The following is a 144,179-nucleotide window of genomic DNA, read 5'->3' on the forward strand; positions in this document are numbered from 1 at the left end:
AGTAACAATTGCGTCTTGCCGGATCCAGATGGTCCGATGATAATCATCCGGATCGAGTTTGGTAACGCTGCAACATGCTTAACTGGTTCTCTTGTTTTAGTCGCCGAAAAATCAATTATATTCATATCTCTATACATAAATTATGGATCTATATTGTGTGAAGTGTAGAGTGCGTACTGGCACAAATGATATGACAACCGTTACAACAAGAAATAATAGATCGGCGCTTACTGGCAAGTGTGTACAATGCGGTACAAAGAAATTTAGATTTATTTCTATTAGACCCGGAGATGTTTTAAAAAAAAGCGAGGAGGTGACATCGCAGCCAAATTGGCAAAACTCCCCGGAACACCGTGGGCAAAGTATCCAGGAGAAAAACACCTCCCAGGACATAACTACTCTGGCCCCGGAACACGATTAGATATTAGACTCGATGATCAAAATCAGCCCAAACCCGGTGAGTATCCAATAAACGCTATCGATAAGGCGTGTCATGCTCATGATGTTGCTTACAAAAGTAGCGATCTGCAACAGCGTCATATCGCGGATGTAAAATTAATTCACGCATTAAATGCTATTCCTGATAAATCCGTCAAAGAAAAATTGGCCTCATGGTTGGTAAAATCGGCTATGAAAGGTAAATTAATGATTGGAAGCGGAGCTTCTGACGCTGGTAATTGAAAACGATAGCGTTTATAATAACAACATGGAATCCATCTATTATTCTCCGAGAGGATACTGGAAGGGGAAGGCCGCAATTGGTAAGCTTGCAAGCGCTGCAAAGGTAACAAAGACCACTGCGGCTAATTGGTTATCCAAACAGGCTATATGGCAAATCTATCTACCACCGACTAAACAAATCAACTTCTCGCGCTTTGATGTCAGCGTACCTAATGAAGTTCATCAGGCTGATATACTATTTTTGCCGCATGACAACGGTTACAAATACGCGCTAACCGTAGTTGATGTTGCGAGTCGATACAAACAAGCGGAGCCGTTAAAAACAAAGTCGGCAACTGAAGTAGCCGCTGCGTTTGAAAGAATTTATCGAAGAGGCCCTCTGCGCTGGCCAAATCTATTACAAGTTGATCCCGGTAGTGAATTTCGCGGCGCTGTTTTATCAACGCTGAAACATCATAGCGTCGCGATACGACGAGGTCATACTGCGCTACATCGTGATCAGGCAATTGTTGAACGATTCAATCGGACTCTCGCTGAACGGTTATTTGGATATCAATACGCGAAGGAATTCATCCAAGAAAAACGATCTCGTGAATGGGTTAAAAGGTTGCCAGGTGTAATTGCAGCGTTAAATAACGAGATTACCCGAGCAATCAACATGAAGCCCAGCGACGCGATTAAATACGAGTATATACCCGGAAAATCAAAAATAAATAGCGTTTCCAAGCCGATTCTTGGCGATGTCACTGTTAGATATCTATATGAACCAGGAGAGCTTGAAGGCGGTAAAAAAAGGGCTACCGATCCTATTTGGAGTGTTACCACACATAACATAACAACGATAACACGATCAACTGGTAGACCACCGATCTACAGACTGGATTCAACTGCTCCTCAGCGCGGATTTACACGCGAGCAACTACAAGTGATACCTAACGATACTCAATTGCCCCCACGTGGTCTTAACTAGCGCCGTTGCGTCTATTGCACTCAAGACAGGTCAACCTCACATTGTTTTTGACATGACCGAGACTGTTATCGATCCTATCCACGGTAAATTGGCGAGTGTCTTTATCCGAATAACGCCAACTCATTATACAATTGCAACTCGCGCAGTGATTATTCTGTTGTTGTCGTAGCGAGATTATTAATTCGGCATCAATATCAAAACGCCGCTGTTTTTTTTATCCTGTTGGCGGTAACCCGAGAGTTTTCTATCAATGACGCTTGCATCGATGGTGACTTTGTCGCCGGCTTCGTCGGTGGCTTCGTCAATAACAATTCTTCGAAGCTGATTTATCCTTCGTACTCTGGACACTGCAAGATAGACTAGATTCGACCATTCGATGCGATTATCAACTATCCAAACAATTGTGTCCGTGATGGTTAGTCCCTGCGAGGAATGTATTGTTGTTGCGTATCCTAGCGTCCACGGGGATTTATCAGCACGTAGCGCGTCCTCGACGACACCGATATCAACGAGCACGATATCATTCAGCACGAGAATTTGTTTTTCTGTCCGGCCTGGAATTTCAACTTCAATGTTCTGCCGCCGTGTGTCCGCGGGTCTATAACATAACGGCACTGGACGCGTTGGAAACTTTTCCTTATGCAACGTAAACAACTTCCGCTGAAGTGTGTCTCTGACTATCTTTCTACTCGCTACAATCAAATCGTTTGGTCTCCATGTTTCCCAGAATTCATTCAACGGCGTTTCCGGAATTACCTCGCGGATTATTTCACACTGAACTCTATCCGGCTGTAATCTGATTAGTTTTTTAACCTCGCGCAGTTGTTCATCAAGTGCTCGGTAATCAGTATCGGTTTCTTCATAATAGTCCACAAAACCCCTTAACCAATCATGTGGACCCTCGCCGACAAATGGTGGTGGTTGGCCATGGTCGCCACACATGATCACCGCTGTATTCGCGCGCAGCAACCACTCAAGAAACATTTGTAAAGTATCTAACGAAACAGTACATATCTCATCCCAGATGATAATGTCGGGAATAAATTTTTCACCCATTCGATCAGGAGTCCACTCACCGCCGCTGTATCGAAAAAAGCTGTGATAAGTAACGGCGTCAACATTTCGTTGTTTTATCTCTCGCGCTAGTCTATGGGTCGGTGTAAGCACGATTATACTTGCCCGCGTTCGAAATAATTCAATTGCCCGAGTCGTCTTTCCTGACCCGCCACAGCCGCTTAAATAAACCGTCTTGTGTCTACAAATTGGATCAGAACACGATGGTGCATTAGACCATTCTGACAATTTATCACCACGTAAGTAGTTGTTCTCAACGGTGACATCTGCTGACGAGGAATAATCGCGTCGTATTTCATTTTTAATTCTCCATGTACCCCAACTCTCGTCCGGACTAGTAAACTCGGCTACGTTTCCCTTATACTTTACGTCAATATAAAACGAATCAACGGCTACTCTAACCGCGGTATCGGGGAATCTATTTATCATCGAGAATAAATTGATAGCGGCATAACCCAGCATAGACGCCCTCAAATGTGGATACGCCGGGCTGTCTCCATCGCTGTAGGTAACAACTGTACCCAACCTCGTTCCATTGGACAAGAAAGCTGTTTTGCAGTTCACGTATCTATTTTTTGCCACTGCGTCCTTGATTACGAAATCATATTCTGCGTCATCTATAATCAGCCGTGAGCAATATCGTTTGTAGTCGCAGTTTTTTCCACCTTGTGTGAACTTACCAATTATTCTTCTACCGAGATCTTTTGCCTCGCGGTTTCGTTGGTTAAATATCCTCCTGGACCATTCGATGATATATTCCTCGTCGGCATCAATGTTTTTTCTGGACTCGTCAATTATGCTATCTAGACGCTCCGGTTCTGGTAACCAGACTTCAGTCTGCGCCCGGTATGATATAATCGCGTCACTGACAATCAACGAAACTAGCATGCTACAATCAATCATATACCGTAGCAGCGCTATTGGCAGCCACTTCTTTTCAGCCATGTGTCTACCGATCCAAATATAGCAACAGCGATGGAGTCCTGCCGCGAATTCAAATGATACTATGCGAGCGAATCCGGTTAAATCAAAATCAGGCAGTGGTCCATTAATAGCAACACGAGTCATTTCATGACTGGGGTGTCCAAATCGTTTGAAATACTCAGCGGCGGATCCATACCCGAGAAAACTCGCTGGATAACAGGCAACCATATCAACCGAGATCATAGCGTCGCGGTTGTATTCAGTGTTCCATAGTCCACCGTGATAGTATTCCAAACAACTGGATTGTACATCCGGCAGAAATTCCTTGCGCGTTGGTCTCCACGCATTTTTCCTTGCTGCAACATGAGCTACAACCGATGGAATCGTAAAACAATTTGTTAGCAGTTGTTCATCATGCTCTTCAAATTCTATGGCGGTTTTTTCATCCTGTTGTGAAATGCTTCAGTGCGATATAATTCGCCGTTTGGTCTTACAAACTGATCAAAGGTATCCGCATCGTTTTCAGCGCTGCGAAGTAACCACACTGATACAGGGTCGTTTTTACACAAGTAGGCAATAGCATCAAATAGTTTCCTCTCCGCGAGAAAACCATCCCGGGAGAATTCTTCGGGGATATACTTTACTGTTCTATCCCGTGGAAATATTGTGATCGCGGGCGTCCATGCGTGTTCGTTATGATCAATAATTTTGATTGGGGCTCCCTTCGATTTATACTTCGATTCGTATAATACTTCACCGGTTATCGTTGTAACGGTTATTGGAAATCTCAGCGATGTTTCTAATCTCGCTATGTCGCTGATGGTTGCTCCACGCTCTTTTACGGTTAGTTCCCACTGGTTGATTTTGCTACGTCGTAAATCAGTCAATTTGTTTCCTCGACATGCATTTGTAAAATGCTCTATTATTCGTTCTGCTACACAATTTATCCCCGTTGACTGTTTCATCGGTTTCAGTTTTCCGATATCAGGTTTCTTATTTAACGGGTATATTCCATAAACAACTGCTGTTTCAGGATACGCTCGTTCATAGTATGGTCTGTCAATTCCGGTTAACAACCCCGGCTTGGAGTCGCGGCTGACAGTGACTGTTTTCTTGTCGCTGAGAACTGGTTCAAATTTATCACGTATGATCCAATCACCTGATTCCACCCGGACAATGAATTTTACTCTGAAGAAATACTTTTTACCGTCAAGTTGTGATATTATCATTGCTGCGCGGTTGTCGTTCATGGTAGCATCAACAACACCATCAATTCGAAATGTTGACCAACTATGAGATGCACCATCACGTTTGAATTCATTGATACAATCGCGTATTTTACTCAACAGGGTTTTATCGTTTATTAACGCTTTTGGTGTGTCCTTGAGGACTCTATCGAGATTGAACTTAATATTTTTCCAGGGCTTAATTGCTGCCAATCTCTCGAACTCATCCATATAATTAAAACAAGTATTTAAATGAAAGAATATAGTATAATGAATCACTGCAAATGGTTGATGATTGGGTCGACAACCCCGTGCAATAAATCATGTAGAGGTGAATTCTGCGGGTACCATTTACAAAGCGTTCGTAATGGTTCTCTTGGCCCCCTCCCGTGCTTGGTTTGCCACGTCGGTGTAAGAGGAAAATCGCAGTTGTGTATCAATTGTGGCGGAAAGCGATACAGGGAACTAAAACGCTATTATGACAAACGAATAAAAAACGCCGTCATTGACCCCACCGCTGACTTCGTCATCAAAACCCCCCAAGACTACGTTGAAAGATTCATAATTAAACCAAATAATAAATTAGACAAGTAGTATTATTATATAAATGGACCAAGAGTTCAGACCTCACCCCTTGCTCGTCAATTACGAGGCATCTCGCGACGGCATTGTTAGAAACCGCAAACTGAAGAAGCCGGTTGGTACCGTAAGTAATCAGGGGTATCTGATGTTTGGTGCCGGAAAGAAGAAGTACCATGTTCATAGGGCGGTATTTGAGGTATTCAACGGATTAATCGAAAATGGACTTGTGATTGATCATATTAATAATAATAAGACTGATAATTCTCTTATAAACTTGCAAGCTGTCTCGCAGAGTCAAAATACCAAAAAAGGCCAAACCGGTAAATACCCAAAGAAAGCAAAACCCGTAAAGTCATTTGATACAACAACTCACGAGGAAAAAATATTTCAGTCGATGAATGAAGCCAGTAGATACTTTGACATTTGTATCGCCTCAATACGAAAAGTAGCAGAACGAGTATATCAAACAGCAATCTCAAAAAAGACCGGGCATAGAATTCGATTTTCATATATAGATACGAAGTCACCGGCGCCTATGGCGCTGACGAAGTCGCCATGACAATAAATTGTCCATTCCGGAAGAAAACAAAGTATTCAGTATTGTTGAACACCTCGGGATTGATACACGGGGTTTCATTTTTTTTTATTTAAAAACAAGATGTTCTATAAGAATAATGAATATCGAAGACATCAATAATATATTAGCCGAGATTTCAAAATTAAAAAATCAAGGAATTGAATTATCTGATGGTCTCGACAGTGAAAAAATATTATCCGATTATGAGATTATTAACGAACAGTCGAAACGGGGGCGTTTTACCCTGGCCCGCGAGTACTTTTTTATAAAACGATTACAACATACGATCAATGAAAACTTGTACCACAATGACGCAAATGCATTCATTGGACTATTTACTGCCGTTGAAATAATACGAAAAAAACTCGGACGTGTTTATGAACGACGCCGGGAGATTTCTAGTAAGATCAAAAACATTAGAAGGATTATAGACGAAAACTCCGTGGAACCCCCGATGGTACACTCGGCGGAAAATTAGAAAATTGCGGATCAATTTACAATAATGGTAGGTGAATCACTTACTACTCGGCTAGCCAGAGAGCGACTAGCAGCGCTTAGAAAGTTTATACCGTTACGAGACAGAGTGAGAGAGAAACTTCAAACGCGACAACAAATGCAAACTGATTTTGCTGTTGGAAGTGAACAGTTATTTGCCCCGGTAACTAAAGCGACTAAGGATGTTACGGCGGTAACTGTACCCGTTCTTGGTGCGCTTGAAAAGATAGCAACTCAGACCGAACAAACAAAAAGGTCTTTAGAAACACTCCCTGCAAAAATAGCGGCTGCTACAACACGGAGGCCACCACCACTCGCTATAACCGAACCACAAGAACCTTATGTTACAATGGCCGACGAAGAAGAACTAGGTGCTACTGCGAAAGAACCAGAAGAAGAAATACCCGAAGAAACACCAGAAGAAGAAATACCGGAAGAAAAAGAAGGGAATATACCCCGTATTGTACTCAAGAAGAGCACAATAGATCAAATTAGAGGCTTCAGCAACAGGGAAGAATTAATTAATTTTGCTGCCAACAATTTTGCTAAGAGCATACGAGATAAGAAGCATATCAATAGCGGTTACGAGAAAAATATAAAGTCGTTAAAGGACTGGGCAAGAATAGTGTATTTAGCAAGTAAACATAAAGATGCATTACCACATCGTAGTAAATCCGATTACGACGCATTCCACAAGGAAGTTAAGAGTATAACACCAAAAAAAGGAAAAGGATACTCTGTTGGTAAAGAATCCTACGGCGTTACCTGTCCTGGTAGTGTTCTCAGTGATATATCACGGCTAGAGGTACTAATTGGAGGAAAACGAGCCGGAAATAACTCTACGGAAATAATCAATGAGGCCGCTGATATTTGCAAGCGGTTATTTACAGGCGGTATTATGGACATTAATGCATATCGAACGCTCATAGACGAACTCGTGGATGATTAATTGGAAAACTGGTGTTTTTAATAAGGATGATTATACACTACAACCATGATAAACCAGTACTCGTCTACGTGGTAAACTCGCGATTGCCTGTTTACCACGCGTACTATGGAGACGGTCTCGGTAGCACCATTGCGGGGTTATTTACAAGAATGGCTCCAAAAGTAGCGCCGTTAGCCAAACAATTAGGAATGAAGGCTATTGATGTTATTCGTGATAAGGGAATTAGTGCTATTGGAGATGTTGCCGGAAAGGCGCTTTCAGCCGCGCGAGACAAACTAATGTCGTTGGTGAAATCCAGGAGAAAAAAACAGAAACCACCGGTAATGCCATCAACGACAGTGATGCCTGCAAATGTCAGTAAAGTAATAAATAACGCCGTGGAAGAAAAACTAGAGTCGTTGGCGGCGACTCAGTCGTTGGCGACGACTCCGTCGTTGGCGACTTCGCCATCCGCCGATGCGGCAACCAACGCGCTCATGAACGCGATAGCGGGGAGTGGTTTAAATTCAAAGAATTTACGACGAAAAAATCGCAATTGAAAACATCAACATGATAAATAATAAAATGTTTGCGCGTACCGCTGACCCCGCGTTTGATATGGACGCCCCAGTGCGCAGGGATGATTCTGTCCGTGATTATCAATATTATTCTTATTATGCAGCGCAACCCGACCTACGATCGCGAATTGAACTTCAGGTCCAAGATACCAGTAAATACTTTCTGCCGTGTGAAGCGTTTATCGAAATCGAGGGAGAACTCGTGACAAATGCCGCCGATAATGCACCATACGCAGATGACCATCGTGTTCGAGTTGGCTTCGTCAACAACGGTATCATGGCGTTATTTGAGAGCGCCAGATATCTTATTGACGGGCGAGAAATTGAATCAATAGAACGCGAGGTTGATGTTGCAACGACGATAATTGGGTTGGCGAGATACTCGGATGATTATACAAGATCGGCGGGCCCATCTATAATGTTCGCAAAGGACACCACTAATAACGCTGACCATCTTCAGTACATCAACGTGCTGGTGGAAGGAGATACCGCAACTAACCCACAGGCTGAAGCAGCCAATCCAGACCGCAGAGCAAGACCAGGCGCTAATTTCACTGTTATAAAAAGCACCAACAATGATTACAATCTAGGATTCGCAGCACGAGTAGGAATGTTGCAAGGACCACGCCGACAGTTTTCATGCGCGATTCCACTCCATCACATATTTGGATTCTGCAGAAATGTCAGAAAAGTTGTCTATGGGGCTAAGCATACAATCGCGCTGACGCGAAGGGGCGATGATAACAATGCAATATGGCGTGCTGCTGGCGTCGCTGCCGGTAAGGTTGTTTTAACTAAAATGGCATTGTGGATGCCGGTGTTGACTCCATCAGTTACCACGGAAGCACGATTGTTAGCATTTATGGAACAGGGAGGGAAATCGTTGTTGAGTTGGCTAGCGGTAACAACTGATGCTAAAGAGGATAACGTCGCCGATACGTTTACATGGCACCTGGCATCAAAACAAGGTGTTTCAGCCCCGCGTCATATATTTGTTGCGTTACAGAATAGGGAACGATTGGGTAATCAAGAACGCAGCCATATGATATTTGATCAATTAGGAGTCAGGGATGTTTCGCTGAGAATAAACGGACAACAGGAACCATCCGAGGATATACAGCTTAATTACGGCGACAACCATATCGCACGTGTGTACCATCGATTGCTGTCGTATATGGGTCGTGATCAAAACGTCGACACTGGTTTGCAAATATCACAACTTGATTTTAAAAACCTGTATCCGATTTATTATTTTTCGTTGGAACATCTTGATTTAACGAGACAATCCGTCGTTGATATACACTTCCGAGCTCGTATAGCCCCGGGTGGCGCCGATTATAGAGCGGTTGCTGTCATTCTCAGCGATAAATCAATGCTGCTAGAAGGCGTTGGTGGACGAATGAGAATCGTTGATGCGCCAGTGGAAAACATGTAATTGAAAACACAAACGCGTTTACAATAAAATGTCGTATAGTGTCGTCAGTGTAGAGTTGACTGATGGTCAAGTCAAGAAATTACGATCAAAGTCGGCTAAACAATGCGGGACCACAATAACGCTGAAGCCGTCGCAGATGGCAGGTGGTAATCATAAGATATCGTTGACGGCGCGTCAAATAAAACATTTCAATGATGCGATGAAGAATAAAAAGGGTGTTCAAATAGATTTTTCAGCCGCAGCAATTAAAAACATGGAAAAGACCGGTGGGATATTTCCGCTGTTAGCTGCGATTCCAGCGTTGATTGCCGCGGCGGCCCCAGCAGTGGCTAAGGCGGCGGCGTTAGGAGCCGTTGGTACCGCGGCGGGGATGGCATTGAAGAAGGCAACCGGGAAAGGCTACAAAAAAAAAACGACCCGTGGCCGGAAAGGGTCTAAGACTACCGGGAACCCCGTATTCATGGTACTCGGGAAAGGGTCTAAGACTACCGGGAACCGTTTATTAACGCAAGAGTCTATGACTCCTGAGTCAATGACTCCTGAGTCTATGACTCCAATGTCTAATTTTGATTTAATAGACGCCGCAAACGCGCTAGCGATAAAAAACTTCAGAGGTGTTTTTATGAGGGATCAATTACCGGCGGCCCCAAGGAATACTGAAACAGGCATAATTAACCTCGATGGGTCCTCCGGAGCGGGAACTCATTGGGTTGCATACGCGATTGATCCGCGTGCGATCGTCTATTTTGATTCATACGGGTTAGCCCCGCCGAAAGAGTTCATGCGGTATGTCCGGGCGTGTTCAGCCCGGGCGTGTTCAGCCCGGGTTTTTTATTCCACGCTGCCAACACAGCAGTTAAGTGACCCACCGATATGTGGCCGTGAGGTATTGAACGTACTTGCGGCGATTTCATCATCGCGAAAACCACCTCATATGGTTGTAAACGAATACACTAGTGGGGTCGTAGAAGCTCAACGGATTTTAGAGAATAACATTTACAATAATAATGATTGATATCTGGGGGCGACCGGTTTCGGCGCTGAAAGAATCCACGGAAACGGCCGCCGCCGACATAAAAAAACTAATTGAGGATGAAATCGCTGATATGTTGAATCTAACAAGTGTTGACCCGGGCGAAATAGTTGTATTTCAAGACCGCCAGGGTAAATTGAAATCCGGTAATGTGTCACTGAATGACGTTTTAATACGACAGCGTGATGCCGCCGAGGACACTATCGCGCTGTATACCAGCGACGGACGACTCAAACCGGGTGAATCCATCTTGACGATAAATGGAAAAATAAGTACACTTGGCGACAATTATATAACCATGTCAAATTCGTTAAAAGGTTTACGTAGTGAATTTAACTTGCATGAAAAACAGTTCATGTCGACGCTAACGCATTTCGACGATGTGCGACACATTGTCGATAGTTTTTTTCGGGGGCCCCCGACGGCAACCGAACCGAATTTTATAATAATAACAAATGCTATTTCGGATCTTATGACGCTGCCGGGCCAATTTACCTCGTTACGAAAAAATGTTAACAGGATCGATGACAACTTTGATAAATTCTTTGGTAAAAAAAATACCAAGCCGGATGAGATCACAATAACTATAAATGATATCACTGCGTATAGACAGGAAATAGAAACAATCAAAACTAATGTTGCAACGAACAAAAAGAGTGTAGACTCGCATGAACGGGAAATAGAAACAATCGGCGCTAATGTTGCAACGATCATAAATAATGTAGACTCGCATGGACGGAAAATAGAAACAATCAAAACTGATGTTACAACGATCATAAATAATATGGACGCACATACACAGGAAATAGGAACAATCAAAACTGATATTGAAGCGAACAAAAAGAGTGTGGACGCGCATACACAGGAAATAGGAACAATCAAAACTGATGTTGAAGCGAACAAAAAAAATGTAGACGCGTATTGGCGGGGAATAGGAATAATCAAAACTGATGTTGCAGCGAACAAAAAAAGCATAGACGTGCATACATATGAAATAGGAACAATCAAACTTGATGTTGCAGCGAACAAAAAAAGTATGACCGAGAATACACGGGAAATAGAAACAATCAAAACTAATGTTGTAACGATCATAAATAATGTAGACGCGCATGGACAGAGAATAGAAACAATTAACACTAATGCTATAGCGAGCAAAAAAAGTATAGACGTGCATGAAGGGGAAATAGAAGTACTCAAAATTAATGTTATAGCGAACAAAAAAAGTATAGACACGCATATACAGGAAATAAATACACTCATTACTAGGGTTGCAGCGAACAAAAAAGATGTGGACACGCATATACAGGAAATAGGAACGATTAAAACTGATGTTGAAGCGATTAAAGACGGACTACCGAGAGTAGCAGAGCAATTCGAAAAAATAAAAATCCCTCATGAGAACATCATCAACACAGTATACACAATTCGGCATGGATCATTCGATTGGACTCCTACACAGAATACAGTAAATATTACCGCAACTGTCAAGGGTATTTATCGATTGACACTGGTTTCAATGATGCAGTTTAATATATTATCGTCGAGTTCATCCGGGTTTAACAATACAATATCAACAATTATAGACAGGAACGCAACTGAACAGTTTACAATTTATGCCGTTGATAGAAATCTAGCCCGGGCAAACATTACATGGTATGTGGAATTTGCAGCGAATCTAAGTAATTAAAAACACTAGCTCTTTTAAAATAAAAATGACCACCAAGGAAATTGAATCAGAGGTATCACCGACGTCACATCAATATCGATTCGATACCGCAAAAGAATTCTCCGCAAACTTGAAAACGCTTTCCGAACAATACCGTGCAAAAATAAAAAAATACCGCAGAAAAATAACCGCCATCGACGCGGTCGTGTACTCGGTATCGGGTATAGTAGCTGGCGCCGGTGTTATTTTATCCACGGTGACCACGATAGCCCCGATCGCTGTTCCAATCGCTGTCTCCGCAATGACAACAGTTGCTGGAGTTGCCAACGCAATCACTAGGAAGATATCATCGTGTTTTCAGAAAAAACTCAACGAGTATACAGTAAAACATCAAATAGTATCCGACGCATACTCGAAATTATCCGGGTTGATCTCGTTATCGATTGATAATTTGTTCGTATCCGATGTTGAATTCTCCACGATGGTCCAGTTATATAGCTCCGCGATGTCAAAAATCGAGGATTTTCAACTGGAAGCCGAAACCACCTGGTTGTTAAAATTAGACACTAAAAACAACGAATAATAATAATGTCGCTGAACCCCGAAGGGTCTCAATTACTTCAGCGGATCGCGGAGAATACCACTCCGGTACAAACAAATATGATATCGATAACATCAACGAAACCCGAATTCAGTGTAAACTTTCCATCACCGGTTCCAGTAAAGGAAATAGCGCTGGCAAAATTGCGAGTATATCACAGTTGGCCTAATATCCGAGCGGACGCATTTAACGGACAACAACCTAATAACTCGCTGGTTTTTGCACGGACAAATAAACCCGATGGGACCCCAGACTGGGAGGAGGTTACAATACCAACTGGGTCATACCAAATAGAGCAAATCAATAAAGAATTTCAACGCAGGATAAAATCGATCACAGGAAAGGAATCAAAAATCGCTATTACGGTTCATGAACCGACGTTATCGTCGACGATTGAAATAAGCACACCGGGGTATATGGTTGATATTTATAACAGTTCAATAAGAACCATACTAGGATGGCCTGAGAATCCACCCGCGGACACCCCCCCATCAACTATCCTCAGACACGATAACGGAGATGGTGGTAGGCATATTGCTCCATACAACGTAAATATTGCATCGGTGATAGCGATTAATCTAGTGTGTGATGCTATCGAAGGAAGTTACCAGGTAGATACCAAGCAATCAAATCAGGCTCAACAGGGATATATCCTTTATTCGTTTTCACCAACAGCCCCTCCGGGATTTTTAATCGTTGAGAGTCCGATTAATCCGGTCTATATGCGATGCCATGATCGGTTTTTAACGAGAATTAATTTTAGAATTACCGATCAGTCAAATAACCTAATTGATCTGCAAGAGGAGGAGTTAGTGATCACTCTGTTTGTAAGATCATAAAGATTTTCATTGTAAATAACCACTTAGCAGCAGGGGGGGCAATGACATCGACGCGGTCGTCGATGTGCTTACCGGACGCTGACGACGCTGGGGATCGGCGCGCAGAAGGTGTTAATTAAACCAAATGACGATTGGACGATCCCCCAACGACGTCGTCGTTTTTTTTTTACCAGGCGCTGACGACACTAGATCGTTGAGTTGCAGAAAGTAATAATTAAGCAAAATAACGATTGGACAAAATGTCCGATTCGCCCCCTCTGCTGCTATATCTGCAAAGGTAAATGGGTATTTGTCTCCAGAATACCTGCTTCGTCTAAGAAAGAGAGACAAAAGTCAAGATACCTAATATCGTTGTCAGGAGAAAGGACACTGGAATTCAGAGTGCCCTACGAGAAAAGAGAAGAAACAAAAACAAGACGAAACAGAGAAGAGGGATTCAGAAGAAGAAGAAATTGAAGATGATGAAGAACTTGTGCCAGTAAAAACATGGAAATGGAAAAATTGACAATGTGAGCCGATGCGTTGGCCCTGATGTGAAATTTCATACTACCTTCTAAAAGAGAATAGACCAGAAAGAAAACGTAAGTGTCTCTTGGTCTTGACATTGTATAATAAGGATGGCGTGTTTTGTTTTTACTCACACTTTATGAAATTGTGCTCTTTCACCTCTCTCTATCCCGCTGGATCATGTTTTAGTTAGAATTGAAATGGAAGGATGTTTTCCTTCACGCACGCTCTTTAGGCATGCAAGTCCGTAAACAATAGTCAGTCTATTCGTCCATCATTTTGTGTCTTGATGTTTCCTAAATCACACACTGATGCCATAAAATAACGGGTTAAATGGGTTTTGTAGTGTTGGGAGTGGGGGTGGGTGGGGTGTAGATGTTTGGCAGAGTTGGTCATTGCAGGTGAGGGCTTAGGTGCTTTCAAAAAACTTTTTCTTCACTCTGTGTTAATGGAATATAATGGGTTATTTTCTTCACTCTCTGTTGATAGTATATATATAAAGGGTTATTTCTTCACTGCGTGTGGATAGTGTATAATGGTTTTCTTCTTCTTCCCTCTGTGGTGTGCGTGTGTGTGTGTGTGTGTGTGTGTGTGTGTGTGTGTGTGTGTGTGTGTGTGTGTGTGTGTGTGTTCGCGTACGTTGTGTAGATCGCATATTTGGTTGTTTTTCTTCTTCTTCCTCCCGAGTGTGGATAGTATATTTGCGGTTTGTATGCGTTAGCGACGTTGTGTGGATAGTATATTTGGGGTTTGTATGCGTTCGCGTACGCTTGTGTGGATAGTTTATTTGGGGTTTGTATTATCTCCCTTCTGTGTTGATAGTATATTTCGGGTTTGTTTCTTTCCTCTTCCCTCTGTGTTTGTGTGTGTGTATGTGTGTTGGCGTACGTTGTGTAGATCGTATATTTGGTTGTTTTTTCTTCTTCCTCCCGAGTGTGGATAGCATATTTGGAGTTTGTATGCGTTAGCGACGTTGTGTGGATAGTATATTTTGGGTTTGTATGCGTTCGCGTACGTTTGTGTGGATAGTTTATTTGGGGTTTGTATTATCTCCTTCTGTGTTGATAGTATATTTGGGGTTTGTATGCGTTCGCGTACGTTTGTGTGGATAGTTTATTTGGGGTTTGTATTATCTCCCTTCTGTGTTGATAGTATATTTCGGGTTTGTATGCGTTCGCGTACGTTTGTGTGGATAGTTTATTTGGGGTTTGTATTATCTCCCTTCTGTGTTGATAGTATATTTGGGGTTTGTTTTTTCCTCTTCCCTCTGTGTGTGTGTGTGTGTGTGTGTATGTGTGTGTGTTCGCGTACGTTGTGTAGATCGTATATTTGGTTGTTTTTTTTTTCTTCCTCCCGAGTGTGGATAGTATATTTGGGGTTTGTGTTTTCCTCTTTCCTCTGTGTGTGTGTGTGAGTGTGTCTGCGCGCGTATGTTGTGTGTGTGTGTGTGTGTATTGGTCTCTGTTTGTCCCTATAAAACTCACTTTATCCCTATCAGATACACTCTACCTACCTACCTACAGTAGCGCGTATTCAGGTCAGCCACTTGCAACACTGTTGCCATTTATCCCCTAGTGTTCAGTACAGTGACGTCACTGACGCTGGAAATTTTGAGACTATAAATATCGACTTGGGGATTTCCACATTTTGTAGCTATTCATGTATACTAGAATTCATAAACAGGAACGTCACTCAAGCTGAGGCTATAAAAAGATAGTGGGATTTTCCAAAGGAAAGACCCACAAGTTGGAGCTATAAATAGATAGTGGGATTTCATAGGAATTTCAGCTGATTATAGATACATAGGTATTTATCCACGATCGTCACAGAAGTTGATATTGTAAGTAGTTACTAATTTTATCCATTTTAGTCTAAACCATTGTAACTTAATTTTCGGGGATATGTTTATTTTCCTTTAAATTCTGGGACAATTTCCTCATTTTACCGTTACTTTTAGTCACATCCATTTTGTCGTTGAGCATTTCCTTGATTATAGCTATTTATAGCATCATTACAATTATGCAAATTTTTGAACACCCCAGCAAGATTTCAGGTCGTGGTAATGCTTTATATATAAATCTCACGCTTGTACTAGTGTATGTATGTCTCTGTCTCTGTTGTGTTTGACCCTCTACCATCATTTTCCCTAGACAATCCCACCATGTTCAATTCCCCTTGACGCTATATAGACCCACCATATTCAATTTCTATATGTTAAATTCCCCTTGACGCTAGACAGTCCAACGATTTATTCCCATGTTCAATTTCCCCTTGTCCCTATGTTCAATTTCCCCTTGTCCCTAGACAGTCCCACGATCTATTCCCCTGTTAAATCTCCCTTGTCCCTAGACAAGCCCAAACTCTTATCCCATGTAATGCTAATTCCCCTTGTCCCTAGACTGGCCCAGCGTTTTTCTCCATGTTAAATTTCCATTGTCCCTAGAGTGGCCCAGGGGTGTTTTTAATGCTAAGTCCCATTGTCCCTAGGGTGGCCCCATTTACTACTTATGATGTTTTATAAAAGTAAATATCTCGTGGTTCTTAGGTATGGAAGATTATAATATAAATTCAAACACAAGCCTCTAGAATTTTACCCTTTATAAACAAAAGGAATCGAACCGCCTAAGAAAGGTTACGAATCCGCCCTTGGTATAGGACATGACTAACTACGTGATACATGTATCATCCACTTATGATAATTTCGGGGATTTAGTGACATATAAGTAGTTAAAACAAAAAAAGAAACAAACAAAGAATAAGAAACACAACAACTAATCAATACATTGGAAATAACAAGACATTGAAAGTGTTGGTATAATGCAATTTGATATAAAAATAATATCGGTATATCAAATTGTTATCTGCCCATGGCGCAATAATACGCATATATGAACATTGTTCCTGCTGTCGATTCTATGCCTATAGATGAATGATGAATTTCCACTCATTAATCTTTAGTGACGTATAAAAATAACAATAAAATGTATTGAAAATCTCAGTTTTCTTACTGAAATTAACATGGTACATAATTTCATCGCTTTCCTTTCTGCTTTCCGTTGCCCTTAAACTATCATGCATAAGGGATAAACAACGAAGAAAACTAGTGTGAAAGATAAAAAGAATTTTGGCAGGATGAAAACCTTGAAACTGAACTTACATCAAGTAACCCACAAGAAATTGGTTCGTAGTAATGGTATGTGTACACTTTCCTTAGGATTTATCTAATCAATGATACCAAGTTACCAATAGACTGTGAACACTATACGGTAAATTTGTTTGTTACGAAGACCAAACACTGTAATATAGTAGATGCGTTGTTTTTTTGTTTCTTCAACCTATCATAATGTTTATTATTAATTAAATATGTAAATGTCCAAAGGCCGCCTTCCTCTCTCTCTCTCTCTCTCTCTCTCTCTCTCTCTCTCTCTCTGGTCCATATTTGCAATATATTGGCGAAAATGCATGAAAAGAGCGTATAGCATATTTGATTTGTGTCATATGCCGATGTCAAGGGTCTCTGAACTTATGACTGACGGTCGAAGTTAAGTCAAACCGACCAAAGGAAACGGAAGAGAGAGAGAGAGAGAGAGAGAGAGAGAGAGAGAGAGAGAGAGAGAGAGAGAGAGAGAAACAATTGTGTGATCATTAACAATGCAAAGCAGAATAATGACTTAGATCAACTGTACAAACATTAAAATATTTTAATTACCATCTTATTGGCTTGTCATTTCGTTTAGTTTCTATTCCACGGTAATTTTCATGCGCCGGTACGTGAATGGCTGAGCGTTCACTCTGTTCAAGTGGCTAATGATGTGTTTGTAGTACTGTACTTTCTTCACTAAGACATCATTCATGTTTAAAGCATGAATTTCTGACATTGATTTAATAAATGTGAATGAAACTAGAAACTCAAACATGAAAACAATCAACTTATCAATTTGCAAAAGTGATTGTGAATAGCCATAAAAGACATAGAACTACATTTTATAGCGGACACCCTCGGCAGGGATGTGAGGACTTCATTGACTTGGTCAATACACAGTTGCCTGTAGTTAATCATAACACCTTTGAAAGAGCAAATACGTTTATTGGTATGTGATATAAATAAATATATGTATAGTATTACGCTGTAAATGGGTTGGAAATGGTACTTGATTCCAGTTTCTGGGTAGGGTATAGCCAAAATTGTGTTAGAAGTGACGTTAACCCACCTCACCCCCGACTGAAAAAAGCAACAACATAAAACAGAAATAAAAGACGAATAAAAAAATACAAACAAACAAAATATAACCTACCATACTGACATCCGGGCCCCGTCCAGCCTGCAGCCATTCCGTTGGGACACTCACCTGTTTCAGAGTCGCACTGTATACCGCCCATGCAGTGACATATGTACATGCATTCCGGACCAAAACGAGGCTGATTATTTATATATTTTCTCCAGATGCATTCAAAACCTGAAATTATCATAACTATTTGTTTGTTTGCAAAGATGGAGATTGTGTTCCTCAAATTAATATTGATGTCAGCGGAACGTAGCCTCGCCCGGTTTTATTACTAGCAACGAGAGATAAATGCCGAACCGATGCAGTTAGTTTTACCTACCTAAATTATAATCTGAGAGAGAGAGAGAGAGAGAGAGAGAGAGAGAGATTCAGTGGAAACATGTGCATCTGTGCATCTGCTATTTCTGAATCTACTTCGTTTACCTAATGTTTATTGATCCTCTGAGTCTAGTTCCTGATAAACACCGCCTTAAAAGTCATTTTGCACAATTTGCAATCTCCAACTCATATTGTTATTCTCAAAACCCAACTCATTTCCAGTCTACCGTTTCAGTTAATTATTCTAATGAAAGCCTATATGTAACTCAATAAATATCAAGTTTGCGTAACTATTGCTAAAAGGAGGAAGTGTTTCAACAATGAAGCATAAATGACTCTACATCTTTCAACTTTTTCTGACCCCGGCCTGACATATTTTCCATCGTACTCAGCACAATGACATCCGATGTGACAGGAAGTATTGCGTGGTCAGTTTGACCACTGTTCTCGAAGAGAAGCACTTTCCTTTGCAAGCATTAATGAGAAAAAAAGGAAACGATTTAACAACGTCGAGCAAACAAGCGTTGTATGATTCCTTCGTTGAAAGACGATAGTATGGCGTATACACGTACTAGATCTATTTTTGTAGATGTGTAAATAATAAACAAGATGTACGCTTTTAAATTATTATGAAACAAGTTTACGATTTCCAGTGATAAGGCATTACCCAACTACAATACCTAAACACAACCGTTGTGTATTTCACATGATGATAGGGTGATATAGCAAGTTAACACACACACACACACACACACACACACACACACACACACACACATTTATTTATTTATTTATTTATTTATTTATTTATTTATTCACATTGACTGTTCATTTTAATAAACACATAAGGCTGACCTGGTTCCCGACTTTAATTCAAATTTAGTACCAGTCACGTCAACAAGTTCTTTTTTTTATTTGTATTGTGGGAGTAATAAGAGTAAGATCAAGGCTGTATTGAATACGTGACCCTAGGCTTGTAAACAGTTTTAGTAAAGTAAACAATCTTTTAAAAATTGTATTCTTAGAATGAAATGATTGTTTTTGTCAGGGCCATGTTGAGATTACGTGATGTAAACATGATCAGGTGACCCTCATACTCGTACGATTCTGCGTCTCAAAATTACTGTATAACCTTGTTTTAGAGAAATAATATCATTCTGGGCTTACAAACACTAGATGTCAAGTCGTTTCCTTCTTTTGAAGCCAGTTTTCGAGTTATATGTTAATTTATCTTCAGATTACTTGGATACTAAAAGATTAATTCATTTCTATGGAAATATTTGTGTGCTCATACAGAATTCTTGAACAAAGACATTTCTTAAAAATCTTATTCGGACTTCAAACACCGGATTGTTTCTTGAGTTGGTACAAGGAACTGTAGACAACAACATCGAACAGGATACAGCATACGCCATCGCCTTCCATCTTGGGTTCTTCGTCTGGACTTGAATTCATTAGAACATTTTATTATTAAGACTTCTTTAAAAATGTCTTGGATTATTCTTGGATTATTTTTGGATTTGATGCTTAAAACTGTAAGTTCTTATTTTTTCATTTTTACAGTATTGTTCCAGGGAAATAAATTATTGTTATATTTTTCAAAGCTTGTTTTCACTCCTTCTACTGTTGCCGTTTATTCGAGTCTAAACACGTAACATAAGAATATATAACATAAGAATATATATATATATATATATATATATAGTTTGTTTTGTTGTTATCTTTTTTTCTCCATGATTATATGTTCTGTATTTAAAAAATTGTTGGACTCGACCTTGTCCAATATGAAATTCGCTGACACCCCGACAAGGGACTTTGACGTTGTTTTTATTTTGTAAAGAAATAATACATAGTTACCATAGGAATGCAGGTAAACAATTGCTCTCATTATCAATAAAAGTAAACATATTTATTTAGGTCTTGGTCTATGATATTGCAATACCACTGAAGTCCCGTTGTATCTGATGTTTCCCATATTCTTTATTGTAATTTTAATAACAGGTTAGTCTATTTACAACTAAGAATTTTCCACGAGAATAATAGCGGTGCTTCTTTGTACTGTTTGAAACACTTTAATCTCTCTGGCATGAGTATTTAACACAAATCATGAGGAAATAAGTTTCATTTCAATAATATTGATTCAACGTTTGTTATAGATCCTGAGCAAATTCATACGTTTCTATATGCAATTACACGGTAGGTAATAATACCCTGTGGTAGCCGTGTTTATTTACTAAAGTTCCAACTTTTCTTAAATTATCATCCTTAGTATGGACAAAGTTAACATGAGATACGATTCGTTTGAATGACGTATAGAACCAGATCTTTGATTTCAAATGATAAATGATCATCATATATAAAAAAGGATTTAAAGATATACAACCTGTTATGAAAGGCATCGTAGTCATGACTTTATGTTTCTTTAATGTGTAATTAAAATATATATTTACCTATTGCTGTATAAGTGATAAGAAAATCAGAGGGCTTCTACATAAAGAAGTACTTAAAAGAGACAGAATAAAGTTTCACTGGTGTAAACAGCATGTCTATTTCGTACTTGGAATAGAGCTATCAAAATGTTTGAAAAATAATCAATGATGGGGTGATAACAGTGGCGCTGCAAACGCCAATAGACCCTCGCCCTAAAGTTTGCGGGGGTGGGGGTGAGAATTCCCATCAAACATGCAGACCATTTATTGGGAAGGCCACCAGAATAATGTTTTGATGTGGGATGTGTGTATATCTCAGTGTGTGTTTTTGTGACAAAATAAGTTATAAGATAGTTTTTAAAAAAATATTAATATAAATTTCTTGTTTGATTTCATATTTAAGTAGCTGCATTTGTTTACTAAATTAGATTCACTGAAGATATACATCGGTATGTGATACGTTATCAAAGATAAAAATTCAGTTCACGTTTTAATTATAGACCAAAGTACTTTGCTTACATTACACATCCCATTATTAGTCTGGTGTACATAATATGTTGGTAAGCTGAAGCAGGTGCTTTGACTTGCATTGTATGTTTGTTACATGCTCTGATCAATATTCATACAGCAACATACCTGTAGTAATGATGACGAGGACAGCAGAAATAAAAACGATCAGTGGTTAAAGGTTCATCTTAATAAACTTTTTCCTTCCTTTCAGTTTTGTTTGCTACGGAGCACGTGAAGGGACACAGTTCACATTTTTTTAAATCCGAGATCTCGGTTTACTAATCCGAGATCTCGATTTAGTAAACCGAGATCTCAGATTACTAAATCGAGATCTTGGAGTACTAACTCGAGATCTCGGATTACTAAACCGAGATCTCTGAATTGTAAATCATGATCTCGGAATAGTAAACCGAGATCTCGGATTACAAAAAATGTGAAGTGTGTCCCTTCACGGGCTTTGTAATTACACTACTATCGATGTAGTGCAGCAGAAATTTTAGCATTCAGATTGTTGGATATTTAAGTAAAGGGATGATTACTAGATGCAGATCTTCCAGATTCACTGTAATGTATTTGTGGGCAGATATTTACTTTATTTGATTTCGAACATAAGACGAAGACATTTTTATTGAGAGTCGGATATGCATCTAAGGTGTTACGAATCTAAGGTCTTAAACTTAATAACAGAGGAAGTAAAATAAATGGTTTTGTAAATTAACTAAATAATTTAATTCTCTAAGTTATCAAATAAACTTTACGAGGATCTTAACAGTATTGTGAATTAAATTATAACTTATCCACAAGGTTCGTTGGCAAGTCCAAAGTATAGTGTGCTACGAACGCATTTTGCTGCTTTCCAATCGATTCCAATCTCGAATGTGCTGATGTACTAATTGTCTTGATGTTCCGCAATGATGCAATCCAGAATGTCTTTGAATGAGTCCAAACTAATCTAAATAGTGTTTAAGTCCAAATGTTCATGAGGATTTTATCATTCTAATGATCCATTTGAATATCTAATTCCTCCCATTGTAAGTAAACACGACTATAATGACTCCACAAAGACCGATCTTAAAATGGGAATGAATACATGTTTAATTGGGTTTCTTTATGAACAGGCTGTCAACTGACTTACGACACAACAAAACACCCAGAGCTCAGGTCATTTCCAGGGGAAAAACCAAACCAATGTTCTGAACTCAAGTCCATGAAAACCTAAAGCAAATGACATTACGCAGGTAGCACGAAACTCCTACCTTCAATTACGGACAAATATTAAGCGCCCAGTACAAAATTGAACCACGCTTGTCGTACGGTGGAGTCCGTTTTACAGACCATCCCCGGCCGTTTATCGATTAACAATTAAACTTAGCTTTTTCTGTTGTCACAATCCCCTGTAAGGAAAATTGACTATATTCCGACAGACGTAACCCTTTATCTTTATGACCCTTGAGCAATTAGTTTGAAAAATGCAAAAACAGTTGATACTAAAAAACATTTTTAAAAAAACGTTCGAAAAGCAAAACCTTCAGGGACTTTTTTGGACCAATCGATTTCACATAAAGTAATATATTAACATGTTGACATCAAACTATTAACATGCTTACGCAATATATAATGCGTAACAACTACTTGATACTGATGTTGTCCTCGCATACAAAATAAATAGTCCAATCAGATATATTAACTATACGGTTATGATTCATTTTAACGCTGGAACCGGTTGCTTCAAGTTCTAACTTTACCTCAAGTTCTAAACAGGTCATATAATTTGTATTTATATTTACAATGATTAATATTATTCCGTGACATAGTAGCTCAAATTCGACAATGATCGACAATTGTGTCGCGCTTCTAAGTTTGAAAGCATGCGTTATTACTGTGTGCGATCTCAATTACATGCCGATCATTTGATGAGTTCATTTAAAATAATGGGCAACCGACTGGCTTGATTTTAAACAAAACCAAACATCGACCATGTTGAATTTAAATATGGCCTAACGTAAGACTTCTTTATATTAAATTGAAAGATTAGATGGGTTTGTCGGTTGGAGAAATGGCAACTGAAGGTTTTATTCGATCTACCTACCCACCTATATACCTGTCTCCTTATCTAAGTAAAAGAAAAGAATGAAAATATGTGGAAATATTTTTTTATGCGTTTTACATCAAACATAGACATAATAGTAAACAAATGGAAAAATTACAAGACCAGATGGACTAGATTAATTGATTTTAAAAATATTAGAGTATAGTAAAATTAAATAGGCATCTTTCTTCATTTTTTGTTCCCTCTTTCTTGGAAGATATCATGTCATAACCGCGTGTTTTCAGCTGCACTTATGTTTGTATTGTTGGAGGATGGATGGATGGATCGATCGATCAAGCGATGTATTCGTGCTTTGTATGTGTATTTGAAACTTGTATATCACCAGTAGATTAATTATTGAAAGTATCTAAACACATTCAGCATGCCAAATTCAAAGTTTATTTTAAACATGAAATCTACACCTTTGCAACATGGAAGGGCTGTTTTTCAATAAATTGATAACAAAGCCATTGCCCAAGTGAAACGATTTAATTCCAAACATTGCATTACTTATTTCTGAATTATTTGTGAATGAACACTAAATAAACATACTACTGCCGTACATTGTATTAAGATAGCATGCAAACAGAGGCTGTGTCTTAAAATGAAAAATCTTGGATTAAGATATACAGTATCTATAGCCCGAAACATTTTCTTGACTCAGTTTCTGTCCATGAAGGGAGCAAAACGTTATCTCAAAGGTTGTGCGGAATGATGGATCCACCATCGGTATGATAAACAACTGGCACTATGGGAACCCCTCCCTTATGTTATCCTTGAGCAGCAACAATCGAATAAATAGCCATTTTCATAAGCAATAATCTTGTTTTACAGTGTACTCATATAACAAACAGAATACAAAAATAGGAAGAAATATAAGCGTATAAGAGGGCATGAAATAGCATGATCAAAATAAACCTGTATATAATATTGAACTGTTATTTGCTATAATGATGAAAGCTTTAAGTACGCAATTACATTATTGACTGTAGCAAGGTCTGCTTAAAAAGGAATCACCACTAAGAGATTGATTCTAAGGCTTATGATTCCATTGTAATATTGATCGACTGGCCTGGTTCAAACTTTTTTTTATAGATAAAAAATGTTCTTCCTCGAATGATGCTCATGTTTTAATGTTGGTATTGTGACATTAATCGATACAATTTATTTCTGTACCTAACTTTTAGGAATCAAAAGTTACAAAAACATCAATTAAACACTTAATCGCATACATTATATGAGCTTTATCTTGTTTAATTTACCTTACTAAAATGTAAGGATTCAATTGAATTTGATGATTTTATTTTCTCTTATAACGATAAGATTTACAGGTGTACCTTTTACAAACTCATAAGATACATTTTTTCTTTCATCTATCCTTTTAAAGTAACAACATTGTCAAAAATTATACAACCAGGATTGTTTGGTGCTTTACCAACGAAAGCGTAACATTCCTGGTTCGCTCCTTGTAATTGTTTTCGGAAAGCATTTCCGTCTCTTGAGTGATTTTTCGTATGGTCTGTAAGGATTTGTGTGCTAATAACTAAATTAAAAGGGACGATAAACTCACTTTTGCTAGGAACTGAAATGTTCTGATTAGCATGATAGAAGAAAAAGATTGACAGGAGATTTATATGCGGCCTTATAAAACCGCATATTACCCATACATTGGATACAGTTGACGGTTTAACATAGAATGCTGGCTAAAACACATTATTTAATCAAAATGTCGTACATGAGGTTTGGTCCTTGTGTATATCTCATCTGTTGCGGGGTATTCACATTTCACAGGCATTTTAAAGTGACATTTAACAATGCCTCTCGATTAAATACAGTTTTACCAAATACCAACTTTTCTCAAAGCAAACTTAAGAGGTGGAATAGAAGATATTGGAAGACACTGGTATGCAAATTTTCTTTTTACAGATACATTCATTCATTTACTTTTACCTTTTTTTAACAAATTATATTTTCTCACGAAGGGTGAAACAAAGCATTGCATCTTACTTTAATCTTTATGAACAGCAGAAAGTGTTTACTTATACATATATTTACGCCAATTTTCCTTTATATTGATTTTTCTTTGTGATATTTATTCATCTTTTTCATTTCGGTTTAATAATACTGTTCTAAATGAGTTTTATTAAAGTATTATGTATTGATGACAAAATATATAAACCTATCACAAAACAATATGTCCTTTTGGAACATCTCCTAAATTGTTTTCGGTCAATGTTTACCAATCAGATATTTTTCGAGCTTTCCTGAAGGAATGGCTAATATTTACACATTAGAGGTAATGGACTCTTCGGCCACCGTTAGTTAGCTGAGTTTGAGTTTCTTAATTATATATTTGTATACGTGATAGATTTGTTCAGACGGAAGGATATAACGTCATGGCAGAACTTGTATTGCTCCTGAAACGAAAGTTATATGTGGTTATTAATTGCAATCATTGATAGTTCCTATTGTTACGACTCTATGGTCTTAAACAAAGTAACAAAAAAGAGCGAAAACCAACATATTTAGTAGCATTTAACAAATAATTTATATCACTATAATATAAAAATGAAAATGAAAAACAAGAACAGAATTACGGTATTGCTAATTAAATTTTAAAAAATCACAGAATTACTAACACAAGACATAAATAATTAAGTTCTAAATACACTTTAGTGGTATTCCAAAATAAATCTAACAGTGAAAGTGTTGATGTGCCTGTGATGGCCTGAATAATAATGATGTATCAGCAGTCTATTTTTAATCACAATAACAGTAATATCCACGAATATTTCCTTATTTGAATCTCACTATAATCCAAGTCTATATTCACAAGAATATTAGTATAGGTGAGCACTTCGTATTTCCAGTGAATAAATAGTTTAAATAAATAAATTCCAGCCCAAATGAAATACTGGAAATAACAGTAAAATTGATTTGTGCTTTAGATGTTATTGCACGAAAAAATAATTTTCGCGATAAATAAGATTTTATACTTCTCTACCTGACCTAGGTCACACTAAGCATTTACATAATCGAAACTTTAATTCCAAATGTTTACAAGATAAACTCTTAGTTATAAAAAGAAGGTCTGTTACTAAAATTATAATAAAGATCACAGTGAACCCACTGTCTTTGACTCAGACCAAGATAATAATCCTGACATGTATCCTTCAGTAAGAAAAAGGTAAACAACGTTGTTTACAAAACTGTCAATGATTTTGGAAAAGGTCAGCTACAATAGTACAATTCTACATAACCCCAGCATATCATGAGATAAAAAAAACAATAAAACAATTAATCTAACAAACAATGCAAATCAAATATAGGTAACAGTATTTGAACAATTAAATGGTCTCTGGAGTTTTCGAGTGCTAGTATCGCACATAAGGAGGTCTTAATATATAACACGTTCCGTATATCATCCAGACAATAACTTCACCTACGACATAAAAATTAAACAAAACACAAAATGCTAAAGATTAAAAATCAAAGTACTCGTTGTAACAGTGTGAATATTCTTTTTATAACAAGGATGAAAATCCTAAAATTTCCGAGAGTTATCATTAAGACCAATATTGGCTGTCTCACAACTTAAGCATTAAAATCATAGGTTTAACGTCCATTACTCAAAACAGTAAAACTTAGTTGTAATTACCTGTGCTGCAAAATTCCTGCATATTGCTAAATTTTGGTTAATATGCCGTTCTTGTTAGGGAACAATATTATGAACAACATAATTAAACTAGTATTTTTGAAAGATTTGTGAAAATACAAGTATTGGGATTTGTTATCAAATTTTCAAGAATACAGTGGCAGAAACGTCCTGGAAATAATATATTACGTTGAATTTTGTTTTCTTCTCAATATGTTTAAATAATAATTAACTTTTTAAAGATGCATCACAACGTAATGTCTAATACGTTCGAAAGAAAAAGATTTAAATAATTTGCATGCTTACAAAATTTGGGATGATGTGTTGCCTTCGAATACGCATCTGTCGGACGATTGATTGAATCGCCACCTCTCTATCGGACTTTAGTTTCTCAAGGGCACACCACAGGACGCAGAAAAGGCCACTTCTTTCAGCACCATTCCTGTAAGAAAAGTTATAGTACCATAAGCTTTGTATAAATAACCAAATGGGGAGTGATGGCATGAATACCTTTCCCGACAATAGTTATGCAAATTAAACCTTTCTCTCGAGATTATCTTATCATCATGCCATTATTATCAGTACCTTCTGTATTAATTCTAAAGCATAAGCCGAAATTTATCTTAGGTTTTTCATAATCGCGCTGGTGACTTAGTAAGATATTTCTAACACCTGCACGAAAACATTAGCTATATAGATCGATACATTGCCATTTGTCTTGAAATGTCCCGTTTGATTTATTGTTTTAATCCTTCTGTGGTAGGAGTGGTGGTAGTTCCGTTTGTAGAGAGTTGGTCACGTATTCATAAGGTCATCGGACTGACAACCACCCAATGCGTTCACAGTCGTCTGAACCATTTTGTCTTAAGAAATGGATTTAGCCTCGATGTCCTGTGCATGATAGACACAATAATGTGCTACAATTGCCACATAGCCTCACTTACAAAGTCTTTATATCCAGAACTCACACATCATAGACATTTAAATAAAGATATCACCTTTCCGAAAACAAAGAACGATAATGTTATATCGCTATTTTAATCTCTCCAGCCTAAAATTTAGTCAAACACATTTTTGGCATAAAGATCATATTGCTTTGTATACTTAGAGTATAATTTGCCTTAGTGCAAAAAGCAACACAAGTGCTTTTTTATAATTATTCTAATTGCAAACAAAACGAGAAGACCACTATACATCTGAAAGCAGTTAATGATTTAGAACCTTACATGCAATGCACTAGAATCGGTCGCTCGCCTGACTGTCTTTTCCAATCTTCCACATCATCAATGAGGTTTAAAAATCCATCTATACTTTTTGGAACTGCATCCTGTAAGCTCCAAACCGTACAGACAAATTGCTTCAACGATAGAGTCCGCCCCTTCATTTCGAAAGGAAATAAAAGTTGTTTCTTCAATCTATCAGAAGCAAGGGTAAGTCATTGTTTTTAAACTTAATTATAAAATTTTGTAATACAAATAAAACAAAAATAGCCACCTTGTATGATAATGTACTTTAGATCCATTATTTTACAAGAAAATGACGGGTAAGTATACCTGAATGAATTCATTGGTATGCATAAACCAACCAGAAGAATGGTCGCACAGAATGTAACAAATGGTTAGAAAATTATTAAATGCCCAATCAGTAGGACCACCGGAAAAGCAAACGGAAATAGTTAACGATCAGAATATCGACGTCTCTTTCCTAACAGGAACATGGCTAAAAACATCAGGCGATGAGCCCAAGTACGCGAATCTAACACTCATTGGTTACTCCATCAAGATGTTCCCCCGCAAGTCTCGTGGTGGCAAATATTCTGTCATCGCCAAGAACTCCATCATCAACCGTCTTAACCACACTATAACCTTGGATTTCAATCACACATCGTTTGAACTAGTCCAAACCACACTTACACTGGAACAATGGTCAGTCCACTTTTTCTGCCTCTACCTCACTGCTCCTAGTAGAAAACACAAGTTGCCTGAATATCTCTCTCTGGAGCAGTTTCCGAATCGCCTGGAGTATGGACATTCGATAGGTCGCAACCTGAATATTCTTGGAGATTTCAACAACTTTCAATTTGACTGTCCTGGAAACCCATACAAACCAAAACACATAGATCCCATTTATGTTTTCAACCTCAAACAGTCAGTTAGCCAACCCGCCCATAAACATGGTCATATTTTAGACTGGATTCTTCATAGACCTGATGATGATATTCTACAGCACTCTCTAGGATCCCACAAACTTGCATCACATCACCTCTGCATTATATGCCATCTTGACGTATCAGTCCCTAACCCTCCACCTTTATTTTCTACTAAGAGAAACCTCCGTATATAAATAGAAACCCAACTAACGTATGACATCAAAACAAACTGAGCAACTTTATTGCCTCCTACAGCAGAACAACTTGATAACTGTATGCGTCCATTGCTTGACAAACATGCCCCAGCATTCAACTGCAGAGTATCAATTACATAGTGGTGTCCATGGTATAACAGTGTTAGGGACCAGCTTCGCACTGCTCAAAGAGTCCGCTGTAATTCTGAGAGGCTTTGCCTTTCCATTAGGCTCACTATTCATAAGCAAATCTATGAAGACGCTAAGAAGAATTTCACAAACATAGTACATGCAGCGAAATCTGCCCACTACATTACTAAGATCACGGAAAGAACTCTTCGAGATTACTAAAAAGCTAATGTCAAGGAACAAATGTACACCACTTCCAACTACCTTCTCTCCAGTCGACCTTCTAGACCTATTCGCAAATTTCTTCCGTGAGAAAGTACAAACCATTAGAGATAGGCTTGAAAACACAATTTCAATTGACTCGTCGTCATCATACGGTTGGGATACAGAATTTCAGCGGCAACCATTAGCAGCATGTGCACCTGTCTCTATGGATTTATTACGTACAATCATGATTAAGAGAGCCTCAAAGTCACGTGAACTTGTTCCGATTCCGATATCACTTCTGCTTGAGTGATTAGATACAATGTTGCCTTCACTAACTTATGTTATTAACACCTCTCTTTCATCCTAGGAATTCCCATCATTTTTCAAAACGGTCATTGTAAAGCCTCTGCTGAAATAACCAACACCTGACCATAAAGATTTAAAAAACTACCGACCAGTTTCTAATCTCCAGGCCATGTTCAAATTTGTATTAAACGTTGTTCTATTACAACTTGTATTTCATCTGAATTCAGTCTTTTCAGCAATGTACACTCTGGATATCGTCTTTGCCACAGTACTGAAATCACACTTCTGAAAGTAGTTAATGACCTCCTCTCCACTTTGGATAGCGAAAAGATTACAGTCCATACCCTCCTTGACTTGTCTGCAGCATTTGACACAATAGGCCTTGATATAATGTTTTACCGTCTCCAGCAAGTATTTGTCATTCGCGATGTAGCCTTACTGTGGTTCAAGTCCTACATGGTCAACATGACACAAATTGTGTCTGCAAATGGAATAAACTCCAGCCCAGTTGATCTGTGTTATGGTGTTCCACAGGGGTCTGTTCTTGGACCTGTTCTCTTCATTTTATATACTCATTCCCTCTGAAGTGTCATAGATCGTCATCCAGTGTATCACCAATTGTACACTGATAACACCCAAATATAAAAATCTAGCCATCCAACTGAAGTTGATACTACCATCCAGGGTGTGTAGAAGTGCATTTCCAATGTAAAGTCATGGATGACATGTACCAAGCTGCAGATGAATGATGATAAAACTGAAGTCATTCTGATTACAACACAAAGTCTTTCTCATTCACATCCTTTACCTCAAACAATAAATATCAGAAACACCTACATTCAATTCACACAGCCAGTATGCAACATAGGTGTTACTCTCTACTGTACTCTCTCATTGCACCAACGTGTCATGCAGATATTCAAGGCTGCATATCTTGAGCTGAGACGCATCAGGTTCATTCGCAATTATCCTTCAGTTGATGTCACTAAAATACTTGTGTGTTTCTTAGTACTTTTAAGACTTGACTATTATTTACTCAGTTCTGTCTGGTTCGTCTCAGTATCTACTCCAGAAACTTCAAAAAGTTTAAAACACAGCTGCTCGGATCATCCTTATAGTACCACAATCAGAGAACATTTCCCTCCTGCTCTGTAACCTACTCTGGCTCTCCATTCTATCCAGAATCAAACACAAAATATGTTCTCTGTGCTACGTTTCAGTGACGGGATCCAGTCCAACATACCTATCCGACCTCACCTATGTGTATATACCAGCAAGATACTTAAGCTCCTCTTCTGACGTCGTATTCTCATTATTCCCACTATGAATATGAAGTCATATGGACAACTTTCTTTTGCATACCAAGGCCCAATTTCGATTGCAAGAATAGACTTAAAGACCTAATAATGTTTCCTTACTTTAAATATATTCAGCACGTTTTCTGTTTTCTTATTTTATGGTTTATTTTTTGTAATCATATCATTATATATGTCCAAAGATGCAAAGCGCTTAGAGCTTCTAAAGTTTATGCACTCTACAAAGTCATTATTATTATTATTATTATTATTATATATATATATATATATATATATATATATATATATATATATATATATATATATATATATATACACGCAATTAATGTATACTATAATCAACTATGCTATAATCTAAATGAAAAGCCAGCCAAAATCAGCGATTCTTTGTTTTCTAATCCATAATCGTAATTTCCATGTCTCACCTCGCCTCGCTTTGACACCTGCAACACCCTTTCAACATGGCTACTTCTTTCCACGTTAGATGTTATCGTGACCACAAATGGCCCATATCGGGTCGTCTCGCCTGCCTCAGGCCAGTACACACCAATCTAAACAAGACATACCATAACTATTTGAAATCCAACACCACTTTAGGAAATATTGTGCATGTAAATTTAATTGAATGGCGCAAGCTGTATTAAAAAAAAGCGATCCATATCGATGTTTCAAAAATTGTAGGGTTTTTATGCAAAATATAAACCAATGATATCTCCCGATGGTGTATTTTTTTGAATAAATGTATGCAAGGATATTAGAATCAAATCAAAGGTGAAGATTAGGATTGCGTCGTTCTTAGTGTGCGATAAGTTTTCAAACTTTCTGCATCCTAATCGAAATAAATGATTTATTATTCTCCAATTTGAAATGTGTTTGGGTTGAACAACTTTCTAATGTCAGAAACTTATCCTCAGCATAATACGCTAAACATGTAAATTTCGAAATTATTTATAGTGTGGTTAACCACACAGCTTAACATATTAGATATATGATTACCAATATAAAATGCATTAGGGGCAAGTAAATATAACTATAACATGCATCATCGGATATTATTAGAGCGGAGAATACTAAGTAATGTATGGGTTCGTTTACGTGTAATAATAATAATAATAATAATAATAATATACGAAGAAGAAGAATTACAATTGATTTATGTCCACACCAATTTTTCATGAGAATGGTACTTGTTGACTACTAATGAAGAGTCCTTTTCTTGCACTAACATTATGTTGCATACATCTTGGTAGTCTTCAGGTCGTTAACTGTTGCTTTGTATATGCTTTTGGATGCTGAAATCTTAACGTGTTGCATGATTGGATTATGTTTTACTTGAGGACCAGACAGATAGATAAACAAACGTACAAGGACCTAACAATCTCGAGACATTGAGGTGTACACAACTCCATTCACAGACTTACATCTTGCCTGTTTATTGGAATACGAAATGATAGATAAATTACCCATAGCGGACTTTGCTTTATGACACATACTAATAACAATGTTGCTATACAACAATAAGACTCCAGAGAATATGGCTCGTGTGAGACGACAAACCTTGATGCATGCATTATACAGTTGTAATAACACTCCAGAAATAGATTCATTAATGAATTCATATGTAAATTTTCTGAGGAAACAATACGAAGTGGCACATAAAACACTAATCTGATATAATGTTAATAAAATTAGGTTTTCTTTTTATAAAAGAAATAAACAAGCAATGTTGTTACCGCTTCGCCAGACATATTTTCTGCATTCAACATGACGATCGACTGAACTTCATAATCGTATACGAGTCGCCAGAAATCTATTACTGTGTCAGGCAACGGCATTTGTGTCACAAGCAAACCTTTAAGATTCTTTCTTGTCTAGATATGGGGAAAGAAAAACTTTGTTAAACATAACTGTTGTGCAACACTGATAACAACTAATGGAGCAGGCAACCTCAACTCTATATTAAAGTATTCAAATTATTAATAAGATATCTATAATGTACTTACTACTTATATTTCGGACTTGGAACAGCATGCAATTAAGAAAGAAACGGACTAGGGAAATGCTGTATTTACAAACAATCTCAAGGGCTCAGTTTATACGTAGATCATAACGTCTGTCGAGAAACTAAAACCAGGTTGTCTTATAATACAGTGATGAAAAAACTTACAAATAAGGTATCTATATCGCTCAAAGTATTGGCACAGGACTCAATAAAATTTGATGATATGAGATATATTAAAACTAAACTTTTGATACCAGATAAATAAATATTCATATAACGGACACTTATACCGGAAGGCAAATTGCATTGATGTAGTCATTGCGACCAGGAACGTACGTCGACAGATATAGCCGGTATCGCTCTGCTGTAATAATAATGATAATAATAATAATAATATCTAGAGTGAAGAGTATGAGAAACGAAATTAAGGATGTCGATCAGCTAGGCAGTGAATTTAGAAAGCCTCCAACTTAGCGACAACAAAACTCGTCACGATAAACTTCCCTCTATGGTACACTGTCAACGTCCCTGAAAGATATAAAGTTTGTATAGTTGCACTATGAGGTCTTGCTAGCCAAGTTTCCGATAACCCTATCCACACCCTGACATATGGAGCAGATATTTCTGTGCTTCGGGTCTGTGAATTTCACTGGATAAAATATATCCTTTTTGGTCAATTACCACCACCGTTTTCTGCCGATGTACAATGCACCACGCTATCGGTTAGTTGGGATTACATAGAAAGGGAGGCAACACATAAAATCCAATAGATGTCGCTAGGACAAAGCAACAATATAGCTGTTCATTCCTCCAAGGTATAGGTAGGGTTATCGAAACCAAGGCTAGCAAAGATGGCACTACGATGATAGGAGGAGAAAGTGGCTGGAAAAATGTTCATTTCTGCTTTCTTAAACTGAAGCTTGTTTTTTGTTTGCACCGATTTCCTCGCCTGATTACATCAAGAGTGTGGATTTCATAATCCCAGGTTTAAGCTTTACAATTTTCAATTTAATTTAGCTCTCTAAGTAAGATCTTTAATATTTACAATCCGTGTAAATGACGTACAAAGTATTCCAAATAACTACAAATCAGCTTTAATTTAGGGATATAAATAATAAATGTGATTTTGTAATATATGACTTAACGTTAGTGCATGCTACATTAGATTATACAATTATGTTTTGCATGAAGTTTGAGAACTTAGTTTTTTCAGTGATGCATACAAGGCAAAATATTATTGCATCTATTTTTCATCTTGTTATCCGGTAGCTTCCCATCCAGAAATTCATCTTTTGGGTTAGAGCCTTTGCCTTTCGTAACTCTCATCGCATCTCTTTCAAAATAAATGTTTTCATCTTCTTGCAGTTTCTGCAATACAAATGCCCGTTGAGTTTCAAAGGTAATATCTTTTGACAAAACAGGATTACAGGAAAACAAATAGGCAAGATAAGAAACGTAGAAACGACTGGTAAACCTTTCAATTAAAAATTAACTTTCATGCGTGATTGTAATGGTTTTTGTATGTGTGTGTGTTCATAGGAGTTAGACATTGAAATAGGAAACAGTTTAGTTGACGGTATTGAAAAGTCCTTATGGAATCTTTGTTATGCTATTGTTGACCACGACCTTTGAATTTCTGAAGAATTTTCTTTATCTTTATAAATATAATAATGTCTGGAAATTAAAAGGTAAACACGCTAAAATTGACTCGTTATATTCATGGTAAATCATGTAGGATTGCTTCATTCCTCAAACAGATTGAAAACAATTTTCCTTCAAAATAAAAATATTTATTTTATTAAATTCTACTTCTAGAAAGACAAGGTGTCAGAGAGACTGAACATTTGTTGGGGTAGATTATTTAATTGATAACCTTTAAAATTTTTAAGTCCGGATTTGATTTGTTTTTGTTTTGGAGATTCTGGGGGAGAGATCGTTTTACCAGCGCATTTGTACAGACGTTGAGGTTAGTTTGATATTTGATAGCATAACTCCAAAACCACAGCGAGCCTCATCTCAAGGAACATCGTGAATTGGAATTTTTAAAAAAAACAAGCAGTAATTAAGTCCAATATTGATAAATATTTATGTCATTGGAAGACAAACCACCTTCCCAATCAACAACCTTGCAACAATTCAATTAGATGATCGTTTGATAAGAAAAAATCAATGGCACAAAGTCAAGAGTTTTATCTCTGTTACAATTAAATTAGTTACCTCAAACTCAGTGAGACATTTGGTTTTCTTCGTCCCTGGAACAATTTCTCGCATCTGTTCGTAATGATTTTGGAAATCATCCACCGAAACAGCTTTTCCAATGTCTCTGAAAGCCTCTAAAAGAACCTCGTGCAAATAAACATACTGCTCCTGCAATGAATGTAAATATCACTGATTTTATTATACTGTTTGATTTCTGTGCGCAAGTAGATTAAAAATTAGGGAAAGTAATGAGTTTAAGGTTTTATACGACTTTTGTTAACATTTTAAGACTCATACAAATATGATTATGGAAATTTAAATATAAAGTTACATTGAACGCAGTGTCCAGTGAAATCATATGATACAATATTGTTTTTTCATTTTTAATACAAGCATTTAATATGTCGTGACTATTATTCAAAGCTTACAAAAACTCTTATTACTAGACAAACGTCGCACATTTTCACGATATTGTCGTATTGAAGATACTATTTGAATAATTTGCCAGAGCTTTTCGATAACGTTAATCTAAAAACAGTTGAAGTGCAACATTGTGTCAACAACTTCACAGTTGAGTTCATTAGCTAAATTTGTGAAAAGGTTATAAAGTTAAATACCGTCGTCTGTACAAGTCCAACTCTCTGTTCTCTCAGTTTATTAATGCATTCAAATATGTTGACGTATCCCTCTTCACTTCCTTCGTCAAACATATAGTCCAGAGCGATGTATGTTCCAGTCCGTCCAATACCGGCGCTGATATAATATTGGAATCAAATACTAAGACTAACATTTTTAAACATATAATATTATATTAAACGAAGAACGGCTTTCTCCACTGAAAATATTGTAGTAGTATATAGAGAAACCTTTCACAAAAGGACACCTAATGGTCCAGAAAATAGTGTCCTTCCTGAATAGAGAATTATTTAGGCAAATTTAACAAAACTAGATGATAAATGCAGATGTCAGCTAAGGTGGGTTTGTCTATAGTAGTACACTGACTGAATATACTTACTAAGCTTTAAAGAACATCAACTGGCTCTACGTTTAATGCATGAACTCAAACACTCTCGCACAAAACACATGAGACAGAATAAAACACATTAAAGGCTCTTTTTCATGCTTTGAATAAACTTGTACCTGCAATGAACAAGAATCGGTGAGTCAAGAACACACTCAGAATGGCGGACTTCTTTCCAAAACTGAACAAGACTCGAAGCTGTATCGGGAACACCTCTGTCAGGCCAAGAGGTGAAATGAAACTGAGTTATTTTCTTTTGTTTCTTTGAATCAGTCTGTAAAGTACATGTATGCACGAAATAAACACGAGATTCTTCTTTAGCAATGCTGCATTGCATGATTCTCTTCTAACAAAGGTAACATATGAGTGATGAAAGTCTAAGAAGTACTAGTGTAAAACTAGTTTTACGTTTCTCAGAAATAAATCTACTTGAAAACAAGAAATGAGTAACGAGAAAACGTTAGTGTACCAGTTAAATAATGGTGAAGCAAATTAGCTGATTTGCTCTTATGAGCATGGTGTTATTTTTAAGATATGTTGAACTTTCAACGAAGGTTACATTCACATTTAACAGTTGGGAGGTGAATTTGTAATATTAAGTTTTATTTGCAACAATTAAGAGAAAATATACTAGAAGTTTATATAGCAAAAGAACTGAGTAATTAACGATAATTAATCAAGTCCCAGGTGAACATAAGGTGAAGTTCAATCTTACAAAAAAATACCGATTTGCCGTTCCAATCAATAGGAATGCAACTACAATATGTCATCACTTCAAACACAATAAATGCAATGGGTTTGAAAAGGAAAGAAACATTCTCATTAAACCGGATAGAGATGCCAATTTAATGTGTAACCTCAATCCCAGAAATATTTTGAATACGGTATTCCTAGTGCAAATTATTAGATAAGGTCATGTAGGTTAACCTTCCGAGATAATTTCTACGTATAATCTCACGTCAGTTCCAAGATATTGAGCTGGCCTGCAGGATTTGGTTTTATGACCTGGCCAAACGTTAACGTAAATGCTCATATTTTTGCTGATAATCATGAGATTTGAATGTTTCATCAGCATTGTACCATGAAATAAGATCTTTGTTAAAAGATCACTTCTGTATATGCAAGTGTATCGTCGTTCTGCTCACTGTTGTTGTTAGCATTAAATGTTCATTGAAACTTATCCACTGTTTTGGGACCAATTTTTGCAACGTTTGTGCCTCTTACCTATTTTGTCGTAATGACAGTAGTAGATTACAAAATATATGGGTATGAACAAACATCGGGTGTATATAGCAAAACACAACATATCGAATTATCAAAGTCGTGCAAAAGGAGCTCTGCAGTGAGCCGTGGTAACTAGTGTGGCAGCAAATTACCATCTGCAGCACTATGCAGTTTGCCGTTTGATATTTCTGCTTCAAATAATAATTAAAACTTGCCTCATTATTGATGGTCTGGACAAAGAAGGTAATTAGCATAATATTGTCTTGCATATTTAAAAATGAAGAGTAATAAACAGCGAATCTGAAACAAATAACCCACATTTAAGGATGTGTTAATAAACTGGAAATGATTGATTTGGAAATAGAATCAGAGAGACTGCAACGAAAACAAAGAAACACCCAAAGCTACATTAGTCAAAAGGCTGACACCGACCAGAAAATGAAAGTGTAGTTGCGTCCATAAATCAAAGTTACAGAAAAGGAGGCAAATATTTGAGAGTAGGAAATGTGTTTATTCAAATCAAGCTGCCTAAAGAATGAAAACAAGGAAGCACGAAACCAAAAAAGTAAGGAAGAAAATGGAGACTGAATATGAACATTTGGGAGAAAAAAAGGAACAAAACTCGGGGAAAATACATCACCAGCCTGGCTAACGCTTTCAAACATTGATCATGCTAGGAAGGCGGGCGTTTTTGTGTATCTGAAATTATGTGCAGTTGCCGTAAACGTCGGATGGCGCGACGATGACCTACATTTCCAATGATTATGCATCGAAGGCGCAAGTGGCAACAGAGTCCAGCAACATTTTTAAGCAGACTATCAGAACAATTTGAACAACCTAGCTTTAAGCAGGACCACCGATTGATTTGGATTGCTATAATGCATTCGGAAACAACCAGATAATTCATATTATGGACTGATGGCAACACCTGACAAAATTGTATACTGTAATCCATCTAGAGCAAGCAAAAATGAATAGGAAGCAGAAAGCCTTCGCAGCAATAAATATGCTGCTAAAGACTACAATATTCCGCATCATTAAATGAAATATGCCGATATACCTAAGAAATCGAAATCATCAAGACAAAATAATCGATTAAACAGAAAAGAATAGAAATTCTGAAAGGAAGGACAAATATTCAGTCTATAATAACTCGGTCGTGACAAATTACTTTTTTCAAGGGAAAGGTGAGTAGCTCAAGAATCCTTTAAAGACAGAATCTAGTGATCTCAAGACAATTTCACAGACATTTCAGTCAGTGTTAGATATTGAGGAACACAACAAGCCATCCTACGAATGAAAATGGACAGATCGGACTTCTTACTGGTGCCTGATTTGGTATCATAAGTATTGCTTGGTATATACATTCGAGAAAAGAGATAGAACGCTTAGGCAATAGCCTGTCAGTTTTTAACTCTAAAGGATGGGACTAAGGAAGGGAAAGAAAATGGTTCAATTCAAGGGCTGATCGCATCGTCTAAACGACTTTCGTTTGAGTGGGATATATTCTGACGAAAATAATGATAAGGACGATGATGAACATTGTGAAAGTCTGGCTGATTACATCGATGTACGCGCTAATAAGCTACAAATTGATAAGGCAGAGAAGATGAAAGATTTTTTAAGTACGTTTGAGACAGGGCTTAAATGTCTGCACGTAAGGGTGAAGGTATAAAATACATACTACCCGAGAACGGGTTTTTGTTGGAAAGTTAATCTCATTGGTAGAGACAAATGTGCACTGCAGTTGATACTGCCAGAATAGATACGACTCATTGACAAATGATAGACTCATAACTGGTCACTTTAGTAGGGGAAAGCAAATACGGAAATGATTGCAGCATCATTTACTGGCCAGATATACCGACATAAAGAGAAACTATGGTGTGTGTTAATCTGTAAACGGACTGCCAGGAAAATTGGATTAAATTTTACGATGTGTCTATCGCTCGTATCTGAATCATTTATTATATATTTCCGTGGATCTCGTTGACTCGTTAGAGCCAGAACAAGGTCGGTAAAAAATATAAACTTTGAGTATATTGATGAACTACCAGATATCGTAAACAAATTCCATTGAAAGAGATGCATGCAAAGGTATTGGTCAGTGATGTAATTTGTCTATTATGTCACAGTGTATAATACCTACTGTTATTCTCACTCATCGAGAGACAAACTTCTTAAGCACACTTCTTCAAAATCTGCACGAAATGCTGATTATAGAGGGACAACTTCTTGTACCGACAACAATGGAATGGTGAGTTTGAAAGACTCAATAGCACGATAAGCGCAGCATTTTATCCACATACCATTAGGACTGAGATGTCATATTACCCAGTGACCGGTTTTACTATGTACAGATCCCATATTAGAGTGCTTGTTCTTTTTGCTATTTGAATCGCTTTATGGTTAGCCGGTAGGAGGGACCCTGCATATTATAAAGGATATACTCATAGGTAAGAGACACACGTAAGCAGCACACGTGGACCTTCTTGTTTCAAAACAATTGATTGGCAAGTGAGGAAGATTATTCTGAACAATTTCGAAAATGCCGTGAGGACACTAATCATGTTGCAATAAGAATTCAAAAAAAGCAAATTTAGGCCTAGACGTAAGGTCTTGATGATCAGTGCAACCCGATATTTCAAAGATGAGACCTCACGGGAAGATGTATCTACATTTCATTCAAAAAGTCACTGATCTCAATTACTATACAAATATTGGTGGTAGGCGAGGACTAGTGACCTACTATATTAGAGTAATTCACCAGTATCAAAAATGCTATGCTAGCAGCCTTTATGTGTGAAAGTTGCATTTAAGACGGAACGGCTGAATTCCTGTATGTGATACTGATGAATTGGATGGAATCATTTCTCCGAGTTGAAAGCTGCGTTAAATTCAAAGAAAAGAAAGACACACTTGCTTACTTATAAATATACATTGGACATAAGTTGCAAAAGAATTAGATAAGACTACCCACAAACTGATGGAATGAACCAATTTTACTTGTCCAAGAGATAAAATGGTTCCCTACGACATTTGTTGGCTAACAAAGGAAACAATATCATTATCTTCTGAATTAATGTTATATAAATATGGATGTGATCTCTGTAGAATTGAGAAATGAAGCGTATATCAAGCCAATACTGGCAGCTGCCATAGAATAAAGAGACACGGGAGAAAGCATCGTTTGTATAACCATTTGTTCTGTATGAGTTCACTATTCACCTTATGTGACGGAAGTACTAATGTCTAAATTGGCATTTGTTTTACTTCTTGGCATCTTTATTTATAGCGCAAGTTGGGATGAGCGTCTATAATGATGTTATAGCAATATGTATAGGAGGCGGGTAAACAAACTGCCTTATCAAATTCGAGAGTTATTCAAGAAAATCAATCAAGCTATTTCCTGAAATCTATTTTGTGTAACATCAACAGTAATGATATTTAGATGAAAATATTATTTGATCAAACTGTTGCTTGAAGAACATATTGAAGAAAACTATCATCGTAAATCATGATATCGAATGTCCGTTTATACAGTAAGCAGATGCAGGTGGTCGAACCAAATAGCCAGCATTAAGACTTTACAATAATAACTTTTGGGGACATCCGTTAGCACGCCTCAAATGAAACGCATTCAGTGTAGTAAAATAATCATAGAAACTAAATTATACTTATATCACAACGCTGCCAAGGCTATAGTTTTCGAGTGTGTGATTTGTTGAGAATATTTTTTACATTTTCTGTTGAAGACCACGGACTAGATCTTTCGCGTTTTCTATGAAATAAGTTCAATGCAAATCATTCGCTCTATTGTTAATTTACCATTACTGTAAAAGTAAATTCGCAGTCGTTATTCGCGACTCAACATTCAAAGTTCTTGGAAATCTACCACTATGTTGGATGCCATTATTTCCAATTTAGTAGCCCATTTGTCTTGAATAACGGGAAGAAACAGAAACATCTGCATGTATGCACCTCATTATTATGCATTTATGTGGAACGTAAGAAACATTTCTGAAAAACATTGAAGATTTATGTTACAGTTTAGCGCGTTAATCAACGTTGTACCTCGTTTTAATGTTATCAAGTATGTGAGTGTTACGTCCTATGGGATTAAACAATGTAACAAGACATGGTAAAACCAAATAAGCATTCAATTTGCCAAAATATAAATTCATATCCCAAAAATATATAATCGAACAAGCGAAAGATTTAAAACATAAATTACAGTATGATATGAATTCCTGTAATATATCCTAAATCTACAATCAATTTCAACCCGGGCCGAATCACAACAAAGACTTATAAAAAAGGTACTAGCTGCTACCTCGCTTGGTGCCTAGCATTAATAGGATAGTGTTAGCACTAGTCGGCTTGGTGTCACTATAATGTGAGCGTGTGGGACATGATGCTAATTGTCTGCGGCATGATGCCACAGTGCTAGAGATCACTATTAACTGCCACACTGCAGACATCGTAGCGATATAACTAAAATGTTTTTAAAGCTACGTTAAAAATCTAAATCACACATACACATACACATTTACTTACACATTAATCAGGAAATGATCCAAAAGTATTTGGAAGAAAGGTTCTAACGTGCTTATAACTGTTCCAAAAGTTTTATTGCTAGGCTGATCAAATGAAAGCTTGATGTCACAATATCCTTGAATATTTCACGTAATCCAACAAAATTAAATAAATATGCAAATCCTTAATGTTTTTGCAATATTTCAGCAAGGCGCTGTATATTTCAAATTAAATGTTTAAATTCTGTAATTTCAGCAAACAAATTATTAATAAATCCAATGTACTCTTTGACTCTGACAAGCCAGAATATAGCTGAATAATGAAAACGCTATAATTTAATTCCCTGATATAATCACTTTATGTGTATCAAATCTCCTATTCTGAATGACTAGAAAAGATTCCAAGTATTTAAATTATTCTCTACTGTGTAATATCTAACAGTCATTGCCTCCCTTATATAATTACTAAGCCAATCAACAGTTAGAGTCTGCATGCTATATTTAGAGTATAAATGTTGTTCTAGGGTCTACTTTCACCGAACTAGTTGTGTAAGTGAACTTGGCAATAACTTTGATTTAGGAATAGAGAAAGTAGATAATGTACTCTTACTATAGTACAGGACAGCCAATGAATTAAAGAATAAAAAAGTGTCATTAAACCAAACTATATTATAAAATAATATATTATATAGATAATCACAACAGTGAGAATGATACATGTTGTATATTTCACCTGCATTGTTTGTAATGGTTTTTTAATTTTAGTTTCATTATATATTTCTGGGTAATGCAATATTATTTAATAACTAACCTTTTCAAAGATCAGTGACAGTTAATCAAACAAGATTATTATCTTCAGTTTGGTCCCGGAAATTTGTACTCCTCACATAATTAGACTCTGGACTACATGATGGATGTCAAATGTTTTATTATAACAAACTTTATAATCCTTCTAGAACAATGAACGTTCAACCATCAAAAGCGTTTTTCATTTTGCTTCTAAGTTTGTCATATCAATATGTTTATATGATAATTAGTCATTAATGAGTTAACGTCTGAAACAGAAATCAGTTTTAATGTTGTGTTGAGTATGTTATTTGGATTGTAATTAATTTTTCAACTTTTCGTTCTCTGGAAATACGAAGTACTCTATAATATTCTTGGACAGAAGTTTACATCATAGAGATTTAAACAAGGAAACCATGATTATAGTACTGTGATTCAACAACAGACTATTGGCACCTCTCCACTTTATAGGCCACAATAAGCACATCACTTTTGATTCATTGCATTTATTTTGGAATACCAATAAAGGTTATTCTTTTGGACTTCTTTTAGAAAATTCTGTGATTTTATGGGATTTGATTAGCAATTTTCAAGTTATTTTTATATTTTCACCTTGTATTCGAAGGAAATAAATTGTTTGTTGAATTTTACAAAACTTGATAGTTTATGCACATTTATGTTACTTATTTTTAGACCATAGAATCGTATTAAATTGTATAGCCTCCATTCACATGCTAAAATATTTTTAACGCAAATTGATCATTGATTTATTTTAGGCTTTAAACACCATCATGCGAAGTAAAAATCTTTCATCTTAATTCCTGTTTAATAATAATAATTTAATAAGTAATCCTGAGTATAATCTGATGTTCCATCCGTTATATTTTCAGCAAGACATGTCACTTTTACCTAAGCGTTAACAAATATAACTCAAACTTTAAATCATGATCATGCCCAAAATTTACTTAATATAAAGTGATAGCATCATGAAAGGTACTGAGGTATCATCACAATACAATTTCAGTAATTGAGCTCTTTTCATTCTACTAACGTTCAAAGAACGCTGTATTATACACACATATTGTTACGTAATTTTGATTAAATTTATATTGGATTGAATTTAATTGTTTGTTTATTAGTTTTACATTTTTGTATTCCATTACATGCTATTGTAATGTAACTTTGTTTACTGTATTTGATATTGTCCAGAATAGTGTTCAGTTCTGATTGATTTGTTTTTATTTTTAACGTAAACATCTTTCAGAGACATTGTTTCTAAAGCTGACCTAGTTCCTGACCTAGATTCAGAAACAGTGGCAATTATGGTAAACAACATTTCCTTTTTTATTCTTTATCAGAGTAAGAACCATTTGATTTCAGTTAAGGCCATACTATAAGTACGTGATGTTAGGCATGTAAAACGATTGTCTTGTTCTAGAAAGATGACCATGTGACTCTCATCCGGGCATCTGTTTTGCTTAAAGGTAGACTTATTACTGATGTTTTGAGAGTGCCTTAACACTTGAAAAGTCAAGTTGTTTTATGTTGTTTTCAGTTTTGGGCTAATTAGGCCTATTTTATTTTCTTCAAATTATTTGATTTCAAGTAAATGTTTTCCCTGGAAATACTAGTGCTCTAAATTAAGTCTTAGACAAGGACATTTATCGAAATATATACCGAATTCAAAAACTAGAATCATATTTTCTGTGATTTAGCAAGAAAATGTTGACACTTCAGCACTTCACAGGTTACAACAGACGTTATTGTCTTCCATTTTGAACTTCATCAGAAACAGAACTCTATTTTTAATTCTTGGATTAATTTTGGATTTGATTCGTAAAAACGTAAGTTCTTTTTCTCATGTTTACCATGTTTTTCTAGGGAAATAAATTATTTGTTAAATTTTACAAAGCTTGTTGTCTTCACATTTTTCTTGTTAATTTCTGTAATTTCTGTAAGAGCGTAAGAGCCTAGACTCGTAACAATATATATATATATATATATATATATATATATATATATATATATATATATATATATATACATAGAGAGAGAGAGAGAGAGAGAGAGAGAGAGAGTTTCTTACCTTCAATATCAGAAACGATCTAATTATGTATTCCGCACAAACGTTTTCGTCAGTACATTCAACTCGTATCATTCCATATTCATTTGCTCCTCGGTTCGGCCAGTATTGTAGACATTTTTGCTGCAAATATGTTTCACTTTAGAATATATTTTGATAAATTAACATTGATCATTTAAAACCTGGTATCAACACAAATATATGATTGGTCAATGGCTTAATGTCTTCATTTTTATTTTCATATTAATCTCGGTAAAAACAATTCAAGCATTAATCATTCTATTATCATGCTTGCAACACTGAATGGTCGATACGGATCATACACATGTGCTCCCAGCCAGCACGTGAACTCTCAGAGATTTCATATCACGGGGAGAATATATTAGGACTAGGATAAATAGGCACATCAATTGATCCAGATATATAGCTGATCATTCTCCTTCATATTGCTTCTTCGGAGATGATCTTAACATAATAGTGTATTCATTCAGGTTTGATTTATCATATGCACATACACGTGATCACTCAAATCGGCGTTAGCATTGAATGAATTAAGGCTATAAGTTTCAGGACTGATTATTTAAATTTTGAAGCCAATACAAATAATGCTACCGAGATGCGTGAAGAAACTCACATGCAACAAAAAAGAAACATTACCACCCACACTGCATATACAAATCTTAAAAGACGCACACAGCGTAACATTCTTTTCCGATGAAGAAAGAACGTTTCGCCTGCATCCTCCGCACAATCTCAAGAAGGTCCTATCTCCGTAAATTCCCCTACCTCCCATATTGTATATCCGTTTACTTTTTCTTTCTAGCTTGCCTTTCTTTCCTTACTTAGACTTGACAGCTTAAAGCTTTCAGCAGCATCATAGCTGATTAAATCGCAAATGTTTAGTTATCGTGTAACACAACAAATAACGTCATAACAAAATTCGAACTAACCGAAACCTCCAAGTCAGATTTCGGGTCCGTAGCAATAAGAAGTTTCGACGATCATTTTATTTTGAAACTGACCTTCTTCGTACCACTTTTAAATGAATATAATTCACTTGATTTTGTGATCTCTGATATACGTTTTATACATGTATGCATGCAAAGATATTCTTAATATCTGACAAAAAATCTTAAGTACTTACACGGACCTTTGAGTATAATGAGCATTATTAAAGATAGCAAGATATATCAAGTTGTAGCTTTTCCTTATTCTCCTACGGACTTCTACCTCTTTGGACATACCTGCAAATATGCAATTTCATTAGAGTCTCCTACGTTAAAGGTGGATTCAAAGTTATTTTCCCTTGAGATAAATATCACGATTGTTATCACATGTGATGTATCCATTAACCTACCTTTCCTTGTTCTATTAATCCAGTGAGCATTACAATTTGTTGGATATCATACTGCCAAATCATCCGCCAAAAATCGTTGATCGTCGCAGTGATTGTTCCTTGATATTTAAAAAAGCATGGGATTCATTTTACAAAACGTCATAGTAAGTCTTATGTATTTACAGTTCTAACAGGCTTAATAAAATATTGGAGTACAATTAAATAGATCAGGAAAGAAGATGATTTAATTCGTTTCGTTCATGTCATTTTCTTTTTTCATATTATTTTTTCATTTTTATTATTATTATTATTATTATTATTATTATTATTATTATTATTATTATTGGTTCTGATATATTTTCACCATATATTGATTCCTATAAATTGGATTCCCGGTAACTGAAATTGAGGCAATGGTATGAGCTTATTTACAATGTTACACTTGAAGTGTACCTATTTTGCATATTTGTAACAAGTTTATACCTTGAGCTGCAATATAAGCTTTATCCCGCTTGTAACCCTGAAATATATACAAATACCATCATCACCTAGGATAATCATCAATTAAAGTATTATTATAGGAGTAGTATCATTTTTATAACTTGGCATGTAATAAAGACAGATTTTAACGCATCAGTTTTAACACTGTAATTGTCAGGAATATAGATTATTTACCGTACATTTAACGAACTATGGAAAAATACATTTCAATCTGGATTGTAGAAAACGTGAATTGAGATGATCTAAGTTAATATATGTCATGCCCTCTGTACACCCTAACCTGCTTTAAGTTTTCGTTAGAACAAAATGCTTAACTACATATCCATCGCACAGTCACAAATTACAATATGGTAACAAAAAGGAAAGAGATCTTGCGTTTATAAAGGATGCATTGATATAATCTGTATCAGAATCATCGGATAGTGGCTCTAAAACAACTCTGTTCTTGTCATCTGAAAGTAAAGAAAAAATCAAGTTTTAAATTCTCGATAATTTGTATGGTGTCAGTCAGTACGGATAGGAATGAAATGTAAACTAACAATCGCTATGCTGATACAAAAAAATCAATATTTGATAAAGTACATGTGTAACTAACAAAGCAAAATGCATTAGGTATACGCCTACTGACCTTTCTCCTCCTTATATCAGTTATAGAAGAACTCAAAGTATCTTTAGATTAGCTTCATATGTAATTAGGTCCGTCGAATATGTTTCTTATTGTTCTGCATTTTTTCGAAGGGTTTGTAAAATATAAAACACTAAATGTACCATATGAAGGAAACTATATTTTTCAGTAAAATACTCTCCTTCGCGAATATTTACCGAATCATAATACCTTAGGAGAACTACTATAATCTCTTAAAGCCATTCATCGCAGATGGAACTTTCAGCTACCAATTACAAATTAACTGCCCACTTAGGTGATGGTCGGGCAAAGTGATCGCCCCTTCATTTGGGGATTGTCGGCAAAATGCATGATTATCTCAGCTACTACTTGAGCGTAATGCACGCTCCATATGTGGCTGTATTTTTTTTAAATACGCTACCCAGTCCTAATATCTTAGGAGAATCGGTAAAGAGTGAAGGGATGTACGTAGTCTTAGCTCGGAGATGCGATCTCCGGTCCCAAAGGTATATGAAGCCGCTTCTAGATAACCAGACGGAAGAAGACTCCAACTGTCGAGGAGCGGCTTCGGAAGGAGAAACATTTTCCCTCCCGTAAATCCTGCGAAAGTCATGAAGCCGCGTCTTATCATGCTGTCTCGAACAACCTGGAATAGGTACCTGCAGAAAGACAACAATATATTACAGCAGAACGAGCAGAGCTCCTAGGAATGAAAGATCTCTGAGGCAAAACTTGGAGATGTGGAATCAGATCTCCATCCCACGGCATGTATAATATCAGTCTGAGAACCGTTTCGGTCAAAGACGATGCTTTTTCAACTGATCTAACCTCGTGAGCCGAAATATGTAACAAATTCATCTAAATCGGTGTTATTTCTCGATATGCAGAGCGAATAACCCTCTTTATCCAAAACGAGAAGGTATGTGATGTTATATCGTCCTGTCCATGTTTCAAAAATAGAAATAGGCGTGATCTCATTCCACGCAATGGCTCTGTCTTTTGAAGATACCACTTCAAGGCTTGAACTGGTTCCTGTAGGTGGCCTTGATTGGAAGTGTCCAGAGTAGACAATAATTTCAGTACAAAGGTCTGGTTACCCATGGAATGAATCTTGTTCTTGGTGATGAAAAAAGGCTCCTTCATAAGTGAAACTGACCCCTCCTGTCGGAACTGCATGTAATTTGGGTCCCAAGATAGGCATGGATTTCGCCGATTCTGTCTGCCGTCGCTGATGTGATAAGAAAGCAGGTCTTGTATGACATGTGAGCTAAAGATGCTCTAGAAAGTGGATAAAATGCTGTTTTGTTCGACTAGGTTAGCAGCCAGGATAGGTTCCACTTTGGGAACAGAACCAACGTTTTTGGCCGTGTTAAATCAAAGTGGAAGAGAAGGTCCGATAATTCTTTGTTGTGTCCGATATCCACTCTTCCATAATGACGAAATGTGTCAGCGATCTTTAAACGGTAACCTTTGATTTTGCTTGGTGCTAACTTTTTCTCGTCGAAAAGCCAGAGGAGGAAGTTAGATATTTCAGGTATAGAATCCTGTAGTGATATAATGTGTTCCAGTGTACACGACCATTTAAAAAATTTCCTTTTCTCCTCGTACGCTTTGAGAGTGGAGGGACTTTTCGCTACACAACTGGTTGTGAGAAATGTTTATTTCTGAGAGCCTGTTTAATATCATCCATATGTGCAGGTTCACTATCTCTGAGTGTGGGTGAAACATTTGCTGTAGTGGATAGTAGGTCTGCGTTGGGGTACAGTAATTGCTGTCTTGGTTAAGTAGATGAGGACAATTCGCTATTTTTCACAGAATTTCCGCTGTGAGATTGAGAAGGGGATTGAGGACTTCTCCCATCTGAGTGGTGCAATGAGGATGAGGCAACACTTCGATTCTCTTGTTGTTTGTAGCACCTTTGGAAACAGAGGTGTTGAAACGCAGGTATGTACGTCCAGGCTGTTCCAAGCTATGGATCGTACATCGAATACCCGGGGTTTGGGTTCTGGAACTGGTGAGACAAAGGATGGGAGCTTTGTAGGCCATCTTGTTGAAAACTAGTCCACCTGTGGTCGGTCACTTCAGGTTATTGTTGTTGTTGTTGTTGTTGTTGGGTTTAACGCCATTTTCAGCACACGATAGGCTATACACGGCGGCCAGTATTAATGGTGGAGGAAGAAACCGGGAAATCCCCGGAAAGAACCACCGACCATCGAAAAGCTACTGGCAAGCTTTCTCACATCCCCACATTGGCCGAATCCGAGACTCGAACCGCCGCAGACAGAGGTGAGATGGCAGTGATCCGTAACGGAGAGCGCTTTAGACCACTCGGCCACTCGGGGCCCCCCGGGGCACATCAGGTGTATATCTGAATAACAACAGAGGTATGGAGCGACCATTCAGTCTGTAAAAGCTGATTTTTCTGGGATAAAGATTTTGCTATTACGTTTAGACGTCCAGGAATATGACAAACGTGGATTTGGACTTGTTTTTGACGACACCGGTTTAGAAAGTCCCACATCAGTATGCAAAGGTCTGGGGACTGGTTCCGCCTTGCCGCTCGAGATACATCACCACAGTAGTTTTCGGACAGAATGAGGACTCCCTTTCCCGTTAAAGTATCTTGCCATCAGTGAAACGCTTTCAAAATGGCCTTCATCTCTAAGAGATTGATATGTAGATGCCGGGATATGTGGTAATGGCGGTGTCACTATGTTATTGTTTTGAGACTTAGAGACCGTCGTGTATAGAAACTTTGGTATAAGTGATGGCTACTTCTCTGTCTTTTGTCTACTTTGGTTTTCGAGAACCTGGGTTTTGAACGTAAGGAACTACAATAGGACATCTTGTCAAAGATTTGTGTTCAACCCGTGTCCCATGGTTTCCTGATTTTCAGAATGGCAATAAGGAAACCACCAAAGAAAACTCGATGGAAGGCGTTTTTGTTGAAAAAAAGACAGTTGCTGCTGTTTTGTAATTGATGATGTAAACAGTTCAAAATGTCTGTGATTCTGCTAGACTGCGGTAGCAGTTTGGAGTTCGATTCTTCCATTTTCATGAAAAGATCAACAGATACTGGAGCTCTGGACCAGGTAGTTGAAAGGTTAGGAGGAGGCGGGCAGAACTCAGGAGGTAAAGGTGGACAACTCTGCAGGCTAAGTCTTACCGCAACATAGCGAAATTAAAAAGTGAAGAAGGAGCCTGATAGCCAGCACTGTCATTTTTGCGTGCATGAGATGCGGCTGATGTCTCGAGTTGACTGAGACGAAGTTGGCGAAGAGTGGCGAGGTCTGCTAGTGACAAACCTCGTGGAGAGCTCTGACGTATAAACTGTTATGTCCTATATGTCACCGATTAAAGCGTCCCCTCTAATGATAAATGGTTGAGAGAATTGAGAATTGGAATCTGGCATGAACTGAGGTACAATGCTCAGCATCGTAAATGGAGGGTGATGTGAGGACATATCTGGGTTACAGTGATCGCAATAATTGCAGGCATACAACGGGTTCGACAGGCTGCACGACGTATTGATTTCATGGAACGTATTGTGCGGAGGTTTTTGTCCCTGAAGTCCACTGGGTAGGCCTTGGCCGGTCGAAACGGAAATATGCTATGTTTGTTGGGATGAGGTCGTCCGATTCATAATGTTGGGACGGGTTACATGATGTTTGATCTACATGATCGGACCGTGTTTAACAGGATAACCGGGTTGGGGTTGGATTTTAACGAACACTTTTGATGGTGACGAAAATACAATGTTTATTTTTGCAAAGATTCAATGAAAAAGACTGTTTGATTCGTGCGCCGACAAGATCCAAGTATTGGATATTTAACAAAATACGCACGAACATGATAATGTGTTACGGTAAAATGAATTGTAAACTGACATGCATGAAGAAAAGAAACTTAAAAAGTAAAAAGATACAGTGATTAATGATTCAAAGTGATTCCAAACAAACAATGGAAAAATGAAAATACGTAAACGATGGCAATTTCCACACGAAAATAATATAGTTCACTTAAATAATGAAATATGACATGTTTTCACTCAAATAGTGAAATATGATATGAAACATTGGAACATATATCTTGCGGAGTCGAACACAAATCCGAAAGTTCCTCTCAGCCCCGACGCTCTGTCGAATGGTTGAGGTCCCACCACGAACGGTCTGCCACTCTTGGTCTGCCTAAAGATCCGTACAGTCTCTTGTCCTCTGCAGACACGTTGGTCCAGAAGCCTTGGTTCTTCACCACGTGATGACCTTTATATTCTTCGAGACCAATTTCACCTACCGACAGCAGCAGACTGGGTATAACACAACCCAAATTAATTAGCACCACGACTAAAAACACCTACTATACGGTGTATATACGGAGATACAGCATAACTATCACTCCGTCCAGCCTACACTCCTTCAGCACTACACTCAGTATTCACCAGTCACCATTCACCAATCACCGGCCATCAATAAATCAATCACTAATCAATAAATCACCAATCAGTCAGTTGAAAATATAATATCCAGAAACGTGTACTAAAAATGAGACGGTTATGTATAATATCACGTAATCTCGTTATGTACTGTAAACTTGAGCTGATTATTTTATACAAAATTATATTATCGGGACTACTATACAAGGTGCAAATCAGGTTCAGAAGGGAACCAATTATCTGACAAGAATCTTATAGTACTTAACGTAACACCGTCTCTTCTTTAATAAATACAACATTATTGCGAAATAAAATCGTTCTGTTAAGTTAACAGACTACATCATTGTATTATATGACACAAGTCGTAATTACCTAAAATACAAGATAAATGTGACAGTAAAACTATTATATCCCATAATATAAATAGAAAAACGATATTTACATCACATACCTCTACAGCTGGAAATCGCGCGTCATTAAGTAGACTGCTCACTGACAAGACTCTGCGTAATTGGATGTTTTATTTTACGATGAGGTAATATATATATATATATATACTGACCATGTAGCCATACCCTGCCTTTGCGCTCAAGGTATATATCAATTTTCCCATTGTAAGAATTATGCTTGTGCAGCATGGGATGAACCGAACTCACTATTTCGAAATAATATACGATTTACATAAAAAATAAATACACGATATATATATATATATATATATATATATATATATATATATATATATATATATATATATATATATATATACAATTCCGTGACACCTTGTATCGGTGGAGCAAAAGGATATTTTGTTTTGTTCTTTCGCTAGCTGTTTATCATTAAAAGCTGTAGATTGGAATATTCAAGAGGCAAGACCTAAAGGGTGTCGCCTTCATTGGAGGGTCCTGTGGAAATAACATAGCTGCCGGGATTTTCTCGTGTAGATTTCCGGCGTTTTGTAACCCTTTCTTGATTTAGCTCCCTTACCCGCCTAACATTACCAAATTGAGGACATGTTTACAGGTAGGCTTGTTGTGACTTCGTCCCTAGTAATGCATTTCTAAGACAAATAGAACAGAACGTATACACCTGTTGTAGCTCTCCACCTGTCTCTTTATATTGCACAATTCGCATAGGCTCCCCGTGACAGTACCTCAGTAAAATTAAATGTTCAAACACGACAAAGTGCGGTAAAACTGTAAAATCAGAACTTTGCCGACATAGAAACTAAGAAAAGTTCGAAATTATAGATAGAGGATACATGCTTTGCTAAGTGAACCTCCTCCAACTTGTATCAACGTAGATGCAAGGTTTCTCGCAGTAAGAGCGTGATTCTCTGCAGGAGAAGAAGTGGTAACTGAGATATCGTGGGTTTTGCCGCCAATACCATATCGATGTGAGATCGCTCTACCGGACCGCCACTTCGGTGTGCAGATAACTTTTAGCTCTTGTTAGGTAAAGTTTTATCTGGGAGGACTGGATTTGCTTGGTAGCAGTAGTTCTCCAAAGGGATTAAAATTAGGTAACGTATTTACAGAAGAAAAACTTTTGTACATACATGCATACATTCCCTTATATCGATTCTTTTGTCGATTTATCGGTTTTAGAGCGATATTTATGTCATGTTGAGGCCCCGACAGCAGTTTCTGAAGAACACAAAAAACTACATGTATTTGCTGAAAGGTTCCATTGGATAAAACTTTGACAACGGGAAGAAGTGCCATTGCATCAATATCCTTACACTATACTTCATCGATTTGTGTCATAAATATTAGATACGATATGAATGTATAAATTTATGTAAAATACCTCATCTAATTAACATACATAAAGTGTCATTAGTCAAAAGAATTATATAATGCGATATTATATTTAAACCCTCTTCCAAGATATAAATATTAGATGCAGGGAGAAAAGAATGTCAACCACATAATATAGTGTATTATAATAATACATTCTCAGTGAAAAGCCAGAAAAAGTAAAACTATTGCGAAGATGAAATAGGATCTTCATTAAAAGGATCTATTATTTAGCGATGCATACGTTTGCACTCTGTAAACTAAGCAAGACCAAAACTGCTAAATTTATTTTTGTATAATTTATTCATGGTATTTCATGATAGATAGAGTATGAAATAATGTAAATGTTCCATTAGTGTACATGATTAGAATCTTTGAATTATTTCTTTTGTAGCAATCATGTTTATTAAGAAAAAAATATATACGAATAATTAAATTGCGGATTTAGTTATATTGTAGGAGACTTGCATGTGCATAATTTGTTTTTTTTTTACTTTTTTGAATTATACATGTAAAGGTAAATAAAATGTCACCTTGAATTCTTTTTCGATATCATTCGAAAGATAAATTCTCCTATTAATGTAGTCGCTGAGATCCTGGACAGCAATTTTCTTTCCACTTCTCTTAGAAGTTCTTGCAGTGTTGTAGTAAACACCTCGATTGGCGCTGTCATCTCTGTTTTCGACTGTTTCATCAGTGACCCTTTCTCCCATAATTCCAACATCCACGCCAGCATTTGTATACATGTGTGTATCAATTTTATCAACCGACCCATCGGTTTCTTTAACAACTATACCTCCTTTTGTATCAAAGTTTACGTTGGAATATGAATTTGTAAATGTTGGCTGAATATCTGAACGTTCTTCTTCTACAGAATATAAAGGCATCATTTTGATATAATTTCATATCTTCTGATTTTAATACATAGAAAATGTAGAATTTTTGAGTGATTACAGAAAACGTGAATATTTTGAGCTATTTTGTATTTTCTTTCTCACACGAAATCCACGTTTGCAATGAAACTACTAGTAATGTGGGTCAGTCTTCTTTCCTATGTCAGGTAGAAAAAATACAGCATCATTGTTTTAAAAATAGACCTCTCCTTCTGATATAAGATAGAATCCTTTCCAATTAGCATTAACATAATATAAAATATCTTCACTCAAATTCTCTTGAAATATAAATATATGTATATATGCTTAAGACTGAAACAAACATTTTTCACTGATAATTGTATTGAGTTAAGAACACTGTTTTGAGCTGAGGAAGTTTTGCACCCTCGCAGAAAGAGACATGACTCTCTGTCGAAATAATATCCTTGCATTTGCAGTTTGGTATACTTAATACATTTGTTTGACAAGGTACGTAATTCATAGCTAAACAATTTATACACACCGTCCCTACTGTTGTAAACTTACCGCCTAGCTTTAACGAAGCAACATTTTCGTAGATATCCGAAGACATCTTGACACTTGATGTATTCCTATCAGGTACTTCCGACTGATACCGTGTACTCTGAAGTGTACCGATTCTAAAATAAAAGAATTATAAACATAAAATCAAATGTGACATCATAGCTTTCTGCATAAAATATTACTGGCCGCTACCTATGAAGATGATAACGATGTACAATAATATGCTTTATTCTACACTTATTATTTTACCTATGTGCGTCCTAGTTATGATACGGGCCATTTCGAGGTTCCATTGTCTATCGAATAATCTTCTAAATGCTAGCTGTATGTCCTCGCGTAACTAATTGAATGCAGTATACATAATTAAATGCAAGCAATTCACCTCCTTGCAACACTGAGAACGACATGAAACACAAAATGTAAGAAGAAACACAAGTACTATTTCAACAACAAAACATCTTGGTCACTCATTAGTAGCTGAAATAGATGAGGTGGTTCTTTTCTATTAAACCAAGGCGTTTTGTTTAATTGACAGACATTATATATAAAATCTCCAGATATAAAGTTTATACCTTCTCTTCCATATTAGTATTGCGACCAAAATAATTATTATAAGGCATGCAGCACCAACAGCCACTCCCACTGTAATACCTATAGGTAAGGAAGATAGCTTCTCCTCTATCTCCTCTTTAAGATCTGAAAATTACAACATACACTTTATTCATATCATTTCCATTACTACTTATGTATGGACATTGTTGTTTACACCGAACGTCTTCAGACTTTAAAGCCAAAATCGAACTCGTTGCAACAATATCGCATTCATGAAGCGAGAAAGATAAAAACAGCAAGTTTTAGTGATGACAATTTTACTGACCCTTTACAGTGTTCACAGAAAGCGCAATATTTGTTGTAATTACGTAAACGTTTGTAGGCAACACCAACCAAGAAAAGCATTCCGATAATATATTGGATATTCTATACAATAATCCATGCATATTACTGGAGAGTGCTTTACGTTGCTATAAATATAAATCATCATAAACGCGTCCATTCTCTGAAAATGCTTCAAAATATTATATAGATTTATGTACCTGTACTGTTACATTTGACAATTTTTTAAAGATAGAATTACAGTTGCATAGATAGCGTCTGTTTCAAATAAGTATGTACTTGTTTCTCATCTTTACCTCGCACTTTCAGCAACAATCGTCCCGACGGATAGTCAAAATGCAGGATAATCACTACTATTCTTTACAGAGAAGGTGTTTTGAGCCAATAGCATTTCAATGTTCTAAATTATCATACGCATGTCATAAAAATTGAATGGTGTTATATATATATATATATATATATATATATATATATATATATATATATATATATATATATATATATATATATATATATATAATTGAATGTTTCTTTTGTCATTACGATTTACAGCAATCAGATTGGACAGGCCCTTTTAAATTTTTGTGGTTAATACCTCAATGAACCCAATTGTTTAAGCCACGCCCACCTGCACAACGTGTCTGTACATAATTTGCAATGATTACTATATTTAGAATATAGGATCACTCAAATCAAATTGAGACTTTTTAGGTAAGATTTCAATTATGAACCAAATACTGGACAGTTCTTCAAATGAGATCACTTTGCTCATGCTGCAAGTAAAATACAATTTAAATGAATAAACTTTGTCTGCTTACATATCCTGATGTGAAAGACATGTATATATGAAATTTGTTTTGTACAATAAAAGAGGAAGAAATTTTGCGGCCACAGGTAGGTTCGAATATACAATCCTGCAGTTAGTTGCGAAACGCTTTGACCACCTGACCTATGTAAACACTTAACATATGAAGCACTAAATAATGACCACAAGCCAGTATAGTCTTCTTGCGTAAGGGTTTAATCATGAACCAAATACTTTACCTCTTTTCAAATAAATTAGATATCTTAGCCAATGCTACAAATCAAATTCACTTTAAATGAATCAATAAAAATAGTCTACATGCATATCTTGATGTGAAGACATGACGGTACATTGCGAAATGACATTTTGCACAGTGATTTGTTTATGGTCCAAAACATTGATGAAACTGAAGAAAAAAATCGTATTTTGCGTGAAAAGATAGAAACAGTGTTTGGGGACAATGGTTTCTATCGTGCAATTTTGGATTTTGATATTTTAACTGAAGTGGTGGCCTCGTCTTCAACTGAGAAGTGGGAGTGGCTTGAACAAGCACCCCTTTTCTCTAATTGGCACTATATACATTAGGAATCTACACTGTTGGTGTGTATTATTGCGCCTTATGAATGAACTTCAAAATATGATTAAATAAAAGAATGTTATTAAACTAGGAATTTATTTAATTAGTTATGATGTTGAATTTAATAATAAGGATTGACTGCTTATTTGTTTAAATTCAACGAAGTATGAACCGAAATAAATACGCTGTGCAAAGTTTGTATAATCCGCTGCATTGAATGTAAGAAAATAAAAAGTCAATCCTTCACAATTTCTTACGTTCAAAACACTTTGTTCCATTGTATCCTTCAGAGCACCCAAGCGGACAGGTCCCATTGATATGGTCACACGTTGTATTGGCGCAATGACCACACATATTATTGCAATTCAAACCATACCAGTCTCGTGGACAAGCTGTATGAAAATAATACAGTGATAGAAGAAAGTATAAGTACAAAACAATATTTAAGCAAAGAATTTAAAACAACATTGGAATGTAATGACATTTTATATTTCTCTAAAGTAATGAAAATCCTAGGTTGAGAAAATGTATAATTGATGAATGTAGAAATATTATTTTTATTGAGTATTTGATGTTACCCGTTGTTTGATAGGAATCATTTCTCGCCAAACTAATTATCACATTTAGATCAGAGAGATCGTTGGGTTTTTATCAAATGCCTCCAGCAGTTCTCATACAATTTACATACATAACGATGAGAAACAATATCGCGTCTTTACTCTGGTGATAGATGAACTAAGAAAATAATCTTGTAAATAGAGCAAAATTGGATTCAAATTTTTTCGACCATTTTAGATAATACACACTTTTATCTCCATGTGAATTTGAAATATATAATCTAATATTTGGAAATATTCTTCTTAGGTAAATCAAAACCATCTCTCCATTGAAGAAATTGCGGACAATAGTTTTACATTTTGTCTTCGTTATTAGTAAGTACTGTCCATTGCGTATTCAGATCTTGTGTAATTTGAATGCATCATGAAAGTTATAATAATAATAATAATAATCACTTGTTTTACTAGAAAAAGACCCTGCAAAACGATTTATTGCATTACAGATAGCGTCATCGCTCCAGTTCTTTTACATTCATTTTGCAGTTCTCATATAATTTACAACATGGCGGAATAGAAAATATTGCATCTTTGTTCTCACAATAGATTTACTACAGGCAAAATCTTGTAAATACAGTACCAAGTCTGTAAAAATATTGTCCTTATGCAAGTGAAAACCTTGCTCCTTTGACGACGATAGCCGTAAAAAGTGGACAACAATTTTGGTCGTTTCTATTTTCAGTCTTAGTATTAACTGCCCGTTAAATATTCATATTTTGTGTAATATTATCGCATCCAGAAAATAATAATAATAATAATAATAATAATAATAATAATAATAAACACGACGTGGATGATACCAGACTTGAAAAAAATCCAAATTATTATAAAACTGCTAACCATGGAAAGTTTGTTACTTTATATATAATAACATATACATAGGTATTTTGTACAAAACATTATACAGTATAAATATATCTTCCAACCTATCGTGCAGTTTTCTTCCTGCCAGCCCGGTTGACAGCCATGATTACAAGCTCCAGTGTATCTATCACAGGATCCATCATCAGCACAGTGTCCACAGTCTTGATCACAACTGACACCATACAGACCTGATAAACATCCCACAGTACATGTCCCATTGAAGTTACCACATCCTGTTCCATTTATGCAGTTGGTGCAGTCATTTTTGCAGAAATGGCCCCATTTTCCTAGAAGGCACTCAAAACAATGTCCATCAACTTGATTACATGTGTTACCCTTGCAGTCAATGTCACAAGTATAATTGCAAGAGTATCCCCACCATCCTGTTTTACAACCACCTTGACAATTGGCGCTTATTTTGTTTTGTTTGTCAATGGGTCCTTTGCAGTAGCAAGAAGTGTCACATTTCCATCCGCATAAATTATCTTGACATTCTACAAAGAGCATTATCAATATTTAAGCAGAAAGAAACTTAAGGCCTGTGCATAAAACATATAGATTATATATGCCAAGTTCAGTATATCGACTGAATCATATAATTCATTGCTTTTGTTAAAATTGTATTTATCTGGCTAACCCCTAACTCTTGATGATTTTATCATATCATTAGGTATATTACTCTGACCGGTAGAATTAGCAATGCCCCTTGACAAGAAGGGCCAAAATGCAACGCTTATAGAGATATGCGTCTGGTTTCAAACCTTTCAAATAAATTACCTACTTCATTCTGAAATATGAAAATCCTTCTCCCAACACATATTCCGTTCCTCACTTACAAAATACTGTTCTTAGGTTCAAAATACTTGCCGAAAAGTATTGCTAAGATGTCAAAGGCAACAATCAAACTTAAATCGCGAAGTCTCATGATATTGTAAATTGTTGATATTTTAAATGAATTATCGCTTTACATTTTAGTACTTCAATGGTCTTGTAAAGCTCCTAGGAAATTTCACTTGTTTCATCATGGTGAGTAATATATGTATTCAGTTTATACGTTACGGTGACTCTGGCTAAAGTGTTATACGTTACTTCTTATTTGCATGGACCATTAGGTGTACAAAGCTTCAAATGTAGTTTCAAATAATCTATAACTCAATACTTTGTTATAAGGCAAAAACATATTACTTTATGGCTTGTTGAACAGCAATTCCAATATCATCGCGTTTTAGTATTTGATATGACTTGCACAAGTCATATCTTATCAGGAGCACACTTTTAAATGCATGGAGCACTTATTAAAATTAGCTTTTACTTTTTCCTTCAGGTACAATCGACCCCCAAAGTTTAACACTTGGAAGGCAATGTAGACACTGCGCACAATGTATCAGCATAGTAATACAGATGCAAGTCGTGTAAGAACATGACACAAAGAACGCACCTTCGTAATTTGTTTATTCTAAATTCGTATCATAATAACAGCAGGATATGGCACATCCTAATAACATATAGTATATGTAGTTCTTGTATAGAGTGCATTATATTCTTGACATATGTACCATTTGAGCTCGTTTGGTTTACCAGGTTTAGAAGAAACAAAACCAAATTTGACTTTTCCGTCACAGACTCTTCACCATTTTTCGTGCTGCATTTGTAATATGCATATTCGATGATAGCCGTTAGAGCTACCACTTGTATTGATCTCGGCAAGATAGTCATTGTATGTGTGTGTGTGAGAGAGAGAGAGGGCACATATATATATATATATATATATATATATATATATATATATATATATATATATATATATATACTGATATTGCAAGTGCAAGTAAATGAGTCTGTCGACATTTCAGAAGTAAATTATCAGTTAAGCAGTTGTCTTTTCTCTCTTTGTTTTCTTGTATCGAATATAGTGTCAATTCTGATCAACGTTTCTTCACAATGCTCATATAGCAAATAACGCTCAAGGTCATTAAAGGTAGAACATTATGTCAAAACGCAATGCGAAGAAAACATGACAAGAAAAGTTAAACATGTTAACTTGTCGGCCATCATTTTGAAATGCATTGCAAAATATTACTTAGATAATCACGCTAATTGTTTAAATAACAAAATACAATTCTCAAGGACAGTTAGTGTTTATCATCCTTGAGATTTGCAGAGAAAATGTACAGATTATGCGATCCGGAGGATTATTGCTTCTGTGAGTACATGCGTTGTTAATGTCATGCAACTCGTCCTACATTGTCCACGATAGAGACTTCTAACGCAGGGACGTTATTGGGGTGGTGTGCAGTTGTACACTGCGGTTTGAAAATATTGATGTGGGCCCTGGATGTGAGGGTAAAAGCTGGGGTTTTACCATGAATTTGAAACCAAAATTATTATGAAACCACAATGTCAGTGATTCGTGTCATATCAAGCTTTCGAATGAGGCTCTTAGATGATGACCTGGGCTCACACAACCTAGAAACTATTGTCGCAACCACCCTATAACTTTGTATAGAATACACTCCTGGAGCGTGAAAGGACAAGTTTTGTTGTGCAACTGATTTTGGCTCCTGGTTATTCGTACGCACGTGGATTTACCCTTGGAAGACAGCATCGAACATATTCACAACCTACCCTATAGCAACACATTCAGATAGTGGGCATGATAGGATAAAATGTATACATCTGAACAACATATTCCGCACTTAAATTGTCATATTGCTCTATTTTTTCCCCTCTCGGACGTGATTCCTGAAGCTTTGATGTTAAGGAATGTTGAAACAAATATAAAAGGCGGGAATATTTGTTTCGTAAACACTCTAGTTGCATTGAATAGGTTTCAGGTATATAAACTACCAATTTATATGTAATATTCAACTTTTTTCAGCCACCGACGTTTACATAACCTTGATTGAGTACAATTGGGTAATTCTTTAGCGGGTTTGCAATAAGTGTGTGTGAATGAAAACCTATTTGATTGAATCAAATAAATGTCTTATGCAGACATAATTGTTTTAGTAAATATCCATATTACTTAATGTACGCGTGCAACAGTTGCGCCAATAGTAAGCAATCGCTCTTGTTAATATTTCCCGAAAGATAGTTCCGAAATAAGAAGAATTATGAATTCGCGTCCTAAAGGTTAGACCCTACGAAAAAGGATACAAGAATAAAAAGGTATACTATTTAGCATTGGTATAAAATTCTCACAGAGTTTATAAATTTTTAACAAAGAAGTTCAGGAGAATTTTAGGTCTGGATCATCCGATGAGTGCTTTCTCAAACTATGGACTAAAATGCTTCATTTATTCCCTGTCGTATGACATTATTTCAATGGATATGTTTTCTTTGGATCACGCGATATTACTCTTCTAACGATATGTTCTCTTAATTACTGAAGGAACTTTGCAAAATATGCAATGATTTCACAATCGGTGTTACCTGACCTCCTGGGCAAACAGGATCATAAAGAGCAGCCACCGTACAGTTTCTGAGCTATAAAGATTGCTGGCTATGGTGTAGGCATAATCATACTTGATTGTTATATAATAAGGTAAAGCAAATCGTATTTAGAAAAATGAATGCATATCCAACAAAAAAATATCACATCTCTTTTTCCTGTTCGCTTCGAAGAGAGTTATGATACAAATACTAGAGTTGTTTACTAACATACACTTAAAATTATCAAGGAAGTAATGTACTCCAAGCTTCATAAAGCTGCCTGAGCTATATCATTGAAATATTTAACATACGTTATTAAACGCATTTATATGTATTACTTCAATGAAATTCGTTGAATAAAATATTAATAACAACATCAAAGCAATAGGTTCAAGGAACCCCTATGAGAAGTTATATTTCATTGTGTAGAAATATATTCTCTGAATGGTTTTCTTAGGAAAGGTAGCTGTATTTGAGTTAAACTTGCTGATTATATTACACTTACCTCCGAAGGCAAAAACTTCACACAGGGTTAAAGCTAAAGGTACGGTCCTATTCTTCAAGCTGATCTCTATAGTCTGTGCAAAACCCTCAGATAATGTTGTGATTTCCGTTATTGCCATTGGAGTTTTTTCTGGATACTTAAACACCAGGCTATAAGTGTTGTTTGTTGCAAATGATACTGAGAACCCAGACAGCCTTTCTGAAATGATCATCATTTATATTTGAAACAATGGTCTTAAATCATGCAGTCAGCACAAGCAATATAGCTGGCATCCACGCATTCGGTGCTAAGATCATCATGACTTTTGACGTTGATCTAATAAATATGCTTTATTTCCATTTTTGCAGATATCTGTGATCATACTCTGATGGTGCAAATAAAGTCGAAATACGTGACGTATATTAAATAATTAGGCCTCACACAAGCTCTAAAGACCACGAGCCCCATACAGATGCCAACAACCGAATTTTGTCATTCACAATAGAGCATATATGTAAAGCTTGGGACGGTGGTTGGGACAACTTAGATAAATATTTAGTAGTAGTAGTAGTGGTAGTAGTAGTAGTAGTGCACCGAAAACGAAGACGTATGATCGGGTTACTGAAGACGTTAGGGAGATAGAACACTATGGAGTAAAAAACCAATTTTAGATGACTGGGATGAGGATCGCCCATGTTAGATGTGGATCCGATAAAGTGATAGAGAAATGTACATGTATCCGTGGCTATTCAGCCTCAACATTATGTTTATGCTGACGTGCGTGTTTTAAAAATTATAACATCCTTTGACATAGATGATATATTGGAATCTGTATATATGCCCATACAGAGGTAAGTATTGAATCATATTATAAATATATAGGATGCATACTTTTCTCAACAAAACTCTTGTATATGACTCTAGAAAACTCTATCCATATCGGTGCTGAAGGCGATGCATATTCTGAAGCAAAATAATTAACAATTTTAGAAATTTCCCGTAACTGGATTGCTTAGTCTGTTTGATGCGAAGATAGGTACATTCTTATATATGGGGTTGAATTTGGGAGTTTTACGATGCCAATGATACTGCAAATACACATTTTTCATTTTGTACGTATAAGTCTACTCGAAATGTATTCGTGTATAATGTATTTGGGAGGATTAGTATGCAGATTATAAACGTATTTTGAAATATTGGCTAAGAATTCTAAAAATGCCAGAGGACATATATCCTAAACAATGCTACAATTTGCAGTTAAGATGGGGTAAAATTGTGATTGCTGGGCTAACAATGTTTAAAAAAACCTTCAATTTACATTTGGATTGGCAATGTTTGATCTACTCAGAGAGTAAATGATGAAAATACGTTTTTTGGACTGTTCAGCCAGAGATGTGAAGATATTTTAGGCAAAGCTACAGAATGAGGTTAAGTCTATGGAAAGACTGCTTTTGTATTGGTTATTGGGAGTAGAATTAATCTGACAAAGATATCTAGAATTGTTAAGAGATAGCTGTGTTTTATAACCACTTTGCTTAGGGTGGGGAACTTGCCAATCATAGCTAACGCAGGAAGATATGAAAATATTTGTTACGAAGAAAGATTGCGACAAATTTGTAACGTTAGTATCGAAAATGAATTAAATTTTATTACAGCTTGTCCGCTATATGGAGAAAAATGACGAAAATATTTAACCACATTTGTATATAAAACTCCATGCCAAGAAAAATGAAGGGCTTTTAATACAAAATGATACTTTTCAAATTCTGATGTCTAATTCAGCAATGTTTACTATAACAGTCTTAAAGGTTAGAGAAACCGTTTTATCATCGACTCCTGCTATATAAGACTCTATATCAATATCGCAAAACTTGCTCCATGCGGGCGTTCGGATTCTCTTGAACTTAGGTTATTTATTTTCTGCCTGACATAAATTGGTATTTCATCCAATTCGAAAAATTACAATAATAATTACTTTCATTAATAATAATTCTAATAGATACGCTGGGGTTTATTGTTACGCACTCAACATCTTTTTATCCAATACAATTCATTGTACTTCAAGGATTGCGAGCTGACCAAGTGAAAACAGAAAAATTAATTTCGTAATTTCTTCATTATCTATGTTCGATAGTGAACCTATTGATATCGTATTTTCTTTCAAAAGCGTCATGTAACAACCGTGAGAATATATTTCACTCTTGTAAGGTAAATTGCGATTATTTATTATTTTGTTCGATACATGTTACTGTAAAGGATCATCAAAATATTTCTGATAATGCCTTCGTCTCTTCTTTTGCTTTAAGTAATTTATCAGTCTTGCTAATGTAACCGTATGTCCCTTTGTAATCATCACTGCCATACTTAAAACAATAATACCTCCATCATTGTAGTAGCAGTACATAAAATACTTTAAACAAGCTTTTTATCATCAGTTGGTGTCGAATTTTCTTATTCAGGCTTTAGTCTTTCTGCTTTGCGTTTATAAATTCTTTTGATTTTGATCGAAATGATCTTCCAAATTCACCTTCACGTCAATTCTTATTTCCTTGTTCCTTTTACACCCTTTGACATTTTTTTTTCATATATATGTACTATTCACCTTCCATCTAAAGTTTAAGAAAATACACTGGACCGCACTAAACTGCATGCTTTCCAAGACCACGGAAAACAAATCAAGTTTGAATGCAGATAAAAATTTAAACAAAAACAAAATCATTTCAAGTAAACTCACAATCATTAATTCCTTTTGCGTAAAGATGTTACTCTCTGAAGTTGATTGAAAAGACCGCTCTGTGATGTTTATACAGTACCAACACCCCATCAATATTTAATGTATCAATCAGCAAAAGAAATGTGTTAACACAAGTTAAAATATCTTTAATTGCACTAAAACAGTGACTAAAATTACAATTTCGCGCATTATATGTAGGAACTAGATTTGTACAAAGTCGCTGTCCTAAAAGTATTGTAAAACCTTGGAACATTTTTAACGACATAGCAATTCTGCTGTCAACAAAACTGGCACAGAATGGAGCAAAACATCCATGTAATCGACAATATTTACCTTAAAACTACATATCTTTTTTTATAAAAGTCAATATTTTACTGGATTCCACCTCTTGTGACGTATTTCTTTATATCTATCCAAAAAGCGAACATATGCTCAACATATTAAACAGTTGATGAAACGCTAATATAAATTTTAAAAGGGTTAGTCCAAATAAAAACGTATCACTTAATTGTGTTCCGGCCTATGGTGTTTGAAACCCTTTGGACTAAAAGCTGGAGGAAATATGGAAATAAATCGATATCAGCTGATGCTCAACCGCATTAAAGACTTTTGCAACAACAGTACGATATTAAAAAGCCAATAAATACAGGTTTCTTAGAGCATTGAGATGTAAATAGTAAACATAGATGAACAATTTGACCAATGCAAATCAAAGCGAGGAACTTCCGCCTGCACTTAAAAGTTTATTTTCTGATGATGAATATGAATTAAGAGGTTGTGTAAGTGCTACAGAGCTTTTTAAGTAAAAATATTAAAACTATAATGTTGAACAGCAAAATACTAGATCAGTAAAAAGACTGACTTCACCTTTAGAGAAAAGCTATAAGTGCAGCTGAACGTGTTTAAAGTATAAGACTTAAGAACAAGTAATTACACACTAAATACTCTCAGCTCAAATGCAAAATGCCCGTATGATAACGACTGAGGCGAAAAAGGTGTAATACCAGTTGCTACAAGGATAACAATGACTTAGGCATTTATTGCTCTTATTCTTGCAAGTTTGGTAAAAAGTGCTATTTATCTTATTTATGATGAACCTGCTCGACCTAATATTCCTACTCATTCTCCTTTTACTCCTATATATCCTATATTTGTTTACATTCACCTCCATGTGAATCATTACATTTTTAAGGATCAGCTTATTTTTTACTTCCATTAATCATCACAGGTGTAAACACTGGATCATGAAGAGTTAGAGGTTCGTGATCTGCTGTAAAATGTAAACTATACCGCTTCTTACAACGATTAGTGTCAATACAAATTACTGTTTCTAAATTTCATGATTAATATTACTTGGGGTGGAGACCTGTATCAAATGGTTATGATACTATTTGGCACCCAAGTATCTAATCGCGTTGGAAATTTGACAATTCGACTATTGTCAATAATCTTTTATTCCACATACATTATAATCTGGTTTTTCTGTCGAACTTTCAAGAATTAGAATTAACAATTCAAATACAGCTCTTTACAATGTAAATATTAGTTGTAGCATTTAATTCATGATTAAATTACTCAATTGACCAATGCAAATTCTTTCTGAATCTAGCTATGCTGCTCACGCTCGTTCTCGGTTACTTGGAGAAAAAAAAACTGACCAATTCCGTTGGCACCATTAGAGTAATCTAATTGTACTCTTGACTTTCATCATTCTTAATATTTTGTCGTTTTCGGTCATGACATTGTTGACCTATAGTTAGTTTCTCAAAAAATGTTTTCAGTGTCTTGATTAGTGGCAGAAGACAGTGTAATAGATGCCATTGTTTTGAACCTTTGTACCGAAGCTATAATATATAATCTGATGCATTGATTTAATCTATTATCTTAATCCAATATTATCTTGTAAAGCCTCTTTTTCTTCATATTCTTTGTGCGTATTAATTTCTTTACTGTTTGACCAGTGTGTAATTGATGTTACTAACCAGAGCTACTGAATTGTTTATACATGAGGTTAAATTCTTGTAATTTTCAAATCTGAAAATTAACAAACTTTTTTTAATGATTTCACCATTATGATACACTCTGATTTTAGATAGTCCATTTTAATTTATTTTTCTCCAAATTTCTTATCTCAATATGTTCAATTAAGAGTGTAATATTGTATTTTCTGAGTTTACCGTGAATAAACTGTCAGTTGCCGACTTGCACAAAAAATACCGCCTTTTTGAAAAGGCGGTCAAGAAAACAATAGCAATTTAGCTTTATTCTTTTGTTTGGCGTAATATTTACATAAATGATTGTTTTCGAATAATAGTAGATGACCATCGTGGTGTAGATGCAAAGACACCTGTAATGTTTACGAACGTAAACAAACATCATAACTTTTGTTGCATGTTGAAGTCTTTGGATACAAAATACCTACTTCTTCTCAAGATATTATCTCGTAATAAAGTTCACAGTAGGCTTTATTGCACCAAGTTGTCATTTTGTCTAAAGATATGTAATACAAAAGCAGAAGAACACTTGCGATTTTTGAGATAGCATGCCACCAGTATTGATCGGTGGATTAGCACAAAGCAAGAAACGTTTGCACAAATGAATTATTTATTTGTATTTTCTTCTAATTGCGTCCATGCATTGTATTAAATTAGGCATACTGCATCTGATCTTTATCCCTGCTACGTATAAGATAAATCTCTACCGCTCGTGTAACGTTGTAAGAAAAATGTCGAAAAGACAGTATACGAGTTGTGATTTAAATTCTTTTGAACTTAAACAAAACTTAGGAATCAAGCTAGCACTCTCTTCAACTTTAGAACTATTTAATGTTTTTGTTTTTTTTGTGATCAGCATAGATAACCTGAAAATCATGCTGTCTAAAACATATTACAGTTGTATTTATAGAGCTTAACTTTCAACGACTGAGAAAGACAAAAATATATAAATGCCTGCTTCCAGTTAGTAACTGTCTCCTTCAGTACTAATGTCATAGTTGTGCTTGTATGACTAACAATGTAGCAATTTAAAAACTACTTGTGCTATTCGTGAAACTACCAGTATAAGTTACATTGATTTGGCATCAAACATGATTAAAACCATACGCAGACATCAGATCTGAATTTGAAACGACAGACAACTGGCACTGAATTCTATTTCGTTTGCGATCGGATCCGAGTCTAGTCCAATAATCTCTCTTTCTCTTTGTACCAAACACATTTATACCTGTGTTAGCATGTTAAGATATAGATATCACTTGTCATTGGTCCTTAGGGCAACGACAACGTCAACATTGTACAAAGGTTTGTAATAACATTTTGTGTTCAGGTGACATATCAACACACTAATGCAGGTGAAGAGGCGAAACCAGGTTCAGTGGAACGCGTCTTTTTGACTCCTCTATCGACACTTTTGTTTTTTGATTTGATTTTAATTAACCTTTTATCACAATTTTCTTCCCTCAAAATATTGCTGTTTAAATATTATAAATAGATTCAAAGAAATTTAAATATATTTGTTATGGCTAACTGTTTGCTCCGATGCCTTTCCTCATTGGGATTCCCACCCCCAACAGAAGACTTGCACTGCAAATAAATACACAAAAATGAACCACGTAGACAGATTGGCTAATACAACAGAGCTTGCATTCAATAACACACAGATAACGATGCAAAATTTAAACAAAACCCGTCTCGAAACCTTTATTTTGAAAAATAAAGCGAAACATTAAATAAACTCAACGGCTGTAAAGCAGAAACTCAATCACGCAATTGCGATGGGAAAGTGGTTTGAATATGCTATGTGTGTTTAATATTTCCCTTCTGCACGAAAAAAAACTCGAGAAATTGAAACCGCTCTAAAATTACTTCCTCTCTATTCTTCTTTAAATATGTGCAAACGTTTTGGAAATTCATATACGACAGTTGACGATAAAATGCAGCACCATTAAATCGATGTGCCAAGAACGGCAGGATAAGAAACGTTATACAAAAGGATTCCAATAAAAACACAAACGCTGAAGGAAAGCATTGTCGGTAATGGCTGTGAAGATCAACCATAAACAATGAGAGTTAACCAAAACAGTTAATCGCTGAGGAAATTCATATCAAGCGTAATTTTAAATGTATCTTGCATATATATATATATATATATATATATATATATATATATATATATATATATATATATATATATATATATATATATATATATATATATATATGACACTAAAATATCATTTCAGACGAAATCAGGGAGTTATGTTATAAGGCGTACGTACTCATTCTTGCAGGACATCAAATGGTCGAATAATAACCTTCTGTAATGGGGCAATTTAATGTGACTCTTTATACTTAACGTTATTACATACCCATTTAAACTTACATGGCTAATCTAGCGTTCAATACAGATGTTCAAAATGTAATTCCGTATCACACCTAACATTACGTATCACATACCCAGCCATGAATTAATTTTACAAATCAAAATATAAAAAATAGTCAACTTTTAAAATATCAGTAATGATTTATTGCTATACATTTTAAATTATTCAAAAATGACAAACCAATTTTGGAATTTTAACTAATTATGTTAGGTTGGTGAAAATGGTCGCTTTTGCCGTTTGGAATAATGGGAGAAAACTGAAAGTAACGACGGTCAATGTATGTGCATTTCACAGTATCTAGGCCTAAAATTAGAATTAGTTGAGGTGGTCATCATTACTTTGTTAAGAGTGTCTGACAATGAGTTATCAGATGAATTTTGTGTGCAAAGTGGCATCAAACATGAGAGAGAGAAAATAAGACAAAGTACAAGAACCATGCCACTGAAATGGAGAGAAAGGGAGAAATGCTAACGAAATCATGTCAAACAATTTTATGACTAAAATTCCCCACATTTGGAGAACATTTTATTTCACATCCTCCGCCCGCTCGGTGATATATGGCTTCGCATGCCTGACATCCGTTTATTAACATAATTAACACAATAGCTCAACATCCATATTTGGCGATCAAAAATAAAATAAATCGAATTTCGCATCACGTTGCCGAGATTCATGGTACTCAAGCACAATTTGTTTCATGCAGGGTATTGAAGTATTAAAGTATTCATTACGCTGTACTCTAAATTCATTCATAAAAATCGAAATGTTGCATTAGACATTGCAATAGGTGCTTTTTGATCACGCAATTTTCTTGATTATTAAAGACTAAAATTCATTTTTTTATGGAATTTTTTAAATGATAAAGATTTTTAAAAGAATCAATTTAGTATTCAGTTCTTTTGGCATGCAATGTCTAGCCAGCTCTTGCTACATGATTCTTTGACAATATTGCCACAATAATCTCAAATAAGCAATAATGATATTGAACTAAATTTAATTTATCTACAACCGTAGTGCACGCAATCCGTAGCCAAATAACTCGACAATGAACTAACAATAAGATAGCGCTAATTTGGATATATACGGGCAGAAACATATTTTTAACTCTTGTTTTATATAGAATTATGTTCACCTGCACAGCAGTCGCCTCTGTTAATAATTACGATCCTCATGATGTTATATACTTGCACCAGGTCTACTCTCCACCATGGCGACTGTTCATCCCTTGTATGGGAGCACGACTTGTCATTATACTTTGTGCTTATGCCTCCGTCCACGGCAAGGGAAGCAGTGCCCTCATGAGCTACACTTGGTTGACTAGCAATTCGTCTGTATGTCACACTGCGACCTATGAAACATTATAGAATTATATTTTTCGAGATACACAATGTTTAAAAAATATGATATTAATCTAGAGGGTATGGTTCACGCATAAATCAAAATCGTCAAAAGTAATAATTGCCATAGAGATAATTATATACTCGTAAATATTGTTATTCTGACGAAACCGAAAATACATAATAAAAATATTTAGGTTGCAAATCGTTTCGTAAATATCAATACGTTTTCTTTTTAAAGTTTCCAGTGTTATATAAAAAATCTAGCTTTGACACCCTGATCGATCCATTATATTCTTATCTTTTTTCCAATTATTTATTGTTTAAGTTAATTCAAACTTGATGCGAGTCACTAAGCTTATTGATGTGTTTAGAAATGTCACTCACGGTAAGGGGTGTACTTAGACATTATATCACTGATGTAAATAATAACAACATTTTAAATGATTTTATTTCTTCTCCTAATCACGATAAAATTGTTTGTACCCAACCGATTAAGTTATTAATATAATTTTTCTTCCTTTTTTGGGAACGGGGGAGCCTAAATACATTATAAGGATCTAGCATTTCTAGGGCTTACCACAAATATACATATTGTTAATGTCACATAAATAGAAAGACGAATATAGTTCGTCAATCTATCCTTAGACTACACTTTACTCAGTAAAGTTTTGAAGACAAGCGGCTTCAATTTGCTCAGTTTGTTTTGTTATGTTTATATAACTACATCGATAAAGAGAACCTCCAAAATTTTACAATAGTTTTAAAACAGCGATTCTGTTTACAAATTTATATTGCACATATAATGTTTCCGATTGTATATTTTTGCACATTCATACACACAAAGTTTTATTTTCATTTTACAAAAATAAAAATTATTTTGCAACTAGCATTTGTGCCCGGTGTTTTTGTGAAACAGCAAAGAAATGTAGATTTCTCAAACATTTAGTCAGACACTTATACTAATAAATATAAATGTCCAAATTGATAATTTGTTATTGTTGGCAAAATATTAACTTGAAAATGAGACAAGTTCCTATTCTCCATATGTACAGTTTGGCAGCCAGTGTAAGGAATAACGAAATTCGTATGATGATTCCATTGTGAAAAGCTGCAAACCATGCAAGTCAGTATTGATAAACCTTCAACCGTATTACTGAAGAAAATTGACACGAATATAATAATGGCAATGTCAGAAGAATATAAGTTAAACATAATGTGTAACACATAATTTGGATTGTATTAAAATGTATAGTTCCCTGAACACGCACATTCAGTAGACATGCAATTGAATATAATTAAAGCTGCTAACCTCCATAAACTCGGACATCACAAAGCTTCACTGTTGTCTGTTGTCCAGGCATCCAAATCATGAGATAATTCCCAACCAGTTCTGAAGTGCACAGGACATGGGTGACTTCACTGATGTTTTCACTAACACTGTGATTAAAACAGGTGCTAAGAAAATCTGCTGAGGAATTAGAGGAAACATTTCCCACTCTGACTTGAAACCCTTTTAGGCCTAGTAAGAGAAACAAAAGAGAATTTTAATGCATGCTATTAAATGAAGGTAGTACAAACAAGAAAATAAATAGGTCTCAAAACGAAACATAAACTGGCAAAGGTTCAGGTTAAACATAACATTTACGTGACCTCCATTCAAATTAATGCGTGGCAATCGGCCCTGGTTTATGAATGAGATTCCTACTACCTAGTGTACATGTACTTTACTATAGTGTTAGTCAGCCATTGAATTACAGAATTTAAAATGTATATGTCATAAATCCAGATGATTTAAACGAAAACTATGTTATAATCTAGTAGAAGTTATAGATATTCGTAACAATATATTAAGCAAAAGAATTTCAGATCTACATTATAAGACCTACACAATCATACCAAAATATGTTAGGTTTAATAAAAGGTGGAAAAAAGATACAAACCTTTCATCTATTAAATACTTATCTGGTTTGATATATATCCTAAATAATGTTTCTAACCTCTTGGGGTAGAATTGTATTAGATGATTCTCTTTACTGACAATGTCTTGCTTGATAAATACAATTAATCCTTTATGAAATGTTGCCATAACAAACATAAACGTTAGAGATAAAGAACTAAATTTCTAAACACAATAGAAACTTGTATTTCTTAAAACTTTAACAGATATGACCTATTATTCTCCTTTCCATGGACATGTTTTTTTGAGCTGGAAGTTAACCAATGATGTTTCACAAAGTAGTATTTGCTGGATCAACTGTAACTAATTAAATTTTGTGCACCTAAAAAGCTGAGGCCATGAGTATAGTCGGTCATAATTCAGTACGTTGGCATGCTTAGTAAAGTCGCCATTTTAACATATAGTTATTACAGAGTTTCTTACTATCAAAGAATGTATACCACATTTGACTTAGGACCTTGCTGGAGCCAAAATGCATCCACATTTCCATTGTTGAAAATTGTGTCATGGAACAATTTGATATCGAGAACTGTGAAGAAGGTGTTTTACGCAGTAGCTTTTTCTTCTACCAAAGTTATGCGAAGTTCAAATAATGAGGCAGAACATATTGAGGGTTAGTTATAGTTAAGCAAATAATAAATAAAAATGATGTTGTTGAACAGCAATTTAATTGCTTAACAAATAGAGAGGACAAAATAGGAATATTGAGTTAGGTACGTCGTGAGAGAGTAAATAGAAAAAATACAAAATTACTATTCAATATTTGAAACATATGTACATACTTGTCAATCTGCTTTCTCTGTACAAACATTCCGAACATCGTAGCAGTCACTATTATTTACTGCATAGCATCTTGTTATTTATATATTTAAAAAGATGCAATTAACTCGCCACTGGAGGTTTGGTTTTTAAAACATGAGAAAACAATCAAATAATTTCTTATTTGCATATATTTTGAAAACTAGAAGAAAACATACTTATTGGGTCAGTACAGTTCAATTCTAATATACCTTCCATCAGGCATTCTATCAAATGTCCACAATGATGCTCTGAGATGATATCGACTTGACTTTCTTAAACAATCTTCAACAATAATTTATCCTAGCATTCTCTTTTTTCCATACTAATGTGAGCATAGCCCCTATTTTACTGTTGAGATATTATTAAAATAATCACTGATGTATAGCTAGTTCCTAGAAGTACTAGGTTTCCAACAAAAATGAAACAAAACATGCCCACTTTTTGATGATGAATACGTTTACCAAAAGGTCCAAGTTTTAACATATTTTCGAAGCATTATGAGCTAATGTATGTTCATACAATTTATTCAGTGCTCACAAGCTTGAATAATTTCATTTTTTATAAATGGATCCAAAACTTCAAATATGAAGGATAGTGACAAATATCCTTGTGTAGACAAAAGCTAGGAACTCCGATAGTTTAGAATGCAAGTCCAACACAATGGGATATAACAAACGTGCATAACGGTGATAACTCAATAGTCTAAATAATGAATGCTATATTAAACTGAAGGTAAGTATTTTTGCATAATACTTTCTAATGTTCTGGATGAAAATGTTAAACTTTGGGTTATTCAACACTTACATAAATGGAAAATAATTTCATTTTACTTTAGACAGGATAGATTAATTGGGCTATTCGGCTAAAAACTAGCAGGATGTAGAATATCATTTTGGCCTTAAAACGAAAAATTTAAATCTATTCTAAATCTATTCGTGAGGTAGGTAACGTTATATATATATATAAGGTAATAAATGATGTCTAGGGTAATAGTTCTACTACAAGAGTAGATGACAAAAAAGGAAGTGATGACAAAAAGACTAAACTGTGTTATTTATTTTAAGCAACAAAATCTATGCTATTTATTTAAGATATCAACACGAGTTTAGATGTTCTTCTGGCAGAAGATAAATAGTGATAGCAGATTCAAGAAATATTGTGTAAAAGAATGGAGAATAAAACTTAGAAAAACCATGTTAGTGTTATGAAAATATGTGATTGTAGATATCAAATATTTTAAAGTAAATTATTCACAATTATTATATTAGAACAAGAAGGTATGTATACTTTAGTGCTGGTTGGATTTGTTCTATGTATAAAAGGAGAGACGAAATGTGAAAATAAAATTATAAGATGTCTTGTCTTGGAATTACTGGATGCTAAATCGTCAAGTAGATTATCAGTTGCAAGTGGAAAAGAAATTGTTCGGGAAAATTCATTAAATTAATATAAAGAATTGGAGCCCAAAATCATAATACTCATGAAAGGTTTGTGGACATGAATCAACAATTTATTTAACTAAGCAGCAACGGGGTACATAGTGTTGCTGGTGGAAAAAGGTTTATATATTCCTTCAAGCACTATGCTTTTACTGATGGATCAGTTGAACCGTGAAACATTAATTTTATAATATCAGCTACTGAGATGCATCTCGGTACACAAACCTACAAAACGTTATTCACGAGATTTTCCAAAATCTGGTTAAAGTGTTGACCCAAATCAAAAAGAGAAAGAAAGACATTATCAATGTTAGGAACAAATAGTATGCGATGCTGGATAAGCAAACTGATGATCAACAAATCCATACAGAAAGGTATGTTTTAGGTGAGAAAAAAAAATTGAGATCAGCTGATTAAACTAAAGAACCAAAACATAGTTTATTCAAGGTTATTTTCCCTGTCTTTTTCCATTATGAGGACAGAAATAGGAAGTATTTTATGCTAAAATCTTTTAAGGATTTTTTACTTGCTTTGTAAATGAAACATTAAATACTAATCCAGTAACAGCTACCGTAAACATAAAATTGCAACAACGTTCACAGTCAATTAAGACTGGTTATGCTTTCAGTAAGGATAGTCGTGTATCGGCAAGTTACCGTGTAACCTGTAAACTTTCTCAGTAAAGCCTATAACTAATGGAAAGTAACTTTCGTGTTCCATTAAGTACGTACTGGCACATTTCCTGTAATTGCTTCAACTATATGTTGAATTTGCTATCGACCTTGCTATATTTCATATGGCACTAAAGCTGATGATATAGCACCATTAGAAAACATATATTTCGACTGACAAAATTTCTTATTTTATAAAGCATTTATTTGATTTATATTTTCTTGTATAGATTTCATCATTATTTTTCAAGAAGTTATACATTTTGACCACAATATGTAGACAAATATATTTCTTCTTAATTTAAATTTCTCAGAAATATCTTTATTATGCAATGCTTTCCTTGATCAAGTGAACTTTAATGGCATTCTTTATCACACAAAATTTATACAAGCTGGAACAACTTCATTGTTCGAGTTTATGAGGTTTCTGTTTGTTTTTCTGCCCAAACATTCTGGTATATTTTATAAGCTTGTCGATTTATAACGTTTCCTATTTGGTAACGTTTTAAAGTACATCACAATTATTTAAACAATTGAATATTCTTTCCTGAGAAATTTGGTTTTTTACATTTTTTTAATTTTTGATGCATTTTTTTAGATGAGGGCTTTAATAATGGGGACATATTTTAAGAATCGTCGCTATCACTGGAAATCATAAATATAAAAATGCTTTCTGTAAATGTGTGTAGTATTTACTTAGAAGGATTATGAGCAAGAAAATGCTTTAACTGTGTTTTCTTTGATTTGTAAAGATTGGTATATTTGATTGTGCATCGGCAAACGTTTGGCCGAAAGAGACGTCGCCATTTGATGTTCGTTCCTATCGAATTCAGTCAAATAATTGTGAACAGGGGTTAACGAAGCGGGAAAATGTGAATTTCCTGTAGATCTAAGAAGCGGATGATGGATTGGCATTTGTTTAGCATTGTTTTTACGCTGTCCTCTACCAATTAAGTCAGATCTACCGTCCTCATAAGTGATTTTTAGAATTATATTGTCTTCTGTAACACAAATGTATTAGACGGCGGATTAGAATAATTTAAACAATATGAGAACCATTGATGCTATAATATCCACCACTCAACTTTCTTACATTGTAATAAGATATTTTGATAATGGACTTCTAAGCTTTTGTTTGTCTGGAAGCTTTTATTTGTTTGTTTGTTTGTGGGTTTTATTTACCTGGTCATATTTGATCGTCGGTCGGCATCATATGAATAAAAATTAAAGGAATTGTCCCTGTAACGAATCCCGTAAATTATAGTGCAAATTGCTAACGTGTTCCTGTTGTTTTTGTTGCTAGTATTTTCGTGTATAGATGTTACAAACAGCATTTGTGAACGGACGTTGTATTAGTGAAGGAAAAGGCAAGGTCATCGATGCACGGTGGCTGCAGATCTACGCCAAGAGCGACTTTAGCCCAAATGCTAGGTGAGATAAAACACTAACGGATATTTAATTGGGACAATCAATCTTGTAACATGTCTTAAGTGCCAAGGGGTACATTAAACTGCATGCTCTTTAAGGCACATGTGAGGCTAAATGCTGAGAAAATCCAATATGTTATAGTCAAGGATCGATTTTATTAAATCCACAATATCTCAGACGAAGTCTGTGAATTAAATTTTCTCTTCCTTACTATTCAGATATAAACATGTTAATGTATATAATGGCAGATGTGACAAATGATGATTCCACTAGACAGTTCAAACGTGATAAATTGTCATTGCAATAATAAAAATAGATTTACCAGTTTCACTAGAGTGTATCTCAAGTCCTGTTATTCTGTAAACAGCATTTAGGTCTACTCTCCACCACGGTTCAAGCGTCTGATTTGTCTCACTGCAAGATGACATGTTACCATCTACTGCTTTTTCAGCGCCGGCGTATGAGAATTTCTGTGACACCTGCCATGCTGTCTTATTGTACGCGACATCACCTACGAAAAGTACATAACATTACACAATTAAAATGTCTGAAATAAATGGCTGGAAAAATGTATTTAAAAAAACAGAACAACTCGTGAAAACTTAAGGATTATTTTGGTCATTAGGATATAAGCTGCACATTTTGTGCCAGTGTTACGCAAATTTAAACCTGAGCCAAATTTTGAAGAAAACATCAACCTTGATTACAGTAAACTAAAACCAATGTATCATTTATATTGTCTTACACTTAAAATGATGCACTTATTTTATAAATAACAAATCAAACATATAGACATACATTTATTCGTTTTGAATGAGACGTTCTGAATTCATTTTTTCTTTCGTATAACACTTTAATTAAATGGACGGGCAAAATTAACAAAATATGATTATTATAATTACTTTCAACTACAAGCCTTACAGTTTTCATGAGCAAGTTTTATGAGTAAATTAAGATCATACAGTAAGTTCCTTCGTACTTTCACAATTGATGACAATTTTGAATTCAAAATTCAAACCTTTGAATCCCACACCATAATATAAAATATGTTCGCAAGACAAGGTAGCAAGATTGTTCGTGTAATTTGAGCATCATCTGAAGAGAAGGCATCAAATGTTAGATATGTTTCTTAGTATGTACCTTTCACTGAATCAACTTGATGTTTTATTTTCGTTTTAGCATCTTGCATATTAGAAAATAATACACGTTAGTTTCTCGATTTTCGAACCTGCCAAGAGATATGGATGCATCGGAAAGTAAGATAATCGAGGCATTACCACAATTAAATATAAAACAATTCACCTTATATCACTTGAGAACTACATGAATCTAATATATACATCGTTTTATCATCATCCTAACATGTCACCATGTATGACGTATTTATACGCAAGAAACCTCAAGACAATATGTCTAAACAGTTACACTGCATACAGGCAGGCGACGAAACAATAAGCATTATTTAACATGTTTCAGCCTTGAATACGTACAATAAAAACCTAATTTTGATGTAATTTTAAACCTATATGCGTGTGTAAATATTATTCAATTAAATACAATTGAGAATTGCATAACTAATTGTCTATTTGAGTCCGTGTATAACGTATCCGAAATCTGTATCATAACTTTGCGCAAAATGAATTTTAAGTGTTACGTGTTTAGACTCAAATAAACAGTAACACAGAAAGAGTGAAAACAACAAGCTTTTCTTAAAATTTAGCAAATAATTTATTTTCCTGAAACAAATTCAGTAAAAATGAAAAATAATCACTTACGGTTTCAAGAATAAAATACAAAAAATAATCCAAGAATATTCCAAGAATTAAATTGGAAAAGTCCAAATAATAAATGTTCCAATAATTTCAAGCTCGAATCCGGATGGAAAATACTAGATGGATGACGATGATGTATGATGTACTGTGTTGTATTCTACAACTCCTTGTAGAAATACAAATAATGACACTCCGGTGTTGGAAATTCAAGTTAGATCTGTAAGCAATGTCTTTCCAACATTTCTTTGTAAGCAGTCCTCAAAATATTTCCAGAGAAAAAAGAAATAATCCTTTTGAAATCCAACTGATCTGAAGATAATAACTCAAAATCTGGCTATAACAAAGAAAACAACTTGATACCAGCTATAAAAGCCCGAAACCTGAGAGAGAGATCTATACAACAAAGTTTATATTGTACTATAAAACGCAGTTTCAAAATTCCCCCAAGTTACGAAGTCAAAAGGGGAGGGGGGTAACGTGATCGTGCTTATATCACGTACACAGAATATGGCCTTGATTAGACCAATGATTTTACTTTCAGAATAAAAAATTTAAAAAGTGTTTACTTCTTAAACCACGTAGTCCCATCATGTCCTTGACAACAACAAATCATTTTAAAACATAATAGCAATTTATTTACTAATTTTGAATCATGGTCAGCATCCAGGCCAACACCTGGTGTTTATGAAATAATGATTAAATTCAACAGATATTCTGGAAAAATATCATCTACAATGAATTAATTTATGTTATAATAGCATGTAACAGAATAACAAAAATTAAACTGACAACAATTAAATTAAAATAAATATGAATTAAATCAGATATACGTAACACCTTCCCCCATAAAAAAGAAAGATTTATATGATTACCATAGATTAATTATGCATGAGTATTAAGAAAAACATAAAAATTACTCTTATGAATTATAAATAGTGTACACATAATAATACATTTCTATACACAGGAAAGTGCATCTGTTATTAAGTTATCTTTTCCCTTGATGTGCCTGACGTCAAGATTATATTCCTGTAACAACAAACTCTACCTTAGTAGTCTTTGTTTTGTTTTTTTTCATCAAGCCGATGAAAGGAAGGGGTTTGTGGCCACTAAATACAATAATCGAGGAAGGAGCTGAACTAAAGTAAACTTCAAAATGTTGTAATACCAATATCATAGTCAAACATTCCTTCTCGATTGTTCAATAATTCCATTGGTGCTTATTAATTTCTTGGAAAAATAGCACACTGGATGATCAATACCTCTTTGATCCTCTTGAATCAAAACTTCTCCAACCCCAAAATCACTTGCATTAACAAACAATTTAAAAGATTGGCTGAAATTTGAAGCTGTAAGAACTGGATCGCTTTTCAGTATGGCTTTCAACTTGTCAAAAGCTTCCTGATATTTTTCAGTCCAAGGTATTTTGTTTTTCTCACTCAATAGGTTTGTCATTAGTTCAGCACCTACAGACAACTTGAACACAATTTTTGGTAGTATCCGGCCATAACCAAAAATCGCATCAGTTGCTTTTTATTAACAGACACGGGGAATTTAGAGAGAGCCTCGATCTTGGCGTCTTGTGCATGTCCCACGATTTGTCCTAGGAAAGTTCCACTAACAGGGCAGGACTCATTTTTAGATAAATTAATTGTCAAACATGCACCTGTGAGTCTGTCAAAGAATTTCCGAATTGTTGCTAAATGTTCTTTCCAGGTGTCATTGTAGATGAGGACATCATCGATGTAAACATCACAATTGTCTAGACCAGAGGTAATCATATTCATGAGACGTTGAAATGTACTTGGCAACCCTTTTCTTAAAAACGGCAATACTTTATATTGGTAAAGTCCATCTGGAGTCACGAATGCCGAAATTTCTTTTGTTCTTTCTGTGAGTGTAATCTGCCAAAGTCCTTTCAGAAGATCACATTTGGTTACATATATGGCATTCCCAATCTTATCAATACAGTCATCGATTCTTGGTAATGGGAATAAATATGTTTCTGTCACACTATTCACCTTCGTATAATCAGTACACATACAGAAAGTATGCATGGTGACCCCCACTCACTTTTACTGGGCTCTATAAAATCATTCTCCAGCATATAGTGAATTTCTTTTTTCAAGTATTCCTGTTTGAGAGGGTTCATCCTGTATGGGTGTTGGTTAACAGGTTTGAAATTTACAATTTTAACGTCACAGAAAATTGTGTTTGTCCTTGTAGGAATATCTGGAATTATGTGTTCATATTCCAATAATAACTATTTAAGTTCCATTCTTTCTTGCTCTTGCAAATGTGAAAGTTTTTGGTCGAGATCTTTCACAATTTCTGAATTCAGAAGATTTGTCACACCAATGTCAGTAGAATCCTTCACTTAACTATTCACTGAATGGTACAGGTACAGGTACAATTAATTTATAATTGCATGTTTAACCTGGCCATCTCTTTCAATATAATTGTACTCCTATAATTTATTTAGATCCCAGGAGCACTAATATTATATAACTCATTCATTATTTTAGATTTTATATTCCTCATTTGAATTGCCTATGGAAACCTTGTTGACGCAGACATAATGGTCAACATGTATTGGTTACCTGACTTGGTCTTCTGTAAAGGACCAACAGAATCTACCATAATTATACGGAATGGTTCGTCAAAGGTAGAAAAAGATTGTAGATGAGCCTTGGGAATTTTCTGATTTGGTTTTTAAACCACTTGACAGGTATGACAAGATTTACAGTATTTACCAACACTTTTTATTTTTGGCCAATAGAAGTGAGTTAAGATCTTGTGATAAGTTTTATTGATCCCTAAATGACCAGCCAATTGAACTTCATGATCCAGACTAAGTATTTCCTGTCTGTAATTTGCGGAACTACATTTTGATAGTTCACTTACCTTTCGTTATCAGCAGTTACCTCGGGAGGTCTCCATTTTCTCATAAGAATTTCTTTTTTTAATGAAATAACAGACAGGAACATCAGTAACTCCAGTTTAACTGATGGTCCTTTGAAACAAACAGGAGATTTCATGATCTTTTTCCTGTTCAACGACAAGTGATTAGATTGTCGTTTATCACCCTGATTATAATAAAGAGAATGAATAGCCAAACGAGGATCACTGTGACCAATACCCTCTGATTGATCCAAACAAGGAGTGAAAGTGACTTCATCAAACGTCTGACAAATACATGTGTCAGCTAAAAGAATATTGCCCTTATCAACATCATTTTGTGGGTTCTTTGCCATAGCTCTGGTAACTGCACAAGCTGGAGATAGATCAGGGAATTCTTTTTCAATTGGATTGACCTTCTGATCCAAACAAGACATGTCAGTTACAAGTGGATTAACAATAATCTTGCTTCCAGCTAGGTCGTTGCCTAGTAATAAGTGAATGCCCTCAACGGGAAAACAAAGACCTTTCCGACTGTCACGGGTCCTGAGACTACGTCTGATGACAAATTTACACAATGGAGAGGAACATTAACAAAGCCGCACTCTACTCTCTGAATAAGAACACTCACACTGCAAGAAGACTTCGCAGACAAAGGCAAAGTATCTGGCAATAACAAAAAATTAGAAGCTTTTGTGTCACTTAAAATTTTAATAGGGATAGATTGGCCGAATCACCCAAGAGTAATATAGAACCATTGAATATGAATGGTTTATAATTCTCCATAATAAAATCAGACTGGGGTTTATCAGACCCAGCAAATGTATTGCTTTCAATACATGACGTGACCTTGACCTCTTAGAAATAAGAGCATTTGGAATAGGCCTGTCTTGATTCTGATGCCTATTTTTCAATTTGTAGCAATCATAAATAACGTGCACTTGCTCTTACAATAGGTAGACGTAGGAAGAGACAAGGATCTAGAATCAAGCTTCTTTGAAGTTTGATTTTTAGATGTGCTAGTTTGAGTTTTAGAAGGGCTTGTATTAGGCAGAAATGCTTTTCTGCCAAAAGACTGTTGAGTAGAAGTCTTATTTACAAAAAGAACTTTATGAGTTAAAAAATACTCATCAGCAGCACGAGCAGCATTTTCCAAGGTTTCAATCCTGTGCTCGTCAAGATGAGTTTTAATGTCACTATCGACACAGGTTTTGAACTCTCGACGAAATACCAGTTGTTTGAGACTTTCATAATCTCGTTCAACTTTCTTGGCTAAGCACCATCTATCAAATAACTGATATTTTTCTCTATCAAATTCGACATGAGTTTGTCTGCTTCTTATCTAAAGTTTCTTAATTTTTGGCAATAAGCTTCAGGGACTAACTCATAACCCCATAGGATGCATTCTTTAACCACATCATAGTCACCACTTTGGTGAACGGACAGTGAATTGTAAATATCACTAGCCTTACCAGTGAGTACACATTGTAATAACTGAGTCCAATGCTCCCTTGGCCATTTCAAATTTTCAGCAACTTTTTCTAAACGAGGAAAATATTTATCTACTTCTCTTTCTCTGAAAGGGGGCACTAATTTAATGTTCTTTGCAATATCAAAACTTAAATTTGAATTTGAAGTATGGATGTGTTTTTCACCTGCCAGTTGAATTTCTTTCATTTTGCTTTGATATTCCCTCTCTTCCTTATCTCTTTCCGATTGTAAATGTATTATGTTCCTTTTGCAATTCCAGTTATCTTTCTTTCTCTCCCTCTTGTCTCCCTCTCTCCTATTTTTCATATTGTAACTGCATTTGTTTTTCTTGCATTTGTCTTTCTTTTTCTTTTTCTTCTGCCTGTAATTGCATTTGTTCTTTTTCTTTCTCCAATTTCATTTGTTCTTTCTCTCTTTCCAATTTCATTTTTTCTGTTTCTTTTTCCAATTGCAACTGCAATTGCATTTACATTTCTTCTTTATCTTTCTGAAGCTCCAGCTTCCTCAACTCCAATTCCGTCTAGTATAGTAATTCTAATTACTTCATTTTTGTGTCAGAGTCGGATACGGACTTACTGACTGAAACCAAGGCGGCTTTATCCAAAACATTCTTTTCTACCAAATACTGAACCAAAATTTTTTTTTTCTCATTTCATGTTTCGTTAAGGAAGCTTTATTTAAGAAAGATCGTATTTTCTTGCAAGTTGAGTCAAATCATATTTTTTGAAAAGACTTAATTATTTCTGGGAAGGATTGAAAGAAAGATTTCTAGTTTTGAAGACATTTTAGTAAAAGCTTGTCGATCTCACTAAAGATTTCAAAACCTAGGGGAATTCAAATTTCAAGAAACACAATGTTTTCTGGAATATTGTATCCAAAATTCATAATAATCCGGTACGAGCTAACTCAATTTCTATGTTACGTTTTAGGCTCGAATAAACAGTAACACAGAAAGAGTGAAAAAAAAAACAAGCATTTTAAAATTTAACAAAGAATTTACTTGGCTGGAAAAAATCTGTAAAAATGAAAAAATAAGCACTCACGGTTTCAAGAACCAAATCCAAAAATAATCCAAGAATGATCCACGAATTAAATTGCAAAATTCATGATAACAAATGTTCTAATAATTTCATATTCGAATCCGGATGGAAAATCCAGGATGGGTGACGATGACGTATGCTGTAGTCTGTACTGTGTTGTCTTTTACAGTTCCTTGTAGAATACAAATAATGACACTCCGGTGTTGTAACTTCAAGATAAATTTGTAAGCAATGTCTTTCCGAAATGTCTGTGTGAGCAGTCCTCAAAATATTTCCAGAGAAAAAAGAATTAATCCTTTTGAAATCCAACTGATCTGAAGATAATTAACTCAACATATGGCTGCAACAAAGAAAACAACTTGATACCAACTGTAAAAGCTCGAAAACTGAGAGAGAGAGAGAGAGAGAGAGAGAGAGAGAGAGAGAGATCTTAAACAAAGGTTATATTGTGTTATAGGATGCAGTTTCGAAATTCCCCCAAGTTACGAAATCAGAAGGGGGTCACGTGATCGTGTTTATATCACTTACACAGAATGTGGCCTTGAGTAGACCAATGGATTTATTCCTAGAATAAACATAAAAGTGTTTACTTCTTAAACCACGTAGTCCCATCATGACGTTGACAACAACCAATCATTTTAAAATACAAATAGAACTTTGTTTACTGATTTTGAATCAAAGTCATCATCCAGGCAAACACCTGGTGTTTATGAAAGAATGATTAGGGTCAACCAATTTTCTGGAAAAATATCATCTATAGTGAATAAATTTTTACTATAATAGCATGTAGCAAAATAAAAAATATAAAACTGACAAACAATTAAATTTAATAAATATGAATTAAATCAGATATACGTAACATAAGATGTCCCTTTCTAACTGTATTTAAGACATTTTCCGGGTAATGCTCCATAGTATCGTTTGTTAGTCAATAATGCGTTCGTGTGGTTGTTTTGAGCCATACTGGTAATAACATCTTTGCGCGTAATAGTGCCGGATTTTAAAATGTTATACTGACAATTATATCTAAGTGTCGTTGTTTATTGATCTTGTCTTCACTAAATATATGGACACCCTGGGAATAAAATTTAAAGCGTCATTTCAACTCATCTGTAAACATTTATTATTTTTATTGTCTTTAATGCGTGTATGTAAGTGTTTAAATGTGTGTATGTGTTATCTGCTACTTGTATGTACCCAGCTTTTTTTTCATTATCTTTACATTTTTTGAGTTTTATGCTTCGTATCAAATTTGGTGTCATCATTGCAATCTTATTCTTACAGACGTGCCTTCATGCCTATGTATGCTTATGATGATGATAACTACAAAACTGCCATACCTTTTATTTTCGGTCTTATAATTCTCTCTTTATAATATTGGTTTTTATGTGAATATTTTCAATGAGACTGACATCTGAATCAGAAACATGATGTAGATCCTGATCCGTTCAAATTAAATATAGGCTTACTATTTGCCATACATTTTTATATTTCTGACTAAATGATCCTAAATGTTTCTGCGAGATGCATCATATATGTTATGTCAGTTCCGGGCAGCATGAACTATATGCACACTTAGCACAACAGAATATGTAATTATTATTATTATTATTAGCAGTAGTGGTAGTAGTAGTAGTAGTAGTAGTAGTTATCTTCTTATGAAATAACGTTTATATTGGACTGACATTAAACATGAATTGTACAAATAATATTGCTATTCTGTAACAATAAATCACATTTTGTATGTCTGAATGGCAGGTTGACACTTTATTCGTTTAGCATGAGTACTACATTTTTATCGATGACTGTTTTACTATCTTCAATCAAAGATAACAAAAGACAACAAACAAAGACCCATACCTACGCTGTGTTTTCTAGTCACAGAAGCCTATTTACACCGGCTGTAAATGAAGTTCTCTTTACAGTGTATGCTGCTCACCACCCTGTAAATCAGGGCGCACTCTTGCGTACGACCATTGCAGCAGGATGACCACATGACCGACATAATGTTGCTAAGTTATTTGAAATATCATCTCAAATGAATAATACATTTTGTTGTTTGTGCCTTACTGAATGAAAGCATCAATATAATGCTTTCGAGGCAACCTTTTCTCCTGATATCCCAGAATAGCGAAATAGTATGTTATTATTATTATTATTATTATTATTATTATCATCATCATTATTATTACTTTCATACTACATCACGACCTGCTAACATTAAAATATAACTTCAAATAAATTTAATTGATGAGAAATATTGACACATTTCATGATGCCTTCCATTCAGAAGAAAACCAAATGATGTGCTAACTAAAAAGGTGCTTACTTAAATTACTTCGCAACAATCTGTATAATGTCAATTCAGTGTAAAATACAGATCATGGCTGAAATAGAATTCTTGTTGAACATCTATAATGTTTGATTGAAATAGAATCCTTTTCAAACAGATATACTGTTTTGTATCACGAACAATACTATATAAATCTTGGGAGAATGCTGGAACGGATTGGGGCGGAAGATGTAAATTGGTCAAATGTTGTCTGAGTGAAAATATCCAATTAGTATACTTACTATACTGACAACCTGGACCCATCCATTCTGCAGCACAGCCTCCTTGACACGTCCCCATATCATTGTCACATTGTTCATCGCCTACACAGTGACATCTGTACATACATTCCGGACCAAACTGAGGCTGGTTGTTTTGGTAACCACCTTTCTGACATTGTAATCCTGAAACATTTACAGGAGTTTATGGAATTGGGCGAATACAAAGTTATCATCGTTTAATCATAACATAAATATATAGGATCTGATTTAATATCTCAATTATTCTGTTTCTGCCAAAATCCATAAAATGAATATCAATATCTGACAAATATATTTCTTTTCCACAAACTGTAAATTTTTCACCAATATTGAATTAAAGGTCAGCATTTTCCTTTAGCTGAAGATATCATTGTTTCAAAAGAACTTACAGTAATTCCATGTTCATGTAATTATATCCTCCTGTTATTCTGACCACTACCGCGTCAATTTTGTCTGTATACGTACCATTTAATAAGATAAAGACACTTGAAATAATGATGTAGTTATATTTTGAATTTTAAGAACTACATTGCAGAATTACGTCACAATAGAAATAATAATTTTGCAATCTTTAAAACTAAAAACAAATATCTTCAATTCGATTCTAGAAAATAATCTAAATTAACGATCACTGTAGAAAATGTCCTTATGTTCCTATATATGCATTTCACTGCAATACCTCTACAAACACCAAAGTGGATCTCTAACATAAAGGATTTCTGCATTGTTTATTTTCCTTCTAACAGTATTGTTGTTCTCCTTGTACCTGTTTTAATCGGTGAGAATCACAATAATCTCTTCAAGGCTGATTTCTTGTTGTTCATCATATCCTAGATACTGTTCATCTTTTGAGTTTTAGATGTTACTATTTCATGTTTTAACACGTATTGTTTGAATGTTTTCCTTGAGAATGTTAGCAACTTTTGTCAACATTGTTCCACGCCTTCTAAAAGGCAACGAACTACCTACAACCGTAGGTATTTCTGCAACACTTAATCTGACTGCTATATTACCATATCATCTGAAACTATCGCCATTCCAGCAAGTACCTATTTACAATGATATCTGACATTCCTTTCTCAGCTCTGTTGAGCGTTCGATCTCTCTGGTTGATCTTTTTATTTTATTTTTCACCTAAAACTAATGCATTTGTTGTCTATAGGTATTGTGTAACACAGAATCGTTGCTTTGGCAGGGAAGACGACCACGGAAAGGATTTATGTTTGTTGAACGTTTGTGTACATTTTCCTTGTAACAATCCACTGATCCAGAGGTAATCTTTGTACGTTTCAAATGATACATTATTTGTTAGTAACAATTTTGTCAAGTAAAACTATGCACTGTCAGATTGTGAACTACAATAACTAATAGGATTAGCCGTAACATAAAGTGTTAGGTACCATATATGCAACAGGATGGTCTGGGATGGGATTAGATAATAGCGAAGACAAAGAAAGCAATTTCCTGAATTAGATATTTATGATCTGATTGAAAAAATGAATGAATCTAACGTTAAAATAAGTGTCAACAAGAGTGAAACATGTAATTTGCACAAATATAGTTTCATCCACAAGTATGATGTAAACATTCACACACACGCATGCATACATACATACATACATATATATATATATATATATATATATATATATATATATATATATATATATATATATATATATATATATATATATATATATATATATATATATATATATATATATATATATATATATATATATATATATATATATATATATATATATATATATATATATATATATATATTATGTATTTGTGATACTGAATATAAAAAGTATTCAACAACAGAACATATAACTTGTGGCCAAGTTGACAACCGAAGTGTTTATGGTGCCACAGATCTCGTTAGATGTTCAAGACGCCACCACGTACGGCCCGTCATTCAGTCTGCCGAAGAATACCTCAAGAACTCCTTTATTCGCTGCATATCCATTGGTCCCGAGGACTTGGTCTCTCACCACGAGGAAACCATTCTCTTGCACCAAGCCATCGTCAGTACACACATCAGCAGACAGGTTATACGAAACCTCACTGATCCTACGTCATCGCATCCAAGGCACGAGCTATACATCCAAACTCAGCTAAACATGCGATAACTACAGTCGTATAGTATATGAAACACGGTCAAATACAAATGCAGTTATATACGTTACGTATGTGTGCACGTGAAGTTACTTGCTAGTTATTACATCATTCCGTTATATATACGATAGGAGATTATTACTGTAATAAACTGGTTCGTACATGATCCGACAAAACAAGTCTCAGATAATTAAAACAACTCGAACACGTTTGCATCCTATGCAATGTTTAAATTAATTCAATGTGTATGTTAGCTATAAAATGGCTAACTTACAAACAGACAACAGTCTATCAGCATGTCATTAAATGACATAGAATAAATACTAAACAACCAATATATCAAAGAAATACATTATATAATACTGGTGGCGTGAAATGGAATGCGAAGTTTTTTTATATTTCATATACCTTAATAGTTGAAGAGTGTTCCTGTAAAGATTTTTGGTATATACAAAATACATTTACATTTGTGTTCTTGATAAGAGGAACATGATGGTTTGTATCAATATTTGCATGTGAAAACAATGTTGATGTCCATTGTCGTACTATAAACAAGATGAATAATAATTTCAGTATCTTTTAAAATTTGAATCTAAAGGAAAGAAGTCAAATATTTCTGTTCCCACTTTTAGCTGACCTCTAATAACTATTAGTCCGAGAATTCTGCAATTACAAATCAGTACACAAAACTGTATTTTGCTGTACATATCTCGCTTAATATTCTCTCACTCGTCTAAAAGTAAGGCATACAAAAACCGAATTAAAAGGAATCACGAAGGAATTAGATAAAAGAACCTAACATGTGAGGGAAAAATAATTTGAAATGTAATTTCTGCACGTCAACCCTCATGCTCTCAATATTTCCAAAGAACAGATAAATTCGGAAATAAAAACGAAGCAGTTACCGTAAGTAGATCTAAATGATCATTGCAACAGAACAAACTTCAATAATGGCGTAAATTCTGCATTCTTCTGTTACCTGTCTTTGCATCTCTTACCAATATGAAAAATTCATTAAATACAGGAAGACGCGTCCGTTTGTCTAGTCTTAATATAAAACAGTTCCATGCAAGATAAGAATAGAAGCTAAAGTCAAACAGTTTAAAACAGATGTGTATATGTATCTCGTCTCTAAATCATAGCTAGCCTGCTAGCACATCTAATCAGAAAATGAGAAAATCAGCCAAACGTGACTCTTTAATTTCCGCTATGCACGGGTAACTGACCTAGAATAGAAACCTAATGTAGGTCAGTGAAAGACTATGTGTTGAAATATTTCGGCCGTTATAAGAACGTTTTCAGTAAATTAGCTTAAAAACATGAATCAGTTGCTGTGATTGTCACCCTAAATACATCAGACATCCCGGAGGTAGATCGAAATTATCATTCTTATAAGGCAAGTTTCGATAATGGCGAAACTCCGTTTTCTACTATGATCAGACCTTGAATACGTAACCAATATGACAAATCCAATAAATGCGGAAAAAGGTATCCATATGTTTGCATCAATATGAAACATATCCGTACACGATCATATAAGGACCTAGAATCAGCAAGGTACATGAGATTTAACAGGTTATCTAGCGGTTAACACGGTTGATAAGAAAATGAGAAAATTAGCCAAACGTGACCCTTTCCAATTCTGACTACGAACAAATGTCTGACAGCAACCTGATGTATATCAGTGAAAGATTATGTGGCTAACTATTTCGTCGGTATACGAATTGTCAGCCCAAAATGTAGGGGCTTGTTTTCCCCAACAAGTATTGTTAGAACTAGTGAGTGAGATTTTCCCCAGTAAAGCAGATTAAACGTGTATCTGTAGATGTGAAATTCAAGTAAAATACAACACACACAACTGTAATAAAACGTTGCTCAAAATTATAAGTAATTGATTCTACTTCAAAATTTAACTCAAAATGTGCAAATCCTTTAGATTAGTAAGAATAGTTCGATTGAGATTTTGGGGTCCTGCATAAGGTAATGACCGAGGTGCGAAAAACCTCACATATATTGTTCGAATTTTAACCAAACAAATACTACAAAGAAATATAGACAAGATAAAAACAAGCTGTAATTGAGGCGTCCACTAAGAATAGTGTTAATATGGATCAAAAAACAACACCTCGATTCAAAGTTTTGGCGACTTTGTACCCCACTCCAATGTCTCTCTCCTTCCCCGTCCCCCTCCCCCTCTTATCCTGTGTATCGTATAGATCATTATCTCACGTACAACAAGAGAACGGAAGTAGTTAATGGAGGCTATTTAGCAACATTGGAATACCCAGTCTAAAAGATCGCTGGCAGGATTAGCGACAAGGGGAATTTAACCTGGGGAAATTTGGAGCTGTATAGCGACAGAAAAGGTTGGGACTGTTTAGCGACAATGGAAATCCTAGTCAAAAAGGTCGTGGGCACGTTTAGCGAGAAGATTTTTACTGACCCTCTAGGCACGTTTAACGACAATGGGAATTCAACATGGGAATATTGAGCCTGCATAGCGACATGGGAAAGTTGGTTTGTTGTATGAGGACAACAGGAATGGAACAAGTGAGGCGACGTCGCGGTACTGGACATTGCTAACAATGTGGCAAGGGTCTGACCTGAATACGCGTTACTCTAGGTAGAGTCAAATACAGTAAAGACCAGTAAAGACATAGACATATACATTATATATATATATATATATATATATATATATATATATATATATATATATATATATATATATATATATATATATATATATATATATATTAATGAACATCAATCTGTTACACCTAAAATATAACATCGACTAAAAGAAAAAATAGGCAAGAAAGCAAATCTTTTTGAGGCATATGAGTGGTCCTGAAAGGGGCCTTTGGTTTTTAGTTAACACCATTCCTTTAACATAGAATGCATCGTATAGGTCTTCTTCTCTTCCTCAAACTTCTCGCTTGTTGGACAGTACATGAGGATTCTCTTCAGACAGCCTGCCTTGTCTCTCGCCATAGATTCTTCTCTTTTAAACACTTGCATCGGTGATCAGGATGATTATCCATGATGATCTGACATGCATGGGTAAGTCCGTACGGAAGAGCATGGACGATACGAGGGTAGATGATTCAACGTTAGTCCACATCTTGTGACGAGAACAGGTAAATGGAATGAAGTGAACCGCTATTATTTATAGTGGAAGAGCAGACCGAAACGGATTGAGTTTTTCACCAATCCTAACACGCCTTACAAAATTAAGCCACAGTGTGGAGTGTTTCTTCCAATCCGAAGAGAGCTGGCTGTGACGCAACATTCCCTTTATAGATGCGCTAGCGTCTGTGTGCAGTGAATCAATGCGAAAGAGTTTTCAAACATGACTAAACCTAAGAAAACGATGAATTGGGGTGCACCGGCCATGGAGACGAGAATCTATGGCATAACAGCGGCTACCCAAGTAAAGACGGGTCAACTTCCAGAAGCGACCTATTTTATTTGGGATTTAGTGGATTTTCTCTCTTGTTCGCAAGAATTTGTTCTGGTATCAGCACCTTCACCACCATTTCATTCTTTACCACACGTCGAGGAATTTAAACAGAGACAGAAACAAGAACTGGAGCAATTTTTACAGCAGCAGAAAGAATTAGAACAAGCTTTTCTCCTTCAACAGTAACAGCAAGAAGAAGGGGAAAGAAGAAGGAAACGATAGGAAGAAGAAGCACCAGCAGAGAAGAGACAAGGTCTATGGGAGAAGGAGAACAGTCAAAGTCAAACAGTAAGGGTACTCTTAGACATGTTGGCAGAGTTAAGGTGTCTGAAACAAATGTATCAGACTTCTTTAATACGACCCAAGAATTAAAAAAGACCTTCCCGAGCCAAACAGCACAAACCTGTTACTACGCCTGCGATACCAGCCCTAGTGATTTCTACCTAATCATCATCGACAGGAGCAAGTCCAGAAGTAGGCCTTGCTTCCCGTTCCTGAGTTGTTTTTTTCAACTATATATAAAAAAACACCCAAAAGTTCTTTTCTGGGCCACTCACCTCTCTCGAAAAGAGATAGTGTTCATTTTCCCAAAATAAATTAAAACTCAAAATCCCTTCTTTGCCCCTTAATGTACGTTTGTGTGTGAGTGAGTCCGTGAGTGTAGCCCATATTATAAAACGTCAGAGCCAAGAGACACTTCCGTTTTCTGTCTGGTCTATTCTGGAACAAATTTTACAATCCATTTCACAACACAACACTTTAAAAAGTTCATATTCTTCTATTGTTTTATTTTTTTACTCTCTCTATTTTTTAATTTCTTCACTTTCACATGTTGTTCCTCCTCTTCTTCCTCACTTTCTCCTCGTCTTCTTTTCTTCTCTTTTTTTCTCTTTCTGTACCTGTCTGGGTTCTTCCTTTTGGGAGGGTAGCTCTTCTTCCTGTTCTGAAATCCTCTTTTCCTCTTGCTTCTATTGTATTTTAGGGCATTCTGAAGCAAAATGTCTTTTCTCTTGACAATGATAGCAGGTATCTTGTCCGTTCTGACACCTGTGTTGATTTTTGACGGTCTTACAGATATACCAATTATCTTGAATTTTATCTCGAAAGGAGGGGGAGTAGTCCGTCGGCTTGTCTGAAGAAAACTTTCGTATGACATCTCGCAAAACTCTGATGAGAAGTTCGATCTGTGTGGGTTCTTCCATCGTTCTGCTCAGCTTGAAAGTGAAATGAATACTGGGAGTGAAGACACTGCCCTTTATATAGGGAAGAAACTAGTCTGGCATGGATATAGGGACCCATGGCGTTTAAATTGTAGTCATTTGGCTTTTTGCAGTCAAGATGAAACGATCGCATCATTGCGTAAGGAAAGATCAAAAAAAGTAAGAGGCAGAAGCGTGATTTATCGTCTCGTACAGTAGCTGAAGTCATGGCTAAAATTCATACCAGTGATTTTAAAGATGACGTGATTGAGCCAGAATCCAGACCAAGAGAGTCTACACTCAACAAAAGTCCACCAGTAAACCATACAAAGTGCTACAACATTCGAGAAACGGAAAGGCGCTCCTCCCAAAAATTTAGAGCAACGGCTTACACGTACACGGTGAAGTATAAAGATTTCAAGTCCAACGTACCGTTGAAGAAAGTAGAGGGATTCATCTCCGATATGTGGCATTGATTGTAAACCATAATGGAAAGAGAATGTGAATCCACAGAAGACAATTGCTTGAGACTTTCCATTCATCACGACAGTTTGAAATCCCCCTTTTGGATCGAGTTTAGCAGCCCGTCAGAACCGACACCATTCAAAGTCATCGACAAAATTCAACACGTGCAACAATTCAACGACAAGTTTCACATCACCGATGGAAAAGCCAAACTGTTTATGGCCCATGGAGGACCTTCGTAGCACCAAAAAGAGCCTCGTCCGAATTAACAATACTCAAGACCACATGTGCCATCGTGGTGGGACGAATGTATACCGAAATGATGACACGGTAGAATGGAAAAGAGCCTGGAAAACTATTCAACGATCGAACCGAGCCAAACAACAAAGAGAAGCATAACTCTTGTTACAGCAAGCGGGGCAATCCACAAATACACCCTGGGGTATTCCTTAAATGCAAAAATTGCAAGACGTCTTAGCTCCACATTACAAACTGAAAGTGCACCCTCAAGAAGTGCGTAGACCTCTGTTGTTTTGAGGCAAAGATTTCAAAGACGGAAAATACATTCACGTCTATCATCACGAGGAAAATTTCGATGCCATTACCAGTATCGTCCCATTTCTGGGATACAGGTATTACTATGAGAAATGTGACTCTGGTGATAACAATCGAGAGCAACACAAACGTTGTGGATCGAAATGTGAGGAATGTTTGGCCTCTTAACCTTGTCTGGACGAAGGACAGCCACGAGTGCATTGCCCTGCATGTCAGCGCACATTTGTCAGCCCTGTCTGGTACCGACGACGTATAAAAAGGCAAGGTTCACAGCATAAAAGTGATTATTAACTCCTGAGAGTGTTCCCTTGTTGTGGTCAAAGCATACGTACCAACAGTGCCAATGTACAAGTATGTTCAGGAAAGAAATGGTTTCACATTTGTCACCAAATCGTGGACCTGGAACACCAATGCTACATTCAAAAATACCATTTCAAACATCAAGAGAAAGATGACCGTAAGAAAGGCAATTTTATATTTTTCCATTTCGAATGTTTGCAAGAGACCGGCATTCACATTCCTAATTTCTGCGTGGCTCACCGAGCGTGCAAGAAGTGCATTCAAGGGCCTATCTTTGGTCATTGCCCTCACTCTAGAAAGATTTGGTGTGTTGAAAGAAACTTTGCAGTCTGGACAGAATGGAAACTTTAAAGTGACCACCTACGAACCGCATATACCAAATTGTCTGTCGGCCTTTAGAAAAGGTCTATCAAATTGTGTACCAGAAGCGAGTGTGTCATCCCAACCACTTAACGTTACCGTAAGATCACGTTGATATTAGTCAGTATATAAAAAGGGAAAACTTCCAAGACCGATAGTTCATTGTAAGTACCAACACCAAGCGAGAAAGATGAATTACTTCAGAGAAGCAAAGAAGTTCAGACAGGCACAATTCAAATTCGGGGATTCTCAAGTGGAGTGCGATGCTGTACCTTGCGATTGCAGGGATAACGTACGCTGTGACCTCAGTGATTCAGTATCACATCGTGGGAACTTTTATATGACTACTACCACAACTCCTGTACCTACCATGGAAGTGAGACTCTGCGTGTCAAACCTGATCGATGCAAAAGCGATGCCACTTGTTACAGAACACCGAATCACTTTATGGGTTTACATTGTCAATGTCATCCTCCGTGCGAGACCATGCGTCTACCACCCTACGCATGTCATCCAGCCTTAAGTAAACTCCTGCGGATATCACCGTACCCGAATCGAAATGAGCATGTGAAAAACGAATATTCGTTCCCTGTGCGTTTGCCTGAATACTACAACTTTGAAAGTCGATTCTAAAACCTTCAAAGATAAAAATGGCTTTAATATCTATGAGGACCTACCCCAAAAATATTAGCCAGAGCCAGATTTGTCTACTTGGGCGAAAGGAATAAAGTCAAGTGATTCAGTTGCGATGTGTCACTTCATGAATGGGGGAAGAAAGATTCGGCTTACCTGGAACATGCTTGATGGTCTCCGGATTATCACTACCTACCTTTAGTGGGACGATTTCAGTAATCTCTGGATAGATACTTTACAAGAAAACATTCGTGGTTTGCCTGTGAAGTTGAGAGAACGCATTTACCGAGACTTGGTCAAGATACAAGTGAAATGCACACTCAAAATCATTTCTCCATTTTTAAACTATGTTCTTTTCCAAAGTAAACGAAGACTGATTATGGGAGGAGACTACTTCAATCACAAATAAAAAAGAGACCCTTGAATATGACCTAGAGATTCCTGATTCCTGGAGGACTCTGAATGGATACAAGAGAAAATTGTGTGGTTTGCCTTTGGAGTTGGGAGAACGCATTTACAGTCAGAATACAAGTTCAACGCAAAGAACAATTGCATCCGATACGTCACCGTTGTTTAAACTACTAGTACGAGAATGCAATAAGAGGACTGATTCAGATGAAGTGTTCCAGTGGTCAGGCTTTGTTAAAATGGACGTAGGCGAGAAGGATTGGTTTGTTGTTACTGATTCATTTTTACTACAAGTTTGACATACTGCAAACGAATTCCAGAAGAAGAGTTACAGGATTACCAAAATCTTTTATACAATGTAAATATAGTTCAAGAGGAAAAGTTTGAACGGAGTGTGATGTGCAAGTTAGTGACTAAACCATTTAGATTCGCCACTGGAGTATGATCATCTCTGTGCAGAAAGTACACTTATTGCCTCCGACAAAAAGAGGTATAAAAATAGGCTAGCATGACACGATGTTTATCAGCGGTGATACAACAGATTCCGTGAAAGGAAATCAATGAGAGTATTTCATCTGTGGAGGATTACCAACACTTATTACGAGAACTGTGTCTAAATTCAAATGTCAAGTGATAAAAGTAACTTTTAAATCTGTGTTAGAGATAGTGCCACAAGAAGAACCTGACACCGAGGAAAACCACTCCCTTCAGAAAAGGACTGTCATGGAAATTTCCGAAAAATCCAATGTAGAGACTATACGAACATTAAACACTGTCCCTAGGACACCACAGCTTGGTCACCAAAAATGTTGTACAGAGACTTGATTATACTCCACTTTGATCATTGTGATGTGTATTTTAATGATGTACTTATACAATTTGGATATTATGTATTTTTGTCTTTCGTGTTTTTCCATATTAAAAAAAATTAATACACGTGTCCTGAAAAAAGTATAAAAGCTCTTGTCTTGTCTGTCTTCGTGTCGAAAGCGACATTTTCGACACTATGGTTACCTCTACTGTCTCAGCCTCCTCTTCCTCCACTTGCAAAGTCATCGACAAACACTTAGATCGTGCTAGTTGGGAGAATATGAATCTTAGCCATCCCTTATCTTGTTAATTGCTGGACCCAGCAGTTCAGACAAAACCGAATTTGCCAAACGTTTGATTGAACATAAACATTCTTTGATCGATCGTCCACCTCGACGGATCGTGTGGTGTTATAAGGAGTGGCAATCGACGTACAATCTCTTGCGAGAAAGTCAAGGCGATGCCATCGTGCTTTGGAAGGCATTCCTAGCGAAGACGACGGGGTCTTGTCTGACCCCAGTCTAACCCATCTGGTCATTTGGGACGACATGTTAGGAGAAGAAGAAGTAGAAATTAAACTTTGGTTTACGTGCAACAGGCATCATCGTAATGGCAGTGTCATTTACATAACTCAAAATTTGTTTAAAAAACATCTGTTTTACCACTGGTGTTAAGACAGAGGGCCTGTTGTGTACACGTACCCGTTGTCGACTTAACATCAACAACAAAAATGTATAAAAACCTCTGACACTTTGGGTCTATCTTAAACAGCGTCAACATGACGTGCCTTCAGTCTCATCTTCTCATCAAATTGATTCGTACCTTGTACGGCATCAGACGCGAAGAAAGAAATCCACAAATACGTGCTTGTGTCTTAGAACCCAGTCTCAAAGAAGTATTACGATGGTGTACCGTGACAGCACATCAATTACTGCGAGGTATCATCCACATCCCTCATCAAACCAAACGCTTTTATGAGATACACAATGTAGCCTTGACGCGACTGGCCGATCCTAGCAGCGACACTCAAATTAAAAATCAAATCATTTTGAAACCTGAAGGAGGTGTCATCATTCTCTCCCTCTTAAAATGGGATCCCAATGCCACGAACGTCCTCCCCAAGAAAAATGCCACTCCCAAAAATGTAAAATAGACCCAAAAGAAAACCAGTAGTGGTGTCAACACCAGGTTACATCCTCAGAAAAAGACCTCAAAAACGAAAAGCTCCCAGAAAACACATTCTACTCACAAGAGAGACACTTCGGCCAGGACGCAACCTTACATTCGCAAACCACGACCTGTGGCGACGGTGGCTGCATATTAGTAGCCTCAGGTTCTTCCACTTCGTCTTTGCTGCTGATGCGTTCCAAGACCAATTTCACAGCCGTTCGGCTTCATTTAATGAAACAATGGAAGCCCGCGTTTCCAAAAACGTCTCCAAAGGCGACAACCTCCACCTCTTTAGCTGCAGTAGCAGCTGCTCACAAAGTACCTGCCCCCAAAAGCCCAGGAGAGATCGGGCACGTTAGAGTTTACTGGATTTATCCAAGCAAAATATGTCACGATTCAGCCCGTTGCGAACCCCTCCAAGAAACGTCATTTTTGTCATCCAGTATAAAAAAATACCTGCGGTAAAGAATGTGAATCAGTGTGTTTGTGCTCCGGAACAAACAAAAATGTCATCCCCCAGAAGCCATCCCTCTTTAAACCCCAAAGGAAAGAAAAAGAATGGACTACTTCCTCGTTTAGCCAAAGATTGAGACGAGTAGTCCGTCCTGTCCAAAGCCCCTCTACCCATGGGAACATATCTCAATCAAACATCCTCCAAAGTAGTCGTCGATACCGTGTGTGGATGCTGCCTGAATGTCTTGAAATGCACGATTCCTTTGTGTCAACATTAGAAAGAACGCTTAGTCAAGCATCGACAATTCTTCATCAAATGGTCAAGAAAAAATTACACATTCGTCAAAAGAAGAAGATGTTGGTAGAATGCGGAATGGTTTTGCCCATGTTGTTAGGACTTTGCTGAAAGGAGTATTGGGAATAATGCTAGGAGGACACATAGGAGTAAGATATAAAAAAAGGACCAAGAAGATAAAAGGTACCTTAAAGATCTCAGGCGTGACCTTTGGAAACTGATGGATGGACGAAAACTGACTTTAGTGACTTACAAACGATGGATGAAATTCCTTAGCTGGCAAGAGCAACGGACAACGCATTTACCTTCCAGTCCTCACTTGACCGAGATGTCCCAGTTACAACACGAACTGCAATCGTTCATGGCTCTTAGAGATTGGTCAGAAAAGCGAAATTCGCAACGGTACGGTCAAGTGTTGCAACGACAGCAACTCTTACCAGAAAGCTTCAGACTAAACCGCTCTACCGACTCTTAAAGATTTTTAGACCCTGATGAAAAGTCCATCACCATCACAACAAACCCATCGATCAAGACAGACGCAGCCCCACGGATGCCAGGAGAAGAAGAGGCACGATAAATCTTTCAAATACCGTCAGCAGCTCCTATACCTAGTAAGATTTCAGCGTCCACGTTGACCCCTTCCCCACTCCTCAACGAGAAGAACTTAAAGCTTGGGTTAAAAAAGATAATGTCCACTCCTCATTTGACAGAAGCGAAATAGAAATACGGAAAACCAGAGGTAAAAAAATATTTAAAAAAATAAAGCCATCCCATTATCACCTCCACCACCAACACCACTACCCTCCACTTCTACTCCATGTCACGTCGGATACGTAAACCCGTTTCTTAACAACCACCTCGCCCCATCCAAAGCAGCATCAGTGAAGTGTGGGTGACTTACTAAAAAATGGAAAAGGTGTTGGTCAGCATTTACTACCATCCATCAAAATCCTGTAGGTAATGGAGGATTTCAGAAATTGGATCATGCTGCCGAAACCCGACTGAAAAGTATCCATTTACCTCAAATACAACGATGGTTGCAAGAATAATCCACGTACACTTTACACAAACTCATTCGACGACATTTTCCAGAAGTTGCACCAGAGTGAAGGGCATTGGTCATCAATGGCAAGCCGATTTAACCGATATCTCTCATTTGGCCACCTACATCCGTGGCTACAAATATTTTTTGTGACATTGAGGTCTTTTCCAAATTTACCTGGGACTTGTCATTGACTTCCAGATCGAACAGTGAGTTAGTGCGAGCCCTAAAAGTGGTGTTAAAACAAAGCGGTTGTCTCCTTTTTCGATGGCAAACCGACAAATGCACAGAATTTCTGAACCAAGCTTCCCAAAAAGAATTGAAGAAGCGTGACATTCATTTTATTACCACCGAGTATCCCAAACCTAAAGCCAGCGTTTTCAATACACCTTGAAAAAACAAATGGGGAAATATTTTACGCATCAACACAGTCTTAAGTAAACTGACGTTTTACCGAACCTGGTCAAAGCGTACAACCAATCTTACTATCAGAGCATTGGAGGTACCCCCAAGAAATGACTCCCGACAACGAAGTGACCGTTTTTGAGCGCCTGTTTGGTACGTCCCCGACGGTGGATGTCCCAAAGAACAGTGGAGTGAGTGGTCATTGGTAAAACCAAACCCACTTTCGACAAAGATCACTTACCTAACTGGACCACTGAATTGTTTCATGTCACTGGACGAGTGCGTGGTCGTTATCCTGATGTCTATAAGTTGGAAGACATGAACGGTGAAGTGATTAAACGAACGTTTTACTTGCCGGGTTACAACGCGTGACCAAAACCGAAGACGAAGTGTACGACATCGAAAGCATTCTCGAACGAAGAACCCGTAAATGGGGATAACGATGTGTCAAATAAGTCAAAGTACGTTGGAAAGGATATCTTCCCAGTTTCGATTCTTGGATCGACGCTTCGCAAGTCATCGGCTTTAAAAAGAAATAGCAATCATCTCCTTCAACACAGCCTAAGCTGCCACTACAACCGTGACCACGCCTTCAACCAGTTCTTCTCTGCAAGATCTACAAAAACAACCCATGTGGGTGTGGTGTGGAGAACCTGTGCCTAAAATCCAAATCGTCTTTTTCTACCAAATCTTTGTGGTGTATCGTGTCATCGGTGCTGCCATTGTCAATCTGAGTTTGCAACAAGGAGAAAAACAATTGTGAACCATGTTACTGAGCAGTTGCATCGGTTACCTTCTCCCCAATACTTTCCTGAAATACTCTCAAACTGGAACAACGGGTGTCTTGTGTCCAACATCAGCCACCACTCCAACAATATTCACAAGAGCAATCCTTTTGTAGACACTCCCCTGACTTCGAGTGAACCTTCATACAGCAGCAGCACTCTGGAATTATGAACAACAACAACCAATTTTACTTAACCTTACACAGTGACAGTTCCATGGAGGTGCTTCCCACCAATAAGGTTTGTTGTTACAAGGTCAAATTACCTGAGGTCATCCAACTAGATCGCAAAGCCCAATTGTTTGTGGCTTTAGTGGAAATGATTTACCCCACACAAATGAAAAACATCAATGAAACTCAAAACGTTTTCCAGGTCGAAATTCTGAACGTCCGAGAAGAGATGAATAAAACCGGATTTTCAGGTGACACAAAGTCAGCAAGCAATTCATCAATCTGGCATCTTTACGTTAAACACTTTGTCATGCTATTATTTTAGCGGTTAATATTTGGTGGGCACAATTACTGACAGGTTCAAGGCAGCGTTTCGAAAAGCACTGATCAGAGCCATCAAAAGATTGAGTACCATAAAGTGACTCGTCGCCTACTGATGAAACTGAGGATACAGAAACGTTGTCCATCAGGTTTAATGGTAATTTTCTTGAAATATTGGGTGGACATCCACAGATGGTAGCATAGAATCTGAGCAAGAACATCAACAGTAATATGATTCTTTACAGGCCTTTCTGTATCCCCTGTAGAACCGAACCAACAACTCAATTTGATCTTTGTTTACTCCGATGTGGTAGAGTACAACCTACAGGGACATATCTCCGAACCGTTACTACGTGTCATTAATTTTAAAGTGGATTTTGCCACGACCATTGACCAGGAAGGTGTAAACACCTGTCACGTTCACCGCAGATTTATACATCCTCACTATATACTCGTCAGTAAGTCGTACTTTAATACTGTCAACATTGCTCTAAAAGGTGATCTGGGACGAAATAGTCCAATCTCCGAAGGGAAAGTCACGGTGAAACTCCATTTTCGAAAACGATTCTCTAACGAGTTGTAAGTCATGTATCCAGTGTACCGAGGCGTCGCTTGACAGCGATGACATGTTTTAGGAGAAATCGGCCTTTTGTTCTTGGCCCCTGTTTTGAAACCGATCATGACACGGGAATTCTACGCATTAAAAGTTGCTGCATTGATTCACGGTAAAGAATTCTCCACAATGTCATCATCGACAAACAAATCCTCAAAACAGCTTTCTTGTGAGCAAGCAAATATGTCTTGCTTCAAACGGGCAAATACAGTACGGGCCGACGACAAACTCCTATAAATGCCCTGGACGCTGCCGAGTCAGGCATTTCTGCTTCAGTGTCGCCACAGCAAGAACAAGGCAGAAAGAGACGACGAAGACACCCTTCCAGAGGAATTCATACCCTCAGAGCTAGAAAGACCAAGGGAAAATAAACGTCTCAGACTTAAACGTTTTTGATTATTAAAAAACAGAGAAAAAGGAAAGAAAGAAAATGATGCACCGAGAGTCTTGCGCCTGTTCCAAGTCGGAACTGGATCTGTTTGCCATCCCACCCACCATAATGGCGATGCAAGAATCCTAATGGATCGAATTTCATCCCGACTCCTCTGTGAAGGACTCGGGATCAGCTCCCATCTAGTTTGAAATCAAAGGACAGCCGGAAGATTACACTGATCTGAATAGCAGTTACTTGTACTTGAAAGTGAAAGTGATATACACATCAACGGACGGTCCCGATATAAAGGACGAAAATAAAGTAGCCCCCGTCGACAATTTAATGCATTCCTTGTTCAGTGGAGTGGATTTGTACTTGAATAACAAACTGGTCAGTAGCAGCATTGACACTTACCCTTACTGAGAGTACCTGGAAAATCTTTTGACGTACGAAAATAAAAGACAAGAACACCCATTTGGATGCTTGTGTGGTATGGAAACCTGACACAGCAGGAACATCAACGATACTGATTTGATTACAGATAAACAAAACCAAGCCATAATGTGGAATTCAACGGTCGAAGAAACAGAATTAAAGGACTAAACAAAAATTTAGAACTGATGGATCGTATGCCTTTAGACATTTGATTGCAAGAGAAGTATGTGAAGCGGATGTCCGCCTGAGACTGGATCGTAGCAGTGCAGTTTTTCATTTGATAGCTGAGTCTGCCTATTAAAAGATAGTCATTTAAGATGCCAGACGCTACGTACGACCTGTGGAAGTGCTACCTTAAGTGGGAAACGACATCAGTCACACTTTGAGCAGAACGACCGCCAATTATCCGATACGACGCGTGGAAGTGAAATATTTTACCATTCATGCTGGACATCGATCGATGATCGAACATCATCTGTTCCAAGGACAGTTACCCAATCGTTTCGTCATTGGTATCGTCAAAAATTCAGCCTTCAGTGGAACCTTCGAGTAAAATAAATCCTTTTAAGTTTCAGCACTACAAAGCGCCCACGATCGAAATCAGTCGAGATATCAAAATCTTATGTACCAGGCCTTTCGAACCTGACTTTTGTGAAGAGAAGAAGAATTACTTGAGATCGTACTTGTCCCTGTACGAAGCCATCGGACAGTTAGGAACCAACACCAGTCACGACACTACATACGAGGAGTATGCAGAAGGTTACACTTTGTGGGCCTTTGATTTCACTCCAGACCAAGGCAGTGACGAGGGACATTTCCACCTTATAAAATCCGGCCAAGTTTGTGTGGAACTTCAGTTTGCAAAGCCAATGCCTGTAAACAAAACCGTGAACCTCATTTTGTATACCAAATTCGACAATACGATAGAAATCAACAGTTTGAGAGATGTCATTCTAGCTTATTAGAAACTATGAAAGACATTTATCCCTCTTAGTATGCTCAAGAATCTATAGAAATGGGATCGGAGGATACCGTGGAAGCAAATCCCAAGACAAATACGAAGAGGACATAGTGATGAAGTCCAGATGGCCAGAACAAGAACAACATTTAGGCTATTGTTTTGCCAAACACCTGGCGAATTAAATTACGGAAATAGTCAAGAAAGATTGCTATGGCTGTCAAAACGATCATCCCAGTCAAACTCAACAACATACATATTTAATGATAAGTCAAGAAGAAAAATTGGAGGAATATCTGGAGGACGAAAAGGGTCTCATCTCAGAAGAAGCAGTGTTGCGTCAGTGGTATAAAGACTTGACGATGAGAAGAGACGATTACTTGACAGAGATTTTCAAGCTAAATGTCAGAATTTAATTGACGACTTATCATTACCTGCACACAGAAAACAAGAACAAAACAACAACACAAAACAAGGATACATGGGAACTAAATTACCTTTTGAACAACAGTTCGTATTCCTCTTTTTGTAATCATGTGGCGTGCGCTAATAATGAACTGCCTCATCACAAACCTCAAGTCCATCAAGCTTATGTCACCAACACGGGCGACAGTCATCTCCCAGGAACCCACTGAGTATCCGTCTATTTTCCCCGTGATGGTTGAGTGGAGTATTTTGATTCGTATGGATTGCCACCTTTGGAAGACGACATCATCGACTTTATGAGAAGAAATGCCCACACGACACGATTCAATAATGTAACATTACAAGGCGCATATTCCGTGGTGTGTGGACAATATTGTGTGTATTTTCTTCATCAACGCAGTCTTGGAAATCCCTTGCAACATTTAGTGACCTATTTTGATTGTCTCCATTCTAGAAACGATGTCAAAGTAGATCGATGGTTTTGTGACAATTATGGCTATTTTTTTGTCTTTAGCTAGGAAACGAAGTGTACATCAACGGTCTAATAACCTACCTCAATGGAAGTCTAGTTTGACTTCACAACGTTGTCAACCTTGTCAAAACTAGTTTATTTGAAAACTTGTTTGCTTGTTTGTTGTATTGTTAATTGTTGATTGTTAGTTGTTTGAATAAAAATGTGTTTTGAAACAAATTGTATCTGTCGTTTGTTTTCATTTTTTACCACTATACATGCTCTTTGACTTCTCTCTATCCCTCACCCTAAAATAAACTATAATAGCGTTCCGACCCAACAAAAAATCGTAGGGATTTTTTCTATCGCGTCCGGGTTTGAACCATATAAAGCAAAGCAGTCTCCAGTCTTACCATCCATTGTTGACTCCTCCTCCTCCTCCTGTGAAGATGTGTTCAAGACTAGCCAAGCAGATCGAAGCTTATGTGAATTTACATCATGTCAGGCAAAACCGGATACCGAAGCCTGAAGAGACAGAGATTATCAGGATGCTGAAAGTGACCGAAGACCTAATGGAAGAGCTCTTCATAGAGGAAATCAAGAAAGAACAAGAAGAGTGGACGGAGAAGTACAGACGCCAGAAGCAAAGATAGCAGAAGAACAGCAGCAGCAGCAACAGCAGGATCCAGACAGAGGATTTGTTGACTGTCTTGTAGACACGAACCAGTTCTCCTCTTTCCAAAGAAGCAGACCTTATCCTGTGGGAATGCCTGAGGCCAGACGGGGACACAATGTTAGACCATAAAAGACTGTCATAACTCCCCGACCACAAAAACAGCCCTTTTCAGGCCTACCACAATGCTCTATTAAAGACATACTAGTCCAATAGCCAAAATGTGTGTATTTGTGTTTGTATGTAAGTAACAAATAGATGTGCGTCTATGCGAACTTCGTTTCTTTGTTCCGTAGCTTGTCAAATAGTCTATGTGCTTGTGTTTGTACTTAGTGATTGTAAGTAAAAAAGTGAGTGAGTGTTTCTTTTAGGTCCGCGCGTTCCTTTTTGTGTAATGATATGGGCAATGCAAGCTTTAGTGTCAGATGTTTTCCGTCATGTCCGTACTTCACAAATATAAAGGGAAGCGTTCGCCAGTCTGGCTACCCATCGCTGACAAGTCAGCTACAGGAATCATGAGTAACAGAATAGCGAAACTGTTGGAATTCCAAATGTACCTGGAGTATCCCAGGCGACTTTTAAATGAGCTCGCTATGGAGGCCATAATAGAAAGTGCCAGGATAGAGGAGGAGGAAGAATGGAAAAGGAAAAAAGAGAAGGGAAAGAAGAGAGGAATTCTACCTCACCTCATGCTGAGACCTCTGTGTGAGGTCAAGCCTGAGGTGAGGACTCCTCCACAGGCAATAACAGCACCACCACAACCGCGTCGGCTACATGAGGAGTTGGAAAGACAGCAGCGTTCCCCACAAGTAAGGAAACCACAGCAGCAGCATCCACAAGCAGAACGAAGGATTGTAAGGGATAGAGAATTCAGGGTCCCGCAAACTGAAGCTTGAGATGATGACGCCACTCAAGCTGCATCCGCACTCCCAGCAGCTATAATCAATTGGGACAATGACTGGAGCCGTCGTTGTGCTGTGTTGCCAGGCCTGATAGATGTCACCATAAGGCATGTGTATTTGGAGTTTTAAAAAAATAGCCCTTCTCAGAGATAATCAGCTCTCTAGAAAAGAGACAATTCAAGTTGCCATTTTTTCTAAATGTGGAGTTGTGTGACTATAAACACTCACTCCTTTGCTCATGTGACTCTGTGTGTGTGTGTGTGTGTGTGTGTGTGTGTGTCGCTAAACAGCCCCCATTAACTACTAACCGAGGAGAAAACAAAACAGGCTCACTTTACTTAACAAATGCCTACATAAGTATTGATGATAAAATCTATTCTCGATAAATCCATCTATAAGTGCAACCAAACTGCTATTTAGATCATGCATTTTTTTAATTAATTGATATATAAAAATTACTCCCCATTATGATGCATTTTCAATATGCAGTACAAATTGTCTCCATTTTGTCTATTATCGTGTTAAAAATACCTACGGGGCTGAAGTAACAATTTCTCAGTATTCAATTGTAACACGGGGATGAAGGGGCTGTGAGAAAAATAAGCGTTTCTAAACCTCAAACGTAGCTTCTACAAACACAAGACGACTTGTATCTTCCTAGAAGGTTCGTATCCTGTATGAAAAGGTACATGCTTAAGTATTTTTTCTATGATGCAGTTTTTGTGTCTCTGTAATGTGACTAGATATATTTAGAGATAAATGTACTTTGTGTGTAACTGTAAAATGTCTAATCTAAGCGTATTCTGTATTCTGTTGAAATTTAAAATCCACATTATCTGCCATTTTCTTACTATTGGTAACACTTTTATTAAAGCAGTGCATTAATAACAAATCCCAGATGTTAAACTAGGTCATCGAGGATAATAAGTAATCACTGGGTATTGTTTCTTTCTCGAGATAACGATGACATAAAATGAATTTGTCTCAAGGAGTAGTGTCCATTGACTTTCTACAGCAGAATATATGGACTGTTCTCCTGATCAGTTGGGATAGATTAATGAGAGTAAATAATTTTAAAACTTTTGCAAGCGATAATTAAATATCGAGAGAAAGTTCAACCTTTGGAGACAGTGATGCTGTCTGGCATTGTTAGAGAGCCGTTGGGAATAAAGTACGCATTCACTGAGTAAAATGCTTCTGGACCCGTCAGAACTTGCAATTTGTCTTTAGTATCTGATCAGCAGAAAGTGAAAGTTCCTCGCACTTGGTCACCTGGTTGTCCTCCAGCGAAAAGAAAAGCCTGCCAATAAGCAAAGGACATTGGAAGAAATAAAAGATACTGTTGGAGAGCTTACACCAAAACAGATATTTCAGTTTATCTGCCTCATCAATTCATGGAGTGATGTTTTCTCTAAAAGTCATATAGATCTTGGAGTTAAGGATCTCTTGGAGCACTAAATTAAACTTAGTGACAACACTCCTTCAAGAAGCCATATCGGAGAATACCTCCCTGCATGACTAAAGATGTAACTGAACATATTATAGAAATGATAGAGGCAGGAGGCATCAGAGAACCTTAGATTCCCTTTTCTTTTACCAAGGTGCTTATACGGAAGAAGGACATCACTTTAAGGTTCTGCATCTACTTCCTAAAACTCAGTTACAGCACCATCAAAATGCCTACTTTGTTCACAGGCTAGAACGACCTCTGCAAACATTTGATGGATCAAGATATTTCTGGAAGTTAAATTTGAGGTCAGCCATCTAAGAAGAAGACAAACACAAAAAGTACTTTCCCCAGGCTCTTTTCGGTTCAAATGTAATCGGATGGCTTTTAATCTTACTTCCGCAATTTCTACATTTCAGGGGTTAGTGGAAAAATGCACAGCCAGACCAGGGATATAATCCGGGATCTTCATAGCTTTAAACGGATGCTCCACGACTTGAGCTATCCGAGCCTACGCGTTTAATCATACCCATTACACTTTCTCCCTGCCGTTTTGAGACTCATCCCTTTGTCTCGACATCAAATTTCCACTTCGCTGCATCCAGCATAGCCGGTTGGAGGTGTAAATGTCAAAACATGTTGGCGACGCCAAACGTAAAAGGGAATAAAGCACGGTCCTAATGGGGCATAAACTTGGAACCTTTTATACTCTAGATGGGTTCGCAACGACTTGAGCTATCCTAGCCGAAGTTCAGAGTCCTAACCATTACAAGGGTACATTAAAAGACACAGGTAAATTCAATGAAGTTTGTGCATCCTTTCTTTATTGCAAATACAGCAATTCAACTGCTATAAGACCATTACCGTACATTGAATAAATCTTCTAAACATAAATGTCGGATACTGAGAGACAAGGAGATATTATTAATTTTTTTCTTTCGTCATTATGATTTTCTGCAAACTGATTGGCCAGACCCTTGTGAATATTTTGGGCTCATACCTTTTCTCTACACAATGAGGAATATATTTATAATCTAGGATTACTCTACCTGAGATTTACGTAAGATTTTAGTTATGAACCAAATACTTGACTTTTTTCAAATAAATCAGATATCTTGCTAATGCTACAAGTGAGACCGCTCATGTGGCCTAAGTGGTTCGAGCATCAGAATTGGGTGCGGGAGGTCGCGGGTTCGAACCCCGACCGAGTCATAACAGAGCCTTATAAACATGGTACTAGCAGATGTCTCGCTTGGCGCTCAGATTAAGAGATTAGTGTTAGGACTAGTCGTCCTGGTGTCAGGATAATGTGACTGGGTGGGATATGATGATACGTGTCTGCAGAATCACTACAAACTGCCACACTGCAGACATCGTACCAATATGACTGAAGCTATCTTATTTTTAGGGAATGTCATAAACTCAAAAGTCTCGACAGAACGCGTATCTCATTGACGTCATAATCTTAGCATTTCTTTACACTGATTAACGTGGAGTCAACAAGCAGGCATACATACTAACTGAAAAACCAGATAGTATCACTTGTGAAATAAAATAAAGATACACGCCAAGTAAGAAAAAAATCTATTTCACTAATTCTCTTTTCTCCAATCAGTAAATCCTCATAAAAAATATTTGTCAGAGATTCTGACGGGAAAAATGAACTTCCCGCCACGATAAGCATCCAGTCTGCTACTGACATCTGATAATTGCATCAGTAACAAGGTTTAGAACGATGTACAAAGTTATATTATTTTATGTAGATCTGACGTTACTGACATTCTGAAGTGCTTCTTTAGTTGTTATCATTTATGAAAATTTACATATAAGATAAATTTCGTGACTAAATCAGCATCCTATATAGTATGTAAATTAAAATATATTGTAGTAGGATTTTCCAGCTAATAAGACATTTTACATGAAAGTAAATTTTAATCAGCCTTTAACAGAACCTAGATATTAAACTTCTTTTGACTAATTTATATTTTATAAATTGGTTTCATAATGGTAAGAATTTCAATAAATGAAAATAAAATATCATTTGACATTATATATTCTTTCTCTAATTATTTGCACTTTTAGACACATACATTATGAAGGATGCAAACCAGTTTTAAAGTTCCGAAAACAGCACATTAAGAGGTTGGGCTACTTTGTGTTTAAAATACCATATACATTTCGGAAAACAGTCATACATTAAATCTTATTTTTTTCCAAACATAAGCAAATACTTTTATCAAAATACGAACATGGTTTTCCCCAGTTTGATTATTTTAGACATTACGACAAAATCTGTTCCAAGATGAAGATGGTGATTATTATCAGAAAAACTTTTCAGACGCTAAATTGGAATTATTAATGTAATTTTTCCTATTCACTTGAGTTATCTATGTGCTATAGACGTTGCACTGCGATATTTTATTTTCACTAGAGCATGTGTACAATGATGTCACAGAATAAATAGATTGATGTAAGGTGCGTCAAAATGGGTAACGTAATACACTATCTTTACGAGAAGAGGTCGTCGGCATGAAAGCTCGCTAAGAAGAAAATGAGGAATATATCAATTTTTGGGGTTATCCATACATTGCAAAAATAACTAATATTTCTAAAGTCAAGAGCGTCATAGCTATAAAAGAAGTATATTTCTGAAGAGGTGAAAAGTGTTTAAGTGCGTCAAATCTAATGTGTCTAGGATATCTTGATTTGGTCACCGCAATGAAAGTTGATAAGAGGCTACAACTGGGACGGTTAATCACCTGAGAATGGACAAATTAGTGACAGTGTCTTCACTTACAACCGGGACGGTTAATCACCTGAGAATGGACAAATTAGTGACAGTGTCTTCACTTACAACCGGGACGGTTAATCACCTGAGAATGGACAAATTAGTGACAGTGTCTTCACTTACAACTCGACAGTTGATTTCTTCAGCACAAGAAACCTTGTCGTCGGTTGCTATAACTATGGTCAGCCTCCACGGCGTTGGCGTATTGTTGTCACATGTTAGCATGTAACATCTTCCAGCTGGTCAGAGTTGTGTATTAACGTCAGCCGGCGATCTTTTATCTTATTGGCTGTATATATCATAAGATTCATTGTTCTGTATAATTGTATCTTTTTTGAAAGAAATTCAAAATATGATTCATTAAAAGAATGTATATAAACCATGAGTTTATTTAATTATTTATGTTGTTATATAATTATAAGGACGGACTGTTTATTTTCTTAAATTCAACGAAGTGTGAAACGAAAAATGGCTGTGTTAACTCTTGTATGATCCGCATCGCAGGTCATGAAATTTGAACAGTACAGCGTGTTTTAGATTCATATCCAGTCGAATTTAAAAAAGCAGTCAGCCCTTAGATGTACAAAATATGTGATTGAATTTGCCCTTGTCAATTATGTTATTATCTGTTTGTATCAGACTGTAAAGTTATATCCCTTACATAGCTAATATGAGAACAGAAAATTAACACACTTACCTATTCCTCTATGATCTCCGAACTATATGACTATTGAATTTCCAAATTCTGCCGAACTTTTACCTTCGCCGGCACCTAATCATTATTTCTTCGTTGGTGTGTGTGTGTGGTATAAACGTTACGCTTTGTTAAATGATCTTGGCATGTATCAAATCAGTTTACTCACAAATATACAATTGAAGCTGAGACTCACGCTTGATTTGTGTTCGGAGTTATGCATACCGATCAAGTGTTTTAAAAAGGTTCGTTAGCAAATGTTAAGCCTATAATTGGGTTAACATTACAAATTATACATGCAGATACAATCGTTAAATATCAACTTACCCGTGGTGATGATGACAAGACATGTTGAATGGAGAAGGAATATTGTGTGCATCATGTTAGAATTATCTTTACAAGGCGGTCGTGTTGTCATCTCAAAATATGCCGTCAACAAGGAAGTTTGAATGTACAGGTAATTTTATACGACCCGTTCTATTCGCACGAATAGTTTCTTAGTGTCGAGCACAATGGTACTAATAGTAATAGTAATTATTTTTCAATAATATGTTGTATTCATGGCTATATATAAACTAATAACAATGAGTATCCATTCACAAATACAAACACAGACATATATGCACACGATGCTAATAGAAAAGACAAACTTCATTGAATATGTAATCGGCGGGGGGGGGGGAGGGGGGCAAACGCTCCTATGTGTGGGCGCTCCTAACCTATAGCTATTGAATCTTAGGAATATTACCTTCATTATTATCTATTAAATCTTTCATGAGACTATATTTTGTCATGTACGTATTACATATCAAATCGATCCGCGCGGTTTCCTTCAAAGTGCTTTTTGTTTCAGTAGCAAACAAAGCGGAATAAACTTTGAAGTGTTAGAGCGTCCGCCTCGGATGCGGGAGGTCGTGGGTTCGATCCCCGGTCGAGTCATACCAAAGACTTAGAAAAATGGTACTAACAGCTGCCTCGCTTGGCGCTTAGCATTAAGAGGTTAGCTTTAGGACTGGTCGACCTGGTGTCAGGATAATAAGTCTGGGTGGGACATCTTGCTACATGTTTGCGGCATGATGCCCCCGTGCTAGACATCACTATAAATTGCCACACTTCAGTCATCGTAGCGATATGACTGAAAAATTGTTAAAGCTACGTTAAAAATCCAAATCACATACACACAAACTTTGAAGTAAAGTAAATTAACTTGAGATTCATTCAGCTAAAATGACGTTGCCTTTATGCTTGTATTTCTATTGATCATAATTGGTGTACATTCTTTTCCAATGTGAAAAGGGGGTGGTATTTTTACGTATCAATTTGAGTCGTATTGCTGAGTCATTTGAGTCATAAGCTGCCACAGTGTGGCAGCTTATAGTGATATTTAGCACTGGGGCATCATGCCGAAGACATTTGCCATCATGTCCCACCTAGTCATATTATCCTGACAGAAGGCCGACCACTCCACAAACTAACCTCTTAGTTCTGAACGCCAAGCAAGGTAGCTGTTTAGCACCATTTTTTAGAACCCGCGACCACGTGCATCCGAGGGGACGCTCTAACCATTTAGACAACCAGAGCAATCCAGTGCGAAAAGTAATTTAAAATAGTGAAATAACGGTTTAAAGAATTTAAAATATTGAATGGCACCTGATGTATGTATGTATGTGTGTGTGTGTGTGTGTCTGTGTGTGTGTGTGTGTTATCAGGTGCAAAACAATAGTTAGGTTTGTTGTGATATCGATTTGTCAGACAAAAATGTACTGAATAACATTTGAAGAAACAACTATAAGCACCTGAATAAGTTCTTAAATAAATTATAGCAAATACAGAAAATCATGCTTACAAGAACAAGGAAATGTATTTGAGGGATCTATAGTACTACTCTAAACGCACAGTTGCAAATACAAATATAAAAATCAGTTATACGCACAATTAAACATAACAAAATAAAAAAGTAGAGGATAAAACATTTTAAAATTAAAAATAATTTATTGAATAATCTACGTACTCATCACACATGCAGACTAATTTGTCTCTGCAGTGGTGTAAACTTTGTTTTCATACAAATTTCGAAGTCTAGTGACAAAACAATCTTTGCAACGTGTATTGTGACACTTTTACGTGAATCATTTCTGTGAAGATCATTGATGCTTGGATTTTCATTGTGGATTCTAGTGAAGGCTGAATTATTGACGATACCAATGATTAAACGTTTGGGTGAGTGTCCTTGGAACAGATGATCTTCGATCATGGATCGCTGGTTAGCGGGAACGGTGAAGGTTTTTACTTCCACGCGTCGTATCGGATACTTGGCAATCGTTCTGCTCGAGGTGTGGCTGATGTCGTTTCCCACGTTAGGTAACACTTCCACACGTCGCACGTAGAGTCTGTCTTCTTGGATGATAGTTTTGTACTAATTGGCATGAGCATCAAATGGAAAGCGGTACTGCTGAGATTCAGTCTCAGAGGGATATTCAAACCGTTTAGCAAATATTTGAATTTCATCCACATGTCCAAATGCAAACGATCCATCAGTTCTAAAATACGTCCTTGCTTGATTTTCTGTCGTCGAGCGATATATCCTGCATTGTGAGGACTGTCATCTTCTGCTGCATTTGCTGTATAGTTAAACGTGTGCTCGCCCGTTGCGTCAGGTTTCCATACTACGCAAGTGCTCTTGGTCTCTGTTCCGTACGTCAAGAGATTTTCCAGGTACGCTCGGTAAGTATCCATGATGCTGCTGACTAGTTTCTTATTCAAGTATAAATCCACTCCGCTCAACAAGGAATGCATGAAATTGTTTACTGGAGCTACATTGTCATTCTCTCCGCGATTGTCGTTGTCTGTCGCTTTTTTCACTTGGACTTTCAAATACAAGTATCTGCTATTCAGATCGATGTAATATTCAGGCTGTCATTTGATGTCGAACTCCATGAGAGCTGAATCCGTCAAAGACGAGACGGGATGAAATTCGGCTCATTGGGATTCTTACATCGTCATCATAGTGGGTGGCATGGCAAACAGATACAGTTCAGACTTGGAACTGGGGCAAGACTCTCGGTGCATCATTGTTTTGTCTCTATGATTTAATAATAAAAAATGTCTAAGTCTCGGACGGTTCTTCTTTTCTTAGTCTTTCCAGCTTTATGAATATGAAGATTTATGTAGGGGTGTTTTCGCCTTCGTCTCTTTCTACCTTGTCCTTGCTTTGGCGTCAGAGAAACAGGAATGCCTGACTCGGCAGTTTCGAGAGCATTTATAGGCGTTTTCGTCGGCCCAAAATGGCTTTGCCTGTTTGCAGACTTTTTTGATTGCTCTGAAGAAAGCTTCTTTAGGGTTTTATTTATCGATGATGACATTTTGGAGAAATTCTTTGTCTTGCGTCAAAGCGGCATCTTTCAAGGCATGCAATCCTCGAGTCACCATCGGTTTCAACACCGGGACCACCGAACGAAAGGCCGATTTCAGAAATATATCCTAAATTATATCCTATCTGTCGAGCGACGCCTCTGTGTTCTGGATATATAACTTACGAGTCGTTAGAGAATCGTTTTCAAAAATGTAGTTTCACCATGACTTTCACTTTGGTGAATGGAATATTTTGTCCCGGATCTCCTTTCAAAGCAATGTTGACAGTGTCAAAATACGACTTGCTGACGGGTAAATAGTGAGGATGTACCAATTTCCGGTAAACGTGATAAACGTTTCCACCTTCCTCGTCAACGTTCGTGGCAGAATCCACTTTGAAAGGAATGACATGCAGTAACGGCACAGGGGTGTGTCCCACTACGCTGTACTCCACCACATCGGAGTACACAAAGATAAAATTCAGTCCTTGGCTCATTTCTACCGGGGAACGAAATAACTTGGTAAACGAATCGATGTTGGAAATGACTGGTAATTTGTTTTTCATTGCCATCCTCATCTCAACGTCCCCGCCCAAAATGTCAAACAATTCAGGACAAAAAAAACTGACAACACTTTACCCTCGGGAAATTTCATCAGTAGGAAACGAGCCACCTTATGGTACTCAATGTTGACACTTTTTCTGACACTCTCCAAAGCTTTAAGAAACACGGCATTAAACCTGGTAGCAATCGTGTTCACCAAATGTTGACCGCTAAAATAATAGCCTGGGGGAATTATCAAGTTATAGGTCCACTTTTGAGATTGTGAGTTAAGTGTTCTCATTTTATATTCTATGGTATTCAAGTACTTTTGCATTTGCTCGTGATGAACTTCGACCGCAAGAAAATTTTGATTTGGAAAGACATTTAGAACTTGAGTAGGGTGAATGATTTCCACGAAAGCCACTTCTCAATAGGCTTCGTGATCTAATTGGATGGTCTGAATGTAATCTGGCCATGTAACAACACAAAGTATTGTGGGGAAACACCACCATGGAACTGCCACTGGGTAACGTTAAGTAAAATTGTTTTGTTGTTGTTCACAATGCCAGAGTTATGCTGCCGTCTGAGGGGTCACTCGAAGTCAGAGGAGTGTCTAAAAGAGGACTGTTGTGGTGGATGTTGTTGTTGTTGGGGTGGTGATTGACGTTGGACGTAAGGCCTACCTTTTTCACGTTCAGGAGTATTTCAGGGAAGGATTGGAAAGAAGGTAACCGATGCAACTCCTCAATAAAATGGTCCACAATTATTTTTCTCCTTGTTGCAAAATCCAATTGGCAATTGCAGCACCGATTACACAATACACACAAAGATTCGGCAGAAAGAAAAAAAACGATTTACGATTTAGACACTGGTTCTCCACAGCACACCCACACAGGTTGTTTTTGTAGATCTTGCAGAGAAGAACTCGTTGAAGGAGTGGTCACTGCAGTGGTAGAGGTAGCTGAGGCTGTGCGGAAGGGCATGATGATCAGTTCTTTTTATAGTCGATGACTTGCGAAGCGTCGATCCAAGAATCAAACCTGGGAGGATATCCTTTCCAATGCACTTTGACTTCTTTGACTCATCGTTTTCCCACTTTACGAGTTCTTCGTTCGAGAATGTTTTTTCACGTCCTCCAGGAATCTTGCTGCCGTGAGGGCAATGACTACAGATAGGTTCGTGGATGCACTTCTCACACGCTCTATGAGTCACGCAGAAATTAGGAATGTGAATGACGGTCTCTTGCATGCATTCGAAATCGAGAAAAATGAAATTGCCTTTCTTCTTGTGGTCATCGTCTTACTGTTGTGGTTGGTATTTTAAATGTAGCATTGGTGTTCCAAGTCCACGATTTGGTGACAAATGTGACATCGTTTCTTTCATGAACATACGTGTGACTTTGCATTATTGGTAAGCATGCTTTGTCTACAAGTGGGGCACAATCTCAAGAGTTGACAAGCACCTTTTTGCTGTGAACTTTGCGTTTTAAGATGTTGTTGGTAACAGGTTGGACTGATAAAAGTGCGCTGACAAGCAGGGCAATTCACTCGTGGTTGTCCTTTGTCCAGACAAGGTTGAGAAGCCAAACATCCTGAGCATTTTGATCTACAACGTTTGTGTTGCTCTAGATTGTTATAGCCATAGTCACATTTTTCACAGTAATAACTGCATCACACGAATGCCGTGATACTGGTAATGGCATCGAAATATTCATCATGATAATAGACGTGAATGTATGTTCCGTCTTGGAAATCTTTGCCTTGAAACAAGAAAAGTCCGCGCACTTCTTGAGGGTGTACTTTCAAGGTGTAGCGTGGAGCTAGGACATCTTGCATTTTTTGCATTTCAGGAATGCCACAGGGTATGTCTTTGGACATGCCAGCTTATTGTAACAGGAGTTCTGCTTCACTTCATTGTTTGGCTCGGTTCGATTTTCGAATGTTCTCCCATGCCCTTTTCCTTTCTACTGTGTCGTTCTTGTTGTCGTATGTTCGTCCCACCACGATAGTCCTGGCTAAACACATCTGATCTTGAGAGTTGTTAATTTGGACTAGGCTCTTTTTGGTGCTGCGAAGGTCGTCCAACAATAACACATTTCTGCGTTGTCCGGTCCCCTTGGGGAAAGAGACGTGGGTTATGAACAGTGTCGCTTTTCCATCGGTGATGTGAAATTTGTTGTCGGATTGTTGCACGTATTGAATCTTGTCGGTGACTTTGGAATGTGTCAATTCTGCTGGGATGCTACACTCGACCGAAACGGGGGATTTCAGACTGTCGTGATGAATGGAATGTCTCAAGCGATTGTCTTCTATGGCTTGACATTGGCTTTCAGAGTGGTTAACAAAGAATCCCACACCTCGGTGATAAAGCCATCTGCTTTCTCCAGTGGTACGTTGGACTTGAAATCTTTAAACTTCACCGTGTAGGTGTAAGCCGTTGTTCTAAATTTTCTAGAGGAACGCTTTTCCGTCTCTCGAATGTGATAGTAATTTTCAGGGTTTACTAATGGGTGTGAACTTTGGATGAGTGTATAATCGCTGGTTCTGGATTCTGGTTCACTCATGTCATCTTCAAAATCACTGGCATGAATTTGTGCCAAGACTTCGGCTACTTTACGAGGCGATAAATCACGTTTCTGCCTCTTACTTTCTTCTCCTTTCTTCACTAATTGATGCGGTCGTTTCATCTTGACCAAGCAGAACGGTGGAAGAGCCCACACAGATAGAACCTTTGATCAGAGCTTTGCGAGGTGCCATAAAAAAATTTCTTCAGACAAGCCGACGGACTACTCACCCTCCTTTCGAGATATAAGTCAAGATACTTGCTATGTCTGTAAGAAGAAAGGGCATTGGTCTTCAGAGTGTCCAGACGTCAAAAAAGCTAAACAGGTGCTAGAAGAGAAAAAAGTCAAGATAACTGTTATCATTGTCAAGAAAAAGGACATTGGTCTTCAGATTGCTCTAAGAAAAAACAGAAGCAGGAAGAAGAGGGGGGTTTTGAACAGGAAGAAGAAGATGTACCTACCTAAAAGGAAGAACCCAGACACGTGCAGAAAGAGAAGCATGAGAAGAAATGAAGAAGAGGAGAAAGTGAGGAAGAAGTGGAGGAAAAAATTGTGAAAGTGAAGAAATTTAAAAAACAGAGAGAGTGAAGACAGAAACAGAAGAAGCCTATGATCTTTATAAAGTGTTGTGAATTGGATTGTAAATTTTGTACCATAATAGACCAGGCATAAAACGTAAGTGTCTCTTGGTTTTGATTTTTAGAATAAGAACCTACACTCAAGCTCTCACTCAAACATTCACACACGTACATTGTGGATAAAAAGGGGCTTTTTGAGATTTAGTTGATTTTGGCAATTGAAATACTGTCTCTTTTCGAGAGAAGTGGATGGCCCTGAAAAGGACCTTTGGGTATTTGTTTGTTTACAACAAAAAAATCAGGAACGGCAAGCAATCAGCTTTAACTGCCTAAACCCTTTGCCACGGCCAAGGCTTAGGCTTACTTCTCGACTGCCTCCCGTCGATGATGATTTGGTAGAAATCACATGGGGTGGTACGGCAGGTGTAGTAACAGGGTTGAGTTGTTTAGCTCGGGAAGGTCTTTTTCTCTTCGGTCGTAATAAAGAAGTCTGATACATTTGTTTCAGACGTCTTAGCTCTACTAAAATCTGTACGTGTACCGTGACCGTTTGACTTTCATTATTCTCCTTCTCTCTTAGACCTTGTTTCTTTTCTGCTTCTTCTTCCTGTCGTATCCTTCTTGCCTCTTCTTCTTCTCGCTGTTGTTGAAGAAGAAAAGCTTGTCCTGCTTCCATTTGCTGCTGTCAAAATTTCTCCTATTCTTCTTTCTGTCTCTGTTTCAAATCATCCACGTGTGGTAAAGAAGGAGAAGGTATCGAAGGTACTGGTACCGGAACAAATTCTTGCGAAGAAGAAAGAAAATCGACAAAATCACAATAAAAATCAACCTCTTCTTAGTTTCCGTCATGTTTGAAAACTCTGTCGCATGGATTGACGCTAGCGCCTCTATATAGGGAATTTGGTGTCACAGACCGCTCTCTTCGGATTGGAAGACTGACTGTGTTGTGACTGAATTTTGTAACGCGTGTTTGGATTGGTGAATAAACTCAATCCGTTTCGATTCCTCTTTCCCCTATAAATTACCGCAATTCACTGAATTCCCTTCACCTGCTCTCGTCACAAGATGCGGACCAACGTAGCATCCTCTACCCTTGTTTCGTCAATGTTGTTCCGTACGGACTTACCCATGTATGTCAGATCATCATGGACAATTGTCAGGATCACGGATACAAGCGTTTGGAAAAAAAGAATTTATGTGGAGAGACAAGGCTGTTTGAATATCCAAAGTAGCATCAGTGAAGTGTCGGTGACTTACTAAAAAATGGAAAAGGTGTTGGCCAGCATTTACTACGATCCATCCCATCCTGTAGGTTACGGTGGAGTTCAGAAATTGGATCGTGCTGCCAAAACCCGACTGAAAAGTGTCCATTTACCTCAAGTAACCCATGTGGGTGTGGTGTGGAGAACCTGTGCCTAAAATCCAAATCGTCTTTTTCTACCAAATCTTTGTGGTGTATCGGTGCTGCCATTGCCAATTTGAGTTTGCAACAAGGAGAAAAACAATTGTGTACAATGTTACTGAGCAGTTGCATCGGTTACCTTCTCCCCAATACTTCCCTGAAATACTTCTCAAACGGGAACAAGGGTGTCCTGTGTCCAACATTAGTCACCACTCCAACAATAATCACAACAGCAATCCTTTTTTAGACACTCCCCTGACTTCGAGTGACCCCTCATACAGCAGCAGCACTCTGGAATTATGAACAACAACAACCAATTTTACTTAACCTTACACAGTGACAGTTCCATGGAGGTGCTTCCAACAATAATGTTTGTTGTTACAAGGCCGAATTACCTGAGGTCATCCAACTAGATCGCAAAGCCCAATTGTTAGTGGCTTTAGTGGAAATGATTTACCCTACACAAATGAAAAACATCACTGAAACTCAAAACGTTTTCCAGGTCGAAATTCTGAACGTCCGAGAAGAGACGAATAAAACCGGGTTTTCAGGTGACACAAAGGCAGCAAGCAATTCATCATTTGGCATCTTTACGTTCAAAACTTTGGCATGCTATTATTTTAGCGGTGAATATTTGATGGACACAATTACTGACAGGTTCGAGGCAGCGTTTCGCAAAGCACTGAACAGAGCCAACAAAAGTGTAAGATTGAGTATCATAAAGTGACTCGTCGCCTAATGATGAAACTTCAGGATACCGAAACGTTGTCCATCAGGTTTAATGGTAGTTTGCTTGAAATATTGGGTGGACACCCACAGATGGTAGCACAGAATCTGAGCAAGAACATCAACAGTAATATGATTTTTTACAGACCTTCCTATATCCCCTGTAGAACCGAACCAACAACTCAATTGATCTTTGTGTATTCCGATGTGGTGGAGTACAACGTAGAAGGACACACCTCGGTACCGTTACTACGTGTCATTCCTTTTAAAGTGGATTTCGCCACGACCAATGACCAGGAAGGTGTAAACACCTGTCACGTTCACCGCGAATTTGTACATCCTCACTATGTACTCGTCAGTAAGTCGTATTTTGACACTGTCAACATTGCTCTAAAAGGAGATCTGGGACAAAATAGCCCAGTCTCCAAAGGGAAAGTCACGGTGAAACTCCATTTTCGAAAACGATTCTCTAACGAGTTGTAAGTCATGTATCCAGTGTACCGAGGCGTCGCTTGACAGCGATGACATGTTTTAGGAGATATGCTGAAATCGGCCTTTTGTTCTTGGCCCCTGTTTTTAAACCAACCATGACACGGGAATTGCACGCGTTAAAAGTTGTTGCATTGACTCACGGTAAAGAATTTCTCCACAATGTCATCATCGACAAACAAACCTCAAAACAGCTTTCTTGTGAGCAAGCAAATATGTCTTGCTGCAAACGGGCAAAGACAATTTGGGCCGACGAGAAAATAATATAAATGCCCTGGACGCTGCCAAGTCAGGCATTTCTGCTTCACTGTCGCAAAAGCATGAACAAGGCAGAAAGAGACGACGAAGACACCCTTCCAGAGGACTTCATACCCTCAGATCTAGAAAGACCAAGGGAAAATAAACGTCTCAGACTTAGATGTTTTTGATTATTAAAAAACAGTGAAAAAGGAAAGAAAGAAAATGATGCACCGAGAGTCTTGCGCCTGTTCCAAGTCGGAACTGGATCTGTTTGCCTTGCCAACCACCATTATGGCGATGCAAGAATCCTAATGGATCGAATTTCATTCCGTCTCCTCTGTCAAGGACTCAGGATCAGCTCCCATCTAGTTTGAAATCAAAGGACAGCCGGAAGATTACATTGATCTGAATAGCTGTTACTTGTACTTGAAAGTGAAAGTGATCTACACATCAACGGACGATCCCGATGTAAAAGACGAAAATAAAGTAGCCCCCGTCAACAATTTAACGCATTCCTTGTTAAGTGGAGTGGATATGTACTTGAATAACAAACTGGTCAGTAGCAGCATTGACACTTACCCTTACTGAGAGTACCTGGAAAATCTCTTGACGTACGGAAATAAAAGACAAGAACACCCATTTGGATGCTTGTGTGGTATGGAAACCTGACACAGCAGGAAATTCAACGATACTGATTTGATTACAGATAAACAAAACCAAGCCACAATGTGGAATTCAACGGTCGAAGAAATAGAATTAAAGGACTAAACAAAAATTTAGAACTGATGGATCGTTTGCGTTTAGACATGTGGTTGCAAGAGAAGTATGTGGAGTGGATGTCCGCCTGAGACTGGATCGTAGCAGTGCAGCTTTCCATTTGATAGCTGAGTCTGCCTATTTAAAGATAGTCATCCAAGATGCCAGACGCTACGTACGACCTGTGGAAGTGCTACCTTAAGTGGGAAACGACATCAGTCACACTTTGAGCAGAAAGACCGCCAATTATCCGATGCGACGCGTGCAAGTGAAATCTTTTACCATTCCTGCTGGACATCGATCGATGATCGAAGATCATCTGTTCCAAGTACAGTTACCCAAACGTTTCGTCATTGGTATCGTCAAAAATAGAGCCTTCAGTGGAACGTTCTAGTAAAATCCTTTTGAGTTTCAGCACTACAACGCGCCCACCATCGAAATCAGTCGAGATATCAAAATCTTAAGTACCAGGCCTTTTGAACCTGACTTTTATGACGAGAAGAAGAATTACTTGAGATCGTACTTGTCGCTGTACGAAGCCATCGGACAGTTAGTAACCAACACCAGTCACGACACTACATACGAGGAGTATGCAGAAGGTTACACTTTGTGGGCCTTTGATTTCACTCCAGACCAAGGCAGCGACGAGAAACATGTCCGCCTTATAAAATCCGGCCAAGTTTGTGTGGAACTTCAGTTTGCAAAGCCAATGCCCGTAAACAAAACCGTGAACCTCATCTTGTATGCCGAATTCGACAATACAATAGAAATCAACAGTTTGAGAGACGTCATTCTAGCTTATTAGAAACTATGGAAGACATTTATTCCTCTTAGTATGGTCAAGAATCTATAGAAATGGAATCGGATGATACCGTGGAAGCAAATCCCAAGACAAAGATGAAGAGGACATAGTGATGAAGTCCAGATGGCCAGAACAAGAACAACATTTAGTCTCTTGCTTTGCCAAACACCTGGCAAATTAAATTATGGAAATAATCAAGAAAGATTCCTATGGCTGTCAAAACGATCATCCCACTCAAATTCAACACCATAAATGTTTAATGATGAGTCAAGAAGGAAAATTGGAGTAATATCTGGAGGACGAATGGGGTCTCATCTCAGAAGAAGCAGTGTTGCGTCAGTGGTATAAAGACTTGACGATGCGAAGGGATGATTACTTGACAGAGATTTTCAAGCAAAATGTCAGAATTTAATTGATGACTTACCATTACCTGCACACAAAAAACAAGAATAAAACGACAACACAAAACAAGGATACATGGGAACTAAATTACCTTTTGAACAACAGTTCGTATTCCTCTTCTTGGAATCATGTCGTGTGTGCTAAAAATGAACTGCCTCATCGCAAACCTCAAGTCCATCAAGCTTATGTCACCAACACGGGCGACAGTCATCTCCCAGGAACCCACTGAGTATCCGTCTACTTTCCCCGTGATGGTTGAGTGGAGTATTTTGATTCGTATGGATTGCCACCTTTGGAAGACGACATCATTGACTTTATGAGAAGAAATGCCCACACGACACGATTCAATAATGTGACATTACAAGGCACATATTCCGTGGTGTGTGGACAATATTGTGTGTATTTACTTCATCAACGCAGTCTTGGATATCCCTTGGAACATTTAGTGACCTTCTTTGATTGTCACCATTCTAGAAACGATGACAAAGTAGATCGATGGTTTTGTGACAATTATGGCTATTTTTTTGTCTTTAGCTAGGAAACGAAGTTCAATGGTCTAATAACCTACCACAGTGGAAGTCTAGCTTGACTTCACAACGTTGTCCACCTTGTCAAAACTAGTTTATTTGAAAACTTGTTTCCTTGTTTGTTGTATTGTTAATTGTTGATTATTAGTTGTTTGAATAAAAATGTTGTGTTTTGAAACAAATTGTATCTGTCGTTTGTTTTCATTTTTTACCACTATACATGCTCTTTGACTTCTCTCTATCCCTCACCCTAAAATAAACTATAATAGTTTTCCGACCCAACAACAAATCGTGGGGATTTTTTCTATCGCGTCCACGTTTGAGCCATATAAAGCAAAGCAGTCTCCAGTCTGACCATCCATTGTTGACTCCTCCTCCTATGAAGATGTGTTCAAGACTAGCCAAGCTGATCGAAGCTTACGTGAATTTACATCCTGTCAGGCAAAACCGGATACCGAATCCTGAAGAGACAGAGACTGTCAGGATGCTGAAAGTGACCGAAGACCTAATAGAAGTGCTCTTCAAAGAGGAAATCAAGAAAGGACAAGAAGAGTGGACGGAGAAGTACAGACGTCAGAAGCAAAGATAGCAGAGAGAACAGGAGCAGCAGCAACAGCAGGAACCAGACAGAGGATTTGTTGACTGTCTTGTGGACACGAACGAGTTCTCCTCTTTCCAAAGAAGCAGATCTTATCCTGTGGGAATGCCTGCCGCCAGACGGGGACACAATCTTAGACCATAAAAGACTGCCATAACTCCCCGACCACAAACACAGCCCTTTTCAGGCCTATCCCAATACTCTTTTAAAGACATACTAGTCCAATTGCCAAAATGTTTGTATTTGTGTTTGTATGTACGTAATAAATAAAAGTGCGTCTATGCGAACTTCGTTTCTTTGTTTTATGTCAAAAAATAGAAGCTTGTCAAATAGTCTATGTGCTTGTATTTGTAGTTAGTGATTGTAAGTAAAAAAGTGAGTGAGTGTTTCTTTTAGGTCCGCGCGTTCCATTTTTTGTGTGATGGTATGGGCAATGTAAGTTTTAGTGTCAGGAGATGTTTTCCTTCATGTTTGTACTTCACAAATATAAAGGGAAGCGTTCGTCAGTCTGGCTACCCATCGCTGACAAGTCAGCTACAAGAATCATGAGTAACAGAATAGCGAAACTATTAGAATTCCAAATGCACCTGGAGTATGCCAGGCGGCTTTTAAATGAGCTGGCTATGGAGGCCATAATAGAAAGTGCCAGGATAGAGGAGGAGGAAGAATGGAAAAGGAGAAAAGAGAAGGAAAAGAAGAGAGGAATTCAATCTCACCTCATGCTGAGACCTCTGTGTGAGGTCAAGCCTGAGGTGAGGACACCTACACAGGCAATAACAGTACCACCACAACCGCGTCAGCTACATGAGGAGTTGGAAAGACAGCAACGTTCCCCACAAGTAAGGAAACCACAGCAGCAGCATCCACAAGCAGGACGAAGGATTGTAAGGGATAGAGTATTCAGGGTCCCGCAAACTGAAGCTTGGGATGATGACGCCACTCAAGCTGCCTCCGCACTCCATGCAGCTATAATCAATTGGGACAATGACTGGAGCCGTCGTTGTGCTGTGGTGCCAGGCCTGGGAGATGTCACCATAAGGCAGGTGTATTTGGAGTTTAAAAAAACAGCCCTTCTCAGGGCTAATCAGCTCTCTAGAAAAGAGTCAATTCAAGTTGCCATTTTTCCTGAATTTGGAGTAGTGTGACTATAAACACTCACTCATTTGCTCATGTGACTGTGTGTGTGTGTGTGTGTGTGTGTGTGTGTGTGTGTGTGTGTGTGTGTCGCTAAACAGCCCCCATTAACTACTAACCGAGGAGAAAACAAGACAGGCTCACTTTACTTAACAAATGCCTACATAGGTATTGATGATAAAATCTATTCTCGATAAATCCATCTATTAGTGCAACCAAACTGCTATTTAGATCATGCATTTTTTAATTAATTGATATAAAAAAAATTACTCCCCATTATGATGCATTTTCAATATGCAGTACAAATTGTCTCCATTTCGTCTATTATCGTGTTAAAAATGCCTACGGGGCTGAAGTAACAATTTCTCAGTATTCAATTGTAACACGGGGATGAAGGGGCTGTGAGAAAAATAAGCGTTTCTAAACCTCAAACGTAGCTTCTACAAACACAAGACGACTTGTATCTTCCTAGAAGGTTCGTATCCTGTAAGTATTTTTTCTATGATGCAGTTTTTGTGTCTCTGTAATGTGTCTAGATATGTTTAGAGATAAATGTACTTTGTGTGTAATTGTAAAATGTCTAATCTAAGCGTATTCTGTATTCTGTTAAAATTTAAAATCCACATTATCTGCCATTTTCTTACTATTGGTAAGAGTGCATTAATAACAAATCCCAGATGTTAAACTAGGTCATCGAGGGCAATAAGTAATCACTGGGTATTGTTTCTTTCTCGAGATAACGATGACATAAAATGAATTTATCTCAAGGAATAATGTGTCCATTCGCTTTCTGCAGCACCATATATGGACTGTTCTCCTGATCAGTTGGGATAGATTAATGAGAGTAAAAAATTTTAAAACTTTTGCAAGCGATAATTAAATATCGAGAGAAAGTTCAACCTTTGGAGACAGTGATGCTGTCTGGCATTGTTAGAGAGCCGTTGGGAATAAAGTACGCATTCACTGAGTAAAATGCTTCTGGACCCGTCAGAACTTGCAATTTGTCTTTAGTATCTGATCAGCAGAAAGTGAAAGTTCCTCGCACTTGGTCACCTGGTTGTCCTCCAGCGAAAAGAAAAGCCTGCCGATAAGCAAAGGACATTGGAAGAAATAAAAGATACTGTTGGAGAGCTTACACCAAAACAGATATTTCAGTTTATCTGCCTCATCAATTCATGGAGTGATGTTTTCTCTAAAAGTCATATAGATCTTGGAGTTAAGGATCTCTTGGAGCACTAAATTAAACTTAGTGACAACACTCCTTCAAGAAGCCATATCGGAGAATACCTCCCTGCATGACTAAAGATGTAACTGAACATATTATAGAAATGATAGAGGCAGGAGGCATCAGAGAACCTTAGATTCCCTTTTCTTTTACCAAGGTGCTTATACGGAAGAAGGACATCACTTTAAGGTTCTGCATCTACTTCCTAAAACTCAGTTACAGCACCATCAAAATGCCTACTTTGTTCACAGGCTAGAACGACCTCTGCAAACATTTGATGGATCAAGATATTTCTGGAAGTTAAATTTGAGGTCAGCCATCTAAGAAGAAGACAAACACAAAAAGTACTTTCCCCAGGCTCTTTTCGGTTCAAATGTAATCGGATGGCTTTTAATCTTACTTCCGCAATTTCTACATTTCAGGGGTTAGTGGAAAAATGCACAGCCAGACCAGGGATATAATCCGGGATCTTCATAGCTTTAAACGGATGCTCCACGACTTGAGCTATCCGAGCCTACGCGTTTAATCATACCCATTACACTTTCTCCCTGCCGTTTTGAGACTCATCCCTTTGTCTCGACATCAAATTTCCACTTCGCTGCATCCAGCATAGCCGGTTGGAGGTGTAAATGTCAAAACATGTTGGCGACGCCAAACGTAAAAGGGAATAAAGCACGGTCCTAATGGGGCATAAACTTGGAACCTTTTATACTCTAGATGGGTTCGCAACGACTTGAGCTATCCTAGCCGAAGTTCAGAGTCCTAACCATTACAAGGGTACATTAAAAGACACAGGTAAATTCAATGAAGTTTGTGCATCCTTTCTTTATTGCAAATACAGCAATTCAACTGCTATAAGACCATTACCGTACATTGAATAAATCTTCTAAACATAAATGTCGGATACTGAGAGACAAGGAGATATTATTAATTTTTTTCTTTCGTCATTATGATTTTCTGCAAACTGATTGGCCAGACCCTTGTGAATATTTTGGGCTCATACCTTTTCTCTACACAATGAGGAATATATTTATAATCTAGGATTACTCTACCTGAGATTTACGTAAGATTTTAGTTATGAACCAAATACTTGACTTTTTTCAAATAAATCAGATATCTTGCTAATGCTACAAGTGAGACCGCTCATGTGGCCTAAGTGGTTCGAGCATCAGAATTGGGTGCGGGAGGTCGCGGGTTCGAACCCCGACCGAGTCATAACAGAGCCTTATAAACATGGTACTAGCAGATGTCTCGCTTGGCGCTCAGATTAAGAGATTAGTGTTAGGACTAGTCGTCCTGGTGTCAGGATAATGTGACTGGGTGGGATATGATGATACGTGTCTGCAGAATCACTACAAACTGCCACACTGCAGACATCGTACCAATATGACTGAAGCTATCTTATTTTTAGGGAATGTCATAAACTCAAAAGTCTCGACAGAACGCGTATCTCATTGACGTCATAATCTTAGCATTTCTTTACACTGATTAACGTGGAGTCAACAAGCAGGCATACATACTAACTGAAAAACCAGATAGTATCACTTGTGAAATAAAATAAAGATACACGCCAAGTAAGAAAAAAATCTATTTCACTAATTCTCTTTTCTCCAATCAGTAAATCCTCATAAAAAATATTTGTCAGAGATTCTGACGGGAAAAATGAACTTCCCGCCACGATAAGCATCCAGTCTGCTACTGACATCTGATAATTGCATCAGTAACAAGGTTTAGAACGATGTACAAAGTTATATTATTTTATGTAGATCTGACGTTACTGACATTCTGAAGTGCTTCTTTAGTTGTTATCATTTATGAAAATTTACATATAAGATAAATTTCGTGACTAAATCAGCATCCTATATAGTATGTAAATTAAAATATATTGTAGTAGGATTTTCCAGCTAATAAGACATTTTACATGAAAGTAAATTTTAATCAGCCTTTAACAGAACCTAGATATTAAACTTCTTTTGACTAATTTATATTTTATAAATTGGTTTCATAATGGTAAGAATTTCAATAAATGAAAATAAAATATCATTTGACATTATATATTCTTTCTCTAATTATTTGCACTTTTAGACACATACATTATGAAGGATGCAAACCAGTTTTAAAGTTCCGAAAACAGCACATTAAGAGGTTGGGCTACTTTGTGTTTAAAATACCATATACATTTTGGAAAACAGTCATACATTAAATCTTATTTTTTTCCAAACATAAGCAAATACTTTTATCAAAATACGAACATGGTTTTCCCCAGTTTGATTATTTTAGACATTACGACAAAATCTGTTCCAAGATGAAGATGGTGATTATTATCAGAAAAACTTTTCAGACGCTAAATTGGAATTATTAATGTAATTTTTCCTATTCACTTGAGTTATCTATGTGCTATAGACGTTGCACTGCGATATTTTATTTTCACTAGAGCATGTGTACAATGATGTCACAGAATAAATAGATTGATGTAAGGTGCGTCAAAATGGGTAACGTAATACACTATCTTTACGAGAAGAGGTCGTCGGCATGAAAGCTCGCTAAGAAGAAAATGAGGAATATATCAATTTTTGGGGTTATCCATACATTGCAAAAATAACTAATATTTCTAAAGTCAAGAGCGTCATAGCTATAAAAGAAGTATATTTCTGAAGAGGTGAAAAGTGTTTAAGTGCGTCAAATCTAATGTGTCTAGGATATCTTGATTTGGTCACCGCAATGAAAGTTGATAAGAGGCTACAACTGGGACGGTTAATCACCTGAGAATGGACAAATTAGTGACAGTGTCTTCACTTACAACCCGACGGTTAATCACCTGAGAATGGACAAATTAGTGACAGTGTCTTCACTTACAACCGGGAGGGTTAATCACCTGAGAATGGACAAATTAGTGACAGTGTCTTCACTTACAACTCGACAGTTGATTTCTTCAGCACAAGAAACCTTGTCGTCGGTTGCTATAACTATGGTCAGCCTCCACGGCGTTGGCGTATTGTTGTCACATGTTAGCATGTAACATCTTCCAGCTGGTCAGAGTTGTGTATTAACGTCAGCCGGCGATCTTTTATCTTATTGGCTGTATATATCATAAGATTCATTGTTCTGTATAATTGTATCTTTTTTGAAAGAAATTCAAAATATGATTCATTAAAAGAATGTATATAAACCATGAGTTTATTTAATTATTTATGTTGTTATATAATTATAAGGACGGACTGTTTATTTTCTTAAATTCAACGAAGTGTGAAACGAAAAATGGCTGTGTTAACTCTTGTATGATCCGCATCGCAGGTCATGAAATTTGAACAGTACAGCGTGTTTTAGATTCATATCCAGTCGAATTTAAAAAAGCAGTCAGCCCTTAGATGTACAAAATATGTGATTGAATTTGCCCTTGTCAATTATGTTATTATCTGTTTGTATCAGACTGTAAAGTTATATCCCTTACATAGCTAATATGAGAACAGAAAATTAACACACTTACCTATTCCTCTGTGATCTCCGAACTATATGACTATTGAATTTCCAAATTCTGCCGAACTTTTACCTTCGCCGGCACCTAATCATTATTTCTTCGTTGGTGTGTGTGTGTGTGTGTGTGTGGTATAAACGTTACGCTTTGTTAAATGATCTTGGCATGTATCAAATCAGTATACTCACAAATATACAATTGAAGCTGAGACTCACGCTTGATTTGTGTTCGGAGTTATGCATACCGATCAAGTGTTTTAAAAAGGTTCGTTAGCAAATGTTAAGCCTATAATTGGGTTAACATTACAAATTATACATGCAGATACAATCGTTAAATATCAACTTACCCGTGGTGATGATGACAAGACATGTTGAATGGAGAAGGAATATTGTGTGCATCATGTTAGAATTATCTTTACAAGGCGGTCGTGTTGTCATCTCAAAATATGCCGTCAACAAGGAAGTTTGAATGTACAGGTAATTTTATACGACCCGTTCTATTCGCACGAATAGTTTCTTAGTGTCGAGCACAATGGTACTAATAGTAATAGTAATTATTTTTCAATAATATGTTGTATTCATGGCTATATATAAACTAATAACAATGAGTATCCATTCACAAATACAAACACAGACATATATGCACACGATGCTAATAGAAAAGACAAACTTCATTGAATATGTAATCGGCGGGGGGGGGGGGGGGGCAAACGCTCCTATGTGTGGGCGCTCCTAACCTATAGCTATTGAATCTTAGGAATATTACCTTCATTATTATCTATTAAATCTTTCATGAGACTATATTTTGTCATGTACGTATTACATATCAAATCGATCCGCGCGGTTTCCTTCAAAGTGCTTTTTGTTTCAGTAGCAAACAAAGCGGAATAAACTTTGAAGTGTTAGAGCGTCCGCCTCGGATGCGGGAGGTCGTGGGTTCGATCCCCGGTCGAGTCATACCAAAGACTTAGAAAAATGGTACTAACAGCTGCCTCGCTTGGCGCTTAGCATTAAGAGGTTAGCTTTAGGACTGGTCGACCTGGTGTCAGGATAATAAGTCTGGGTGGGACATCTTGCTACATGTTTGCGGCATGATGCCCCCGTGCTAGACATCACTATAAATTGCCACACTTCAGTCATCGTAGCGATATGACTGAAAAATTGTTAAAGCTACGTTAAAAATCCAAATCACATACACACAAACTTTGAAGTAAAGTAAATTAACTTGAGATTCATTCAGCTAAAATGACGTTGCCTTTATGCTTGTATTTCTATTGATCATAATTGGTGTACATTCTTTTCCAATGTGAAAAGGGGGTGGTATTTTTACGTATCAATTTGAGTCGTATTGCTGAGTCATTTGAGTCATAAGCTGCCACAGTGTGGCAGCTTATAGTGATATTTAGCACTGGGGCATCATGCCGAAGACATTTGCCATCATGTCCCACCTAGTCATATTATCCTGACAGAAGGCCGACCACTCCACAAACTAACCTCTTAGTTCTGAACGCCAAGCAAGGTAGCTGTTTAGCACCATTTTTTAGAACCCGCGACCACGTGCATCCGAGGGGACGCTCTAACCATTTAGGCAACCAGAGCAATCCAGTGCGAAAAGTAATTTAAAATAGTGAAATAACGGTTTAAAGAATTTAAAATATTGAATGGCACCTGATGTATGTATGTATGTGTGTGTGTGTCTGTGTGTGTGTGTGTGTGTGTTATCAGGTGCAAAACAATAGTTAGGTTTGTTGTGATATCGATTTGTCAGACAAAAATGTACTGAATAACATTTGAAGAAACAACTATAAGCACCTGAATAAGTTCTTAAATAAATTATAGCAAATACAGAAAATCATGCTTACAAGAACAAGGAAATGTATTTGAGGGATCTATAGTACTACTCTAAACGCACAGTTGCAAATACAAATATAAAAATCAGTTATACGCACAATTAAACATAACAAAATAAAAAAGTAGAGGATTAAACATTTTAAAATTAAAAATAATTTATTGAATAATCTACGTACTCATCACACATGCAGACTAATTTGTCTCTGCAGTGGTGTAAACTTTGTTTTCATACAAATTTCGAAGTCTAGTGACAAAACAATCTTTGCAACGTGTATTGTGACACTTTTACGTGAATCATTTCTGTGAAGATCATTGATGCTTGGATTTTCATTGTGGATTCTAGTGAAGGCTGAATTATTGACGATACCAATGATTAAACGTTTGGGTGAGTGTCCTTGGAACAGATGATCTTCGATCATGGATCGCTGGTTAGCGGGAACGGTGAAGGTTTTTACTTCCACGCGTCGTATCGGATACTTGGCAATCGTTCTGCTCGAGGTGTGGCTGATGTCGTTTCCCACGTTAGGTAACACTTCCACACGTCGCACGTAGAGTCTGTCTTCTTGGATGATAGTTTTGTACTAATTGGCATGAGCATCAAATGGAAAGCGGTACTGCTGAGATTCAGTCTCAGAGGGATATTCAAACCGTTTAGCAAATATTTGAATTTCATCCACATGTCCAAATGCAAACGATCCATCAGTTCTAAAATACGTCCTTGCTTGATTTTCTGTCGTCGAGCGATATATCCTGCATTGTGAGGACTGTCATCTTCTGCTGCATTTGCTGTATAGTTAAACGTGTGCTCGCCCGTTGCGTCAGGTTTCCATACTACGCAAGTGCTCTTGGTCTCTGTTCCGTACGTCAAGAGATTTTCCAGGTACGCTCGGTAAGTATCCATGATGCTGCTGACTAGTTTCTTATTCAAGTATAAATCCACTCCGCTCAACAAGGAATGCATGAAATTGTTTACTGGAGCTACATTGTCATTCTCTCCGCGATTGTCGTTGTCTGTCGCTTTTTTCACTTGGACTTTCAAATACAAGTATCTGCTATTCAGATCGATGTAATATTCAGGCTGTCATTTGATGTCGAACTCCATGAGAGCTGAATCCGTCAAAGACGAGACGGGATGAAATTCGGCTCATTGGGATTCTTACATCGTCATCATAGTGGGTGGCATGGCAAACAGATACAGTTCAGACTTGGAACTGGGGCAAGACTCTCGGTGCATCATTGTTTTGTCTCTATGATTTAATAATAAAAAATGTCTAAGTCTCGGACTGTTCTTCTTTTCTTATTCTTTCCAGCTTTATGTATATGAAGATTTATGTAGGGGTGTTTTCGCCTTCGTCTCTTTCTACCTTGTCCTTGCTTTGGCGTCAGAGAAACAGGAATGCCTGACTCGGCAGTTTCGAGAGCATTTATAGGCGTTTTCGTCGGCCCAAAATGGCTTTGCCTGTTTGCAGACTTTTTTGATTGCTCTGAAGAAAGCTTCTTTAGGGTTTTATTTATCGATGATGACATTTTGGAGAAATTCTTTGTCTTGCGTCAAAGCGGCATCTTTCAAGGCATGCAATCCTCGAGTCACCATCGGTTTCAATACCGGGACCACCGAACGAAAGGCCGATTTCAGAAATATATCCTAAATTATATCCTATCTGTCGAGCGACGCCTCTGTGTTCTGGATATATAACTTACGAGTCGTTAGAGAATCGTTTTCAAAAATGTAGTTTCACCATGACTTTCACTTTGGTGAATGGAATATTTTGTCCCGGATCTCCTTTTAAAGCAATGTTGACAGTGTCAAAATACGACTTGCTGACGGGTAAATAGTGAGGATGTACCAATTTCCGGTAAACGTGATAAACGTTTCCACCTTCCTCGTCAACGTTCGTGACAGAATCCACTTTGAAAGGAATGACATGCAGTAACGGCACAGGGGTGTGTCCCACTACGCTGTACTCCACCACATCGGAGTACACAAAGATAAAATTCAGTCCTTGGCTCATTTCTACCGGGGAACGAAATAACTTGGTAAACGAATCGATGTTGGAAATGACTGGTAATTTGTTTTTCATTGCCATCCTCATCTCAACGTCCCCGCCCAAAATGTCAAACAATTCAGGACAAAAAAAACTGACAACACTTTACCCTCGGGAAATTTCATCAGTAGGAAACGAGCCACCTTATGGTACTCAATGTTGACACTTTTTCTGACACTCTCCAAAGCTTTAAGAAACACGGCATTAAACCTGGTAGCAATCGTGTTCACCAAATGTTGACCGCTAAAATAATAGCCTGGGGGAATTATCAAGTTATAGGTCCACTTTTGAGATTGTGAGTTAAGTGTTCTCATTTTATAATCTATGGTATTCAAGTACTTTTGCATTTGCTCGTGATGAACTTCGACCGCAAGAAAATTTTGATTTGGAAAGACATTTAGAACTTGAGTAGGGTGAATGATTTCCACGAAAGCCACTTCTCAATAGGCTTCGTGATCTAATTGGATGGTCTGAATGTAATCTGGCCATGTAACAACACAAAGTATTGTGGGGAAACACCACCATGGAACTGCCACTGGGTAACGTTAAGTAAAATTGTTTTGTTGTTGTTCACAATGCCAGAGTTATGCTGCCGTCTGAGGGGTCACTCGAAGTCAGAGGAGTGTCTAAAAGAGGACTGTTGTGGTGGATGTTGTTGTTGTTGGGGTGGTGATTGACGTTGGACGTAAGGCCTACCTTTTTCACGTTCAGGAGTATTTCAGGGAAGGATTGGAAAGAAGGTAACCGATGCAACTCCTCAATAAAATGGTCCACAATTATTTTTCTCCTTGTTGCAAAATCCAATTGGCAATTGCAGCACCGATTACACAATACACACAAAGATTCGGCAGAAAGAAAAAAAACGATTTACGATTTAGACACTGGTTCTCCACAGCACACCCACACAGGTTGTTTTTGTAGATCTTGCAGAGAAGAACTCGTTGAAGGAGTGGTCACTGCAGTGGTAGAGGTAGCTGAGGCTGTGCGGAAGGGCATGATGATCAGTTCTTTTTATAGTCGATGACTTGCGAAGCGTCGATCCAAGAATCAAACCTGGGAGGATATCCTTTCCAATGCACTTTGACTTCTTTGACTCATCGTTTTCCCACTTTACGAGTTCTTCGTTCGAGAATGTTTTTTCACGTCCTCCAGGAATCTTGCTGCCGTGAGGGCAATGACTACAGATAGGTTCGTGGATGCACTTCTCACACGCTCTATGAGTCACGCAGAAATTAGGAATGTGAATGACGGTCTCTTGCATGCATTCGAAATCGAGAAAAATGAAATTGCCTTTCTTCTTGTGGTCATCGTCTTACTGTTGTGGTTGGTATTTTAAATGTAGCATTGGTGTTCCAAGTCCACGATTTGGTGACAAATGTGACATCGTTTCTTTCATGAACATACGTGTGACTTTGCATTATTGGTAAGCATGCTTTGTCTACAAGTGGGGCACAATCTCAAGAGTTGACAAGCACCTTTTTGCTGTGAACTTTGCGTTTTAAGATGTTGTTGGTAACAGGTTGGACTGATAAAAGTGCGCTGACAAGCAGGGCAATTCACTCGTGGTTGTCCTTTGTCCAGACAAGGTTGAGAAGCCAAACATCCTGAGCATTTTGATCTACAACGTTTGTGTTGCTCTAGATTGTTATAGCCATAGTCACATTTTTCACAGTAATAACTGCATCACACGAATGCCGTGATACTGGTAATGGCATCGAAATATTCATCATGATAATAGACGTGAATGTATGTTCCGTCTTGGAAATCTTTGCCTTGAAACAAGAAAAGTCCGCGCACTTCTTGAGGGTGTACTTTCAAGGTGTAGCGTGGAGCTAGGACATCTTGCATTTTTTGCATTTCAGGAATGCCACAGGGTATGTCTTTGGACATGCCAGCTTATTGTAACAGGAGTTCTGCTTCACTTCATTGTTTGGCTCGGTTCGATTTTCGAATGTTCTCCCATGCCCTTTTCCTTTCTACTGTGTCGTTCTTGTTGTCGTATGTTCGTCCCACCACGATAGTCCTGGCTAAACACATCTGATCTTGAGAGTTGTTAATTTGGACTAGGCTCTTTTTGGTGCTGCGAAGGTCGTCCAACAATAACACATTTCTGCGTTGTCCGGTCCCCTTGGGGAAAGAGACGTGGGTTATGAACAGTGTCGCTTTTCCATCGGTGATGTGAAATTTGTTGTCGGATTGTTGCACGTATTGAATCTTGTCGGTGACTTTGGAATGTGTCAATTCTGCTGGGATGCTACACTCGACCGAAACGGGGGATTTCAGACTGTCGTGATGAATGGAATGTCTCAAGCGATTGTCTTCTATGGCTTGACATTGGCTTTCAGAGTGGTTAACAAAGAATCCCACACCTCGGTGATAAAGCCATCTGCTTTCTCCAGTGGTACGTTGGACTTGAAATCTTTAAACTTCACCGTGTAGGTGTAAGCCGTTGTTCTAAATTTTCTAGAGGAACGCTTTTCCGTCTCTCGAATGTGATAGTAATTTTCAGGGTTTACTAATGGGTGTGAACTTTGGATGAGTGTATAATCGCTGGTTCTGGATTCTGGTTCACTCATGTCATCTTCAAAATCACTGGCATGAATTTGTGCCAAGACTTCGGCTACTTTACGAGGCGATAAATCACGTTTCTGCCTCTTACTTTCTTCTCCTTTCTTCACTAATTGATGCGGTCGTTTCATCTTGACCAAGCAGAACGGTGGAAGAGCCCACACAGATAGAACCTTTGATCAGAGCTTTGCGAGGTGCCATAAAAAAATTTCTTCAGACAAGCCGACGGACTACTCACCCTCCTTTCGAGATATAAGTCAAGATACTTGCTATGTCTGTAAGAAGAAAGGGCATTGGTCTTCAGAGTGTCCAGACGTCAAAAAAGCTAAACAGGTGCTAGAAGAGAAAAAAGTCAAGATAACTGTTATCATTGTCAAGAAAAAGGACATTGGTCTTCAGATTGCTCTAAGAAAAAACAGAAGCAGGAAGAAGAGGGGGGTTTTGAACAGGAAGAAGAAGATGTACCTACCTAAAAGGAAGAACCCAGACACGTGCAGAAAGAGAAGCATGAGAAGAAATGAAGAAGAGGAGAAAGTGAGGAAGAAGTGGAGGAAAAAATTGTGAAAGTGAAGAAATTTAAAAAACAGAGAGAGTGAAGACAGAAACAGAAGAAGCCTATGATCTTTATAAAGTGTTGTGAATTGGATTGTAAATTTTGTACCATAATAGACCAGGCATAAAACGTAAGTGTCTCTTGGTTTTGATTTTTAGAATAAGAACCTACACTCAAGCTCTCACTCAAACATTCACACACGTACATTGTGGATAAAAAGGGGCTTTTTGAGATTTAGTTGATTTTGGCAATTGAAATACTGTCTCTTTTCGAGAGAAGTGGATGGCCCTGAAAAGGACCTTTGGGTATTTGTTTGTTTACAACAAAAAAATCAGGAACGGCAAGCAATCAGCTTTAACTGCCTAAACCCTTTGCCACGGCCAAGGCTTAGGCTTACTTCTCGACTGCCTCCCGTCGATGATGATTTGGTAGAAATCACATGGGGTGGTACGGCAGGTGTAGTAACAGGGTTGAGTTGTTTAGCTCGGGAAGGTCTTTTTCTCTTCGGTCGTAATAAAGAAGTCTGATACATTTGTTTCAGACGTCTTAGCTCTACTAAAATCTGTACGTGTACCGTGACCGTTTGACTTTCATTATTCTCCTTCTCTCTTAGACCTTGTTTCTTTTCTGCTTCTTCTTCCTGTCGTATCCTTCTTGCCTCTTCTTCTTCTCGCTGTTGTTGAAGAAGAAAAGCTTGTCCTGCTTCCATTTGCTGCTGTCAAAATTTCTCCTATTCTTCTTTCTGTCTCTGTTTCAAATCATCCACGTGTGGTAAAGAAGGAGAAGGTATCGAAGGTACTGGTACCGGAACAAATTCTTGCGAAGAAGAAAGAAAATCGACAAAATCACAATAAAAATCAACCTCTTCTTAGTTTCCGTCATGTTTGAAAACTCTGTCGCATGGATTGACGCTAGCGCCTCTATATAGGGAATTTGGTGTCACAGACCGCTCTCTTCGGATTGGAAGACTGACTGTGTTGTGACTGAATTTTGTAACGCGTGTTTGGATTGGTGAATAAACTCAATCCGTTTCGATTCCTCTTTCCCCTATAAATTACCGCAATTCACTGAATTCCCTTCACCTGCTCTCGTCACAAGATGCGGACCAACGTAGCATCCTCTACCCTTGTTTCGTCAATGTTGTTCCGTACGGACTTACCCATGTATGTCAGATCATCATGGACAATTGTCAGGATCACGGATACAAGCGTTTGGAAAAAAAGAATTTATGTGGAGAGACAAGGCTGTTTGAATATCCAAAGTAGCATCAGTGAAGTGTCGGTGACTTACTAAAAAATGGAAAAGGTGTTGGCCAGCATTTACTACGATCCATCCCATCCTGTAGGTTACGGTGGAGTTCAGAAATTGGATCGTGCTGCCAAAACCCGACTGAAAAGTGTCCATTTACCTCAAGTAACCCATGTGGGTGTGGTGTGGAGAACCTGTGCCTAAAATCCAAATCGTCTTTTTCTACCAAATCTTTGTGGTGTATCGGTGCTGCCATTGCCAATTTGAGTTTGCAACAAGGAGAAAAACAATTGTGTACAATGTTACTGAGCAGTTGCATCGGTTACCTTCTCCCCAATACTTCCCTGAAATACTTCTCAAACGGGAACAAGGGTGTCCTGTGTCCAACATTAGTCACCACTCCAACAATAATCACAACAGCAATCCTTTTTTAGACACTCCCCTGACTTCGAGTGACCCCTCATACAGCAGCAGCACTCTGGAATTATGAACAACAACAACCAATTTTACTTAACCTTACACAGTGACAGTTCCATGGAGGTGCTTCCAACAATAATGTTTGTTGTTACAAGGCCGAATTACCTGAGGTCATCCAACTAGATCGCAAAGCCCAATTGTTAGTGGCTTTAGTGGAAATGATTTACCCTACACAAATGAAAAACATCACTGAAACTCAAAACGTTTTCCAGGTCGAAATTCTGAACGTCCGAGAAGAGACGAATAAAACCGGGTTTTCAGGTGACACAAAGGCAGCAAGCAATTCATCATTTGGCATCTTTACGTTCAAAACTTTGGCATGCTATTATTTTAGCGGTGAATATTTGATGGACACAATTACTGACAGGTTCGAGGCAGCGTTTCGCAAAGCACTGAACAGAGCCAACAAAAGTGTAAGATTGAGTATCATAAAGTGACTCGTCGCCTAATGATGAAACTTCAGGATACCGAAACGTTGTCCATCAGGTTTAATGGTAGTTTGCTTGAAATATTGGGTGGACACCCACAGATGGTAGCACAGAATCTGAGCAAGAACATCAACAGTAATATGATTTTTTACAGACCTTCCTATATCCCCTGTAGAACCGAACCAACAACTCAATTGATCTTTGTGTATTCCGATGTGGTGGAGTACAACGTAGAAGGACACACCTCGGTACCGTTACTACGTGTCATTCCTTTTAAAGTGGATTTCGCCACGACCAATGACCAGGAAGGTGTAAACACCTGTCACGTTCACCGCGAATTTGTACATCCTCACTATGTACTCGTCAGTAAGTCGTATTTTGACACTGTCAACATTGCTCTAAAAGGAGATCTGGGACAAAATAGCCCAGTCTCCAAAGGGAAAGTCACGGTGAAACTCCATTTTCGAAAACGATTCTCTAACGAGTTGTAAGTCATGTATCCAGTGTACCGAGGCGTCGCTTGACAGCGATGACATGTTTTAGGAGATATGCTGAAATCGGCCTTTTGTTCTTGGCCCCTGTTTTTAAACCAACCATGACACGGGAATTGCACGCGTTAAAAGTTGTTGCATTGACTCACGGTAAAGAATTTCTCCACAATGTCATCATCGACAAACAAACCTCAAAACAGCTTTCTTGTGAGCAAGCAAATATGTCTTGCTGCAAACGGGCAAAGACAATTTGGGCCGACGAGAAAATAATATAAATGCCCTGGACGCTGCCAAGTCAGGCATTTCTGCTTCACTGTCGCAAAAGCATGAACAAGGCAGAAAGAGACGACGAAGACACCCTTCCAGAGGACTTCATACCCTCAGATCTAGAAAGACCAAGGGAAAATAAACGTCTCAGACTTAGATGTTTTTGATTATTAAAAAACAGTGAAAAAGGAAAGAAAGAAAATGATGCACCGAGAGTCTTGCGCCTGTTCCAAGTCGGAACTGGATCTGTTTGCCTTGCCAACCACCATTATGGCGATGCAAGAATCCTAATGGATCGAATTTCATTCCGTCTCCTCTGTCAAGGACTCAGGATCAGCTCCCATCTAGTTTGAAATCAAAGGACAGCCGGAAGATTACATTGATCTGAATAGCTGTTACTTGTACTTGAAAGTGAAAGTGATCTACACATCAACGGACGATCCCGATGTAAAAGACGAAAATAAAGTAGCCCCCGTCAACAATTTAACGCATTCCTTGTTAAGTGGAGTGGATATGTACTTGAATAACAAACTGGTCAGTAGCAGCATTGACACTTACCCTTACTGAGAGTACCTGGAAAATCTCTTGACGTACGGAAATAAAAGACAAGAACACCCATTTGGATGCTTGTGTGGTATGGAAACCTGACACAGCAGGAAATTCAACGATACTGATTTGATTACAGATAAACAAAACCAAGCCACAATGTGGAATTCAACGGTCGAAGAAATAGAATTAAAGGACTAAACAAAAATTTAGAACTGATGGATCGTTTGCGTTTAGACATGTGGTTGCAAGAGAAGTATGTGGAGTGGATGTCCGCCTGAGACTGGATCGTAGCAGTGCAGCTTTCCATTTGATAGCTGAGTCTGCCTATTTAAAGATAGTCATCCAAGATGCCAGACGCTACGTACGACCTGTGGAAGTGCTACCTTAAGTGGGAAACGACATCAGTCACACTTTGAGCAGAAAGACCGCCAATTATCCGATGCGACGCGTGCAAGTGAAATCTTTTACCATTCCTGCTGGACATCGATCGATGATCGAAGATCATCTGTTCCAAGTACAGTTACCCAAACGTTTCGTCATTGGTATCGTCAAAAATAGAGCCTTCAGTGGAACGTTCTAGTAAAATCCTTTTGAGTTTCAGCACTACAACGCGCCCACCATCGAAATCAGTCGAGATATCAAAATCTTAAGTACCAGGCCTTTTGAACCTGACTTTTATGACGAGAAGAAGAATTACTTGAGATCGTACTTGTCGCTGTACGAAGCCATCGGACAGTTAGTAACCAACACCAGTCACGACACTACATACGAGGAGTATGCAGAAGGTTACACTTTGTGGGCCTTTGATTTCACTCCAGACCAAGGCAGCGACGAGAAACATGTCCGCCTTATAAAATCCGGCCAAGTTTGTGTGGAACTTCAGTTTGCAAAGCCAATGCCCGTAAACAAAACCGTGAACCTCATCTTGTATGCCGAATTCGACAATACAATAGAAATCAACAGTTTGAGAGACGTCATTCTAGCTTATTAGAAACTATGGAAGACATTTATTCCTCTTAGTATGGTCAAGAATCTATAGAAATGGAATCGGATGATACCGTGGAAGCAAATCCCAAGACAAAGATGAAGAGGACATAGTGATGAAGTCCAGATGGCCAGAACAAGAACAACATTTAGTCTCTTGCTTTGCCAAACACCTGGCAAATTAAATTATGGAAATAATCAAGAAAGATTCCTATGGCTGTCAAAACGATCATCCCACTCAAATTCAACACCATAAATGTTTAATGATGAGTCAAGAAGGAAAATTGGAGTAATATCTGGAGGACGAATGGGGTCTCATCTCAGAAGAAGCAGTGTTGCGTCAGTGGTATAAAGACTTGACGATGCGAAGGGATGATTACTTGACAGAGATTTTCAAGCAAAATGTCAGAATTTAATTGATGACTTACCATTACCTGCACACAAAAAACAAGAATAAAACGACAACACAAAACAAGGATACATGGGAACTAAATTACCTTTTGAACAACAGTTCGTATTCCTCTTCTTGGAATCATGTCGTGTGTGCTAAAAATGAACTGCCTCATCGCAAACCTCAAGTCCATCAAGCTTATGTCACCAACACGGGCGACAGTCATCTCCCAGGAACCCACTGAGTATCCGTCTACTTTCCCCGTGATGGTTGAGTGGAGTATTTTGATTCGTATGGATTGCCACCTTTGGAAGACGACATCATTGACTTTATGAGAAGAAATGCCCACACGACACGATTCAATAATGTGACATTACAAGGCACATATTCCGTGGTGTGTGGACAATATTGTGTGTATTTACTTCATCAACGCAGTCTTGGATATCCCTTGGAACATTTAGTGACCTTCTTTGATTGTCACCATTCTAGAAACGATGACAAAGTAGATCGATGGTTTTGTGACAATTATGGCTATTTTTTTGTCTTTAGCTAGGAAACGAAGTTCAATGGTCTAATAACCTACCACAGTGGAAGTCTAGCTTGACTTCACAACGTTGTCCACCTTGTCAAAACTAGTTTATTTGAAAACTTGTTTCCTTGTTTGTTGTATTGTTAATTGTTGATTATTAGTTGTTTGAATAAAAATGTTGTGTTTTGAAACAAATTGTATCTGTCGTTTGTTTTCATTTTTTACCACTATACATGCTCTTTGACTTCTCTCTATCCCTCACCCTAAAATAAACTATAATAGTTTTCCGACCCAACAACAAATCGTGGGGATTTTTTCTATCGCGTCCACGTTTGAGCCATATAAAGCAAAGCAGTCTCCAGTCTGACCATCCATTGTTGACTCCTCCTCCTATG

General features: G+C 37.2%; 1 protein-coding gene across 2 annotated transcripts; it reads right to left on the reverse strand.

Annotated features, from left to right (window-relative positions):
* Positions 1-24,222: 24,222 nt before the first annotated feature.
* On the reverse strand, positions 24,223-113,061 carry LOC149797653 (receptor-type tyrosine-protein phosphatase U-like). Of its 2 annotated transcripts, XM_089962560.1 has the most exons (26): positions 112,922-113,061; positions 87,859-88,020; positions 78,406-78,594; positions 73,097-73,306; positions 71,580-71,795; positions 63,354-63,551; positions 59,479-59,910; positions 58,196-58,330; positions 56,235-56,358; positions 55,666-55,778; positions 54,781-55,115; positions 54,007-54,094; positions 47,767-47,843; positions 47,374-47,410; positions 46,912-47,009; positions 45,558-45,677; positions 37,046-37,200; positions 36,523-36,658; positions 35,924-36,073; positions 34,930-35,074; positions 33,997-34,070; positions 33,438-33,575; positions 32,130-32,255; positions 28,630-28,781; positions 27,710-27,845; positions 24,223-26,165 (listed from the first exon to the last, which is right to left on the reverse strand). In XM_089962560.1, exons 1-26 carry the CDS (start codon positions 113,010-113,012, stop codon positions 26,094-26,096), a joined length of 3,909 nt encoding a protein of 1,302 aa, XP_089818686.1. In that variant the 5' UTR covers positions 113,013-113,061; the 3' UTR covers positions 24,223-26,093. The 2 variants fall into 2 exon arrangements, with proteins under 2 accessions (XP_089818686.1, XP_089818688.1); XM_089962562.1 differs by lacking the exons at positions 87,859-88,020; positions 112,922-113,061 and adding an exon at positions 85,288-85,603.
* Positions 113,062-144,179: the final 31,118 nt, after the last annotated feature.

The sequence above is a fragment of the Sinohyriopsis cumingii genome, chromosome 6 (assembly GCF_028554795.1).
Source record: "Sinohyriopsis cumingii isolate HCF-2022 chromosome 6, ASM2855479v2, whole genome shotgun sequence".
Taxonomy (NCBI): domain Eukaryota; kingdom Metazoa; phylum Mollusca; class Bivalvia; order Unionida; family Unionidae; genus Sinohyriopsis; species Sinohyriopsis cumingii.

What these genes read in the sequence shown, in the direction of transcription:
- LOC149797653 (XM_089962560.1), bottom strand. Translation starts at nt 113,012, where the DNA reads ATGACAACACGACCGCCTTGTAAAGATAATTCTAACATGATGCACACA. An exon ending in GGGTCCAGGTTGTCAGTATA is followed by an intron (nt 78,595 to 87,858) that starts GTAAGTATACTA and finishes TACTTTTCGTAG; the next exon opens with GTGATGTCGCGTACAATAAG. An exon ending in ATGCAATAATATTTTGCCTT is followed by an intron (nt 34,071 to 34,929) that starts GTATGCATCACT and finishes TTATTATTACAG; the next exon opens with CAGAGCGATACCGGCTATAT.